The sequence below is a fragment of the Bombina bombina genome, chromosome 4 (assembly GCF_027579735.1).
Source record: "Bombina bombina isolate aBomBom1 chromosome 4, aBomBom1.pri, whole genome shotgun sequence".
NCBI classification, from domain to species: Eukaryota; Metazoa; Chordata; class Amphibia; order Anura; family Bombinatoridae; genus Bombina; species Bombina bombina.
Window position 1 is genome coordinate 168,921,028 of NC_069502.1, and position 144,179 is coordinate 169,065,206.

Genomic DNA, 144,179 nt, shown 5'->3' on the forward strand with positions numbered 1-144,179 from the left:
GAGCCCGGTTTTCCTCTCAGCGTGCAGTGAATGTCAGAGGGATGTGAGGAGAGTATTGCCTATTTGAATGCAGTGATCTCCTTCTACGGGGTCTATTTCATAGGTTCTCTGTTATCGGTCGTAGAGATTCATCTCTTACCTCCCTTTTCAGATCGACTATATACTCTTATTTATATACCATTACCTCTGCTGATTCTCGTTTCAGTACTGGTTTGGCTTTCTACAAACATGTAGATGAGTGTCCTGGGGTAAGTAAATCTTATTTTCTGTGACACTCTAAGCTATGGTTGGGCACTTTGTTTATAAAGTTCTAAATATATGTATTCAAACATTTATTTGCCTTGACTCAGAATGTTCAACATTCCTTATTTTCAGACAGTCAGTTTCATATTTGGGATAATGCATTTGAATCAAACATTTTTTTTTTCCTTACCTTAAAAATTTGACTCTTTTTTCCCTGTGGGCTGTTAGGCTCACGGGGGCTGAAAATGCTTCATTTTATTGCGTCATTCTTGGCGCAGACTTTTTTGGCGCAAAAAATCTTTTCCGTTTCCGACGTCATACGTGTCGCCGGAAGTTGCGTCATTTTTTGACGTTCTTTTGCGCCAAAAATGTCGGCGTTCCGGATGTGGCGTCATTTTTGGCGCCAAAAGCATTTAGGCGCCAAATAATGTGGGCGTCTTATTTGGCGCTAAAAAATATGGGCGTCGCTTTTGTCTCCACATTATTTAAGTCTCATTTTTCATTGCTTCTGGTTGCTAGAAGCTTGTTCTATGGCATTTTTTCCCATTCCTGAAACTGTCATTTAAGGAATTTGATCAATTTTGCTTTATATGTTGTTTTTTCTCTTACATATTGCAAGATGTCTCATCTGAGTCAGAAGATACTTCAGGAAAATCGCTGTCTAGTGCTGGAACTACCAAAGCTAAGTGTATCTGCTGTAAACTTTTGGTAGCTATTCCTCCGGCTGTTGTTTGTATTAATTGTCATGACAAACTTGTTAATGCAGATAATATTTCCTTTAGTAATGTACCATTGCCTGTTGCAGTTCCTTCAACATCTAAGGTGCAGAATGTTCCTGATAACATAAGAGATTTTGTTTCTGAATCCATCAAGAAGGCTATGTCTCTTATTTCTCCTTCTAGAAAACATAAAAAATCTTTTAAAACTTCTCTCCCTACAGATGAATTTTTAAATGAACATCATCATTCTGATTCTGATGACTCTTCTGGTTCAGAGGATTCTGTCTCAGAGATTGATGCTGATAAATCTTCATATTTATTTAAAATGGAATTTATTCGTTCTTTACTTAAAGAAGTACTAATTGCTTTAGAAATAGAGGATTCTGGTCCTCTTGATACTAATTCTAAACGTTTAGATAAGGTATTTAAATCTCCTGTGGTTATTCCAGAAGTTTTTCCTGTTCCTAATGCTATTTCTGAAGTAATTTCTAAAGAATGGGATAAATTGGGTAATTCATTTACTCCTTCTAAACGTTTTAAGCAATTATATCCTGTGCCGTCTGACAGATTAGAATTTTGGGACAAAATCCCTAGAGTTGATGGGGCTATTTCTACCCTTGCTAAACGTACTACTATTCCTACGTCAGATGGTACTTCGTTTAAGGATCCTTTAGATAGGAAAATTGAATCCTTTCTAAGAAAAGCTTATCTGTGTTCAGGTAATCTTCTTAGACCTGCTATATCATTGGCTGATGTTGCTGCAGCTTCAACTTTTTGGTTGGAAACTTTAGCGCAACAAGTAACGGATCATGATTCTCATAATATTATTATTCTTCTTCAGCATGCTAATAATTTTATATGTGATGCCATTTTTGATATTATCAGAGTTGATGTCAGGTTTATGTCTCTAGCTATTTTAGCTAGAAGAGCTTTATGGCTTAAGACTTGGAATGCTGATATGGCTTCTAAATCAACTCTACTTTCCATTTCTTTCCAGGGTAACAAATTATTTGGTTCTCAGTTGGATTCTATTATCTCAACTGTTACTGGTGGGAAAGGAACTTTTTTACCACAGGATAAAAAATCTAAGGGTAAAAACAGGGCTAATAATCGTTTTCGTTCCTTTCATTTTAACAAAGAACAAAAGCCTGATCCTTCATCCTCAGGAGCAGTTTCAGTTTGGAAACCATCTCCAGTCTGGAATAAATCCAAGCCTTCTAGAAAGGCAAAGCCTGCTTCTAAGTCCACATGAAGGTGCGGCCCTCATTCCAGCTCAGCTGGTAGGGGGCAGGTTACGTTTTTTCAAAGAAATTTGGATCAATTCTGTTCACAATCTTTGGATTCAGAACATTGTTTCAGAAGGGTACAGAATTGGTTTCAAGATGAGACCTCCTGCAAAGAGATTTTTTCTTTCCCGTGTCCCAGTAAATCCAGTGAAAGCTCAAGCATTTCTGAATTGTGTTTCAGATCTAGAGTTGGCTGGAGTAATTATGCCAGTTCCAGTTTCGGAACAGGGGATGGGGTTTTATTCAAATCTCTTCATTGTACCAAAGAAGAAGAATTCCTTCAGACCAGTTCTGGATCTAAAAATATTGAATCGTTATGTAAGGATACCAACGTTCAAAATGGTAACTGTAAGGACTATCTTGCCTTTTGTTCAGCAAGGGCATTATATGTCCACAATAGATTTACAGGATGCATATCTGCATATTCCGATTCATCCAGATCATTATCAGTTCCTGAGATTCTCTTTTCTGGACAAGCATTACCAGTTTGTGGCTCTGCCATTTGGCCTAGCTACAGCTCCAAGAATTTTTACAAAGGTTCTCGGTGCCCTTCTGTCTGTAATCAGAGAACAGAGTATTGTGGTATTTCCTTATTTGGACGATATCTTGGTACTTGCTCAGTCTTTACATTTAGCAGAATCTCATACGAATCGACTTGTGTTGTTTCTTCAAAATCATGGTTGGAGGATCAATTTACCAAAAAGTTCATTGATTCCTCAGACAAGGGTAACCTTTCTGGGTTTCCAGATAGATTCAGTGTCCATGACTCTGTCTTTAACAGACAAGAGACGTCTAAAATTGATTTCAGCTTGTCGAAACCTTCAGTCACAATCATTCCCTTCGGTAGCCTTATGCATGGAAATTCTAGGTCTTATGACTGCTGCATCGGACGCGATCCCCTTTGCTCGTTTTCACATGCGACCTCTTCAGCTCTGTATGCTGAATCAATGGTGCAAGGATTACACAAAGATATCTCAATTAATATCTTTAAAACCGATTGTACGACACTCTCTAACGTGGTGGACAGATCACCATCGTTTAATTCAGGGGGCTTCTTTTGTGCTTCCGACCTGGACTGTAATTTCAACAGATGCAAGTCTCACAGGTTGGGGAGCAGTGTGGGGATCTCTGATAGCACAAGGAGTTTGGGAATCTCAGGAGGTGAGATTACCGATCAATATTTTGGAACTCCGTGCAATTTTCAGAGCTCTTCAGTTTTGGCCTCTTCTGAAGAGAGAATCGTTCATTTGTTTTCAGACAGACAATGTCACAACTGTGGCATACATCAATCATCAAGGAGGGACTCACAGTCCTCTGGCTATGAAAGAAGTATCTCAAATTCTGGTTTGGGCGGAATCCAGCTCCTGTCTAATCTCTGCGGTTCATATCCCAGGTATAGACAATTGGGAAGCGGATTATCTCAGTCGCCAAACGTTGCATCCGGGCGAATGGTCTCTTCACCCAGAGGTATTTCTTCAGATTGTTCAAATGTGGGAACTTCCAGAAATAGATCTGATGGCGTCTCATCTAAACAAGAAACTTCCCAGGTATCTGTCCAGATCCCGGGATCCTCAGGCGGAGGCAGTGGATGCATTATCACTTCCTTGGAAGTATCTTCCTGCCTATATCTTTCCGCCTCTAGTTCTTCTTCCAAGAGTAATCTCCAAGATTCTGAAGGAATGCTCGTTTGTTCTGCTGGTAGCTCCGGCATGGCCTCACAGGTTTTGGTATGCGGATCTTGTCCGGATGGCCTCTTGCCAACCGTGGACTCTTCCGTTAAGACCAGACCTTCTGTCGCAAGGTCCTTTTTTCCATCAGGATCTGAAATCCTTAAATTTAAAGGTATGGAGATTGAACGCTTGATTCTTGGTCAAAGAGGTTTCTCTGACTCTGTGATTAATACTATGTTACAGGCGCGTAAATCTGTATCTAGAGAGATATATTATAGAGTCTGGAAGACCTATATTTCTTGGTGTCTTTCTCATCATTTTTCTTGGCATTCTTTTAGAATACCGAGAATTTTAGTTTCTTCAGGATGGTTTAGATAAGGGTTTGTCCGCAAGTTCCTTGAAAGGTCAAATCTCTGCTCTTTCTGTTCTTTTTCACAGAAAGATTGCTATTCTTCCTGATATTCATTGTTTTGTACAAGCTTTGGTTCGTATAAAACCTGTCATTAAGTCAATTTCTCCTCCTTGGAGTTTGAATTTGGTTCTGGGGGCTCTTCAAGCTCCTCCGTTTGAACCTATGCATTCATTGGACATTAAATTACTTTCTTGGAAAGTTTTGTTCCTTTTGGCCATCTCTTCTGCCAGAAGAGTTTCTGAATTATCTGCTCTTTCTTGTGAGTCTCCTTTTCTGATTTTTCATCAGGATAAGGTGGTGTTGCGAACTTCTTTTGAATTTTTACCTAAAGTTGTGAATTCCAACAACATTAGTAGAGAAATTGTGGTTCCTTCATTATGTCCTAATCCTAAGAATTCTAAGGAGAAATCGTTGCATTCTTTGGATGTTGTTAAAGCTTTGAAATATTATGTTGAAGCTACTAAGTCTTTCCGAAAGACTTCTAGTTTATTTGTTATCTTTTCCGGTTCTAGAAAAGGCCAGAAAGCTTCTGCCATTTCTTTGGCATCTTGGTTGAAATCTTTAATTCATCCTGCCTATGTTGAGTCGGGTAAAACTCCGCCTCAGAGGATCACAGCTCATTCTACTAGGTCAGTTTCTACTTCCTGGGCGTTTAGGAATGAAGCTTCGATTGATCAGATTTGCAAAGCAGCAACTTGGTCCTCTTTGCATACTTTTACTAAATTCTACCATTTTGATGTATTTTCTTCTTCTGAAGCAGTTTTTGGTAGAAAAGTACTTCAGGCAGCGGTTTCAGTTTGAATCTTCTGCTTATGTTTTTCATTAAACTTTATTTTGGGTGTGGATTATTTTCAGCAGGAATTGGCTGTCTTTATTTTATCCCTCCCTCTCTAGTGACTCTTGTGTGGAAAGATCCACATCTTGGGTAGTCATTATCCCATACGTCACTAGCTCATGGACTCTTGCTAATTACATGAAAGAAAACATAATTTATGTAAGAACTTACCTGATAAATTCATTTCTTTCATATTAGCAAGAGTCCATGAGGCCCGCCCTTTTTTTGTGGTGGTTATGATTTTTGTATAAAGCACAATTATTCCAATTCCTTATTTTATATGCTTTCGCACTTTTTTATCAGCCCACTTCTTGGCTATTCATTAAACTGAATTGTGGGTGTGGTGAGGGGTGTATTTATAGGCATTTTGAGGTTTGGGAAACTTTGCCCCTCCTGGTAGGAATGTATATCCCATACGTCACTAGCTCATGGACTCTTGCTAATATGAAAGAAATGAATTTATCAGGTAAGTTCTTACATAAATTATGTTTTTTTACCGCTACCCGGAAGTAAGCCGCATTCACACACGCTGCCTGTCCCAGACACGGATCTCCCAATGCGGTAACGGAACACTCACGGTCCTTAAGGTGGTAACGTACACGAACCAAACTAAAGCCTTTAAGCTTCTTACCTGCATGTTGTTGTCACCATTCTGAATTATTGGGCAAATCCTATTATCTGCAATATCCATTACAAACAAACAATGTGTGTCTGCGGAGTGTCTGAACTTGTAAATATTTTAGGATGTGTGTGATTGCGTGAAGTAAAGGAGTTCTATTTTTGTTACTATCGTTACTGATTCAGACCATGTCAGTATATCTACTCCTTCTGTGGCTTCCTTTCGATATATATTGAACATATGAAATGTATCTCATCATTATATCCTTATCTTTATTAACACATAAGTTTGTAGTTAATACTAAAGTTCATCATATATTAAATGTCTCATATTGTTTAATCAGGCTACATAGAAGTTGTTTTCTGATTAATACAAAAAAGAGCAACAAGCTCTAATTTTAGGGCTAACCTTCATAACTATTGCCGTAAATACTTGTTTCCTGATTTACAAAGCTCACAATACCACATAATAATCAGGCCCAAAAGACAATCAAAATCTTTTTTGATTGGAATATTTACTATTATGGATCCTAATGAAATAAAGAAGGAGTTTAATAATGTCTATCTCAAACTTGATTATTTGGCAAGAGCAGTAACTGAAGTGCAAACTGAAAATGCTGCACTTAAAACTATAGTTAAAGATTATGTTTCACAAAAACCTCATGATCCACCTGAACCTCATATTAATTATCCACAACCCTTCTCAGGGAAACGTTCTGAGTTCAGGGAATTTAAGAATGCCTGTAACTTATTATTCTCCCTTAGACCTAAGACTTATCACATTGAGCGGATTAAAGTATGTACCACAATATCTTTTTTACAAGGTGAACCTAGGACTTGGGCTAATAGGTTTTTCGAAAACAATAACCCTATCTTAGATTCATTACAGGATTTTTTTTTCTGCTTTGACTAGTCTATATCAAGACTCAAATACTCAAATAAATGCTGAAACGAGATTAAGGTCTTTAAAACAGGGTAAGAGAAATGTGGAAGATTATACCACTGAGTTTCAGATGTGGGCAGAGGACTCTCAGTGGAATGAAATCAGTTTAAAGAATCAATATCGTCTGGGGTTGTCTGAATCACTCAAAGATGAACTTTCACGTCTGGAGATCCCTGATACTCTTGAGGGGCTTATCAAATTAAGCATCTCTTTGGATCGACGTTTGAGAGAAAGGAGAGCAGAGAGGGCCTCTTATGATACCCCATCCAGGAAACCTTACCAAGTCACTACAAGTCATGACAGAGCTCATGGCAGTGCTACCCCCATGGAGATTGGAGTTCTTAGAGGACCTCTGCCACCAGAGGAAAAAATTAGAAGGAGGTTGGAAAACCTCTGTTTATACTGTGCACACAAGGAACATTCAGTATCCATTTGTCCTATGTTAAAAAAACAAAAGAATGGTAAGACAATAACCAGTGACTTTATTTACAGCATTACAAATGATACCCATATGACTTTGTCCATTTCTTTACAGTGGGACCAGAAAAATATCCAAACCAAGGCATTAATTGATTCAGGAGCATCTGGCAATTACATTGATTCCACCTATGTACATAAAAATAAAATACCAGTTATATGCAAACAAAACCCTGTCTCCATTAAGTTAATAGATGGTTCATTCATAGAACAAGGACCTATCGCACATCATACTGTTCCCCTTCTTGTAACATCATTCCAAGGACACACTGAATACTTATCCTTTGATCTCATATCCATACATCAGCATACTCTCATCTTAGGGTATCCTTGGTTGAAGAAGCACAACCCAAACATAAATTGGGTTTCAAGTAAGGTAACATTAGATTCTGCCTTTTGTTCAAAGACTTGTTACCCACATCAAACCATAGCGTCACTTGATAATGGTTTACCCTCGTGTTATCAGGATTTGGCAGAAGTATTCAATTTAAAACAGGCAGAAAACCTTCCACCCCATAGGGATTTTGACTGCCCTATCGATATAATACCTGGTTCTAAAATCCCTCATGGTAAGATCTATCCTCTCTCTCAAGAGGAACTTCAATATATTAGAAATTACCTAGACGAAAATTTACGTAAGGGATTTATTTCACACTCCACATCCCCTGCAGCTGCAGGAATGTTTCTAGTAAGAAACAAGGATGGTACCATAAGACCTATTATTGATTATAGGGCATTAAATAACATCACAATAAAAAACAGATACCCTTTACCTTTAATACCAGAACTTTTGGAGCGTCTAACTGGTGCCACTATTTACACCAAACTAGATTTAAAGGGGGCTTATAATTTGATTAGAATCAAAGAGGGTCACGAATGGAAGACGGCATTCCGGACTAGATATGGCCTTTTTCAGTATAATGTAATGCCTTTCGGTCTGAGTAATGCCCCAGCAACTTTTCAGTTTTTTATAAACGAGATATTCCGAGACCTGATTGACGTTTGTGTCATAATATACCTTGATGACATCCTAATTTATTCTAGAACACCACAGGAACATGAAAAACATGTACGCTGGGTATTAACTCGTTTAAAAGAACACAAATTATATGCTAAATTGGAAAAATGTTCTTTTCATGTTACAGAAATAAAATTCTTGGGTTACATCATCAGTCCCAACAAAATACAAATGGATCCGGAGAAGGTATCAGCAATTTTAAATTGGCCTACTCCCACTTCAACAAAATCTGTACAACGATTCATTGATTTTGCGAACTTTTATAGAAAGTTTATTAAAAATTTATCTTCAATCGTTAAACCATTAACAGCACTTACTAGTGAAAAACAAAGATTTAAATGGACAGAATCCGCAAGTCAAGCTTTCAACAAGTTGAAAGAATATTTTACCACAGCACCCATCTTAGCTATGCCAGACTTTGATTTGGAATTTATTCTTGAAGTAGATGCATCTGACTCAGGTATCGGTGCAGTATTGTCACAACAGGATAAAAACATGACTGAGATTCATCCTATCGCTTTTTATTCGAAGATGTTGACTAGCGCTGAGAAAAACTATAGCATAGGAGATAAAGAACTTCTAGCTATAAAACGTGCCCTTGAACACTGGAGACATTTATTAGAAGGTTCCAAACTGCCTTTTAAGATTTTTACCGACCATAAAAATCTTGAATTCCTAAAGACAAGTAAGACTTTGTCTGCACGCCAAGCAAGATGGTCGATATTTTTTGATCGTTTTAATTTTCTTCTAACATACAGACCGGGACACTTAAATACCAAAGCCGATGCTCTCTCTAGACAACATGATCAAGACACTCAAGATCAAATCAACCAAATCATTCCAAAAGAAAAGATTATAGGTTTACTTACACCTTTGGAAGAAGATATATTAAAAGAATTAAAGCATGAACCACCACATGGAATAGACTGTCAGAAAGATTCCAATACTGGTCTTTTTTACCATAAAACTAAACTTTACATTCCCCAACAAATGAGATCTTCCATCCTCAAACAAACCCATGATGGGACTCTTGCGGGTCATCCAGGTATTTCTAAAACTATTGACCTAACTAGGAGAAATTATTGGTGGCCACTCATGGATGCTTATATAACAAATTATGTAAAACATTGTGATACCTGCGCCAGAAATAAGTTAGTTCACAAAAGACCATCAGGTCTTTTGTCTCCTCTGCCTATTCCTGACAAACCTTGGAGTACCATATCAATGGACTTTATTGTTGAATTACCTGAATCCCATCAATACAATACTATCTTAGTTGTCATTGACCATTTAACAAGACTGGCTCATTACATTCCATTAAAAGGTCTGCCTACAGCTTTCACAACAGCTCATGTTTTCTTGGACAATATAGTTCGCTTGCATGGATTGCCTAAAGTTATTATAACTGACCGTGGTACTCAGTTTACCTCTAATTTTTGGAAATCTTTATGCAAGCTAATCCAGATTGATTCAAGATACTCGACTGCATTTCACCCCCAGACAAATGGTCTCACGGAACGACTTAACCAAACCCTTGAGCAATATCTTCGCTGCTACATATCTCATCTTCAGGATGATTGGTCATCTTATCTTCCTTTGGCAGAGTTCTGTTATAATAATACCACTTCTTCATCAACTAAATTATCCCCATTCTTTGTTACTTACGGATATCATCCTACCACCATCTCTTTGAGTTCTCAACAAGTAAACTCACCCTCTGCATTGGATTTTGCGAATAATTTACATGAAAGGCTGGACATCCTGAAAAAACATCTTTCAGAAGCCAAAGAATATCAGAAGAGGTTGTATGATACCCATCATACAGCAGGTCCTACCTATCAAATTGGAGATTTGGTTCTGCTATCAACAAAGAATCTTAAACTTTCCGTTCCTAGCAAAAAGCTAGCTAATCAATATTTGGGTCCTTTTAAGGTGTCTAAAATAATCAACCCAAATGCTTTGAGATTGGAGCTTCCTCAGGATTTTAAAATTCACCCCTCTTTCCACGTCTCTTTGCTGAAGCCATATCTTCCTTCACCTCAGTCCCACTCCTTGTCTAGACCACCTCCGATAGTCATTGATGATCGAGAGGAGTATGAGGTTGAAGCTGTGTTGGATTCTAGGATCCATAGACGGAGGTTGGAGTACCTTGTGAAATGGAAGGGTTATGGTTCGGAGGTTAACTCTTGGCAACTTCATTCTGATCTTCGCACTCCCCGTCTTCTGCGGAATTTTCATCGCCGCTATCCTGAGAAACCTAGTTTGGAATCCCCTGGGGTGCTTCCTTGAAGGGGGGGAGATGTGGTATACCTTTAACTCTAACTCCACCTATGTGATCTCCTTCCTATTTAAGGACTACCTGTTGCATTCATTTACTGCCTGATTATTGAAGTCATACCTACTCTGATGTAGCTATTCCTATTTCAGGTCTCCTATCACTTGTATTCTGTGCTAAGTATCGTTCCAATATTTACTTTTGTTACCTTTTTGAATCTCATATGTTTTTGTTGCAACTTTGTTATTACCGAGTCTGGATCACTGAACGGCCGGAACTACTTTTTTACCGCTACCCGGAAGTAAGCCGCATTCACACACGCTGCCTGTCCCAGACACGGATCTCCCAATGCGGTAACGGAACACTCACGGTCCTTAAGGTGGTAACGTACACGAACCAAACTAAAGCCTTTAAGCTTCTTACCTGCATGTTGTTGTCACCATTCTGAATTATTGGGCAAATCCTATTATCTGCAATATCCATTACAAACAAACAATGTGTGTCTGCGGAGTGTCTGAACTTGTAAATATTTTAGGATGTGTGTGATTGCGTGAAGTAAAGGAGTTCTATTTTTGTTACTATCGTTACTGATTCAGACCATGTCAGTATATCTACTCCTTCTGTGGCTTCCTTTCGATATATATTGAACATATGAAATGTATCTCATCATTATATCCTTATCTTTATTAACACATAAGTTTGTAGTTAATACTAAAATTCATCATATATTAAATGTCTCATATTGTTTAATCAGGCTACATAGAAGTTGTTTTCTGATTAATACAAAAAAGAGCAACAAGCTCTAATTTTAGGGCTAACCTTCATAACTATTGCCGTAAATACTTGTTTCCTGATTTACAAAGCTCACAATACCACATCGGCTCCACCATGGAAGCTACCTTTGAGACAGGACCTTCTTGTTCAGGGTCCATTCGAACATCCAAATCTGGTCTCCCTCCAGCTGACGGCTTGGAGATTGAACGCTTGATTCTATCGAAGCGTGGGTTTTCAGATTCTGTAATAGATACTCTGGTTCAGGCCAGAAAACCTGTAACTAGAAAAAATTACCATAAAATATGGAAAAAATATATCTGTTGGTGTGAATCCAAAGGATTCCCATGGAATAAGATAAAAATTCCTAAGATTCTCTCCTTTCTACAAGAAGGTTTGGAGAAAGGATTATCTGCAAGTTCTCTAAAGGGACAGATCTCTGCTTTATCTGTCTTACTACACAAAAGACTGGCAGCTGTGCCAGATGTTCAAGCATTTGTTCAGGCTCTGGTTAGGATCAAGCCTGTTTACAGACCTTTGACTCCTCCCTGGAGTCTAAAGCTAGTTCTTTCAGTTCTTCAAGGGGTTCCGTTTGAACCTTTACATTCCATAGATATTAAGTTACTATCTTGGAAAGTTTTGTTTTTGGTTGCAATTTCTTCTGCTAGAAGAGTTTCAGAGTTATCTGCTCTGCAGTGTTCTCCGCCCTATCTGGTGTTCCATGCAGATAAGGTGGTTTTGCGTACTAAACCTGGTTTTCTTCCTAAAGTTGTTTCTAACAAAAATATTAACCAGGAGATAGTTGTACCTTCTTTGTGTCCGAATCCAGTTTCAAAGAAGGAACGTTTGTTACACAATTTGGACGTAGTCCGTGCTCTAAAATTCTATTTAGAGGCTACTAAAGATTTCAGACAAACATCTTCCTTGTTTGTTGTTTATTCTGGTAAAAGGAGAGGTCAAAAAGCGACTTCTACCTCTCTTTCCTTTTGGCTTAAAAGCATCATCCGATTGGCTTATGAGACTGCCGGACGGCAGCCTCCTGAAAGAATCACAGCTCACTCCACTAGGGCTGTGGCTTCCACATGGGCCTTCAAGAACGAGGCTTCTGTTGACCAGATATGTAAGGCAGCGACTTGGTCTTCACTGCACACTTTTGCCAAATTTTACAAATTTGATACTTTTGCTTCTTCGGAGGCTATTTTTGGGAGAAAGGTTTTGCAAGCTGTGGTGCCTTCCGTTTAGGTAACCTGATTTGCTCCCTCCCTTCATCCGTGTCCTAAAGCTTTGGTATTGGTTCCCACAAGTAAGGATGACGCCGTGGACCGGACACACCAATGTTGGAGAAAACAAAATTTATGCTTACCTGATAAATTACTTTCTTCAACGGTGTGTCCGGTCCATGGCCCACCCTGGTTTTTTAATCAGGTCTGATGAATTATTTTCTCTAACTACAGTCACCAGGGTACCATATGGTTTCTCCTATATATATTTCCTCCTGTCCTTCGGTCGAATGACTGGGGTGGGCGGAGCCTAGGAGGGACTATATGGCCAGCTTTGCTGGGACTCTTTGCCATTTCCTGTTGGGGAAGAGAATATCCCACAAGTAAGGATCACGCCGTGGACCGGACACACCGTTGGAGAAAGTAATTTATCAGGTAAGCATAAATTCTGTTTTTTATAAACTTTTTTCTCCATTGACTTCTATTGGCGAATGCAAAAACATGATCAAGATTTTCGAATTTCAACTTTAAGAGCAATCTGATTAGCGCAAAATAAAAATCCTAGCAGAGTTTTCGCTGGAATGCCCATGATCAGCTTTTTATTCTGTCTCTGAGGTTTCTGAGATGCCTCTTGTTCTATCCAGTGACAAAAACAAAAATACAGAGAAGCAAATATCCTCCATGAAACTTTACTGTGATATTTACTGTGTTTCAAACGTGTTTCTGAAGTTACTCAGTAGTAGGTTCTCTTGTGTAAGGTTTTCTCCTATGTGTATACTGTAAATGTTAAATTTAATATGAAATAGAAGCATTTCAATATGAAATAGAAGCATTTTTGCAAAATACTTCCACTATCAAAAATGCTTCTAGTAAAAGTATTACTGTTTATCTGCTGCATATGTACATATCCTGTGAGGTCCTGTGCACTAGAGATCTGAGATCTGGCAGTGGTGTGTATTGCTTCTGTGTCATACAAACCACCACTGACTCTCTAAGTCTTGTGATTGACTACTGGTACAGGATAAGTGAGAATACCGCATAAAAGCAGAAACTTTTACTAGAAGCATTTTTGCTAATGGAAGTATATTACAAAAGTGCTTCCATTTAACATTCAAATGCACCTATGCACATTGAAATTTTTGACCTTTCTATCCCTTTAACATTTATATTCAAATTAAATGCTCAAGTGGTACTTGACTTTTTTTTATTGTTTAAAAAGATAATCCTGTTATTACCCATTCTATTACATTACCAACAATATTATATTAACCAACGTACCTCTGTCCATGGATACAATTCATTTAACTAAAACAATATAAGACTTGTAAGAGACAGGACAAAATTTACTAAGACATACATTGAGGGCCCTATTCCCGTGGGAACTTAAAATCTAGAAGGGTAGGAGGTTGAGAAACAGGAGGTGAGTACTGCAAGATTGAGGTATTAATATATTTTTTACCTCTGTGATGACCAGTATCTAAGCTGCTGCAGACTGCCCCCTTATCGCAGGGCTTTTTACAAACGTACGTTTTTGCCAATTAGTACTGGTTCTGCATAACTCCACGGGAGTGAGCACAATGTTATCTATATGGCACACATGAACTAGCACTGTCTGGCTATGAAAAACTAATAAATAAGAGGCAACCTGCAGGGGTTTAGAAATTGGCAGATATTTAGAGGTTATAAACTTTATTAGTATACCAGTGTTGGTTGTGCAAAGCTGGGAAATGGGTAGTAAAGATGTTATCTATCTTTTTAAACAATAACAAAATCAAGTAGACTGTCCTTTAAAAAGGATAAAGTATGAAGCAATGTTAGCACTTCCCTTCAGGTGCTCCCTGCCAGCCCCGGTTATCCCAAACTGTGTATAGAAGCAGAAAGTGTTGGAAATGGGGGCACTGTGTCACCTCCAGGGAACCAAGCTGCCCAGGTCCTCTGAGTCAACCTTGTTGCTTTCACCTCCAAAATAAAAGAGCTCACCATTTGTTCCAGAAATTGTTTTAACTTCATGCTCTTGATAAAGGCTTCTTTTAGCCGAAACGCGTTGAGCTGTATTTTAAATAAAACCTGAAGCTGCACCTGAAGTCACCTTTGTGATGATTTTAATAAAAGGCTTATTTTAACTGCAATCTTGTGAGTATAACCAGTTTGTGCGCCTACTTTATTGTCTGAAATCTGCTACACTATTGTGAGTTCTTTTATTTTGGAGGTGAAAGCAACAAGGTTGACTAGGAAGACGTGGGTAGCTTGGTTCCCTGGAGATGACACAGCGCCACCATTTTCAACACTTTCTGTCCCTTTAAAAGCAAGAATGCCCACCAAGATACATTTTGTGAGCGTTCCAGAGTGATAGGTAGGAGTCATTTAAAGAAATAAAAATTGTGGAAAGAAATTGGGTATAAGCAACGGAAGATATAGCTCTCCACGAGTGCCTCCTGAACTTCTCATATTTATTTTTGTTACAAATATTTTACACCTAAAAATGTCATGGTCTAGACCATCCCTTCTTGAGAGCTCCCAAATACATGCATGTAACCTGTATATTGGGGGTCTCAACAGACGATTCTCTCCGCACCAAGGTATAAATATTCCGTAATGGATAATAAACATTGAGCTGCCACTCTGTTGCAGCTGAATCTCAGTGCTCACTGGTGCAGCGTATAGAAAAGTCAATACTTTTAAAGGTAAAGGCAGTGAACTTTGGAAAAAAGGTAAATAGACTCACTGGATATCAAGTGTTTGATGCACAGGGTTCTTCAATCCACAACCACGGATCCCAACAACGCCGTTCACACACTGTAAAAACAGCCAATTCTCAGTGTGTGATGAAGTGCCCCTTTGGGCAGGAAACGCGTCGGAGGTTCACTCTCAGAGGTATAGTGTTATGCCTACAGATTGTGTTTATACTAATACACTTTGGTTTGCATCTATTCCTATGTGGACATTTTGTTCTTTCCTAAGTTACTGGGGGTCTCTACATATTTACGTGATAAAGTTAGAATTGTATGAGCCAGCATTTAAAACTGGCATACACCTGTAAGCCCAGAAAACACTCAACAAAGTAGAAAATTATACTGTACTTTTTTGTGTTTGTTTTGTTATGATTCATTGAAATGTATTTTTTTTTATTTGCCCAGTAGTTGAAAGCAAATGATATGCTTCTAAGAATGTGATTATAAACATTACATTCTTAGCATGCTAAATTCAGAAGCTTTCCCCATGGACTATGAGTATTTTATAATAAACATTCAGCAAATATGAGTTATTAAAGCATTTCATCTTCATGTTGCATTTTGTGTAACAATGTTTAATTCTCTCTAGTAATGTGTAATTAGAGGAAATATGGTATTTGTGAACAATAATTAATGAGCATATGGGCGTGACATGGAATTGTTAATTGAAGCATGTCCTGTTACTAAAAAGGAACTACTGCTTTATGCTACATTTTTATGTGCAGCATAATATTTATATATATATATATATATATATATATATATATATATATATATATATATATATACTGTATATATATATATATATATATATATATATACTGTATATATATATATATATATATATATATATATATATACCAAATAGAATATTGACAATTACATTATAACAACATTTTAAATATTGCAAAAATCACCTATACTTATGTATTAAAATTGGGATCATAGTTACACAATATGGTCATATTTGCTTAAGCCAGTCACCAACTTACAAGGTGTCCCAATGTTGACTTATCCTAACACTGCAATGTGCTGCCTTTCTTGGCTGAATCATTCCTACTTTAACTTTGCATATTTAGAACGAGCTTCTCTGGCTTTATACACACTTGATAATGTAAAAGAGGATGTGCACTAATATAGGGCGTAGTAGTTTGCGGCGCAAGCGAGGGAACCCCCGCCGCCCGTAGTTTCAGCTCGCAACTCGAGCTATCCAATATACCCCGCCGGCAAATGCTAAAGTGCCGTAAGTCGGATAAACTAGCGATGTCCAGAAATCTGCGTAAGTGCAAATTTCTGGAGTCGCCAGTGACTTACGGCACTTTAGAAACTGCCGGCGCCTACAAAACCTGACTAAGTTATTAAATCTCCCATACTGTCTAACACGCCTCCCAAACATAGCCCGACACGTCTAACCCTCTATCCGCTATCCTCCCTCACTCTCCTAATAATAAAAAATGTATTAACCCCTAAACCGCCGCTCCCGGACCCCGCCGCACCTAATAAAGTTATTAACCCCTAAACCGCCGCTCCCGGGATCCCGCCGCCACCTACATTAACTACCCCCTAATGTGAGCCCCTTACACCGCCGCCACCTACATTAACTACCCCCTTAATGTGAGCCCCTTACACCGCCACCACCTACATTAACTACCCCCTAATGTGAGCCCCTTACACCGCCGCCACATACATTACCTACCCCCTAATGTGAGCTCCTACCCCGCCGCCAGCTATATTAAAATTATTAACCCCTAATCTAATCCCCCTACCCCGCCGCCAGCTATATTAAAATAATTAACCCCTAATCTAATCCCCCTACCCCGCCGCCAGCTATATTAAAATTATTAACCTCTAATTTAATCCCCCTACACCGCCGCCAGCTATATTAAATACATTAACCCCTAATCTAATCCCCCTAAAGTAATCAGCTCTATTACCAGCCCTTAAAAGGGCCTTTTGCGTGGCATTGCCCCAAAGTAACAACTCTATTGCCAGCCCTTAAAAGGGCTTTTTGCGGGGCATTGCCCCAAAGTAATCAGCTCTTTTACCAGCCCTTAAAAGGGCTTTTTGCGGGGCATTGTCACAAAGTAATCAGCTCTTTTGCCTCTAATCTAAACCCCCCTACACCGCCGCCACCTATAATAAATGTATTACCCCCTAATCTAATCCCCCTACACCGCCGCCACATATATTAACTATATTATTAGGGTTAATATAGTTAATATAGTTATTATATTATATATATAGTATAATAACCCTATCTAACTCTAACACCCCTAACTAAATTCTTATTAAAATAAATCTAATTAATATTAATATTATTAATTAAAATATTCCTATTTTAATCTAAATACTTACCTATAAAATAAACAGGTAAATTGGCAATTATTTTATAATATAGTTATTAACTATTTAATAGCTATTGTACCTAGTTAAAATAAATACCAAGTTACCTGTAAAATAAATATAAACCCTAAAATAGCTACAATGTAATTATTAATTATATTGTAGCTATCTTAGGGTTTATTTTATAGGTAAGTATTGAGATTTAAATAGGAATAATTTAGTTAATATTATTAATATTACTTAGATTTTTTTAATAATAATTAAGTTAGGGGTGTTAGAGTTAGATAGGGTTAATATAGTTAATATATATATAATATAATAACTATATTAACTATATTAACCCTAATATAATTAGGGTTAATATAGTTAATATAGGTGGCGGCGGTGAAGGGGGATTAGATTAGGGGTTAATACATTTATTATAGGTGGCGGCGGTGTAGGGGGATTTAGATTAGAGGCAAAAGAGCTGATTACTTTGTGACAATGCCCCGCAAAAAGCCCTTTTAAGGGCTGGTAAAAGAGCTGATTACTTTGGGGCAAAGCCCAGCAAAAACAGTCCTTTTAAGGGCTGGCAATAGAGCTGTTTACTTTGGGGTAATGCCACGCAAAAAGCCCTTTTCAGGGCTATTTGTAGGGTTAGACTTAGGTTTAGTGGTAGGGATATTTTAGTATTTTAGGGGTTAATTAATTTAATATAGATGGCGGCAGTATAGGGGGATTAGATTAGGGGTTAATAATTTAATATAGGTGGTGGCGGTGTAGGGGGCTCACATTAGGGGTTAATATAGTTTAAATAGGTGGCGGCGGTGTAGGGGGATCATATTAGGGGGTAACATAGTTAATGTAGGTGGCGGCGGGGTAGGGGGCTCACATTAGGGGGTAAAACATTTAATGTAGCTAGCGGCGGTGTAGGGGGCTCAGATTAGGGGGTGATATAGATAATGTAGCTGGCAGCGGGGTCCGGGAGCGACGGTTTAGGGGTTAAACACTTTATTAGGGATTGCAGCGGGGGATCGCGGTTGACAGGTAGATAGACATTGCGCATGCGTTAGGTGTTAGGTTTTATTTAGCAGCTAGTTTAGGGAGTTACGGGGCTCCAATACACAGCGTAAGGCTTACTACGCCTGCAATTTGTGGCGAGGTGAAAATGGAGTAAGATTTCTCCATTTTTGCCACGTAAGTCCTTACGCTGTATATTGGATACCAAACTGTGCGGGTTTGGTATACCTGTCTATGGGCCAAAACATTACGGCCGAAGGCAGAAATATACGAGCGTAACTTCTATGTTACGCCGTATATGTGATACCTAACCCGTGCAAAATTTGGTGTCGCCGGCTTTTGCGGGCGACGCTGCATATCGGATCGAGGCCATACTGTTTTGTGTAACTTGGTTTTGTTGGCGGCACCCCTAAGAAGTAATAAAAACAATTTTGTAAGGTGTGCTAAACCATATGGATTTGTATGTATGTATATACATATATATATATATATATATATATATATATATATATATATATATATATATAAATTCTATAAAGGGCCATGGAGTATCAGAGTGATCAGCTATCATCACAAGGGATAAGTCTGCAAGAAATTGTTCTTTAAAGAGAATTTCATCCTAAAGCATTAGATTATTTTACTAATTATGGACTAAATTCACAGCTTCTGTAACTGTACTTAATTTGGAAAGCACAATTAAGAACAAAATATTCATACTGATGCCCTTGTTTATCTTAAATTTTTTGAAGAATATGACTTATAAAGTTCATTTTTATATGCTACAAGTTTGCAGTTCAACTGAAAACAGAGAAATGGCTGAATAAATTGTACAGACAATGGATTATTCTTGGAGAGTTAACAAGAATTGCAGATTAATTTTTCCTCCTATTAAAAGTCACTTCAGAATAAATTAATTTTTTCAAGCCATTACATTTAACTGCTTTTGCAGTTTTTTTGTATTTTCTATAAGATTGAAGAAACAACAAAAATTAGCTATGTTAAGCCTATTTAAAAATTAAAGGGCAATATCAGTAAAAAAAGGACATGTTCTATTTTGTTAGAGTATTTCATGTCATGACTATCAACCCTACACTACTGGGTGTTGAACCCTTGTAAAGGGTTTAAGCCCACAGTAAAATTGCAATAAAAACATATGTATAATGCCCCAACGGGGTTTTAGCTACTAGACTAAGGGACCTCAGATGCTTATTTATATATTTTGACTACAAAGCAATATTGATGACCTCCTAGCAGCTACATTTTGAAAATATACCCAGGAGTCTTACTGACCCTTGGAATATTTAGTTGTCACATAAGGGATTTAGGGTTGTGTCAATACATTAAATAATTGTAAATAATTGTCTCATTAAACTTTCCAATCAAAGAGCTCCCGAACCTCTGACATTTTAGGGGTTTACCCCTTGTTGAGAGTGCTTTCCTGTTGAGCTGCTTGACACTTCACTCTCTATATTAAGCTCCTTGTTACCAGGGACAGAATGAGAACCCTTGAGTCTCCCAGCGAAAGGGAACCCATGAGTCCTCCTTGAATCCTCTCATACCCTGCCCACCATTATGCTCCTCCACCATTGTTCTCTACCTGCCATTATGCTCTGCCCATGCATACATCTTTGTATTATAGAAATCTATATTTTTACACCATTGCAAAATTTAATTATTTAATTTAAAAAATCTAAAATAAATTAAAAGACAAACACTACTAAAAATCTCTTATTAATTTACATGAGCAGTAAATTACTGTCATGATTCTGTCCTCTTTAACAGGATGGAGCTCAATAGCAGTGTTAGCAGGAAACTGGGCAGATCGCATAGCAATAGACTGGAAAATTAAATATATACAACAGTCCTGTTTATTAGCAGAAAGTTACACAGGCAAATGGTAAGTAATGTCCTGAAATGGATTACACTGGGAAATAGATACAAGCAAGAGTTAACAGAAGAAAACTATACAAACCAGTATAGCTGATGTTCAGGTTAAAATTCAGACGGACAAGAGCCAAATACTGAAAGGGCCACTTTAGGGTCAAGGACAGTAGTGCCCACTTCTGGGCTAAGCAATGGTGAGTGTCTGCTTTTGGGCCAAGCAAAAGAAGAGAGTGCCTGCTTCTGGGCCAAGCAAAAGAAGAGGGTGCCCACTTTTGGGCCAAACAAGAGGATAGCAGGATGCTGAATACGGGCTGCATCAGCAGCAGACAAAGGCCGTGCTGGAGACAGGATAAACAAATAGGCACAGCAGGCATCAAGATACTGGAGCTGAGAAACAAGGTCAGGACAATCCAAAATTTAAAGGATGGCAGCAAGTATGCAAATGTAGGCAAGGTCACAGGCAGTAAATCCAGCAACAAACAGGAACAGCCAAGACTCTAATGCCAGAGCAAGGAGTGAAGGCATAGGCTGCTCAATATGTAGTCAGAAAGCACTCCCTCGATTAGCTAGCATCCAGAGGAGGTGGAGCTGGGAGACAAACATACTGATAATAATATTCTTCCACAAACCCCCAGAAATAAACATCCTCTAGTGGCACAAACTGAGCAAGCCAGTCTCTGCACATGGAGTTCCCGGTTCTATCCCACGTAGGGCAAAGAGTGAGAGAGGTAACCAGCAGTGTCCCCGCCATGCAGTTTGCATTTTAGCATGAACTTATAGGATCCTGACAGTAGCTTATGGGATCCTGACAATTGCAGTGTATAACATTGTACTTTATAATAATGCAAAAAAAGAACAGTAAAAAAAACCAAAGTTTTCAGTTGTATATGGTTGACTTGGCAGCAAACTTTTTTTTAAATAGTTTTTTTTATTCTAAATTATTTTTGAGTCTTAGTAGAATAATTGTACAACAGACTGTACGTATTTAGGGCTAGATTACGAGTGGAGCTTTACGGAGGCTTTTTTCGCGTATTAGGTAGTGCGCTTATTACAAGTTGAAAGTAAAAAGTTTTTGCACGAGCGCTAACCTGACGTGCGCAAAAAGCTGAACTTAGAATATCGTGACGTTGTTAACGTATTCCCCCATAGACTTCAGCGGAGTGTGAAATGTGGGGATAAAAAACGAACACCCTTACTTGTGCGTAAACCCTATCGCATTTTCAAGTGGGTTAACCCGACATGAAATATTAATATTATTTTTCACATTCCGATGTTCTTCACATAAAATACGTTCTATTTATTCATAAATACATATTTCTATATATTGCTAATTTCCTAAGATATAAATGACAATAGTAAAAGATAGACACAAATTGCAGGAATGTATCTACAACAAATAATCAATGTATATAAAAAATAGTTTATAAAATAATAATAGTCCATAAGAGATCAATGTGCAACTTGAAAATTACGGTGCAGTTCTCTTTTACCAGTTTGCCATATTTCTGGTGCAGCAGACAATTCTAGCAAAATGAAAACGAAAAGAGAGCGCAGCTCTGATTCAACAAAATGTATTGTATAGTATACAACATAAAACTATATGCAAACTTACATCTAATGTAAGAGGTAGCAGGTGTTGAATTGTAGCCTTGTACATAGGCAGAGTCCATAAACTTGACCAGCAGGGCTCATCGTTTGACTAGTGCAAAGTGTGACTTCACAGTGTGTGAGTGATCCTCAGCGTTCTGAATTGTCTCGTCAGGAGGCCACGTGAATAGGCTACAGATGGCAAGTCAGAAAACCAACTCGCATTAACCCTCTACATGTTTTGTCCTGAATACGAACAGACTTTCTTAAGAGGAATCTGGGAATCGAATGCTTGTTAGCAATTACCAATCCCTTTCATATAATAATCCATGCGCCCCCCTAATGGAGGTTTTCCTACATCATCAAAAAATGAGGATATACATAATGTAATATAATTGCACATCAATAAAAACTACAATAGAAATCTCATAAAATGAGTACATTATTTACATACAATACCATAAAAGGATATTGTCTGTTGCACCAATGTAAACATGTTATACATCACATAAAGGAATGCAGATCTAGATCCATATTAAGACCCTGAGATTTTAGTGTATTTAATTTAAAAATCCAAAAAGTCTCTTGTTGCCTGATTCTTAGTAGCCTATTTATAATTGTAGAAGGCATCCAGTATTTTACTTGTACTTTTAGTGAATTTAGGCTACTGTTATTTTATTCTAAAAAATGACAAGGTACACTATGTTGTGGTAGTCCTCACTGAAGACCTCAAATCTATTTTAAATTTTGGATTACTGATCTTGTCTATTAGAGGATTTTCTTTGTTCTCTGAAATGGACATAGGTACTGGCTTTCCCTTGTTTATAGTTATAAAAATAATCTCCTTTTCCCTGTAGATGTTTGTTAGGCATCTTGGGAACCTGAGTTTACTTATGAATATATGTATGAGAATTATTATCATTTTCCTGCAAACTAATTTTTTCAGTCCTATTCTGTTTGATAGTACTCTGTTTCTTTCTGTCTCTACTTTATTTTCCTTGAACCCGGACACGTCCCTGGCCAATTTAAGACTCTTTTTCATTTGTAATTCAGTTTCAAGTTTATTTACTCTCAATTGTTGTTATTCCACTTATTTATCCACTTTTCTTCAGATTTTAAAGGTTGTATTTTAGAGATAACCTCCTCAAGTTTTGGTCTTTTCTAATTTATACTTCCTATATTTGATTAGAATTTTGATTAACTTGATGCAAGGCACTTTCCCACTCAGTAGTGAATTTAACCTCTTCTAAATAAAAAGCAGGATATTTGAATAATCTCAAACCCATGAGAACTATATAATGTAGAATAAAGTTATCCAGGAGGATGAGATTTTGCCAATCTTTTGAATCTTGATGCAATCATTTATCCAATTTTTTGAAGAGGTTGTCAGTGTCCAGTAGTATTATCAACACTTTGAGTATTCAATTCTAAAACGTTAACTTCTCTTAATCTGTTAACTAGCTAAATTGGTTCCAAGCAATTCAGTCACTATCAAAGTCAAAGCAGCTGTTATTTAGGGAAAAAAATCTAGGTACACACAGTCAGTCTAATAAAATAAAACACTAATGCCATATGATATAAATGGCAATAGTAAAATATAGACACAGCTTGCAACAATGAGGCCTATTTATCAAATGTCTGTCGGAACTGATCCGACAGTGCGGATCAGGTCCGACAGACATTGCTGAATGCGGAGAGCAATACGCTCTCCGCAATACGCAGCAGGGGGTTGTCAATCAACCCAATCGTACTCAATCGGGTTGAATTGTGATCATTCCTGTCCGCCTGCTCAGAGCAGGGTTATGGAGCAGCGGTCTTTAGACCGCTGCTTTATAACTGGTGTTTCTGGGAAGTCTGAAAACTCGCCAGAAACATGGGCCTTCAAGCTCTATACGGAGCTCGATAAATGGACCTCAATGTCTCTACAGCAAAAAATCAATGTATATAAAAATTAAATAATAAAATACTAATAACACTATACCATACAGGTAAAAAGTCCATAAAATAAAATGCAGATTGAAAATTCAGGTGTATTGATAGATGTAGCATTAGCCATAGGGACATTTTAGTACCAATGGCTTCCAGGATTTGTAAAGCCCTGACAAAAAAAAAAAACATTAAAGAAATGTAGAAAACATTTTTTTTCTTAGGATTATAAACAGGAAATAAACAGTAGTAACAGTTCACCACCTCTTCTTTAGATCCTAGTAGTAAGGCTCACTAAAGGAATATAACAACATCAAACCTAATATCTTTGCTTGACCATCTTATTTTACCAGAAGATTTACTGAAGAAAGTGGTAAGTTTCTGAGAAGGCCAAATAAACTCTCATACATACTGCTTGTATATTTAATGACCTAATTAATAATGTAATGTCAATAGGAATAGGGTGAAACTCTTTTATCAGTGCTTGCAAACCTATGTAAATACTGAGTCTTAGCTATTTCTTTCAAAAGTCTCCAAAAGCAGTTGTCAAGATTTAGTCCAGTGACTGCCAGCAGTGCAGATCATATGAAGGGATGGAGCTACCTTGCATTTTTGTCTCAGAAAAGCGGTTTTGTGTGAAGTGGGACTGAATTGCGCAATTTGGTACCATCTACAGTAAAGGAAAGCTGGGACAGTATTAACTGTACAATTTTCTGCACATTATGGACTAGATTACTAGTGTGTGCGTGAACAGCAGCAATTTTGCAACAATGTTGTACATTAGCAAGAGCATGGCAGCACTTTTTCCTGTCATGTAGTGTTCAAGACATGTGGACCTTACCTATCTAGAAATCTCTTCAACAAAGAATAACATGAGAACGAAGCAAATTTGATAATAGAAGTAAATTGTAAATATTTTTAAAATGGCATTCTCTGGGCTCCATTTATTTAGCAGCGGATGCTGTTTCGTAGCCCCATCGTTTCTAGTCCGCCAGAAACGGAAGTTAAGAAGCAGCGGACGTAAGACCGCTGTTTCTTAACTTGTCTGCCACCATTTAGGTCTGATTGGCTGCCAGTGAGCAGGGGGCAGCATTGCACAAGCATTTCACTAGAAATGCTTGTGCAATGTTAAATGCAGACAGCGTATGTTGTCGGCATTTAGCGAGGTCGAGTAGACATAATTCGCTACAGCAAATCAGGTCCGCTCGCCTCTTGCTAAATTTACCCCTCTATCTCAATCACAAAAGAAAAAATCTGGGTTTCATGTCCCTTTAAGCTATCTTTAATACAATTAACACATATTGTTGTGATTTTATAATGCCATTTGTTGTCAGCATCACACATATCGGTGTATTTAATTTTAATATATTTATATTTTTCAGATGCTACTTACGCACATGGGAGTGTTTTTTAAACAACTTGCATACCAGTAACTCACACTGAATGGAGATTTTTTAAATACTTCTGTATTCCAGTAACAACACTACTGCAGGCAAGTTATTTTATTTTGAAGAAAATGCTTTACTATTATTATTTTATTATTACACTTTATTTATAAAGCGCCAACAAATTCTGCAGCGCTGTCCATGGGTATAAAAGATAAAAGTACAACAATGATACAGTATTTTTAAAGAGACAGGACAAATTTATCAAATAAATACAGGAGGAACTGAGGGCCCTATTCCCGTTGGAACTTACAAACTAGAAGTGTAGCAGGGTGAGAAACAGGAGGTGGGGACTGCAAGGGTGAGAATTATGTTTGTACAGAGTTAGATGAGGGCAATTATAGGGTAAGTGGAATTTGTTACTGAGTTTGGTAGTAGGCTTCCTTGAACAAAAAGTCTTTAGGGAGCATTTAAAGGAGGACAGATCAGGGGAAAGTTGGACAACGCAAGGAAGTGCATTCCAGTGGGTTGGTGCCACACAAAAGAAGTCCTGCAGTCTAGCATGGGAAGAGGTGATGGTAGAAATTTCAAGAAGTAGGTCATTGTTGGACCTTAAGGGGTGAATTGGAGTATATTTGTTGATTAGTGAGGACAGGTAGGGGCAGCATTGGTAAGGGCTTTGTAGAGAATTTTTTATTTAATTCTGCTGCGAATGGGGAGCCAGTGAAGGGACTCACAGAGAGGGGCAGCAAATACAGAGCGGTGGGAAAGGTGAATTATCCTAGCAGAGGCATTTAGGATGGATTGAAGTGGGAGAGGCAGTAGAGAGGAAGGCCAGTTAGTAGGTTATTGCAGTAGTCAAGTTGGGAAATTACCATGGAGTGGATTAGCTGCTTAATGGTTTCAGCGCTCAGAAATGGATTCATTTTGGAAATATTGCTTAGGGGTTTATAGCAGGATGAAGAGAGCAATTGGATGTGGGGTATGAAAAACAGATTGGAGTCAAGTGTAACTCAAAGGCAGCTGATTTGGGGTGATGGGGATACAGTGGTGCCGCCAACAGTGATAGAAAAGTCAGAAATAGAAGTAGAGCTGGGGGGGGGTAAGAAGGAGCTCAGGCTTGGACATGTTAATCTTTAGGTGGTGAGAGACCATTCTGGAAGAAATGCCAGATAAGTATTCGCTGACATGAGAAAGGAGAGAGAGCAGGTGTGGAGAGGTAGATCTGAGTATTATCAGCATCAGGTGATATTTAAAGCCATTGCTGTGTATAAGTTTTCCCAGTGAAGAAGTATAAATAGAGAAGAGTAGATGACCCAGGACAGAGCCTTGAGGTACTCCAACAGACAGAGGCATTGAAGAGGAGGAGTTGCCAGAAAATGTGACAGAAAAGGACCTGTTAGAGAGATGAGTGGATCCAAAAGAGGTCAGTGTCACAGAGACCAAGAGACCTGAGAATCTGTAGGAGGAGGGGATAGTCAACAGTGTTGAAGGCAGCTGAGAGGTCAAGTAAGTATAGAGTAGGGACCGTTATTTTATAAGGAAGAAGATCATTAGTAACCTTGGTGAGGGCAGTCTCAGTTGAGTGTTGGGGATGGAAGTCAGATTGCAAGGGGTCAAGCAAGGAGTTAGAGGACAGGAGGCAGGCTAGTTTTTCCAGGAGTTTTGAAGTTAGTGGAAGCAGTGATATGGGTGGTGGTTTGCAAGAGAATTAGGGTCGAGGGAGGGTTTTTTGAGGATGGGGTGACCTTTTCATGTTTTTTTTTTTTTTTTTAAATAATTTTTATTGAGGTTAAATATATAAAATAACAGACACACTGAGTTGCAGAAGTCATATACATATACAGAGAAGAACATATCAATCGTGTTGTCACAAAATAGTCAAATCTGTTACGTCACAGTTATGCAAAAAATACTAGAAATAAACCTCACATTTTCTGTTTTGTTGCATAGAAAAGGAAAACTTGTAGTTACACACATTGTAGATATATACAAAATTTTTAAGCTTTCTCAAATTTTATTGTAAAGATATATATAACTGAATTTATATCAAACCAAAAGTCAGAGAATGCTTCATAGATATCCAATAGAAGATGTAAAAAATAAACATTAGACTGAGGGTCCCAATATAAAAGAACAGTCAAAGAAATAGAAGTTAGAAAGCATATAGGAGCCTCTCCAGCTTGAGTATCAAGTAAAATGAATTATCAGAAGCATCTTATAGGGCAAATAAACAGTTAAATACAATATAAGTAATGGGATATAAGGAAAAATATGGTATATTATAAGGGAAACCGGGCATATCACTCTGGTAACACTCACGTGTGCCAGAGAGTAACATATGAGAGGAAAGGAGAGGGGGGGAAAGGGGAGGCAGGGGACCAGCCACCCAACTATACAAAAAGGGAGAAAAACATACTGTCATAGTGCCTATCAGCAGAAGGGGTGCTGCAGGTTTGGTGCTTAAAATATGGTTAAATACTGGAGATTAAAGTCTGGTAAATAATGTGGGAATGACCTCTAAATAAATCATAAGCCATAGACTATTCCTAAGATGGCATGGTATATTAAAAGGTGGTTTATAATGGTTCAAAGCTGGATTGAGATTGCATCAACACTGTTCCAGAAAAGATAAGGCTCAGGGATACACATCAACCCTTGTAGAATTATAGTATATAAGAGATGAGGAAAGGAAAACACTGGGTCTCACGGTATATCCAATAGTTTATTGGGATGCAGGCTTCAATAAACTCACAAGGTAAACTGCTATCTGATGCATTTCGCGCATGTGTACATGTGCTTCATCAGAGATGAATATAGTATATAAGGACAGTGCTTTTATTATATGGAGAGTGTGTTTATATCCTTAGCTATTAGAAGCTATAGTTAATTTCAGCTCTCTTGGTCCAGTCCTGCCAGCCGGTTATGGGCCCAATACCCAGTGACAGCTGGCTGTTTCAATCAAAAAAGAGCCTCCATAAGTAAAAAGCACACAAGCCCCACAGGAGCAACTTTACATAGTATTAGAGGTAGTAAGGTTCAAGACAGTGAATAATACTAAATAAGCACTTTTGGCATATGGATATGTTAGCAGTCTTGATAGATAGTGTACGTAAAAGACATATCCCTGTGTATAGAATAGTTGTACAGAGGACCAACGGCAAACTACTTTTAGTGCAAGTTGAATAAAGGTGTAACAGAGTAGGCTATGAGCTCATATATTTTCAAAGCAAGGCTTAGGGTCATCATTATTTACAGAACATTTATTTCACCAAAACATATATAAACTAGACTAAACATAGCGCTGACCAAACCAGATTCCAGCAGAAAGTAGATGTACTACATTTTGTGTGAGCAGGGGTGTACAATGTATCTTATCCCCTTTGTAAAGAATATTTTTACGAAAAACCTTTCGCTGAGAAATTTATAAACTTAAGCTAAACATAACAGGGGTCATACCAATTTTCAGAGGAGCAAAAACGTAAAACATTTTAAATATAAACAGTTGCACAAGTCCACATTAAATAAGTTCTTAGTTTAGTAATGCTAATTAATGAGTTAATAAGGCTCCAGGTACAAATATACTCTAACATCTAGTGTAGTGCCTTCATCCAGAATGATAAGTGTCCTGGTTCACTGTAATATGTTCCATGTGCATAATTATGAGTCTAACATGGCAATGAAACACAACACATGCCCGTTATTCAACTATCATCAGATCAGCTCCAGACAGTCGCCCATAGAAAGTCCCATTTTCATATAGTAGAATCTAACACGACTATGAAACACCACAACTGCCCTCTATTTAGCCAACTCCAGAATGGCTCCGACAATGCACTAGGGCCAGCTGATACACATGTCCTGTAATCAAAGCCTCTGTGTGATCCAGTGTAATAGCTCGAATACTCAGCAAGGCTAATACTCCAGGCCCAAGTGCTGTAAGAACCTTATTCATATCAGGAACCTGTAAGACAAAAGGCACTTTATGGATCCACTCAACGAGCGCTTCCAGCGGGTAGTCCAAACTAGGGCAGTCTAGAAGAAGCTTCACCGGTGCAGAGTGTAGCGAGTTCAGAGCAGTTACTGCTTCTACATGGTTACTCTTAATGGTGAACTCGCCTGTCCCCATTTCTTGTATGTTCTTGTGCACTGCTATAGCTGGGAAGGGGATAGCAACCTGTCTGTCAATGGCTCCCGCTTGTTTGGCTGCAATTAAATCCTCACATCCTGCAGTATCCGTAACCGATTCTTTGTTTCCATAACAGGAGCCTGTATGCGCGTCCACTTGCTCATAGGCATTATTAGAGGGTACTGTGTTCATAAGAACCTCATGTAGAGCTTGTGTAAGGCTGTGAAAGTGGTTATGGAGGAGCTGCGCCAACTCTGATTCCCACATGGCCATGGCCTCCCGCATGGTGATATTGCTGTTTGGCTCACTGGTTCAGACCCATCTCAGTGAACTCCCACACCTCCGATAAAATTATCCAGGCACAATCAGATTCTGTTTTTGGCTTCCAAAACACACATTTAGGTAGGAATACCCATATTTATATCAAGTTATAGCTAGGAGCTTGACACAGACACGTCTTGTTCCATGGATGGCTGGCTCCGCCCCCAACCTTTTCATGTTTGAAAAAAGATGGGAATGAACCGGTAGAAAGGGATAGGTTGTAGATATGAGAAAGAGCTGGAGTGTGCAAATTAGTTCACTTACACAATTATAACAAATACAATTGGCATTTTCAGCCAGGTCTATATAGCAATGTTCCAAAAGTATAAATTCTAAAGGGGCATTCTGATGAATAAATGGCATAATGTAACAAATTAGAGCATTTTTTTAATGGGTTTGAGCTGCAAGCATTGGTACTACCAAGCAGGGAACCACTAGTCATTAGGGAGACTGTGCCACTACCACCCTTTATTGTCTTACTGGCATTTTCCTACTCCTACTCTGAAAACATAGGGCAAGTTTACATTGTGGATGTTTACTAGTGTTGTCTACTACCTTCATCCATTTTACAAGTGCACAACAGTCTCATTAGGTGTTAAGGGTAACCCTACTCCCATTTTCTTAAAACATTCAAAAACTGTTTTTTTTAGAAGAAAATTAGCATTACCAAGTATGGGCTAGATTACAAGTGGAGTGCTAATTTATTGCGTGCCTGCAAATGGGCAAATTTGGCCGTTTACGGGCGAGCGATAAATAACCAGCCATTGCAAGTGGCTTGCGGTATCAATAAGCACTCAAAAAATAAACCAGAGGTCAGACCTCTGGTTAATTTTTTAAATTTCCCCCAAAATAACATGAGGTCCCTTTAAAAAAAACAAAAAAACTGCACTGGTTGGTGGGTGTTAGGAACAAAATGGTACTGAAAAGTACCATTACATTGCGGTCTATGGGGACTTGTGTTCCCAGTAATTAGGTATATATGTATATGCTTATATACATATATATTTATGTGTTAATATGTGTACAGTGTACATATTTGTTGCCCATCACTACGTGACTTACCCCCCTCCCTTCTCTAGTTTTCATGCCGTGTCTAAGGCATACAAAAAAAGTAATGCAAGATAAATTTGATGAGATATGAGAAAAATATTTATATACAAGGATTATGATTTCTTTACATATTTTTTGAGAACATGTATTTGCCACATCAGTTTCTGAGAGATATTAGTTTGCATTGTGATGACTCATTTTACACATTATAGTTTGAAATAGGGGAATGAATGAGTTATTTTTCATCAAATGGGTGCTAGGATGTAGAATAGTTAACATATGCCTTATCAAGAATGATAGATTCAACTATTCATTTCCTTTTGCATTATACAAATCATGCATAATAAAATAAATCATACATAAATCTCACCATAGCTACTGACTTTCATATGATAATATTCTTTTTTGTGTGCAAATGTGTTGGGGAAAAAAGAATTAAAAATATGTAAAACATAAAACATTATTCTTGACAGTCCTATTATTTTAGAATCTAACAATGTTCAATTATGTAAACAATTATACTATTTCAAATGAGATTATTACATAGTTATTAGGATTATTATATTAATGAGCTCATTTTGATGTTTTACATATTCTGTATTGTTCAGGAATTTTTTTGAAGATTCTTTTTTTTCCCAATAAAGTAAGATAATGGTGTAATTGCTGTTCTATAAATCCTCAAAACATTTGTTACTATAATGTTTATTTTATTTGTTTGGTGACAAAGTGGTATATTTCTGTATAATTTAAATTTGCTTTATTCTCTTGATATACTGTGAAGTAAAGCATATCTAGATATGCTCAGTAGCTGCTGATTGGTTGCTGTAAATAGATGCTTCGTATGATTGGCTCACCCATGTGCATTGCTATTTCTTCAACAAAGGATTGCTAAATAATGAAGCAAACTAGATAATAGAAGTAAATTTGAATGTTGTTTAAAATTGTATTGTCTACTTGAATCATGAAAGAAAATATTTGGGTTTAGTGTCCCTTTAATGCATTTAAAACTTTGCGTTATAGTGGTTATTTAGATGGCTGGTTTCCATAAAAAATCAATCACGCACCATAGCGTAGTTATTTTATAGCAAGGCATAACACTTTGGGCCGAATTTGGTAACTAACAGGTGGATAAAGTTCCCATCTAGGGGAGGTATCTGCCTGTCTGCACCTCAAGAGCTCAAAGGCTTCACCTGAAGCTTTGTAAATGGTGCATTTTAAATTTTTCATGAAATCTTTATTGACAGCGTTATAGTAACAACGTGATATCATTAGAGAAAATAAACAACCACTTAATAGACAGTTTGTTCTGCACAATAAAAATGAAAGGATAAAGCCCCAGCATTCTCTTTTGTTTGACACACAGAAAATAAATGACAGTGGCGCTAACACCCTCTTTAAATATAATAAAAAAAAAAACACTAATGTCAATTCTTACAACCACATGTATAATTTCTAAAAAATAGATAAAAACCTGTATACAATTATATGATATTTAAAAGACTATAAAAATTAAAAATAGAACAAATGGAATAACAAAAACGTTTTACCACTTTCCAAAGAAATGTCAGTCCATAAACCACTAGAGTCCTCTGCTGCTTGTTAACCAAATGGATCCTTCACACCAAATGAAGTAGGGCAAAAAACTTGAATTCTGAAAGAAAAAAGCGCAAAGAGAGACTCAAGTGCAATAAATAACACAGACGCTGCTGCTCTTAAAAAAATGCACTTACAATGTTTATTAATAATAAAGCAGGTATAAAACAGTTTTCTCCTTCAAGGTAATTAATCCAAATACTCAGCTGCTCCGGTCTGTTTTCACAGCCTTACAATGTCCGCTCCCTTCTGATGTCCACCGGAACTTTCAGTGTAGGGGAAATCCTTGTTGATGGGGCTACGGTAGCCCTGAGAGTCCAAAAAGCAGAGTGTTCTATTCTTAGAACTACGGCTCCTCTGCAGATCCAAAATTCAGTCCTGTGGTACCTCTACGCGTTTCTTCTGCTATCGTGCAGACTTTCTCAAGAGGATGAAGAGTCTAATGCTGAGTGGATTCAATATCCATCCCAATAAAAACCCTCATAGTAAATCCTATTGGTTGAAATTTCCTCTGTGTAATATGGGTAAGAAATGCTCACTGGGTCCTAGAGACCAAGTTATAAAATGCTACGTTCCTTTTGCACATAACAAATAATGTGTACAGTTAATTACGACACATCTATAGTTAATAAAAGCAAAAGACAAGGGACAATTATTTTGCACAAAAAATTATAACAATAATACAAAACTCCTACCACTAGGTAAAATTTAATAAAGCAAAAAATATATTAAAAGTTGATACCACGTGTGTTAATGCATATACTAAAAATCCCTGCAAACTAAACAATATTCATCTATGTATACTTAATATCTACACATCCAAAATTAGTATATGTTGCAATCCCAAAAAACAAATAATTAACCCAACAAATGTAACAACAATACTCTGATCCTACAACTAGGTTTAATTCGATGAAGCAAATATAATTAAAAATTAAAACAAGATATATTTATGCGCATATCCTTGCAGCTTAAGCAAGATTCATCTCTATATATGATGAGCATTCACAATCTGGAAAACACATTTTTATTCTCTATGTATATATATGTGTATACCTTTCCTACTAAAAAGGAGTGATTTAATCCTAAGTATCCAAGTTGATCTGGAGTATAGAGGGATGGATCTACAAAAATGTGTTTAGAAAATTTGATAGTATGTACACTGTCATCTCTATTTAGGTATCATCCAATTAATTCTATACAATTATTAAAGGTTGTTTAAAATTTATTTAAAAGTTGTTTAAAATGGAAGGGAAAAGAGGAGGAAATAATTATTATATAAACAAGAATTATTAAAGGAACCTTAAGAATATCTAAAAAAATGTCAGATTTTTTTATATATTAATTACATAAAAGCTGCTATGTCAATGTCTATGTTTAATCCTTTTGGATGTAAACTGTTGAGCTTTTGGATCCAAAAAGTTTCTTGTTTTCTTAGGCTCATCAACCTATTGCTACAACTCTTAGGTATCCAATCAATTGCTTGAATTTTTAGAGACCTAGAGTCTCCCCCATGATGTTCCAGAAAATGTAATGGTACACTGTGATTAACTACTTTCTCTTTTATATTATATAGATGTTCTGTCAGTCTACTTCTTATCTTTCTTTTGGTGCGCCCTACATAAATTTTATTACACCCACAAGTTAGGAGGTACACTACATATGTGGTGTCACATGTACACCTACTCTTGATATTAAAAGACTTAATGCCTTCGCTGTCTTTAAAATGACTATCCTTATTGATATGTTTACACATACTGCAAATTTTCTTTCCACACTTGTATGTGCCTGGTTTTAGACTCAGCCAATTACTCTTCCTATCAATTTCTATTATTTCCGACTTCCTCAATTTACTGGGAGCTAGCAGATTTTTCAAACTTCTCCCTTTCTTAAAAGTAAACACAGGTTCTTCTGTCAAGATAGGGGCCAGTACAGGGTCCGTCTTAAGAACTCCCCAATGTTTTTTAATTACATTCTTGATGATCTTATGACCCTCGTTGTAAGTAGTAATAAACCTTAAAGTATCCTTATTATCTTGAGTTGATTTATCCTTTTTAGGTTTTAAAATAGAGTCTCTATCAGTTTCTTGTGCCCTATTATATGCTTGTTCTATTGTATTTCTGTTATAGCCCTTTTCTATGAACTTAGTACTCATATGTTCAGCCTCTTTTTTAAACATCTCTATATCTGTACAGTTACGTCTGAGTCTTAAGAACTGCCCATAAGGCACATTGTCTTTCCACCTCTTAAGGTGGGCACTTCCATTGTCTATGTAACTATTTCTATCAGTAGGTTTACTAAAATTACTCACCGCTGTTTTTAAGTTGGCATCTACATATAACCAAAGGTCTAAAAATTCAATTCTTGTTCGTGAATGTTTACCTGTAAAATTTAAGTTAAAATCATTATTGTTCATATGTGTTAAAAAGCTATTAATCAATGATTCGTCACCCTCCCAGAGGATGATTACGTCATCTATGTAACGATAATATTTTATAATGTTGTTTATAAACGGATTATTGTTCCAAACCTTCTCAATTTCAAATCTGTGCATATAAATATTAGCATACGATGGGGCAAATGTAGTCCCCATCGCTGTTCCTTTGACCTGTTTATAGAACACATTTTCAAAAATAAAATAATTGTGCTCTAAGATAAATCTCGTGCAATCTAGGATAAAGTTTAATTGCTCTGCTGAAAATTTCCAATTCAACAGTTCCATTTCAAGGGCCTTCAATCCTTTCTCATGGGGGATAGAGGTATAAAGCGCAGACACATCGCACGTTACCCAACAATAATTTTCTTTCCAGTTTAAACCTTCAAATATATTGATGGTTTGTGTGGTGTCCTTGATATATGATTTAGTATTCTTGACTATTGGTTGTAGATAAAAATCAATATATTTAGAAACTTTATCACTCAGGGAATCAATCCCTGAGATTATAGGTCTCCCAGGTGGCTTATGTATATCTTTATGCACCTTTGGCAGGTGGTAGAATATGGGGATCCTAGGTTCATTTTCCTGTAAGTATCTAAACTCATCATTATCAAGGACTCCTTCTGTTTTTGCTAGCACTAATATTTTATTAAGCTTATTTTGGTATTGTTTCGTGGGATTCCCATTGATAACTTGGTATGTGTCTATATCTTTTAATAGATTATAAGCTTCTGCTAAATAGTCTTCCCTCTTCTGTATAACAATCCCACCCCCCTTATCTGCTGCCCTAAAAATGATATCTTTATTGTCCATCAATTTCTTAAGAGAGTTTCTCTCCTGGGAGGTTAAATTGTCATTATACTTATTAACTAAATTCTTTCTTTTCTTGTGGAATAGATTAAAAACCTCGTCCATAACCATCTTTGTGAAGACTGGAATTTGGTCCCCCTGTGTTCCAACTGGATAAAATGTGGAAGGTCTTTTCAAATTACTATGGTGAATCTTAGATTCTTCCTCATATATGGAAATATTAAACAATTCCTCTATTGTATCGATACTCTCATTAACATCCTGGCTATCAACACCCATATGTATATATATATATATGGTTATATGTAGATGCCAACTTAAAAACAGCGGTGAGTAATTTTAGTAAACCTACTGATAGAAATAGTTACATAGACAATGGAAGTGCCCACCTTAAGAGGTGGAAAGACAATGTGCCTTATGGGCAGTTCTTAAGACTCAGACGTAACTGTACAGATATAGAGATGTTTAAAAAAGAGGCTGAACATATGAGTACTAAGTTCATAGAAAAGGGCTATAACAGAAATACAATAGAACAAGCATATAATAGGGCACAAGAAACTGATAGAGACTCTATTTTAAAACCTAAAAAGGATAAATCAACTCAAGATAATAAGGATACTTTAAGGTTTATTACTACTTACAACGAGGGTCATAAGATCATCAAGAATGTAATTAAAAAACATTGGGGAGTTCTTAAGACGGACCCTGTACTGGCCCCTATCTTGACAGAAGAACCTGTGTTTACTTTTAAGAAAGGGAGAAGTTTGAAAAATCTGCTAGCTCCCAGTAAATTGAGGAAGTCGGAAATAATAGAAATTGATAGGAAGAGTAATTGGCTGAGTCTAAAACCAGGCACATACAAGTGTGGAAAGAAAATTTGCAGTATGTGTAAACATATCAATAAGGATAGTCATTTTAAAGACAGCGAAGGCATTAAGTCTTTTAATATCAAGAGTAGGTGTACATGTGACACCACATATGTAGTGTACCTCCTAACTTGTGGGTGTAATAAAATTTATGTAGGGCGCACCAAAAGAAAGATAAGAAGTAGACTGACAGAACATCTATATAATATAAAAGAGAAAGTAGTTAATCACAGTGTACCATTACATTTTCTGGAACATCATGGGGGAGACTCTAGGTCTCTAAAAATTCAAGCAATTGATTGGATACCTAAGAGTTGTAGCAATAGGTTGATGAGCCTAAGAAAACAAGAAACTTTTTGGATCCAAAAGCTCAACAGTTTACATCCAAAAGGATTAAACATAGACATTGACATAGCAGCTTTTATGTAATTAATATATAAAAAAATCTGACATTTTTTAGATATTCTTAAGGTTCCTTTAATAATTCTTGTTTATATAATAATTATTTCCTCCTCTTTTCCCTTCCATTTTAAACAACTTTTAAATAAATTTTAAACAACCTTTAATAATTGTATAGAATTAATTGGATGATACCTAAATAGAGATGACAGTGTACATACTATCAAATTTTCTAAACACATTTTTGTAGATCCATCCCTCTATACTCCAGATCAACTTGGATACTTAGGATTAAATCACTCCTTTTTAGTAGAAAAGGTATACACATATATATACATAGAGAATAAAAATGTGTTTTCCAGATTGTGAATGCTCATCATATATAGAGATGAATCTTGCTTAAGCTGCAAGGATATGCGCATAAATATATCTTGTTTTAATTTTTAATTATATTTGCTTCATCGAATTAAACCTAGTTGTAGGATCAGAGTATTGTTGTTACATTTGTTGGGTTAATTATTTGTTTTTTGGGATTGCAACATATACTAATTTTGGATGTGTAGATATTAAGTATACATAGATGAATATTGTTTAGTTTGCAGGGATTTTTAGTATATGCATTAACACACGTGGTATCAACTTTTAATATATTTTTTGCTTTATTAAATTTTACCTAGTGGTAGGAGTTTTGTATTATTGTTATAATTTTTTGTGCAAAATAATTGTCCCTTGTCTTTTGCTTTTATTAACTATAGATGTGTCGTAATTAACTGTACACATTATTTGTTATGTGCAAAAGGAACGTAGCATTTTATAACTTGGTCTCTAGGACCCAGTGAGCATTTCTTACCCATATTACACAGAGGAAATTTCAACCAATAGGATTTACTATGAGGGTTTTTATTGGGATGGATATTGAATCCACTCAGCATTAGACTCTTCATCCTCTTGAGAAAGTCTGCACGATAGCAGAAGAAACGCGTAGAGGTACCACAGGACTGAATTTTGGATCTGCAGAGGAGCCGTAGTTCTAAGAATAGAACACTCTGCTTTTTGGACTCTCAGGGCTACCGTAGCCCCATCAACAAGGATTTCCCCTACACTGAAAGTTCCGGTGGACATCAGAAGGGAGCGGACATTGTAAGGCTGTGAAAACAGACCGGAGCAGCTGAGTATTTGGATTAATTACCTTGAAGGAGAAAACTGTTTTATACCTGCTTTATTATTAATAAACATTGTAAGTGCATTTTTTTAAGAGCAGCAGCGTCTGTGTTATTTATTGCACTTGAGTCTCTCTTTGCGCTTTTTTCTTTCAGAATTCAAATTCTCTTTTGTTTGCTGGTGCTCATCAGAGACCTTAAGATGTTTCTGATTGGAACTGCAAATGCATAACCTATCTGGATTTATACCTGCTTGTTGTACAGCTGAGTCCTTTGGTAACCCATTAAAAATTATATAGGGGGCAGAGCCTGGAGGAACATGGAGACCGACGCATAGAGGAATTGCTCCGTGCATGTAGCTTAAAAAAAGTGAACTTAACTTAGGTACTGTAGCGCTTTACACACAGGGGAAGCTGAGCAGCAAGCTACAACAGATGGAGGCATCTCGGTGGTGTTAATTTAAGGGGAGAATTCCACGCTTCCCTGCGACAGAAGTAATCAGCCGAACAGGAGCTGAAGAGAGCAGACATCTCGCTCACCCACGTGGAGGGCCTCATATGCCGCAACGGAGCTCCGGTGCTATACCGAACAGCGGTAGGCAGGGGAGGACAAAGATCAAAAAGAAAATCTAAAAGAAATTCAAAGGTATGAACCTCCATTAGATCTACTAAGATTCTGGATAAGAGAAAGGCTGCAGAGGCGGGAAACAGAAAGATGCAGCTGTTAGATAAGCAACTACACAGCCAGGTTAGCGCTACGAAAAGCCCAATAACTGCCTTACATTAGCCACAAAAATATAAAGAATAAAGAAAAGGTTCAAAGACACATAATAATGAGGTAAAGGGCTGCGGATGATGAAATAATAGTAATATGCCATCATGGAGACAAAACTATTGCAATGAAAGACTCATAGATTAGTACTGGTAAAATAAAACAGACAAAGTATCATTACTATAGTTCCTCAGATTGAAGGCCTAGCTGATTGAAGAGGGGGTAGCCTGGAAAGCCAGAGACGGCCTGGGATCAGTCAGGAGTTAGTGAAACAACTTTCATAACATTGCAGGCCCTGATAATCTTAGAAATAAGAGACACAGCCCCTTAGACAGAAGCCCCTTGAGTATAGGGAAGCCAACAGATTAAAAAAAAATGTCAGCTAGAAAGCAGAATAAACCCGATACGCTGGGGAAGCCACCTGCAGCAAGCTTGTTGTTTAAAGTCGCCAGGGGTGAGAAGGCTACTGATACACAGAAGTCAATAGAGGAGGAAGATATGGATTCAGAAAATAGCTCTATGGCTATGGATGAGGATCTCACTCCGGTAACGAGCGCAGACATTAAGGCATTGGTCTTGAAGCAGGATTTCTCTGAGAATTTTGATAAATTGTGGGAGAAGATAGATGCCATACATACTACAGTAGCCAGCAGCTTAGCTGATATCAAGCAAGATGTCCAGGATCTGGGCAACAGAGTTTCTACTCTGGAAGATAATGACAGCCTGGTTCAGGATGAAGTTGCTTCTATATCAACACAGGTCTCCTCGCAAAATCAATCTATAGAGCTCATCCAGGATAAACTGGAAGACCTTGAGAATCGGAGCCGAAGATGCAATATTAGGTTAAAAGGGGTCCCAGAGTCAGTCACCTCGCCTGACCTAGAGACCTACCTAATACAGCTTTTTCAGGCGATCACGGGCCTAAACAATGCCAGCGCTTTCCAGATGGAGAGGGCCCATAGGGCACTAAGAGCTCGCCCTAAAGGGGACACCCCATCACGTGATGTGGTTGTGAAAATGTTTAGATTTCAAAAAAAAGAGTCTATCCTGATGGCTGCCAGGAAAAACCCTACATTTAAATTTCAAGGGTGTATCATACAGTTCTATCAAGATTTATGTGTATGGACCCTGCAAAGAAGAAGCAATCTACGACCACTGACTCTCCTTTTCCGAAAACACCAAGTAAACTATAGATGGGGTTTCCCATTCGCCCTCCACATCCTGCATGAGGGAACAACCCTTACCGTTAGATCAATCCAGGAAATCCCTGAAATCTGCAAGCAACTAGGGCAGAGACCCCCGACCTACCATCTCATCTACAGAAGAAACGGAAACCAGGGGCTCCCAACCCAGATCTTCAGCTCAACGGCAGAAGTGGTCAAGAAATGCGAAAAAGAAACAAAAGACTTGAGTCTCATCCCAGATAATCAACAGAGGGACAAGCTTCTCTCCATTTCCTCAGTTAAATGTTAATTGTTCCTCTATGCACGCTTAATGATGTTGTTCTTTTAATGTGTAGACATTTTCATGTGCAGGTCACTTACCTGCATGTTTGTTGGTTGATTTAAACCAGGTTAAATTATTGTTATCTATGTTTTAATGTTGTTATTCAATGTGGTTCACAAAACTATTTAGAAAGAACTGAGGCCTACACTGGTAGGGAAACAGAAGATGGGCTAGTGAAAGGAAACAGCTACAAGACAGATCTACAAGAGCAGAGGGGAGGACAGGGGGAAAGGTCAATATTAATGGCACAGACTATACACTTGATCTCACATAATGTGAGAGGTTTAAACATAGACACAAAGCGTAGAACAGCATTAAACCAATATTCCAGAGCTCATGCTCAAATAATTTTTCTCCAGGAAACTCATTTCACCAAAGGTCACACACCCAAATCCTGGACGAAAGAATATCCCCTTCATTTCCACTCGGTTATAGACCAAAAGAAAAGGGGAGTTTCTATTCTCATACACCACTTACTCCAATTCATGACCGAGGAAGTCTTAACAGATCCTTGGGCAGATATTTAATAGTAGGGGGAAATATACAGAATACTCAGATCATCCTGTGCAATGTGTATGCCCCAAATGAGAAGCAAGATGCTTTCTTTAGACAAGTATCACATAAGTTAACGCAATGGTCCCAGTCTAGAATAATAGTGGCAGGGGACTTCAACATCTTTCTCTCCCCATACACGACTAAAGACAAAGATAAACTAACAAACAAACAACATAGACATAACACAGTTGTTAAAGCAATAAAAGAATCCCTAGCGGAACATAACATGATAGACTCCTGGGAGGCCATATATGGACTCACAAATGACTTCACATACTATTCACATGCCCACAAATCTTACTCTAGGTTGGATTTTATTTTTTTAAGCCAGGTGATGATCCCAAATGTAGTGGCTTCCTCCATCCACCCGTGCGTATGGTCTGACCACTTCTTTGTCCAGATTGACTTAGCAGGTATAATAAATGTTCATAGAAAACGTACATGGATGTTTGACTCAGGGGTAGTTAAGGATAAACTTACACACAACAAAATATTGAAGGCCCTTAAAGAATATTGGCATATTAATGAAAGGTCTACCTCTAACACACTTAGCGAATGGGCAGCTCATAAACCCTATATAAGAGGTTTCTTATTAAAAGAAAAATCGGAAAAAATAAAAAAATACAGGGCTTTGAAAGACAGTCTCCAAAAAGAAGTGGGAGACTTGGAGAAGCAACATCAACAGACCCTGGGGGAGGAGACTTTTAGAAGGCTACAAGTGAAGAGAGGTGTGTTGCTTAAGTTGCTAACTGAATCTTCTATCAGAGCGACTCAGAGACTGAAAGCAAACTATTTCCTTTACTCTAACAAGCCCGATAAATATCTAGCCCATAAATTAAGAGAAAAAATAAAGACCTTCTCTATACCTAAGATAGTTAAAGCCGACGGCTCATATACCTCACACCCTCAGGAGATTGCAAATACCTTTGCAGACTATTATAGCATCCTATATGACTGCAAAAAGGTTACTCAATCTACCCATACAAAAATTTTGACTAGGCAATTCTTGGACAAAGCTAAATTAAAAACAGTAACGGAAGAAGAGAGGGAGGAGTTAAATGCTGAAATTACACTAGCAGAAATACTGACAGTAATAAAAGATATTAAAACAGGCAAAGCAGCGGGACCAGACAGTCTATCTGGGGAATACTACAAGACCTATAAAATGGAATTAGCTCCTTTCATACAAACAATTTGTAATAGTATGATGCAAGGCACTATAGTACCTCTAGATATTGTCAGGGCAAAAATAGTAGTTATTCACAAAGTAGGTAAGAACTCCGGAAATATGCAAAAACTATAGACCAATATCTCTGATTAATCAGGACATCAAGATATTCACCAAGATCCTGGCAAATAGGCTAAAAAAATACTACCCAAGCTAGTTCACCCAGACCAGGTGGATTTTATTGCCAATTGAGAAGCCCCTGATAATGTGAGATGTACGGTTACCCTGGCCGAGTTTCTTAGAACTTCGGAAACGCCTTCTCTGCTCTTGTCTTTGGATGCGGAGAAGACGTTTGACAGAGTGGACTGGTCCTATATGCTTACTGTCCTGAGGGAAATGGGATTCGACGGGGCTTTCATGAAAACCATTGGAGGGATTTATTCATGACCAACAGCAACTATTGGCGTGGCTGGATATCAGTCTAAAAAAATAGATATATTAAATGGCACTTGTCAAGGATGCCCACTATCGCCTTTGCTTTTCGCCCTTTGCATAGAGCCATTGGCGACCTTCATTAGAAATTTGGGGGAGATTTCGGGAGTGAAGATTAGAAATGCGGAATATAAGCTATCGCTATTCGTGGACGATGTTCTACTCATTTTGACCAAACCACTAGTGTCCCTACCTTCTTTATATCAAGCATTACAGGACTTCTCCAAGATTTTGGGGTATAAAGTCAATCTAGACAAGTGCGAGGCTTTGCCTATCTCTTTGCCTGCCCACACCAAAAAACTAATTGAAGCCAACTTTGAACTCACTTGGGCCAAAACCTCGATATCATACCTGGGGATTCAAATTTCAGACTTGCATGAGACACTGTATAAACTTAACTATATTTCTATCTATAAAATTATTGCTAAAGACCTGGGGAAATGGAGGAAGGGAAATTTTTCTTGGTATGGTCGCCTCTCGGCCATCAAGATGAATATTTTGCCCAGAATTCTCTACATTTTCAGAGCTCTCACCATAAAAGTCCCCCTTCTTGATCTACTCAAACTACAGAAAGCCCTGGTTGTATTTCTGAGAGGGGATAGGAAGGCACGGATTGCAACCCACATACTGACTGTCAGGGTGCCAGGAATCAGACTGAGAAAAGAAGTGCAAAAATAATCACACCTTTATTAATTGCAAAAATAATAAAAAGTCCACAAGTCAAATAACAAGCCAGGAGTCAAAACCAGAGCTGGTAGTCAGACGAGCCAAGTCAGGAGCCAAAGCGAATAGTCAGACGAGCCGGAATCAGGAACAAGAAAAACAGCAGAGTCAGGAACAAGCCAGGGATCAGGAACCAGGAAGGACGTCAGGCAGCCAGGTAATACACAGGAACTCTCACAAACAGGTCTGAGACAACGCAAAGGCAAAGCATACTGCACAGATGCCCTTTAAATAGTAAGTGATGACATCACAATTCTGAGACTGCATCCTGTCTACATGGATGATGCACACCAGTCTGGCCATAAAAGGAAGTGCAGGAAGTAAGCAGCGTCCCCAAAAAACCCTGACACAACATAGACAATGGGGGGGAGTGGGACTGCCTAATTTGACCGAATACTATCATGCTGCAAGACTAGCCCAGACCTCTCTCTTGGGTAAAAACTTGCCTGACTTACTTTGGGCTAAGATAGAAGTGGATTTTGGAGGGTATGAGACACCCGCTGACATCTTATGGGGGCACACATACAGACCGGAGGGACAGGGTCACCTTCGTGTTGGGGACACCTTGGTGGCAGGAAGTCCTAGAGAAAATAGATAGCATATACTCCATGTCAGAGATTGTAGTGGCGACTCAGGGTAATAGAGAACAATTTCAGAAAATATGGTTTTATTGGATTCTGCAGGGAAGCAGGAGAGGTAGGTCCCAAGGAAGAGAGAGAATAGGAGAACCTGGATAGAGAATGGGCGTAAGTAAAGGGGAACGTCCCCTTGGTTGATGTCCTCACCATTTCATTTCAATTTGTTTCTCTTTTAGTGATATGGTATTTAGAATATATAGATTATAAAAGGAAAGTGCTATCTGTGTTTCAACAGATTGACTAGCTAGATGTACAAATAGTTAAGCTACTAAAAGATAACGAGTATAAAACAGGAACCACATGTTCGTTCTATAATGTTTGTAATCATTGTTTATATGTTAAAATATAAAAAAAAGAAAAAGAAATTGCTGGAATCATATATATTTATGTTTTAGGATCACACAATGGATCGGAGCTATCTGAGCAGGGTAATGGACTTTATTTAGAGAGTTTGCAAAAGACATGTTCTTGTACTCTGTGTATGGACTTTATTCTATCTTGGTCTTGCAAACTATTACTCATGACTAAATGTAAATGGGCACTGAAGGTATGAGGGGGTATATGAATGTAATTGGTTTAAATGCTCTGACATTGTAATGATCATTATAGTTCAATAAAAAATATTTCAACTAAAAATTATATAGAATATCTGGAGGGTTAAGATTGAATGGCCTTTGGTATTTAACATCTATCAATTTTCAAAAGGTTAAAGGGATACTAAACTCAACTCTTCCTCTATGTGTACTTTTTTTTTAAGCTTTATTTAAATATCGTTAATACAGTTAGGAGAAACTAAAAAAGTAAAAAAGAATAAAAATGAGTGAGGGAATTGAACAAAGATATTGATATCTCATTCCCTTCTTGCAGAACTAAGACTTCTTCAGACTTTCAGAGGCTTATTTCTTTTAGTCTTAAGTACATTTTATTTGTGATTCTAAAAAGTATTCTGTTTTTTTAAATGAATTTAAGATTTCCTTTTGAATAGATTCAGATTGGGTTTTTATGTAAAGGGACTTTTTAAAAAAAAACTTCAGTTCTATTATTAATATCAGCTAGAGCATCTACTTTTTCTATGTTTATCTGGTGCAGTATATTTCCCTTCAATGTTCTGATTGTGTTTTTTTTTTTTCTTTTTTCTAGCCATAATTTAAATATAAGCTTTCTTGCCAGCAAAATAATCATTGTCACAAATCTATGTGTACTATTATAACCCCATTACCACTTACCCCAATCTCTTCATTTTATGCCTATCCTATAAATAGAATAAAAAAATGTTCAATGACACAGTGGATGCTTTTTCACTTGCTTCTGCTTACAATGTGGAGAAGTCCGCTTATATCTCTAATGAATCGTTTAAAGAGAAGACCCCCATTCATGATGAATTTCTTTTGTTTCCTAAAGCAAGATGTCAGGTTTTTAGCTTACTTCCTAAAGTGTATGCAACAATACTAAGCCTATCAAACTGTATGCTTATACCTATTGATAATTCTGGTATTTCTGAAATTTGAGAAAATAGGAATAAATCTTAAGAAAATTTTCTAGCCATTTTGGTACCATTTGCCATTTGCAACTGTCTTAGTATAATGGATGCTAATCTAGTGAAAAGGTATCTCTGGCTGATGCATTGGGGTCATTGAATATACAAAAGTATGGGCATGGTAATCTACTTCATGACTACTTTACCATAAACCATTTTGGAAAAAAATAAAAGGTTGCAGTTGTAATTATTGTTTGTATGTGTTGCTACTGTAGCTGTTTGTATTTGATGCATTGGACAGGAATGGCCACTAATGAAACTGTGGAAAATGCAGATGAAGTCATGTTCAATGAACTTTAAACATGATCTCACATTTATAACAATGACCCTCAGCAACCTCAAGAAGGTCTATCAATCAAGCTCATTGTCATTCATTCCAAATATGAAATGGGCAAGGTGGTGTAGGAGATTCTTGCAGAAATACTTTCTGAGCAGATGGAAACTAATACTCAAGTCTTTCAATGAAAAATGAATTTTTGCGGACATCTGAAGCAGCATCTATATCGTCTCCTTTCAGACTCCAATTAGTTACATTGAACAATAGTCTCAAGCTCCTATGGGTGAAGAGCATTATGCTAGCAGTATAAGTCCAAGGTCTGTATTATTAAAAGACAGAGTTCAAACTCTCCATCAATATACTAAAAATGAGACCTGGCCTCATTAGAACATTAGAAGACCAGTAGAGAATACCAGGGAAAGGTTTAGAAGCATCAGACAGCAAGAAACAAGTTCTACAGTTATTTTATTTTTTTAGCAGATGCCATGAGAGTAGTTGCCCTAGTTCAAAAGTGAGATGCCAAACTAAGGAGTTGATAACAATCTTTTGGGTATTTTCTGCCAATATCGATATTTGATGTTTGGTCAACATTCTTAGCAAGGTTTTCAAGTGATCACAATACCTTATTCCTTTGGCAGTTAAAACTCCTCAGCAGTGAACAAGTTTCTAACGATAACTGCACAAGAACATGTCTTCACTTGTTGGCATGGAAAATGGATTTGCCAACTAACATGAAAAATACAATGGCTGCTTTGCAGATTTATATTTCACATTAGATGTGTTTTCATTGATACCTTTATACAGTGAGTCATGGTAATAATAATTAAGATGTGTCAAATTAACATCTAGTGTTTCAAAACAATATCAAAAATGCTAATAAATAATAAAGCCATTTAAACAGGGACAAGATGGGTATAGTGGACATGTGTGTTGGGTGACTTATTTAAATTGATAATACTGTAAAATCTAGGATTACGGTGAAAACCGAAACATGTCAGTTGAGTGACCCCTAACTATTTTGCATTTGGATTGTACAGTATTCTTTTAAGCCACTGGAATAAAAGTTAAGTTTTAAGGCTGGTGCTCCTGATCGTTTTTATTTTATTTTTATTTAATTCTGTAAAAGTGCTTATAATACTTTTACAGAACAATGAAGCCACAGCATCATGATAAAAAATCCATCTTTATTATCAAAACATCATTAAAAACTTAATTGAGAGACATCCATGAATGGTATTAAAGGGACAGTCTACACCAGATTTGTTATTGTTTAAAAAGATAGATAATCCCTTTATTACCCATTCCCTAATTTTGCACAACCAACATTGTTATATAAATACACTTTTTACCTTTGTGATTACCTTGTATCTAATCCTCTGCAAACTGCCCCCTTATTTCAGTTCTTTTGACAGACATCCATTTAGCCAATCAGAGGTGGCTCACCTGAACTCCACGTGCATGAACACAGTGTTATCTATATAACACACATGAACTAACACCCTCTAGTAGTGAAAAACTATCAAAATGCCCTGAGAGAAGAGGCGGACTTCAAGGGTTTAGAAATTAGCATATGAACCTCCTAGATTTAGCTTTCAACTAAGAATACCAAGAGAACAAAGCAAAATTGGTGATAAAAGTAAATTGGAAAATTGTTTAAAATTATGTTCTCTATCTGAATCATGAATGTTTATTTTGGACTAAACTGTCGCTTTAAGGGAATCATGAACCACACGTGACTCAAATGCATGTCATGCCCCCTCTGCACTTATTGAGTGATATCCCAGTGGGGTTCTGATATTCATTATATAATGCACCATACTAACAATCTATTAACATCACCTGGTAAATGCATTTAATCCTCTACAACACCATCAAACAACATGCAGGATACATTTTAATAACAACCGTAAAGTAAAGTAAACCTCCATTGTTTGTGAAAATGTACTCAGACAAAATCAGAAAGATGAGGATTAATATAACCGTATACCTTAGTTACATATAATAGTATATGCAAGGCTGAGGTGAGCACCCATTACTGTGATGGAAATGTAAAAACACCTTTGCTTGAATAATATCTAGTATATAGCAGCAATTATGCATTGTGATATAAATGTTACATTTACATTAATTTGTGAGTTTAAAAATCATATAGCTGACATGTTCTTAGATTAAAGATCCAAAAAACTTCCTTCTCATCTAATTTTCACTCCCTATCTCCACTCCTAGGATATTTGGATATGAAATGTGTCTCCTGAATTTTTAGAGAACTATCAGAAATGTGGATTTTGTGAAAATTAAGTATTTGATTGAGGATCATCATCTATAGCCTTAGCATGTTCAAGAGCCCTGTCATGTAGAGCCCACTTGTTTTTTTCCTTGTTTTTTGCAACCCAAGCAAGTTAATACGTAAACAACATCTGTAATATTACAATTAATAAAATATTTAATTTCAAAGGATTTATCTAAACTTTGTGATTTAAATTCAGGTCCTTGTAAAATGCATGAATATGTTTTGCATCTTCATAAATAAAAGGAGAGAAGCGCTCAACCAGGGAATAAACAATAGCTTGTTCTATGGCTTGTAACCACCCTAGGAGCAACCTCTTTTTGCTCAACATGTACCTTTCATAGAGAAGAACTTTCCTCTTGTATATCAGTCTGATCCTGACTAAACAGTGCAGTGTAGCCCCGAAATACCAGGTAATCCCTCTCTGAATAAGAGAAATGTCAAAACCCCAGATGTACGCTTTGGCCTAGTATGGGCTTCATCAGTGAGGTGCAGCCATATCCCTCTAGACGAGCCATGGGCCCACATCTGGTTTCCCGCATCACACTTCCCTCAGGGTCATAATTTTCATAAATAAAAAGAGAAAAGTGCTCAACCTGGTAATGAACAATAGCATAAACAGTCCTGAAGTACACATGTTGGGCAAAAAGACGCTGCTCCTAGGGTGGTAACTAGTAGTGATGTCCCGAACTGTTCGCCCGCGAACGGTTCACTGCGAACTCAGCTTGTTCGCGTTCGCCGTGGCGGGCGAACACATGCAATGTTCGATCCGCCCCTATGTGACATCATTGAGGAAACTTTGACCCTGTATGTCACAGCCTTCTGACACATTAGAGCCAATCAGCATCAGACACTCCCTCACAGACCCTCCCATCTTCATGGCAGCAGCCATTTTAGACTCATAACGACCTTGCTTATTTAGTGTCCATTACAGTCCTGAAGGACACATCTCATCTCTGCTGCAAGGACAGCACCCCAAAAAGCCCTTTTTAGGGCTATAACTTCAGCCGTTTTTTTTTTTTTCTTAGTATTTTTATTAGCATTTCCCTGGCTTTCAACCTGTGTGTGAGGCTCACAGCATATTCTGTGATTACTGCCACCACTGATATCTGCCTAACAACATTAGTTTAAATTTAACCAACAAAAATTTGAAATTATTTTGCTAGTGTAATTTATTTTCATTTTCTATCAGGCCTGTGTCACACAGCATATACTCTGGTTCATTGCTCTGTGCCAGCCACCAGTGGTCATATCCGCTTATAACATTATTTTAAATTTAAAAAAAAACTTTTAAATCATTTTGCTAGTGTAATCTAATTTCATTTTCTATCAGGCCTGTGTCTGTCAGGCTCACACATTTTATACTTCAGTTTTTTTTCAGTCTTTTGGTTAATTGCTCTGTGCCAGCCACCACTCATATCTGCTTCACCTTATTTTAAATTTTAAAAAAAAACTTTTACATTTTTTTGTTAGTGTAATCTAATATAATTTTCTATCAGGCCTGTGTGTTTTGCTGACTTACAGAGCATACTGTGTTTAATTGCTGCCCTCCCTAGTCTATGAGCCACGACTCATATGTGTTTAACCTTTTTTTTAAATCCCCCCCCCCAAAAAAAACTTTAAATCATTTTGCTAGTGTAATCTAATTGTATTTTCTATCAGGCCTGTGTGTATCTGACTTACAGAGCCTACTGTTTTTAATTGCTGCTCTTCCAAGGCTATCAGCCACGACTCATATGTGCTTAACTTTTTTCTTTAAATTAAAAAAAAAATCTTTAAATCATTATGCTAGTGTAATCTAATTTTATTTTCTATCAGGCCTGTGTCTAACTGTCTATCTGACTTACAGAGCATACTGTTGTTAATTGCTGCCCTACGTAGCAGCCAGCCAGTGCCACCACTCATATCTGCTTAACATTATTTTAATATTAAAATATAAACTTTTAAATTATTTTGCTAGTGTAATCTAACTTCATTTTCTATCAGGCCTGTGTTTTTCTCACCTACACAGCATACTGTGTTAAATTGCTGCCCTACCTACCAGCCCCGACTCATATCTGCCAGCCTGTGTGCCAGGCCCAACTAGCCAATTAGTGCCACCAATCATATTTCTTGTAACAGTATTGAAAAAATTGTAAATCATCACTTTTTTGACTATGAATCTGCAGTCTACTAGTGCCCTTGAATTGCATTTTCCTCCTGACTGCCAGCCTGTGTGCCAGGCCGAATTGCCAACTAGTTACACCAATCTTATTTGTTGTAACAGTATTGTTAATATTTAAAATTAAAAATTGTTAGATTGTGATTGTGAATCATCAGTTTGCTCGTGCCATTGAATTGCACTTTCCTCCTGCCTGCCACCCTGTGTGCCAGGCCCAACTAGCCAATTAGTGCCACCAATCATATTTCTTGTAACAGTATAGAAAAAATTGTAAATCATCACTTTTTTTACTGTGAATCTGCAGTCTACTAGTGCCCTTGAATTTCATTTTCCTCCTGCCTGCCAGCCTGTGTGCCAGGCCGATTTGCCAACTAGTTACACCAATCATATTTGTTGTCACAGTATTGTTAATATTTAAAATTAAAAATTGTTAGATTGTGATTTTGAATCATCAGTTTGCTCATGCCATTGAATTGCACTTTCCTCCTGCCTGCCAGCTTGTGTGCCAGGCCCAACTAGCCAATTAGTGCCACCAATCATATTTCTAGTAACAGTATTGAAAAAATTGTAAATCATCACTGTTTTGACTGTGAATCTGCAGTCTACTAGTGCCATTGAATTGCATTTTCCTCCTGCCTGCCAGCCTGTGTGCCAGGCCGACTTGTAAACTAGTTACACCAATCATATTTGTTGTCACAGTATTGTTAATATTTAAAATTAAAAATTGTTAGATTGTGATTGTGAATCATCATTTTGCTTGTGCCATTGAATTGCACTTTCCTCCTGCCTGCCAGCCTGTGTGCCAGGCCGACTTGCCAACTTGTTACACCAATCATATTTGTTGTCACAGTATTGTTAATATTTAAAATTAAAAATTGTTAGATTGTGATTGTGAGTCATCAGTTTGCTTGTGCCATTGAATTGCACTTTCCTCCTGCCTGCCAGCCTGTGTGCCATGCCCAACTAGCCAATTAGTGCCACCAATCATATTTCTTGTAACAGTATTGAAAAAATTGTAAATCATCACTTTTTTTGACTGTAAATCTGCAGTCTACTAGTGCCCTTGAACTGCATTTTCCTCCTGCCTGCCAACCTGTGTGCCAGGCCGACTTACCAACTAGTTACACCAATCATATTTGTTGTCACAGTATTGTTAATATTTAAAATTAAAAATTGCTAGATTTTGATTGTGAATCATCAGTTTGCTCGTGCCATTGAATTGCACTTTCCTCCTGCCTGCTAGCCTGTGTGCCAGGCCCAACTAGCCAATTAGTGCTAACCAATCATATTTCTTGTAACAGTTGCCTGCCTGCCAGCGTGTGTGCCAGGCCTACTTGCCGTTTCCAAATAGTATTGTCAAATTTTAGAAAAAAAAACAAAAAAAACAACTAAATAAATTAAATAACTCCATTTGTATGTTATATTGTTTTTTTTTACCATACTCCCAAAATGACTAGCTCTGAGTGTCTGAATGGGTAAATTAAATGATCAATTTCTTTTTTTGGCAAAGTTTTTATGAATGCAGACCATTTTTGAAAAAAGCTACGCACACTACTTGTATCATAAAGTTTTGTATTATATTGCTCTAGTATGCATTGTTTTTTTTATAGAGTTAATCATTTCTGGGATAGATGGAGCAGACACCTCCTTCCATTTTTTGAAAATCATATACCTAGTTGCTAATATGGCCACATTAACAATTTTTTTTTCATCTGATAGAATTCTTGGATCTAACCTAAGAAATATTATCTTTATAAATGATAGGTCCAGATGGGAGACTCCGACCCTTTTGTTTAACCAATATTCCAGCTTCTTCCACATCGATTTTAATTTTGGAGAATCCCATATCATGTGTTTTAAATTTAATAAACATTTCAGGCATTTATTAAATTGAAGGTTCCCCCATCTATGTCCCTTTTCAGGGGTAAAATAAGTCATGTATAGAAGTTTTATATGGGATTCTCGCCAGGTTGCAGAGAGGGTTGTTCGTCTGACTTCTGATAATGATGTCTGGATATAGTCTGCCTCAGTCTGCTCCTGAGCTAAGTTGGGCACCCATTTAGATTCAATTCTTGATATATTATTTCTCCCTTTTTCTGAATTCAGAATTTGATAACAGTACGTAATTGTTAACCGTCCCTTTTTAACCTGATTCAGCCAGTTATCCAATGGTCCTAGTGACCAATCCCATCCTGAATGATTTATCAATTTCCAAGTATAATGTCTTGCCTGTAAATAAACATAAAATTCCTTATGGGAGATATCAAAATCCTTTCTCAGGTCAGCAAATGTTTAAATAAACTTCCCTGGAATATCCACTAGTTGTATTACTTTATCTAAACCCGCCACTTGCCATCTTTGCAATGGGGTTGAGTGTAGGCCCATTATTAGATGGGGATTCCCTTTCAATGGTAAATACTTGGAATTTTTTTGGTCTATTTTCAGGAGATTACATATCTTTGACCAAGCTTTAATTGGGGTAATAATAGCTTTAAGATTCTTAATTGCCCTTGGCAACTCATCCAATTCGATATGTATTAATGCTGTTGGAAGATATGGAGAAGTTATATTTCTTTCTAGATCATTGTCCGTTACACAATCTTCTACAGCTTCCGCTCCTAGTCCTCCTAACCTTGATGCACCATCTACGTCCATCTGTGCTTTGGGCACGTCTCAAGTGACCAGTGCCACTCGCCCGCCTGTCGCCACCACCAACACTAGCACCACAGCCGCTTCACTTGATCTGTCACAGGAGTTATTGACACATCAGTTGGAAGAAATTAGTGATGCGCAACCATCATTGACAGAGGATGTAGATAACAGTGATATGTCTCAGTCAGGCAGGATTACCGACATGGAGGTACGGTGTGATGATGATGATGTTGTACCCGCTGCTGCTTCCTTTCTTGATGTGTCAGATACAAGTGAAGCGGTTGATGATGATGTGTCGGTGGATGTCACGTGGGTGCCTGGTAGAAGAGAAGAAGAAGAGGGGGAAAGTTCAGATGGAGAGACAGAGAGGAGGAGGATGAGACGAGTTGGAAGCAGGGTGAGGTCGTCGCAAGGAGCTAGTGGCACAGTCAGACAGCATGCATCGGCACCCGGAGTCAGCCAGACAGCACGCCGACGCCCATCAACGCATGCTGTTGCCACCACCAGAATGCCGTCATCGCAGAGCTCAGCAGTGTGGCATTTTTTGTGTGTGTCTGCCTCTGACAACAGCGATGCCATTTGCAACCTGTGCCAAAAGAAACTGAGTCGTGGGAAGTGCAACACCCACCTAGGTACAACTGCTTTGCGAAGACACATGGTCTCCCATCACAAACGCCGATGGGAAGAACACATGAGTAGAAGAAGCACACAAACTGAAAGCCGCCCTCCTCCTCCTGCTCCAGCATCTTCAGCCACGTCAACCACTGCTGTCCTCCTTGACCCCTCACAACCATCCTCCACTCAGTCTCTCTTACGTAGCAGTTCCTGGTCATCTGCCCACAGTCAGGTGTCTGTCAAGGACATGTTTGAGCGTAAGAAGCCAATTTCTCAAAGTCACCCCCTTGCCCGGCGTCTGACAGCTGGCTTGTCTGAACTCTTAGCCCGCCAGCTTTTACCATACAAGCTAGTGGAGTCTGATGCTTTCAAAAAATTTGTATCTATTGGGACACCGCAGTGGAAGGTACCTGGCAGAAATTTCTTTTCACAAAAGGCAATCCCAAAAGGACCTGTAATGGGTGTCCAAGCACATTTTTTGTAAAATGTTCCCGGTTCCTCTCAATTATCTCCGGGTTCCTAAAATCAATGCCATACCTGTTCTCGATTGTGCAAAAGGATGGCATATGTGGTGTTTCCTGCAGTTGTTTGTAGTCTGTTGAGGGTGCTGGACCCTCTTATAAAAAGGCTGAAGGAGAACGACCTGTACTGGGTGTCCAAGCATGGTTTTTTGGCCAATTTCACGTTTTCAAAAAATTATCTCTGGGTTTTTAAAATCAATGCCGTACCTGTACTCTATTGTTCAAAAGGATGCCATATGTCCTCTTTCCTGCTGTTGTTTTTGTTGAGGGTCCTGGACCCTCTTTTAAAAAGGCTGAAGTAGAAAGAAGTGTACTTGGTGTCCAATCAATGTTTTTTTCTATTTCCCCTTTCCTAAAAATTATCTCCTGGTTTCTAAAATCAATGCCTTAACTGTAATCTATTGTTCAAAAGGATGCCATATGTCCTCTTTCCTGCTGTTGTTTCTGTTGAGGGTCCTGGACCCTCTTATAAAAAGGCCGAAGGAGAAAGAAGTGTGCTGGGTGTCCAATCAATGTTTTTTTCTATTTCCTGTTTCCTAAAAATTATCTCTGTGTTTCTAAAATCAATGCCTTACCTGTAATCGATTGTTCAAAAGGATGGCATAGGTGGTGTTTCCTGCTGTTGTGGCTGTTGAGGTTCGTGGGCCATCTTATAAAACGGCTGAAGGAGAACGACCTGTACTGCCTTGCTGCTCCTTTTAGGCAGGCCATCTCTTTGCATACATGCCCACAGACTCTGTAACGGATGCCTCTTTTAGGGAGAGGTGCAGCCATAATGCAGGGTCAGAACCTCTGCCTGCAACTGTTATACTCGATTTTGCGAAAGGAAGTAACCTTACCATGGTTCCCTGACCGCACATCTTGTTTATAATATTTTGTTGAGGGTAATCATGATGGCCATGTAGACCACCCCCGAGAGGCCTGGAAGTAACAGGGATTAAAGTGCTAATAATAGTACTAATTTACACAACTGAGTTAGCCATGGGTCTTAGTCCAAGACCGCATGCCTTTTTTTTTTTGTTTGATGCGGCTAATCATGCAGGCCATATAAACCTCCCACCATTCAGTGTTGTAACAGGTATTAAACTAATAAGAACAGTACTACCAAAATAAAGCCAATTAACAGGCTTTGAAGAGCCAAGGTTTTATTGTTGTACTAAGTTAGGCTAAACATGATGGCCATGTAGACCACCCCCGAGAGGCCTGGAAGTAACAGGGATGAAAGTGCTAAGAATAGTACTACTTGAAACAACCGAGTTAGCCATGGGTCTTAGTCCAAAACCGCATGGCTTTTTTTTGGGTTGGGTGCGGCTTATCATGCAGACCATATAGACCTGCCACCATTCGGTGTTGTATCAGGTATTAAACTAATAAGAACAGTACTACCAAAATAAAGCCAATTAACAGGCTTTGAAGAGCCATGGTTTTATTGTTGTACTATGTTAGGCTAAACATGATGGCCATGTAGACCACCCCCGAGAGGCCTGGAAGTAACAGGGATGAAAGTGCTAAGAATAGTACTACTTGAAACAACCGAGTTAGCCATGGGTCTTAGTCCAAGACCGCTTGGCTTTTTTTTGGGTTGGGTGCGGCTAATCATGCAGGCCATATAGACCTGCCACCATTCAGTGTTGTATCAGGTATTAAACTAATAAGAACAGTACTACCAAAATAAAGCCAATTAACAGGCTTTGAAGAGCCAAGGTTTTATTGTTGTACTATGTTAGGCTAAACATGATGGCCATGTAGACCACCCCCGAGAGGCCTGGAAGTAACAGGGATGAAAGTGCTAAGAATAGTACTACTTGAAACAACCGAGTTAGCCATGGGTCTTAGTCCAAGACCGCTTGGCTTTTTTTTTGGTTGGGTGCGGCTAATCATGCAGGCCATATAGACCTGCCACCATTTGGTGTTGTAACAGGTATTAAACTAATAACAACAGTACTAATTAACACAACCTAGTTACCATGGGTCCCAGAGCATATGTTTTATTATTATATTTTGTAAGAGTAATCATGCAGGCCATATAGACCTCCCCCGATAGGGTGAGTAACAGTACTACTTAACACAAACTTACCATGGGTCCCAGAGCATATGTCTTATTATTATATTTTGTTAGGGTAATCATGCAGGTCATATAGACCTCCCCCGATAGGGTGAGTAACAGGTATTAAAATGCTAAGGACAGTACTACTTAACACAACATAGTTACCATCGGTCCCAGAACGCATGTCTTGTTATTATATTTTGTTAGGGTAATCATGCAGGCCATATAGATCTCCCCTGATAGGGTGAGTAGCAGGTATTAAAATGCTAAGAACAGTACTACTTAACACAACCTTACCATGGGTCCCAGAACCAGAGCAGATGTCTTATTATTATATTTTGTATGGGTAATCATGCAGGCCGTATAGACCTCCCCCGATAGGGGGAGTTACAGAGATTAATGTGCTAACAATAGTAATAATTGAAACACAACCTAGTTACCATGGGTCCCAGACCAGATGTTTTGTTGTTATACTTTCTCAGGGTAATCATGCAGGCCATATAGAACTCCACCGAAAGGGGGAGTAAGAGGGATTAAAGTGCTAAGAAAAGTTTTACTTAACACAACCTAATTACCATGGGTCCCAGACCGCGTGTCTTGTTGTTATACTTTGTCAGGGTAATCATACACGCCATATAGACCTCCCCCGATAGGAGGAGTTACAGGGATGAAAGTGCTAAGAATAGTACTACTTTACACAACCTAGTTACCATGGGTCCCAGATCGCATGTTTAATTATTATACTTTGTCAGGGTAATTATATAACTAACAAATCTATCTATTTCTCTTCTATCGATTCTATCTAACTATCAATCTATGTATATCTATCCTATCTATCTATCTATCTATCTATCTATCTATCTATCTATCTATCTATCTATCTTGTGTCCGGACTGTTTTGAGACAGCCACTTGTGTTTTTGACAAATTTGAAGTAGGAGGACAGACCAATCATCTTCTTCCATCTCCCGGTTCCAAAAATGAAGGCCATATAGACCTCCCCGATAGGGGGAGTAACAGGTTGTAGTAAACTGCTAAGAATAGTACTACTTAACACACCACGGGTCACAGACCGCATGTCTTATTGTTATACTCTGTCAGGGAAATTATATATATTTCAAATCTATTTATTTATCGATCAAATCGATCGAACTATCAAACGTATCTATCAAATGTAAATTGCATCTATTGATCGATGTAATTCGGATCAATAAAATGTATATTACATATTTTGATTGATGTAATTCGTATCTATCAAATGTATATTGCATCTTTGGATCGATAACATTTGTATCTATCAAATGGATATTGCATCTATTGATCTATGTAATTCGTATCTATCAAATGTATATTGCATCTATTGATCTATGTAATTTGTATCGATCATATGTATATTGCATCTATTGAGCTATGTAATCTATTTATCTATCTATCAAATCTATCTATCTCGTGGTTGTGCAAATGGACTGTTTGCGGTTGTTTGCGGTGCGTTACACTTGGAGTTTGCTCTGTCACTGTGAAGCGGCTGTAACCCTTACACTACCTGATAGATACGACATCATAACTGATGTTTTAAAGCACGTTATTGCAAACAATTTGGGGATGTTAGGTGATTTAGGCCCTTTATGGGTTAAAAGCAGACTCTGCATCAATTATGTAATTTTCCATGGGAGTTTTGCCAGGGATCCCCCTCCAGCATGCCCCAGTCCCGGTGTTAGTACCCTTGAAACAACTTTGCCATCACTATTGTGGCCAGAAAGAGTCCTTGTAGGTTTTAAAGTTCGCCTGCCTATTGAAGTCAATGGCGGTTCGCGACATCACTAGTAACTAGCCATAGAACAAGCTATTGTTCATTCCCAGGTTGAGCGCTTCTCTCCTTTTATTTTCTGCAAATTATGACCCTGAGGAAAGTCTCCCTAAGGGTGATGTGGGAAACCAGACATGGACCCGTTGCTTAGTTTGCCTAGGGGGATATGGCTGAGCCTCACTGACAAGGCCCACACTAGGCCTGAACGTACATCTTGGGTTTTGCCGTTTCTCTTGTTCAGAGAGGGATTGCCTGGTATTTCAGGAATGGACTGCATTGTTTAGTCAGGATCAGACTGATATACTACAGGAAAGTTCTTCTCTGTGAATGGCACATGTTGAGCAAAAAGAGGCTGTTCCTAGGGTGGTAACTAGCCATAGAACAAGCTATTATGCTGAAAATAAAAAGTTCCAACAGGAAAAGTAGCTTTATTCCATTTAAAAACAGCAGGACATGTGGTTAAAAATAATGGCAGTACATAGTCTGATCGGTTTTGGTCTTCCAGGCCGTAATCATAGACTAATTTCTAACATGTGAGGCTTCCATTTAAACTAAATGCAACACTTCCTGATTGGACTAAAATCAAATTGCTAGAAAAGTTAACCCTATGGCCTCTACTTATCAAGCCATCTACTTTCCTGCATTCGCAGGCACCAATACGCTATCCTAAGATCGCCTAACATTGCTGCCGCGGACCTGAATACGTTCTCCAAAATTATCAAGAAAGCTGTCAAAAAGCCGCGCACCAAGTACGGAGCAATGAGCAGCGGACTGTTGTTAACTAACAGTCATCAATCTCGCTGCTCTTTGGCTTATTCGCAGCTTTCTTGGTACCCTGTCACTAAGCACCCACACTATACTATACTGTTTTACCCCCTATACCGCCGCTCCCGGAGCCCACCGCACCTAAATAAAGTTATTAACCCATCTTCAAGCCAGTCGACGCGGAGCATCCTTCCAGGCCGACGACTACCCGATATTCCTTTAAATGACGTCATCCAAGATGGCGTCCCTTGAATTCCAATTGGCTGATAGAATTCTATCACCCAATCGGAATTAAGGTAGGAAAATTCCTATTCGCTGATGCAATCAGCCAATAGTATTGAGCTTGCATTCTATTGGCTGTTCCAATCAGCCAATAGAATGCGAGCTCAATCCTATTGGCTGATTGGATCAGCCAATAGGATTGAACTTCAATCCTATTGGCTGATTGCATCAGCCAATAGGATTTTTCCTACCTTAATTCCGATTGGCTGATAGAATTCTATCAGCAAATCGGAATTCAAGGGACGCCATCCTGGATGACGTCATTTAAAGGAATATTCATTCGTTGGGTAGTCGTCGGCCTGGAAGGATGCTCCGCGTCGGCTGGCTTGAAGATGGACCCGCTCAGGATGGATGAAGATAGAAGATGCGGCCTGGATGAAGACTTCTGGCCATCTGGAGGACCTCTTCTGCCCGGATAGGATGAAGACTTCAGACTGTCTGGAGGACCACTTCTGCCCGGTTGGGTGAAGATGTCTCAAGGTAGGGTGATCTTCAGGTGGGTAGTGTTAGGTTTTATTAAGGGGGGATTGGGTGGGTTTCAGAGTAGGGCTAGGTGTGTGGGTGGTGGGTTTTACTGTTGGGGAGGTATTGTATTTTTTTTTACAGGTAAAAGAGCTGATTACTTTGGGGCAATGCCCCGCAAAAATCCCTTTTAAAGGCTATTTGTAATTTAGTATAGGGTAGGGATTTTTATTATTTTTGAGGGCTTTTTTATTTTATTAGGGGGATTAGATTAGGTGTAATTAGTTTAAAATTCTTGTAATTATTTTATTATTTTCTGTAATTTAGTGGGGGTTTTTTGTACTTTAGTTATTTTTATTTAATTGTATTTAATTGTAATTAATTTATTTTAATTTAGGGAATTAATTTAATTATAGTGTAGAGTTAGGTTTTATTGTAACTTAGGTTAGGTTTTATTTTACAGGTACTTTTGCATTTATTTTAACTAGGTAGTTATTAAATAGTTAATAACCATTTAATAACTATTGTACCTAGTTAAAATAAATACAAACTTAACTGTAAAATAAAAATAAATCCTAAAATAGCTACAATGTAACTATTAGTTATATTGTAGCTAGCTTAGGGTTTATTTTATAGGTAAGTATTTATTCTTAAATAGGTATAATTTATTTAATGCTAGGAATATTTATTTAGATTAATTTAAATTATATTTAAATTAGGGGGTGTTAGGGTTAGACTTAGGTTTAGGGGTTAATAAATTTAATGTAGGTGGCGGCGACGTTGGGGGAGGGAGATTAGGGGTTAATAAATTTAATGTAGGTGGCGGCGGGTCCGGGAGCGGCGGTTTAGGGGTTAAACATTTTATTTAGTTGCGGTGGGGTCCGTGAGTGGCGGTTTAGGGCTTAAACATTTTATTTAGGTGGCGGCGGTGTAGGGACGGTAGATTAGGGGTTAATAAGTATAATGTAGGAGGCGGCGGTGTAGGGGGTGCAGATTAGGGGTGTTTAGACTCGGGGTACATGTTAGGGTGTATACATTTCCCATAGGAATCAATGGGATATCGGGCAGCAGCGAACATAAGCTTTCGCTGCTGTCAGACTCCCATTTATTCCTATGGCATCCGCTGCCTCCAGGGCGGCGGATTGAAAACCAGGTACGCTAAGCCGGAATAGTGCTGAGCGTACCTGCTAGTTTTTGGATAACTAGCAAAAGTAGTCAGATTGTGCCGAACTTGCGTTCGGAACATCTGTAGTGACGTAACCATCGATCTGTGTCGGACTGAGTCCTGTGGATCGTATGTTACGTCACTATATTCTACTTTTGCCGGTCTGTAGGGTTTGATAACTACGGCGAATCAGGCTCGCCACAAATACGCTGCGGAATTCCCCTAAACCGCCGCTCCCGGACCCCGCCGCCACCTACATAATACCTATTAACCCCTATCCTGTCCCCCTATACCACCGCCACCTATAATAAAGTTATTAACCCCTATCCTGCCAATCCCGTACCCCGCCGCAACTAAATAAATTGTTTAACCCCTAAACCGCCGCTCCCGGACCCCGCCACCACCTATATTAAACTTATTAACCCCTAATCTGCCCCCCTACACCGTCGCCACCTATAATAAATTTATTAACCCCTATCCTGCCCCCCTATACCGCCACCATCTATATTAAACTAATTAACCCCTAAACCTAAGTCTAACACTAACCCTAACACCCCCTAACTTAAATATTATTTTAATAAATCTAAATAAAAATAACTCTTATTAACTAAATTAATCCTATTTAAAACTAAATACTTACCTATAAAATAAACCCTAAGATAGCTACAATATAACTAATAATTATATTGTAGCTATTTTAGGATTTATTTTTATTTTACAGGCAACTTTGTATTTATTTTAACTAGGCACAATAGCTATTAAATAGTTATTAACTATTTAATAGCTACCCAGATAAAATAAAAACAAATTTACCTGTAAAATAAAAACTAACCTAAGTTACAATTACACCTATCACTACACTATCATTAAATAAATTATTCCTATTTAAAACTAAATACTTACCTGTAAAATAAACCCTAAGATAGCTGCAATGTAATTAATAATTACATTGTAGCTATTTTAGGATTTATATTTATTTTACAGGTAACTTTGTATTTATTTTAACTAGGTAGAATAGTTATTAAATAGTTATTAACTATATAATAACTACCTAGCTAAAAGAAATACAAAATTAGCTGTAAAATAAATCCTAACCTAAGTTACAATTAGACCTAACACTACACTATTATTAAATGAATTAAATAAATTATCTACCAATACCTACAATTAAATACAATTAAATAAACTAAACTAAATTACAAAAAAAATCAACAAACACTAAATTACAGAAAATAAAAAAATATTACAAGAATTTTAAACTAATTACACCTAATCTAAGCCCCCTAATAAAATAAAAAAATAAATAAATAATAAAAGTCCCTACCCTATTCTACATTAAAAAGTAATCAGCTCTTTTTCCAGCCCTTAAAAGGGTTTTCTTGCGGGGCATGCCCCAAAGTAATCAGCTCTTTTGCCTGTAAAAAAAAATACAACCCCCCCAACATTAAAACCCACCACCCACATACCCCTACTCTAACCCACCCAAACCCCCCTTAAAAAAAAACTAACACTAACCCCCTGAAGATCTCCCTACCTTGAGTCGTCTTCACCCAGCCAGGATGAAGTCTTCATCCGATGTGGCAGAAGAGGACATCCAGACCGGCAGAAGTCTTCATCCTATCCGGGCAGAAGAGGACATCCGGACCGACAGACATCTTCATCCAAGCGGCATCTTCTATCTTCATCCATCCGACGAGGAGCGGCTCCATCTTCAAGACCTCCGGCGCGGAACATCCTTCTTCACCGACGACTACCTGACGAATGAAGGTTCCTTTAAGTGACGTCATCCAAGATGGCGTCCCTCAAATTCCGATTGGCTGATAGGATTCTATCAGCCAATTGGAATTATGGTAGGAAAAATATGATTGGCTTATGCTATCAGCCAATCAGATTAAAGTTCAATCCGATTGGCTCATTGGATCAGCCAATCGGATTGAACGTCAATCTGATTGGCTGATTGCATGTTGCCACAATGATACTATGTTGTATTAAATAGTTTCCAAAGCCTTGTTCGAGTCACAGAGTATAAAAAGATTAATTAAAAGTTTAAAATAGGTAAAAGCACTGTAATTTACCAAAATCTTCTAATACTAAGTTTTGAAAAAGTTTATTACTGGGGCAATGTACAGAGATATTAAGATTTGAGGGAAGTGCTAAATTGGTGTGAATACAATCTTCAAAAAGATGATCATACAGATTGTCTGGTTCAAAGATTATTATTTCTTATTTTGCCCTTTCAATCATATTATCTGTGAGGATGGGCAAAATGCCACTATTCTTGATTTTTTTATCACAGAAATATTTCTGAACTGTCAACTTCCTAATGAATCTGTTTAAATCGACAAAAAGATTGAACATATTATGGTTATTTGAGGGACAAAAGGAGAGACCTCTATTCAATACACAGATCTCCTCATTAGTGAGAGTGTGACTGGATAGGTTAAATATTCCTTTTCTCATGCTCTCAAGTTCCTCCTTTTTATTTGTCTTTGCTCTTCCCCTGTGCCACATTTGCGTATGATCTTTTTCTCATAGGTGAATAGACTTCCTCTCTTATATGATCTCTCTCTAGTTGTTTTAAACCAATCGGTGCTTGTCTGTGCTTTGGTAACTGCATCGGCCCATGCTGGGCTCTCTGAAAACCCTGCTTATTGCTATTGTTACGTGCATTATATGAATTATCAATGTATTCCTGACAATCCCTCTCATACCTCCAGTTCTTACTTTCTACCTTGGTATTGTAACCCATATGATTAGCATTATGTGTCTTCATATTTCTGTTGTGTGGGCCTGGAGACTTAAAGCTGGCGTTAAATCTAATGTAAGGTCTGAAACTAAATAAATTTTTCTTTTTATCTTTCGGTTTCTTATAAGACACTTCTATCCAATCTTCAGTGTCTATCCAATCTTATCTTTCATTTGATCTTTATTATCAAACTGATGTTTATGTTATCATTGATGGAAGACTTCCTATTATAATTATAGACTGTTCCCTCTTTGTAATCTTTCTCACCCCTCTAGTTTCTTTTTTTTAGGGGCCAATTTATCAATGTCTGTCCAACAAGATACGCTGTAGCATATCATGTCCAACAGACAGCGCTTAATGCCAACAACATACACTGTCGGCATTTAACATTGCACAAGCAGTTCACCAGAACTGCTTGTGCAATGCCGCCCCCTGCAGATTCGCGGACAATCGGCCTCTAGCAGGGGGGTATCAACCAGTCTGATCATATAGGATCAGAGGCAGCGGACCAGTTATGGAGCGGTGGTCTTAAGAGTGCAGCTTTATAACTGCTGTTTCTGGCGAGGAAGAAGGGTCAGACGGAAACAGGGACATTAAGCTCCTTTTGGACCTTGATATTTCTGCCCCTTAGTCTCAATATTCTCAATATTTTATTCTGAAATCTATCTGTTTTGTCTTGAACTTCATTATTGAATTTTTGATACTCATTATTATACTCAGATTGTACTTCCAAAACACAAAATTGTATTTCTAATTAAAGATTTGTATTTTAAAAAAAAAAGAAAAAAAAAAAGGGAAACTGTAATTGATTGTAAAAGTAGATTCTTGTACATGATAAAAAATCACATGCTTACCTTTTTGACAGCAATCTTGTTCCATAATTTGTTAGGGTAACGATGTTTTCTCAACAGTTTTTTCTGTATTTAAAATATGTATTTTTTACATTCTCTCACAGATGGTTTATTGTATAACTTATTTCTGAGCAGCAGTTATTCACAAAACAAATTGAAATTACATGTTCAACAATATTACATTTTCAATTATCTTTCAAAATGTAGCCATGCATATTGAGTACTTAGCTATGTCTACAATTCAGTCACTTTATTTTGGTGTGTTTAACAATCCATACAATTTGCTGTGCATCCTTATTTTGTGGTCCTCATCCAATATTCTTTGTTAAGAGCTTTGAAACAGTACAAATTGCTTTTTTTTCTTCTTTGTTTTTGTTATTTTGACAGCCTTTCAACAAAAAAATAAAAAAACCTTCCACTTACCCTTTTGGAAAAATGCCGGATTGGAGTAAACATAGTATTTATAAGCTTTTAGCTGATTCCTATAAATACACAGTAGTATTTACTATGCACATTTCTTTAGTCATTGTACTCATTAATGTTCATATTTAACCATCTTTGACTTCATGTTGAGCCTTAGCATGCATAATGAGCCAGTATACAAACCAGACAATGTATCAGAAAATACGACAGAGATTTAGATATTGTAACTTCAAATTTTCATCACATAATTGTCTCTGATTAAATTGTTAGGTGCATAATAGAAACCCTTGGATATTTAAGTACATGAAACATATATATCAATGTTTTCCACTTCTTTAAATATGTACATATATACACATTTGGTGTAAGAAATTTGCCTTTCCATACATGTAAATATAATTTATTAATGCTTGTATATTTTTACGTAATTTAAATCTTAATTATTTTTAATTGCCTTTGTCAAATATGTTTCCATTTATTAAACATGTTTGAGTTTCAAAGGGGCACTACAAACTGTTAATGCTGAATAATATTCTCTGAATAATTTATTTTTCATACATTCATATTTTTAAAATGTTAAAAATTAGTTTTTTTTAATTATTCCCTTACGGCTAGATTACGAGTTGTGCGTTAAGGTAAAAAAGCAGCGTTAACAGGTCCTAACGCTTCTTTTTCACTACCACTGCTATTACGAATCTTGGAGGTTTAGGGGCCCGCACACTTTTTTGGCCTTAACGCAAACCGACTTACGTAAACTTTGTAAACCCTTTTTTCTATGGTACTTCCATAGCGCCGGTATCCTGGAAGGCCAAAAAGTGAGCGGTACACCCTCTACCTCCAAGATCCGTAATGCATTTTAAAGTCAGTAATTATGAGTTTTACACTACAACGCTGTAGCATAAAACTCATAACTAAAGTGTTAAAAAGTACACTAACACCCATAAACTACCTATTAACCCCTAAACCGAGGCCCTCCCGCATCGCAAACACTAAAATAAAATTATTAACCCCTAATGTGCCGCTCCGGACATCGCCTCCACTATAAAAAACATATTAACCCCTAAACCGCTGCACTCCCGCCTTGCAAAGACTAGTTAAATATTATTAACCCCTAATCTGCTGTCCCTAACATCGCCGCCACCTACCTACATTTATTAACCCCTAAACCGCCGCACTCCCACCACACAAACACTAGTTAAATAATATTAACCCCTAATCTGCGGCCCCTAACATTGCCGCCACCTACATTATATTTATTAACCCCTAATCTGCCGCCCCCAACGTCGCCGCCACTATATTAAATTTATTAACCCCTAATCCTAAGTCTAACCCTAACACCCTCTAATTGAAATATAATTTAAATAAATCTAAATAAATTTACTATCATTAACTATATTATTCCTATTTAAAACTAAATACTTACCTGTAAAATAAACCCTAAGCTAGCTACAATATAACTAATAGTTACATTGTATCTAGCTTAGGGTTTATTTTTATTTTACAGGCAAGTTTGTATTTATTTTAACTAGGTAGAATAGTTACTAAATAGTTATTAACTATTTACTAACTACCTAGCTAAAATAAATTCACAGACCTGCCTAGCTGTGTGTCCAAGCCACAAACCTGCCGTTCTGTGTGTCCAAGCCACAGACCTGCCTTTATGTGTGTCCAAGCCACAGACCTGCCTATCTGTGTGTCCAAGCCACAGACCTGCCTAGCTGTGTGTCCAAGCCACAGACCTGCCTAGCTGTGTGTCCAAGCCACAGACCTGCCTTGCTGTGTGTCCAAGCCACAGACCTGGGGGTCGATCCGATAAAAATCGTCGCCCGCAAAAGCCGGCGACGCCAATATTTGTGCGGGTTTGGTATCCTATATACGGCGTAACCTAGAAGTTACGCGCGTATATTTCTGCCGTCGCCCGTAGTTTTTTGGGCCATAGGCAGGTATACCAAACCCGCGCAGTTTGGTATCCAATATGCAGCGTAAGGACTTACGTGGCGAAAATGGAGAAAACTTACTCCATTTTCACCTCGCCACAAAAAGCAGCCGTAAGAAGCCTTACGCTGACTATTGGAGCCCCGTAACTCCCTAAACTGGCTGCTAAAATAAACCTAACACCTAACGCATGTGCAATGTCTATCTCCCTGTCAACCGCGATCTGCTAAAATAAACCTAACACCTAACGCATGCGCAATGTCTATCTACCTGTCAACCGCGATCCCCCCCCCCCGAAATCCCTAATAAAGTTATTAACCCCTAAACCGCCGCTCACGGACCCCGCCGCCATCTACATAAACTAACCCCCTACTGTGAGCCCCTAAAACCGCCGCCATCTACCTTATCTATCCCCTAATCTGACCCCTTACACCGCCGCCACCTATATAAAAATTATTAACCCCTAACCTAATCCCCCTATACCGCCGCCAGCTATATTAATATTATTAACCCCTAATGTAAGCCACTTACACCGCCGCCATCTCTATTAAAATGATTAACCCCTTATTTAATCTACCTACCCCGCCGCCAGCTATATTATCTATATTAACCCTAAGTATATTATAGTTAATATAGGTATTACATTATATATATTAACTATATTAACCCTAATTATATTAGGGTTAATATAGTTAATATAGTTACTATAGTATTTATATTAACTATATTAACTCTATCTAACCCTAACACCCCTAACTAAATTTATATTAAATTAATCTAATTCATTTATAAACTAAAATGTTCCTATTTAAATCTAAATACTTACCTATAACATAAACCCTAAGATAGCTACAATATAATTAATAATTACATTGTAGCTATGTTAGGGTTAATATTTATTTTACAGGTAAATTGTTAATTATTTTAACTAGGTATAATAGCTATTAAATAGTTATTAACTATTTAATAGCTACCTAGTTAAAATAATTACCCAATTACCTGTAAAATAAATCCTAACCTAAGTTACAAATACACCTACACTATCAATAAATTAAATAAACTACAAACATCTATCTAAAAATACAATTAAATTAACTAAACTAAATTACAAAAAAAAACCCCCACTAAATTACAAAAAATAAAAAAAGATTACAAGATTTTTAAGCTAATTACACCTATTCTAAGCCCCCTAATAAAATAATAAACCCCCAAAATAAAAAAAATTCCCTGCCCTATTCTAAATTAAACAAATTTCAAAGCTCTTTACCTTACCAGCCCTTAAAAGGGCCTTTTGTGGGGCATGCCCCAAAGAATTCAGCTCTTTTGCATACAAATACAATACCCCCCCCATTACAACCCACCACCCACAGACCCCTATTCTAAAACCACCCAAACCCCCCTTAAAAAAGCCTAACACTACCCCCCTGAAGATCTCCCTACCTTGTCTTCACCACACCGGGCCGAACTCCTGATCCGATCCGGGCGATGTCTTCCTCCAAGCGGCAAAGAAGAATTCTTCCTCCGGCGATGTCTTCCTCCAAGCGGCAAAAAGAATTCTTCCTCCGGCGACGTCTTCCTCCAAGCGGCAGCAAAGTCTTCATTCTTCCGGTGGCATCTTCAATCTTCTTTCTTCGCTCCGCCGCCACGGAGCATCCATCCCGGCCGACTACTGAACTTGGAATGAGGTACCTTTAAATGACGTCATCCAAGATGGCGTCCGCCGAATTCCGATTGGCTGATAGGATTCTATCAGCCAATCGGAATTAAGTAAAAAAAATCTGATTGGCTGATTGAATCAGCCAATCAGATTCAAGTTCAATCCGATTGGCTGATCCAATCAGCCAATCAGATTGAGCTCGCATTCTATTGGCTGTTCCGGCCATTTTTTGCAGTACAGCGGTCCCACCCCTTGCTCTCTCCCCCTCTTTTGCTGTCTCTCTCCCTCTCTTTTGCTCTCTCTCTCTCTCTCTCTCTCTCTCTCTCTCTCTCCCCCTCTTTTGCTGTCTCTCTCCCTCTCTTTTGCTCTCTCTCTTCCCCCCTCTCTTTTGCACACTCTCCCCCCTCTCTTTTGTGCACTCTCCCCCTCTCTCTTTTTCTGTCTCTCTCCCCCTCTCTCTTTTTCTGTCTCTCTCCCCCTCTCTCTTTTGCTGTCTCTCTCCCCCTCCCTCTTTTGCTCTCTCTCTCTCCCCCTCTCTTTTGCGCACTCTCCCCCTCTCTTTTACGCTCTCTCCCCCTCTTTTGCTGTCTCTCTCCCTCTCTTTTGCTCTCACTCTCTCTCTCCCCCTCTTTTGCTGTCTCTCTCCCTCTCTTTTGCTCTCTCTCTTCCCCCCTCTCTTTTGCACACTCTTCCCCCTCTCTTTTGTGCACTCTCCCCCTCTCTCTTTTTCTGTCTCTCTCCCCCTCTCTCTTTTGCTGTCTCTCTCCCCCTCTCTCTTTTGCTCTCTCTCTCTCTCCCTCTCTTTTGCGCACTCTCCCCCTCTCTTTTGCGCACTCTCCCCCCTCTCTTTTGCGCGCTCTCCCCCTCTCTTTTGTGCACTCTCCCCCTCTCTTTTGCGCACTCTCCCCCCTCTCTTTTGCGCACTTTCCCCCTTCTCTTTTGTGCACTCTCCTCTCTCTTTTGTGCACTCTCCCCCCTCTCTTTTGCTGTCTCTCTCCCCCTCTCTCTTTTGTTGTCTCTCTCCCCCTCTCTCTTTTGTTGTCTCTCTCCCCCTCTCTCTTTTGTTGTCTCTCTCCCCATCTCTCTTTTGCTGTCTCTCTCCCACCTCTCTTTTGCTGTCTCTCTCCCCCTCTCTTTTGCTCTCTCTCTCCCCATCTCTTTTGCGCACTCTCCCCCCTCTCTTTTGCTCACTCTCCCCCCTCTCTTTTGCGCACTCTCTCCCCTCTCTTTTGCGCACTCTCCCCCCTCTCTTTTGCACACACTCCCCCTCTCTTTTGCGCACTCTCCCCCTCTCTTTTGTGCACTCTCCCCCTCTCTTTTGCTGTCTCTCTCCCCCTCTCTCTTTTGCTGTCTCTCTCCCCCTCTCTCTTTTGCTGTCTCTCTCCCCCTCTCTCTTTTGCTGTCTCTCTCCCCATCTCTCTTTTGCTGTCTCTCTCCCCCTCTCTTTTGTGCACTCTCCCCCTCTCTTTTGCGCACTCTCCCACCTCTCTTTTGTGCACTCTCCCCCCTCTCTTTTGTGCACTCTCCCCCTCTCTTTTGCTGTCTCTCTCCCCCTCTCTCTTTTGTGCACTCCCCCCTCTCTTTTGCTGTCTCTCTCCCCCTCTCTCTTTTGTTGTCTCTCTCCCCATCTCTCTTTTGCGCACTCCCCCCCTCTCTTTTGCGCACTCTCCCCCCCTCTCTTTTGCGCACTCTCCCCCTCTTTTTTGCGCACTCTCCCCCTCTCTTTTGCGCACTCTCCCCCTCTCTTTTGCTGTCTCTCTCCCCTCTCTCTTTTGCTGTCTCTTTTCCCATCTCTCTTTTGCTGTCTCTCTCTCCCTCTCTCTTTTGCTGTCTGTCTCTCTCTCCCTCTCTCTTTTGCTGTTTCTCTCTCCCTCTCTCTATCCCCCCTCTTCTGCTCTCTCTATCCCCATCTTTAGAGCCCTCTGTCCCCACCCATGTCGTGCCCAGTCCCGTCCACGCCACGCCCACGCCCACGTCGTACCCATCCGGCCACGCCCACTCCGCACCCGCCCAGCCATGTCCACTCCACCACTCGACACACCAGGTCAGTTGGAAGGCCAAGTGTGTTTGTCCTCGCGCCGCAGTCTCTACTGCGCATGACAGCTTCGGACAAACACACTTGGCCTTTTATTATATAGGATACATATATGTGTTTGTGTGTTTATATATTATACATATATGTGTTTATGTGTGTGTATACATATATGTGTTTGTGTGTATATATTATACATATATGTGATCATGTGTGTGTTTATATATTATACATATATGTGTTTATGTGTGTGTGTATACATATATGTGTTTGTGTGCATATATTATACATATATGTGATCATGTGTGTGTTTATATATTATACATATATGTGTTTATGTGTGTGTGTATACTGTGACAGGGTGAAATATGGGGTTTACATCGTTAACCTTCTCCCTGAGCCCACACACACCTGTAGTGAATGTAATTAGTGAGTTGTTTTTTATACAGGTCTGTGTGAGGCAGTCTCTCTCTCTCTCTCTCTCTCTCTCTCTCTCAATGAGCAGCTGAAGCCCAGAGAGACAGGACTGGGAGAATCCTGCAGTTTACAAACTCACAGTAATCTGGTAAGAAGAGAGAGCTATACAAACTACTTTATTGGATTTGAACTGTTTATTTAAACTCTGGTGCAGAGTAGCTGGCCGGGGTTCTTGTAGTTAGCTCTGCTGAACTGTTTAGTTAGCCTCCTAAAAAGGAGTAGGTTTTTATTTTGATGTTTGCCAGTTTTTCTTTTGTTTTGTTGCAATTTAAAGGGACAGTAAACCCACAATATTTTTGTTATAATAAAAAGGCTGACATTCTGCAACTACTAGCTGTCCTGACTGATTATCTAAGTGCATTGGAAACTGCCTTGTCACATGTGGTGTCAGAAGTGGGATTGGAGTGACTAGGAGTGCACTTTGCCAAACCCTTAAAGGGACAGAACCTATTGCAATTACTACAGACTTTGCAAACATGGAAGATGTTGTAAAAGCCCTCCTACATGCTACAACAGTCCAGCAGGAGACTAATCAGGCACAGCAGGAATGCAATCACTTGCTGGCTACACAGCTTGCAACAGTGTAGGAGGCACAAAGTGACAGAGAAATTCTTAAAGAGATAGGCTAGAGACTTTTGGTCCCAGGAGTTCCTGTGAAAGCTAGTATTTCAGAAAGAATTCAGGCAAGTAGCTGCCTTCAGAAAATGACTCCAGGAGGACGTGGAAGCATAACTCCTTTCCTTTGAACGCACTGCAATTAGGGAGGCCTGGCCCCAGGAACAATGGGCAGGAATCATTGCTCCTTTTCTGCTGGGAGAAGCCCAGAAAGCATACTACGACCTTAAGGAGGAAGATGCAACTGATTACTCCCATCTAAAAGCAGAAATACTAGTCAGAATTGGAGTTACTGCTACTGTGAGAGCACAACGTTTCCACAACTGGTGATTTGATGAAGGCAAGCCCCCACAGACTCGGATGTTTGATTTGAGACATTTGACACAAAAATGGCTGAAACCAGAGACTCAGGTACTGGAACAAATTTTGGAAAACCTCGTACTGGACCATTTTTTGCGGGAACTGCCTTGAGGGTTCCATGAATGGGTGGCACATAGTAACCCCACTACTTATAATGCCATGGTGACACAGGTCGAGAGATACCTGTCTGCAAAAGACCTTGTCAAAGTTTCTCCTGCGGTATCTAAGACTGCCACTGGTGGTGGGCCCTACCAGACAACTAAATAATTTGCTAAGTCCCAAAGGTATAGAGCTAAGATGGCGGATGAGGAAGTCCAGCCTGGAATGAGTCCTCATCCCTGGAAAGTGAACTTTGAGATCCATGATGATGCAAAACAGATTTATTTCAGGAAAACCTCTGTAACCTGTTTTGAATGTGGAGTGAAAGGACATGTGAAGGCAAGGTGCCCTAATCTCCCAGAACCCATGCAATGCGGACTTGGAGAGGACCCAAAGGCTTTTTGTGGACTCATATGCTTGTCAGACATGGTGGAAAGTGTGCAACCTTTCCGAATAACTGCTCTTGTCAATGGATCGAAAACTATTGCTTTAGTGGACTCTGGTAGTGCAGTAACATTGGTGTCAGGGAACCTAATTAAGAAATCTCATTTTTTTTAAAAATGATGCAGTCGGGGTACTTTGTATACATGGGTGCACTGGGAATTATCCTACGGCCAGGATAGAAGTAACTGTGTTAGACAAGAGGGAAAATGTGGCCGTGGTTGTGCCAAAATTGCCCTATCCTTTAGTTATAGGCAGAACTTATCCTGGATTTCAAGTGTTGATACAATCCCAGGTGACTTTGAGAGAAGTAGAGCCTGAAGTGGTTACTGAAAGTCCCCATGATGTATTTACATTTACTCATTCTGACTTATTTCTAGAAAACCCAAAACCCTGCAAAACTCGGCGAGAGCGCAGAGAAAATAAGGATAGGTTTAATAAAGCCTTATGTGAGACCTTGTGGAATGGGCGGCGAAAACGGTGTAATAAAGGGGTAGCTACTCAGGTTACAGAAGAGGAGCTAACAAGAGGTCAAAAGGAACCTGAACCTGAGCAAGGGAATGAACCTGTGTATAATGCCCCTGGGCAGGATAATGCTTCTAGTAGTTCTTTCGGGCCCAATCAGGCCAATGATTCCTTACTACAAAATGCCAGAAGTAGAAGTAAATGGGGTACCAGTGTGTGGTCAACCTAGAAACACTTTCCCCTGTTTGATCCTTAAAAATGACCTTCTTTATCGAGTGACCAAGGAAGAGGGGCAAGAGGTTGAACAATTAGTGGTACCCTAATCTCACACCAAAAAAGTACTGGATTTAGCACACTCACATCTTTTGGGAGGACACCTGGGGGTTGAAAAAACACAGGAACGGGTACTAAAACGGTTTTATTGGCCAGGGGTTTATGAGGATGTAAAAAAGGTTTTGGGCCTCTTGTACTGTCAACTAACAGTCCCAAAACCTAAACTAAGGGCACCACTGGTACCACTCCCAATAATTGATACTCTGTTTGAGAGGATTGGTATGGATCTAGTCGGTCCATTAGAAAAATCTGTTAGGGGTCACCAATATATTTTGGTAATACTTGATTATGCCACCCGTTATCCTGAAGCTATACCCTTACTTTAGGCGACTACCAAAAACATAGCGAAATAGTTAGTTTAGGTGTTTTTATGAGTAGGCATCCCAAAAGAAATACTGACTGATCAAGGTACTCTTTTTGTCTCCCGACTTATGAAGGAGATGTGCCAGCTGTTAAAGATTCAAGCATTAAGAACCTCGGTTTATCACCCACAGACTGACGGTCTTGTGGAGAGATTTAATCGAACCCTTAAAGGAATGTTGAGAAAAGTGGTTAGTAAGGATGGAAGGGACTGGGACTTGCTTTTTCCTTACTTTACTTATTGTTTGCAATTTGAGAGGTTCCCTAAAGTTCCACTGGTTATTCTCCATTCGAGCTATTATACGGCAGACATTCTCAGGGTTTACTAGATGTTTTTAAAGAAGTTTGGGAAGAACAGGGAATTCCAGGGTCTACAGTGGTTCAACATTTGGATAAGGTGAGGGAGAGTATAGCTCACATTATACCCTTGGTTCGCCAGCATATGGAAAAAGCTCAAGGGGCCCAGAAATTTAATTATGACAGGAGTGCTACATTTAGGCAATTTCAGCCAGGGAACAGGGTGATGGTCTTAGTGCCCACAGCAGAGAATAAGCTCTTGGCACATTGGCAGGGCCCCTATGAAGTCCTAGAAAAGGTAGGACCTGTAAATTATAAGATTATTCAGCCAGGACGCAGAAAAAAAGAATAGATTGTTCATATAAATCTCCTCAAAGAATGGAAAGAGAGGGAGTCTTGTGTAGCATTAGGGGATAGTCTCAGAGAGGTTCCCCTATGTCCAGTCCAATTGTTCTGATGCCAAAACCATATGGATCAATTTGGTTCTGCAATGACTTGAGGAAACTGAATTCAGTTTCACAGTTTGATGCATACCCTATTCTTTGTGTTACTGAGCTGGTAGAAAGACTAGCAAGGGCTTGGTTCCTCACCACATTAGACCTCACAAAAGGGTACTGGCAAATACCCCTAACAAAATAGGCTAGAAAAAACCCAGCCTTTTCTACACCAGATGGCCTCTTTCAGTACAAAGTTATGCCCTTTGGCCTCCATGGGGCCCCTGCTATGTTTCAGTGGCTTATGAACAAACTTCTCAGACATCATGCCCTATATGCTTCTGCCTACTTGGATGATCTTGTGATTCATAGCCAGGATTGGGAATCCCATCTTCAGAAGGTAGAAGCAGTACTGAAAACACTTTGGAAAGCTGGGTTAACTGCCAATCCTGCCAAGTGTACTATTGGGTTGGCCGATGCCAAATACCTTGGGTATGTTGTAGGACGAGGGTTGGTAAATGCCCAGATCAATAAGGTAGAAGCCATATAAAATTGGCCCAGACCTCTTCGGAAAAAGCAGGTTAAAACCTTTCTAGGCATTGTTCGGTATTACCAGCGATTCATTCCCCACTTTGCCACTAGGGCTTCTCCTCTTACTGACCTTATCAAGGCTAAAAGTCCAGATGTTGTGAAATAGAATAGTGAGGCAGAAAAGTCCTTTGTAGATTTATGCTCAGCACTGTGTAGCCATCCTGTACTGGTAGCCCCTGATTTTGACAAAGAGTTTTTCCTGCAGACGGGTGCCTCTGAAGTTGGTCTGGGTGTAGTGCTTACCCAGTATGTGAATAAGGAGGAACATCCAGTATTGTATTTAAGTAGGAAAATGTTACTCAGGGAACAGAGTTATTCTACAGTGGAAAAGGAATGCTTAGCAATTAAGTGGGCATTATAAACACTTAAATATTATTTGTTAGGTAGAAGTTTCACCCTCGTCACGGATCATGCCCCTCTGAAGTGGATGCATGCCAACAAGGACAAAAATTCAAAGGTTCTCAGATGTTTTTTGTCTTTGCAACCATTCAATTTTGTGGTGGAGCATAGGGCAGGTCTACTGCATGGAAATGCTGATGCACTTTCTCGAGTGCATGCACTTTCAGCAATGGCCGCTCCACATGATGGTGTTCCGCTGGGGATTGAAATGTGTGACAGGGTAAAAGAAGAGGTTTACATAAGCAGGAGATTAGAGAGAGCTGTTTTTCCTCTGTAAGGAAATGGTTAACCTTCTCCCTGAGCCCACACACACCTGTAGTGAATGTAATTAGTGAGTTGCTTTTTATACAGGTCTGTGTGAGGCAGTCTCTCTCTCTCTCAGCAAGCAGCTGAAGCCCAGAGACACAGGACTGGGAGAATACTGCAGTTTACAAACTCACAGTAATCTGGTAAGAAGAGAGAGCTATACAAACTTTATTGGATTTTAACTGTTTATTTAAACTCTGGTGCAGGGTAGCTGGCCAGGGGTCTTGTAGTTAGCTCTGCTGAACTGTTTAGTTAGCCTCCTAAAAAGGAGTTGGTTTTTATTTTGATGTTGTCAGGGTGTCAGGAATCAGACTGAGACGAGAAGTGCAAAAATAATCACACCTTTATTAATAGCAAAAAAATAATAAAATATCCACAAGTCAAATAACAAGCCAGGAATCAAAACCAGAGCTGGTAGTCAGATGAGCCGAGTCAGGAGCCAAAGCAAGTAGTCAGACGAGCCGGAATCAGGAACAAGGAGAACAGCAGAGTCAGGAACAAGCCAGGGATCAGGCACCAGGAGAGATGTCAGACAGCCAGGTAATACACAGGAGCTCTCACAAACAGGTCTGAGACAATGCAAGGGCAAAGCATACTGAACAGAGGCCATTTAAATAATAAGTGAGGACATCACAATTCTGAGACTGCATCCTGTCTCACACGGATGATGTACACCAGTCTGGCCATAAAAGAAAGTGCAGGAAATGAGCAGCATCACACAGTATGCACCAGAGTCAGTAAGAGAGGTGAGTAAAATGGCTGCCAGCAGCACATGGCAAACAAAACAGGGAGAAAACCCTGACAGATGTTTCCCTGACAGATGTTTCCCACAAAACCCACAATATTTTTGTTATAATAAAAAGGCTGAAATTCTGCAACTACTAGCTGTCCTCACTGATTATCTAAGTGCACTGGCAACTGCCTTGTCACAATACATATATGTGTTTATGAGTGTATATATACATATGTGTGTTTATGTGTGTATATATTATACATATATGTGTTCATGGGTATGTTTATATTATACATATATGTGTTTATGTGTGAGTTTATATATTATATATATGTGTTTATGTGTGTGTATATACATATATGTGTTTATATGTGTATATATTATACATATACGTGTTCATGGGTATGTTTATAGTATACATATATGTGTTTATGTGTGTGTATATACATATATGTGTTTATGAGTGTGTATATACATATGTGTGTTTATTTGTGTATAGATTATACATATGTGTGTTCATGGGTGTGTTTATATTATACATATATGTGTTTATGTGTGTGTGTATACATATATGTCAATGAATGTTAGCAATAAAGAAAATACTAGTATAAAATATGTTTATAAGGGTAAGGGGTCGAATAAACCTAATACTATGAAGGGTAAACATACAAGGGATAATCAACAATGGAATACTCCCATATATAAATCAAATCAAAAGAAAAAGTGTATGAATGTTAACAATAGAGATTATTATGAGGAGAATGATAATGCTCACATATATTAAATGCCTAATTGATATGAGGTGGGATCAAGAGGGAGTAAAACCTAAATTCAGGAATAATTGGCAGAATAAAGCATATAATCCTCATATCCAAAAGCAAGGCAATTCTAATAAGGGGCATTTTTTAAGGACACCCCCGTGGCACCAGCAACAAGAAAGACAGTTAAGGGAAAATCACATAAGCGAAATAGGAAACCCAAGGAAACCAAAAAGAATTTTAGACACTACAGAGGGACAAGGGGAGGAAGGAAACAGATAAAAAAGAAACAGAAACAGCTGGAATTAAAGAATGGGTTAAAATGTATCTTTAATCTTTCAGACAAAATATTTACAGATGTCAAAATAAGATTACTTTTGAAAGGTCTAAATTTTGCACCTGTCTCTTCACCGAACCAGTTTGAATTATTTATAGATTTACAGAAATTCATTAGAAAAATTACTTTAAAAAGATACTATGAGATAAATAATTGCATAAGAGATTATCTTGAAAACAATGATCTTCAAATTTTAGATCTAACGAATCACTTAGACGCGAATATTGAAAAAAGTCCTCAGGAAATATTAAGGGAGGAGTTATTAGACTTATCTTTACATGAGGAATCCGTATATACATCTCGACATTGCCCTCTAAAACAAAAATCGATTTTCTTCCCCCAAAATGCCCAGAGTGAATATATCAAAACCTTTAATAAATTAGTGTGTGAAGGCATTGATAAATTGTTTCAAAATAGGAATCATTATAATGATAATCTATCCTATTCAGAAAGGAAAGCGTTGAAAAACCTCATGGGAGATACGGGGGTGGTATATAGATCTGCAGACAAAGGTGGAGGTATAGTGGTCCAAAATAAACAAGGTTATTTAAAGGAAGCGTATAATTTGCTTAATAATTCAGACACCTATAAACCTTTGACTTTTAATCCAACAAATTTGTACAAACAAGAACTTTGGGATTTGTTATTAAGAGCTAAACAAGAAGGAATCCTTAATCAGGATGAATTCAAATTTGTACAAGAAATCCATCCTAAGATTGCTTGTTTTTATCACCTCCCTAAGATACATAAAAATCAAACTGAACCCCCAGGGAGTCCCATTGTGTCTGGCATTGCGTCTGTCCCTCTGTGACAACTTATCAAAATATATAGACTACTTCCTCCAACCACTTGTTAAAAACACTAGGGCCTACTTGAGATATACTTTAGATGTTATAAAAAAGTACGAAGGAATAGAGTGGAGAAGTGACTATTATTGGGTAACATGCGATGTATCCGCATTGTATACCAGCATCCCACATGATAAAGGAGTCTCTGTAATAAGAGAAGAATGCTCCAAAGGTGAAATAGATGCTGCACAAATAGAGTTTTTTGCGAATTGTATTCGTTTTATTCTCACTCATAATTATTGTTTATTCGAAGTTAAATTCTATAAACAAATTCGGGGCACAGCGATGGGGACAACATTTGCCCCATCCTATGCCAATTTGTTTATGTCCAATTTTGAGAATAATAAAATCTGGACGAATAAAACTTTTGTATCAAATATAGTATATTACCATAGTTTCATCGATGATATCATTCATAATGATTTGGCAGGGAGTCCCTAGTGATGTTGATAAATGAATGGAACACATGAACACTAATATCCACAACCTTAGATTCATGCATCAATGTTCACAGGATAAAATTGACTTTTTACATCTCACACTATTTAATGATAGGGAACATAATCAGGTAGCAGTAAGAAATTTTAGAATAAGTACAGACAGAAACGGCTTGCTGAACGCTCATAGTGTATATACGTGTATATAAAGTGTGTGCAAGAGGCACCAAACTGCTCCAACCCTAAAGTCCCTCACGTTAGGGAAAAAACGATAATCAGAGAACAAAAATCTATGGAGAAGTGCTAAAAGAAGCTAAAGGTGTAATAGTAAACACAATATGAGATAAATAACTTGCTATGCAAAAGGATTTAATCAAACATTCAAATAGAGTACAAATCCTGTAAAGATAGAATACATAAATGTAAAGACATTAAAAATCGGACGTCTCCGATATAATAAAAAACACAAGACTGGATAAAAACAAATGACTGCTGTTGCCAATAAGATAGATTAAGTCTCTGTATTATTCAGATAGATTGCATGGGCCCTCAAAAGGATCACATAAGGGGATCAGTTCCAGGTAAGATTCATACGTATTACCTTCTAAAGTTCCGTCTGTTTGCTCGATAACACCTCCGTGAGGCGTATGCGTGTCCATTGACGTCACTTGTCGGGGTGCTGTCTCCAAAAAAAGATCCTATTGGTCAGGATCGTTGACAAGCTGAGTATAGCGGCCGCTATAATGTAGATAGATGAGATGAAATATCCCCGCTCTTAGTGCAACACAGCACGCAGGGTTAGACTCGTTACTTTGTGTCGGCTTGTATCCAAATCTCTCTTTCAGACCTTCTTGCAGCCCACGGGCTTAAATGCAGAATCTTGGAACCGGCTTGGCTTAAGACCGTGTCTTTTCCCAGTGTGGTCCTAGTGCTCTCTGTAGAATTGCATACAGCACAGTAGATTTAGCTGAAAACCTTGTACTTCTCAGTATAATATTAGAGTCCTTATAGGTTTAGTATGAAGTACAGGATAGCATTTTAAAGTATTTTTATAATTTTATAAGTACATTTTTATTTGGTATAATATAAAATGTGGAGTATTAAATTGGTTCTTTTAGCTAATAGGGTGCTTGAAATATTAACTCTTTTAACATTGTGTTAAAAATATATGCTATATGAATTTTATATATATATTTTAATATATTTATTATGTTTGTTCATAACATAGTATGAGTTACAGATTGTATTTATTAACGTATATCTATGCAATATGAGTCAGTAGGTATAAGTTGTTTAAATATACATTTTTTACCTCATTTGAGGAATGGGTTAATCTATCACCTGTTGATTTAACATCCTATTTAAGGAGTATCTCCCACTAGGCATGTCACTCTTGAAAAAGTTTCTAGTATAGAAACGAAACGTACGTCGAGTGAGCTAAACACTTGAGGTCTCAGGGAGGCTACCAGGTTCACAATTTAGTGAGTGTACTGGTGAGCTGAGAGATCCTAGTTTTTTTTGTGTTTAGAGTGTATCATTAACTTGCTATATAGCGTGCTGTATTGTATCCATATCAATTGCATATTGTATTGTGGTCTCCTGTATGAACTACGTGAGAAGCACACAGCTGAATGTAATTATCAGCCCAGACCACACAGAACAAGGCGAATCCATCAGACGCTGAAGCAAGCTTCATGGTTGTATACAACCAATGTGCATTTTTAATCTGTTTATTCTGTGAGTAGCACTCTGGGCAAGGGGCTATCAAATACATTTGTATGAATCATCTACACTTAGAGGCGTGTTGCGCTTTTCTACTCTTTCTTTTTTCTGTATATACATATATGTGTATATGAGTGTGTATATATTATACATACAGTATCTCACAACAGTGAGTACACCCCTCACATTTTTGTAAATATTTTATTATATCTTTTCATGTGACAACACTGAAGAAATGACACTTTGCTACAATGTAAAGTAGTAAGTGCACAGCCTATATAACAGTGTAAATTTGCTTTCCCCTCAAAATTACTCCACACACAACCATTAATGTCTAAACCATTGGCAACAAAAGTGAGTACACCCCTAAGTGGAAATGTCCAAATTGGGTCCAATTAGCCATTTTCCCTCTCCGGTGTCATGTGACTCGTTAGTTAGGTGTAAATGGGGAGCAGGTGTGTTAAATTTGGTGCAAAGAAGTTGAGTGCACGTGCTCAGCATCATATCCAGAGGTTGTCTTTGGGAAATAGACTTATGAGTGCTGCCAGCATTGCTGCAGAGGTTGAAGGGGTTGGGGGTCAGCCTGTCAGTGGTCAGACCATATGCAGCACACTGCATCAAATTGGTCTGCATGGCTGTCATCCCAGACGGAAGCCTCTTCTAAAGATGATGCACAAGAAAGCCTGCAAACAGTTTGCTTAAGACAAGCAGACTAATGACATGGATTACTGAAACCATTTCCTGTGGTCTGATGAGACCAAGATAAACATAATTGGTTCCGATGGTGTCAAACATGTGTGGTGGCAGCCAGGTGAGGAGTTCAAAGACAAGCGTGTCTTGCCTACAGTCAAGCATGGTGGTGGGAGTGTCATGATCTGGGCCTGCATGAGTGCTGCCGGCACTGGGGAGCTACAGTTCATTGAGGGAACCATGCATGCCAACATGTACTGTGACATACTGAAGCAGAGCATAATCCCCTCCCTTTGGAGACTGGGCCGCAAGGCAGTATTTCAACATGATAACGACCCCAAATACACCTGAGGGTAAATGTGATGGACTGGCCAATCCATGTTTCTAGATCTAAACCCTATTGAGCATCTGTGGGGCATCCTCAAACGGAATGTGGGGGAGCGCAAGGTCTCTAACATCCACCAGCTCCGTGATGTCATGCAAGAGTGGAAGAGGACTCTAGTGGCAACCTGTGAAGCTCTGGTGAACTCCATGCCCAAGAGGGTTAAGACAGTGCTGGAAAATAATGGTGGCCACACAAAATATTGACACTTTGGGCCCAATTTGGACATTTCCACTGAGGGGTGTACTCACTTTTGTTGCCAACGGTTTAGACATTAATGGCTGTGTGTTGAGTTATTTTGAGGGGAGAGCAAATTTACACTGTTATACAGACTGTACACTCACTACTTTACATTGTAGCAAAGTGTCATTTCTTCAGTGTTGTCAGATGAAAAGTTATAATAAAATATTTACAAATATGTGAGGGGTGTACTCAGATACTGTATATGTGTTTATGTGTGTATATATACATATATGTGTTTATGATTGTATATATACATATATTTATGTGTGTATATATTATACATATGTGTGTTCATGGGTGTTTTTATAGTATACATATATGTGTCTATGAGTGTGTATATATTATACATATATGTGTTTATGTGTGTATATTATATTATGTGTGTATATATAATACATATATGTGTTTATGTGTGTGTATATACATATATGTGCTTATGTGTGTGTATACATATATGTGTTTATGTGTGTTTATATATTATACATATATGTGTTTATGTGTGTATATTATATTATGTGTGTATATATAATACATATATGTGTTTATGTGTGTATATATACATATATGTGCTTATGTGTGTGTATACATATATGTGTTTATGTGTGTTTATATATTATACATATATGTGTTTATGAGTGTCTATATACACAAACATATATATATATATATATATATATATATATATATATATATATAATGAAATTTCATGAAAATAGTATAGCAAAGAACTGAAAACAACTTTTCAATTTCAGTCAATTCTCACAAACAAGTCTGTGGTACTTATTAGTCATGTGCATTCGGATCCTTTGTTAGAATCCGAATGTGAAAGAAAACGGCCGATTGCATCATTTGGCTCTTTTTTGACTCTAAGAGCTGTGCAAATTCAGATCTTAGTGTATTCAATTTTCACATGAAGAAATCCAGCTCCAAAAAGAGTCGAATGCCACACGCACATTCCACATTCAGATGCTTTCGAAGGATCTGAATTCACATGTCTAGTACATTTATACCTTTTGTAGGAGCTTTTATGATCAGCTGCATCCTAGGGGATATGATTAGCCCATTAAAATGTTAGGTCTGAGAGCGCCTCATTTTGCATTTGTACAAAATCTAAAGCCTTGTAAAGCCCGTGAAGTCTACAGTCTGCATTTCCATTTCTAAGATCCATACTTTTCATAGTTAATTTGAAAGTTATTTTTTAATTAATCCTAATTAAACATTTATATTACAATCTCCAGGTATTTTGTGTCCCTTTAGATCTCAGCAGAATGTTCTACTAAGTCTGATTGCTCACCTGTTAGCCAGCAAATCTCCCACTGCTTCAATGGAGGATAGTGACACACCCCACAAGCAAAAAAAAAAACAGGAATATATAATATATTTAAAACACCCTCTTTTAGATGCAACAAAAATACTTTTGTGTCCCCGTAACAAACATGAACATAGGTTAAATTAGTGAGTGATATCTATTACATATTTCTTCTGTGCTTTAGATTGGGACTAGATAGAATAGAGGACGGTGTGGGAGTAATTTTAAGGGAAGTATCATTCTCCATAAAATGTTTAATTATGCATAACTATAAAACTTTGCAATGCCCATTCATTATTTATTTTGCCTGCTTTTCCTGTAATTTAACTCTGATAAATTAAAGTGATTCCACTCCCCTAGAGACGATGTAGTGCATTTGGTCTAAAACAGAAACCTGACACTCCTACATGCTGCACAGTAATTGATTTATATGTGCAGAAGCTTATTTATATTTGTGCGAAATTGTCCAAAGCAAAGAAAGTAAAATAAACAACATTCAACAGAGACCTTGGCCTGAAAAGCAATGCAAATTTTTTCTAACAACCTGACAATTTTAAATGCTTTTAAAACTTTTTATTATTTATTTATTTATTTATTTATTTATTTATTTTTTTTTTTGCTACGCAGTGAATACTTGGCATAAATAAAAATTTACTTTAATGTCCCTTTAATCCCTTTACCCAATCCAACGTATATATACGCTGTCGCTTCAGGATGCTCCAGCACTCGGCTGTAACTTAAAGGGACAGTACACTGTAAAATTGTTTTTCCATAAATGTATTTTAAATGACTTGTTATACCATCTGCAGAGTATAAAATATTCGAGAAATTGCATTTTCAGGTTTATTTGTGTATCTGAAGTAGCTGGTTTTGTGCTTTGAAACCACAGCCTATTACAATGGGTTGAGCTTCAGGTAATATCAGATCTCATTATGTTATCACTTTCATGTACACAGACTTGCTTCCTTATCTTATATTTGTCTGGAACACCAAAGCTCAATACATAGAGAGAACAATGGAAAATTATCATTTTATTACTTAACTATCATGCCCCCCACTAAGGGTGTAATCTCTTCTGCTGGCTGTGTTTACTTAGGCTTGTCAATAGCGTATACGCCAGTATCAAAACTTTCAGTATAGGTTGGGAAACCACAAGCTAAATCAGCTATTTCAAATGCTGAAATATGAGTAAAGGAGCTACTTGCAACCAATTTAATACACTCTAGCAGGTAAAAAGGATCATTGGGAATAATTTAAAGGGGAGAAAGTTTTTGGGTGAACTGTCCCTTTAAAGGGACAGTCTACAATAGAATTTTTATTGTTTTAAAAGATAGATAATCCCTTTATTACCCATTCCCCAGTTTTGCATAACCAACACTGTTATATTAATGTACTTTTTACCTCTGTGATTACCTTGTATCTAGGAACCTTCTTCCAGCCCCCTGATCACATGACTGTGACTGTTTATTATCTATTGTCTTGCATTTAGCATTGTGTTTTGCTAAATCTTAAATAACCCCCTGTGCCTGAACACAGTGTTATCTATATAGCCCACGTGTACTTTCTGTCTCTTTGTGTTGAAAAGAGATTTAAAAAACTTGATTAGAGGCAGTCCTCAAAGGCTTAGAAATTAGCATATGAGCCTACCTAGGTTTAGTTTAAACTAAGAATACCAAGAGAAAAAAGCAAATTTTATGCTAAAAGTAAATTGGAAAGTTGATTAAAATTACATGTTCTATCTGAATAAGGAAAGTTTAATTTTGACTAGTCTTTCCCTTTAACAGCCGAGAACTGGAACTTCAGGCATCATATGGAGCTGTAATGATCTTTTGTTGGAGCCGGTGGGAGGTGTGGGCGGAAGTCGGGTGGCGGGTGGGTGGCCCAGCAGGGGAGGCGGGAGAGAGTGGGAGGAAGTGGGAGAGGCCCTACGCTATGGAAACATTTAAATGAAGGGACAGGGAGGTATGGGGTAGATATGCTACATAAGAGAAGGGATCTGGGGGCGTGGGGTCCCCCTAAGTAAAGATTGTGGATGGAGGGGGAGGTGGGGGTTACACTACTACCACATAAAACAACATATTTTATTTAAAAAAGCCGGTTTTATAGGTACTGGCAGAAAGCTGCCAGTACCTAAGATGGCGCCTATCAGTCAGAGGAGGTTGATTTAGAGAGCTGTTTGGGGGGGATCAGGGAGGTTGGGGGATAAGGAGGATCCTAAACTGGAGAAATATATAAAAAAAAAAAAAAAAGCCTTTATTTCAGGTAGGAGGCTAATCTCTACACTAAAGTTAACATTAACCTTTTAAGCTGCCTAATTAACCCCTTCACTGTCGGGAATAATAAAAGTGTGGTGCGCAGCTGCAATTAGCGGCCTTCTAATTACCAAAAAGCAATGACAAAGCCATATATATGTCTACTATTTCTGAACAAAGGGGATCCCATAGAAACTTTTACAAACATTTGTGCCATGATTGCAAAAGCAGTATGAAAATAATTTCTGTAAGAAACCCAAAGTTTGTGATTAAAGTACCACATTTTTTTATTCAATGGCATTTGGCGGTGAAATGGTGACATGAAATATACCAAAATGGGCCTAAATCAATACCTTGGGTTCTCTACTTATAGGATTTGATAGGTAAATAAAAAAAACAAGGCTCTATTACTGTTTAAATGGAGTGATAGCAAAAATGCTAAAAATGCTCTGGTATTTTGGGCAAGTTTTTGTCTGGAAGTCGCGGTAGTTTAAGGAAGAACCAATGATATCAACAGGATAGTAGTGGAAGGTTTGCCATTACAAGAGGAAAACTCATACAAATAACCTAAGTACCAAAATCTAAAATCAAGGATTTAATGTTTTTTGTTTTCTTTCTGTGACAGATGCTGTTACAAGTAACAAAGCTTTGTCCAGTGTAAGATCCTCTAAAAATTTAAGGCAGATATATAACTTGACTTATACGGCAACACTTATAAAGCTGCTGATGAAGCCTCACAAGCGAACCAGGGACAGTTAAGTTAAAATGAAACTTTCATAATTCAGACAGAGCATAAAACTTTCTGAGGCACTCGCTCCTAATGAGCATGCGCATGTGAGACTGTGATTGGCTGATTGCTGTCATATGATACAGTGGGCAGGGAAATAAAAGAAATCTTAGAAATTTGTAGAAAAAAAAATCTATTGATAATTTTAAATTCAGAGGAAGTGCTATTGGATTGTTTTTATTATTGTCTAGTTGCAGATTATGCAATTCTACTGTATTTAACTGCCCTTTAACCTCTCTCCCACCTCAAGGGTATCAGAGTTAAATCATCCTGGTCAGATCTGACAAACAGCTGTAGCGCAATTGGTGGCAGCATGGGGCGCGGCTGCACAAGTTGTTGCTTGCACAATAGTATTTGCAGGCAGCGGCTTAAATCATTATTCATTTTTAATTTGTTATGACAACCATCACAAATATGTTTAAAATAGAAACTAATTATCACCCGTAATTTATGAATTATTTGAAAAAAAATTAAAATAGTAAAATAACGTTGGACTCCAGTGACTAGTGGAAGTGTAACTGATGATTTAAAAAAATAAAAATCTTGCATTTAAAAGAAAGGGATTCACTCTGAGCAGTTTGCCTGGGTAAAGATAAAACCTCAGGTGGGTAAATAATCCTGCTCAAGGAAAACAGACTATTGCTTTTCTCTTTTATGCAAAATCAAGGGCTACAACAAGCAATTATGTTCCTGTGCTGTGTGACTTGGTAGCCATTCAACATGAACTAATCCGGGAACATTTTACTGTAATACCATGGGATTTACATGAATACTGATTTGTACTTCCCATAAAACTATTACTTGTCACTTTTTTCCAGACTCAAAAGGAATGTCCTGTTATGTTGAAGAACAACGAGCATTCTATGTATGGACTATATTTTTTCATATTGTAGTATTTCAAAGGGTAATTTACATGGCAAGTGGTTGTTTTATTTAAAATGATGTACAGTACATACTGTACATCTAAGGGCAGTGAGTGGAGGCATGTGAAGCTATTTAAAGCAAAAAACAATGTGCAAAACAAGCCACAGGAGATAGCTGTACCAGAAAAGATACAACATGGTAATTAGGTGTGCCACGAATGATGCCAGTCACCCCTGCATTACATTTTCATGGATTCAGATAGGGCATGCCATTTTATACAACTTTCAAATTTATTTTATTATTAAATTTGCTTTGGTTCTCTTGGTATTCTTTGTTGTAAGCTAAACCTAGGTAGGATCATATTCTAATTTCTAAGGCTTTGAACCCCAACCGCCTCTTATCTAACTGAATTTTGACAGTTTTTCACAGTTATACAGTGATAATTCATGTGTGCCATATAGATAAACATTGTGCTCACTCCTGTGGAGTTATTTATGAGTCAATGCTGATTGGCTAAAAAGTATTTCAAAAGAACTAAAATAAGGGAGCAGTCTGCAGAGGCGTAGATACAAGGTAATCACAGAGGTAAAAAGCATATTAATATAGCTGTGTTGGTTATAAAAAACTAGGGAATAAAGGTATTATCTATCTTTTTAAACAATAAAAATTCCGGAGTAGAGTGTAGAGTGCATGTGTTGCATAGGAACCAGATCTAGATTTTATAGAATGGGATGAAAGAGAGGCATCATGTCAAAGACCCCTTTAATTATGTCTTTGTTTGTTTTGTTTTTTTCTTACAGAACTACCTTGCTGTGTTTGGCCTAGACTACAAGTGTAGCATAAAAATCGCAGTGATATGGTGCACTAACATCAGTACAACATCGCAGATCCTTAGCACCTGAGTGACAGCCTACAGCGTGTACTTCCGGAGGTAGGATAGTGCAACCATGCTAAATCCCTCACCTAATAGACTTCTATGAGGTACGCTACAAAACTCCTGGCTTTCAACAGAGGTGCACTAAGCTTTATTCTAATCTTAAACAGTGATATAAAAGGATATAGTGTGAGTGTGTGTATACACACATATATACATACATACACATCCATATATATACATACAGTATATACATACACAAATACAAATTCACACACACACACAATATATATGTGTATCATATCCATTGAAATCACTGTTAAACATTGTTAATAATAAAGATACATATTACATTTAATATGTATCTATGTGTGTGAAAGACTTTATTTTATCATATTATACATGTGTTTTGTTATACTTTTATTCTAGCGCTAATATTATGTTAGAGCGCCCTGCGTTATCCGTTGAAAGTATAGCATGTGCTTAAAAAGGTCAGACACGCTAACATTCTCTTGTAAAACAATTTTACCATTGACTTGTAATACCCAATAGTACTTTATTATTAGCGCAGGGCCGCAATATGGATAGCGCACCCTGCGCTATTAATAGCCCTGCACTTATAATATAGGTCTTTATGTTTCCATTCATTCACTGCAGGTAGGTACAGGGAACATGTGTGTTTGTTGGGTTATACATTTGGCTAAGCGTTTGTATCTGTTTGGTGATGTTGTTTCCTTGGTGATGTTGTTTCCTAATGTTGTCATACATAAGTGTGTTTTTCCCAAGCAAAATCAATATAAAAAAAAAATATTTTGGCATACTTGGTAATGAGTTAAAAATTATAGTCTGAGTTTAGCAAAAAGTCCTTATAGCTGAGGATATCGATAAGTAAAAAGTGGCCCCATAAACGTATTGTATTATATTGTGTTGTATGTATACTGTATGCATGTACTGTATGTAAGTGGGATGTGTGTAAGAAAAATAGTTTAAAGGGACAGTCAACACCAGCATTTTTGTTGTTTTAAAAGATAGATAATCCCTTAAGTACCAATTCCCCAGTTTTGCATAACCAACACAGTTATAATTATACACGTTTTACCTCTGTAATTACCTTGTATCTATGCCTCAGCAGACTGCCAGCTTATTTCAGTTCTTTTGACAGACTTGCATTTTAGCCAATTAGACCTATCTCCATGGTAAATTCACGAGCATGAGCTCAATGTTATCTATATGAAACACATGAACTAATGCCCTCTAGTGGTGAAAAACTTTCAAAATGCATTTAGATTAGAGGCGTCCTTCAAGGTCTAAGAAATTAGCATATGAACCTTCTAGGTTGTTCTTTCAACTAAGAAAGGCAAGAGAACAAAGCAAAATTGGTGATAAAAGTAAATTGGAAAGTTGTTTAAAATTACATGCCCTATCTGAATCATGAAAGTTTATTTTGGACTTGACTGTCCCTTTAACAATATATTCCTCATTTTTATGGAAGTGTAGATGACATGTCCTTCTCTCTACAATTCCAAACCAGACAGTTAACCTCATTAATATGTGCTTACATAGGGCTAGTTTACAAGTGGTGCGCTAACTGTTGTGCACAAGCAATTTCAGGGTTTTATTGGATTTTTGCGTGCAACAGAAATACTTGTGTATTACAAGTTAAAAGTAAAAGTCAGTCAGATTACGAGTTTTGGGTTATGGCTACTCGCTACTGACTTGCAACTTATTTTGACCACCCAGCTTTCATAGCGCTGCTATTACAGGTTTGCAAAAAATCGGCTTGTGTGGGCGATATGGTTGTGTTGAGTTCCATGCTTCACCCAAATACAAGCAGTGTTTTGACGTGCTCATGCACGATTTCCCCATAGACATCAGAAGAAGTCCTCCAGATGGGCAGAAGTCTTCATCCAGGTGGCATCTTCTATCTTCATCCAACCGGCGCGGAGCGGGTCCATCTTCAAGACATCCGACGCGGAGCATCCTCTTCTGGCGACGTCTTCAAACAGAATGAATGTTCCTTTAAATGACCACATCCAAGATGGCGTCACTTGAATTCCAATTGGCTGATAGAATTCTATCAGCCAATCGGAATAAAGGTAGAAAAAATCTTATAGGCTGACGTTCAATGCCAGCTATTGGCTGATTGCATCAGCCAATAGGATTTTTTCTACCTTATTTCCGATTGGCTGATAGAATTCTATCAGCCAATCGGAATTCAAGGGACGCCATCTTGTATGACGTCATTTAAATTAACATTTATTCTGTTTGAAGACGTCGCCAGAAGAGGATGCTCTGCGTCGGATGTCTTGAAGATGGACCCGCTCCGCGCCGGATGGATGAAGATAGAAGATGCCGCCTGGATGAAGACTTCTGCCGTCTGGAGGACTTCTTCTCGCCGGCTTCGATGAAGACTTCTGCCTGTCTGGAGGACCACTTCGCCCCCGGCTTCGTTGAGGACCTCGGCCCGGCTGGGTGAAAACTTCTCAAGGTAGGGTGATCTTCAAGGGCTTAGTGTTAGGTTTTATTAAGGGGGTATTGGGTGGGTTTTAGAGTAGGGTTGGGTGTGTGGGTGGTGGGTTTTAATGTTGGGGGGGTATTGTATTTTTTTTACAGGTAATAGAGCTGATTACTTTGGGGCAATGCCCCGCAAAAGGCCCTTTTAAGGGCTATTTGTAATTTAGTATAGGGTAGGGCTTTTCATTATTTTAGGGGGCTTTTTTATTTTATTAGGGGGACTAGATTAGGTGTAATTAGTTTTAAAAACGTGTAATTATTTTATTATTTTCTGTAATTTAGTTTTTTTTTTCGTGCTTTAGATAATTTTTTCAATTATATTTAATTGTAGTTAGTTTAGGTAATTAATTTAATTATAGTGTAGTGTTAGGTGTAATTGTAACTTAGGTTAGGATTTATTTTACAGGTAAATTTGATTTTTTTTTTAACTAGGTAGCTATTAAATAGTTAATAACTATTTAATAACTATCGTACCTAGTTAAAATAAATACAAAGTTGCCTGTAAAATAAAAAAAAACTAAGATAGATACAATGTAACTATTAGTTATATTGTAGCTATTTTAGGGTTTATTTTATAGGTAAGTATTTAGTTTTAAATAGGAATAATTTAGTGAATTGTAGTTATTTTATTTAGATTTATTTAAATTATATTTAAGTTAGGGGGGTGTTAGTGTTAGGGTTAGACTTAGATTGAGGGGTTAATACTTTTAATATAGTGGCGGCAACGTTGGGGGCGGCAGATTAGGGGTTAATAAATGTAGGTAGGTGTCGGCAATGTTAGGGACGGCAGATTAGGGGTTAATAAAATGTAACAAGTGTTTGCGATGCGGGAGGGCGGCGGTTTAGGAGTTAATAAATATTTTATAGTGGCGTCGATGTCCGGTTCGGCAGATTAGGGGTTAATTATTTTTTTTAGTGTTTGCGATGTGTGTGGGGGGGCTTAGGGGTTAATAGGAAGTTTATGGGTGTTAGTGTACTTACAGTTTAGTTATGAGTTTTATGGTACAGCTTTGTAAATAGCTTTGTAGCTATTTTAGGGTTTATTTTATAGGTAAGTATTTAGATTTAAATAGGAATAATTTAGTGAATTGTAGTTATTTTATTTAGATTTATTTAAATTATATTTAAGTTAGGGGGGTGTTAGGGTTAGGGTTAGACTTAGATTGAGGGGTTAATACATTTAATATAGTGGCGTTGACGTTGGGGGTGGCAGATTAGGGGTTAATAAATGTAGGTAGGTGTCGGCGATGTTAGGGACGGCATATTAGGGGTTAATAAAATTTAACTAGTGTTTGCGATGCAGGAGGGCGGCGGTTTAGGGGTTAATAAATATTTTATAGTGGCGGCGATGTCCGGTTCGGCAGATTAGTGTTTTTTTTTTTTTTTGTGTTTTTGCGATGTGGGGGGGCTCGGTTTAGGGGTTAATAGGTAGTTTATGGGTGTTAGTGTACATTTAAGCACTTTAGTTAAAAGTTTTATGCTACGGCGTTAGCCCATAAAACTCTTAACTACTGACTTTTAAATGCGGTATCAGTCTTGACAGGAAAGGCTGTACCGCTCACTTTTTTGCAGACTCGTAATACCAGCGTTATGCAAGTCCCATTGAAAATATAGGATACGCAATTTATGTAAGTGGATTTGCGGTATTAATGACTCTGGCCAAAAAAGTGAGCGGTGAGCCTGTCATTTCAATACCAGCATTAAGAAAAAAAGCAGCGTTAGGACCTCTTAACGCTGCTTTGTAACCCTAACGCAAGACTCGTAATCTAGATGATAGGATTTTATTTGGGGGGTTTGGTTGTGTGGGTGGTGGGTTTTACTGTTGGGGGGTTGTTTGTTTTTTGTTTTACAGGTAAAAGTGCTGATTTCTTTGGGGCAATGCCCTGCTAAAGGTCTTTTTAAGGGCCATTAGTAGTTTAGTGTAGGCTAGGGTTTTTTTATTTTGGGGGGGGGGGGCTTTTTTATTTTGATAGGGCTATTAGATTAGGAGTAATTCATTTTTATATTTGATAATTTCTTTTTTTATTTTGTGTAATTTATTGTTTATTATTTTTTGTACTTTAGATCATTCTATTTTGTTACTTTAATTTAACTAATTTTATTGTAATGTTAGGTTTTAGTGTAAGGCAGGTTAGGTTTTATTTTACAGGTAAATTTGTATTTATTTTAACTAGGTAGCTAGTTAATAGTTAATAACTATTTACTAACTAGTCTACCTAGTTAAAATAAATACAAACTAGGCTGTGAAATAAAAATAATTTAATTTAACTAATTTTATTGTAATGTTAGGTTTTAGTGTAAGGCAGGTTAGGTTTTATTTTACAGGTAAATTTGTATTTATTTTAACTAGGTAGCTAGTAAATAGTTAATAACTATTTACTAACTAGTCTACCTAGTTAAAATAAATACAAACTAGGCTGTGAAATAAAAATAAAACCTAAGCTAGCTACAATGTAACTATTAGTTATATTGTAGCTAGAACAGTCAAACAAAACAAGAGGAAATAGAGGACAGTGGGTGTTTACACAAAAATAAAGCAAGAGTGAAAACTTATCAACAGTGGTGGTATAGTGAAAAAGCATACAACAAAAATACTATACACCCACCACTTGACAATCCTTGTAATGGACAGCCCAGGTTCAATCCTGTATAACAGGGTTCCTCCCTCCCTGAGTACAGGTATGCATGCAGGGAAACAGGTCTATGTTTACATGCCAAAAGCACTCTCATTTCTAGAGGCAAAAGCACTGAACTGTTTAATGGCAACGTAACAGACACCCCTCAAATTTTGTTCGGTAAATACCTTATTGTATAATGCTCCAGCAGCTTCTCTTGTGTCACACTGGATTGCAATGTTGTCTACCAAGCTGAAGATAGAGGGCTGTCGTCGACCCCTGGTCCCTCGAGCTGTCACTTGGTGGTCCACTGAATCAGCAGCTCACAGCCAAAAACCAGTGCTCACTCCGGCCTGGATACGTAATAGAGCACAAAAGAAAAACAAAGAAGCACCTGGAAATTGCCATTCCAAAATGATTTAATTGAAAAGAATGAACAGGGTAACAAAAGTAACAAAAAGCACACAGGGAAGTGTTCCTATTAAAACCGTACACCCAATACAGAGATGGCAGTGCAAAAAACTTGAGCTAATAGCAAAAACAGCGGCTAACGCGTTTCGGCGTGAGCCTTACTCATAGCCTCATAAAACACACATAATCAGAAAGGTTTAAAAAACTTAGCTCAAAAACTGATTGGAATTTGGGATACACACCCTCTACACAATTAACCAATCAGTCTCAGACTCGTGCACACCCACCTCCCCCTAACCTTCCTATTTGCTAACTAGCGATGCATTAATAGAATCAATTCAAAAATACATTTAAACTAGATTAAAGAGAAAAAGTACTGATAATCTTATAGGAGATTCCCCTAGTTCCCTTCGTCACCGAGTGCTCCCCTGTCACTGATAGATCGATTCACATTTAACCAGTGCCTCACTAATGTCGGGGAACAGAGGATCAGATATGCAAAGTTTGCCGACAGCGCCTTGCCAAAGCAAACCAATTGACAAAAATTGTTTTCAATATGCCACGCTAGTTTTTTGCACTGCCATCTCTGTATTGGGTGTACGGTTTTAATAGGGACACTTCCCTGTGTGCTTTTTGTTACTTTTGTTACCCTGTTCATTCTTTTCAATTAAATCATTTTGGAATGGCCATTTCCAGGTGCTTCTTTGTTTTTCTTTTGTGCTCTATATTGTAGCTAGCTTAGGGTTTATTTTACAGGTAAGTATGTATTTAGTTTTAAATAGGAATTAATTAGCTATTAATAGTAGGTTTTATTTAGATTTATTTTAATTATATTTAAGTTAGGGGGTGTTAGGGTTAGGTTTAGGGGTTAATAGGTTTATTATAGCGGCAGAGTGGGAGGACGGCAGATTAGGGGTTAATTATATTTAAATTGTGTTTTTTATGCAGGGGGCAGCGGTTTAGGGGTTAATAATTTTATTATAGTGGCGACAATGTCAGGGAGCAGCAGATTAGGGGTTAATAATTGTGTCTTTTGGGAATCAGAGAGAATACATATACAATATGTGGGCAGAAATACTGTAAGTTGCCTCTACTAAGAGTCAGAAAAGTAAATTTATAAAAATTAGGGCTAGATTATCACTAGGTGAACGTTCTGATTGGTTGGGGGCTCACTCATTTAAGTTAGTGGATGCAAATCACCCCGGATTCATTCAACCGAGGTGATTGACAAGCTTTACTCTAAATCAATTGGTTGCACAAGGGTAGGGGGGATACTGCATGAGCATTTGCTCGTGCAATGGTAAATATGGGGAACAATCATGCCCCATAATTTGCAATCAAATGTGCACAGGTTCACAACATGTGAATCCTTTACGTTTGCACATTGATAGATCTGGCCCAAAATAAAAACATGTACCTTTAGGCATTTATTAGTTCATAGACCGTATTTAGGAAACCTTCAATCTGCATCTGAAGTCCAACTAAATACAGCCTGATGAAATGACCTATACGGTCGAGAAACGCGTTGCTGGTTTTAAATTGTGTTACAATAAATGTTGACACTTTTATTTACAGTACTTGCTCTACATACTATTTTTATCTTTGTCATGGACCATTATCTATCCATTGGTGGTTTGATACTGAGCCTGCTGTATTTTGGTTGGCCATATTGCTGCAACTGTGATACGTATGATGCCTAGGAACCTCTGATTGGTGATTGATCCCCACGTGGTCTGGTCGGCGTGCTTGTCTGTCGGGCGACTTGAGGTCCCGGCCTGCTCTGTTAGGCACCATTCAAGTGCCACTCTCTATGTGAGTACCCACCTGGTCTGGGCCTGTCATCGCTATATTTGTATTCTTCTGCCCAGACGATATTGCTTAATGAGGAGCCTCTTTATCTGTTCCCACAGGTCGTGTTAAATCCAGATGCGCCTCTTTATCAAATTGCATAATCTGATGTAAATGCCTTAATGAGGAAGATGCAAGAACAACATTTCTCCTATATGTATACTATACTTATGTCTACACATCGTTTTGCTGCTTGCAAGTAGTTGTCTTATTGTTTGCTGTATCACACTGAATATACTTAGTATCTGCCAATATGCATGTAACAAAGCATTCAACTGAGCTGTCTGGCTGACCGATTAAGATTTTCACTCCTGAAGTAGATTTTCACTCCCATGAGTAAAACATATTGGGCTAGATTGCAAGTGGAGCACTAATTTATCGCGCACCTGTAAGCAGAAAGATTCGCCCATTACAAGTGGCTGGTTATTGCTACTGCTAGCTTGCGGTAGCAATCAGTACGCTGAAAATGTGCCCCAAATGCCCCCAAAATACTGTGTAGTGTAGTTAGTAAAAAAAAATAATCTAGCAAGAAGCATTTATAAGGGGTTAAAGTTGGCAGATGTAGTGAGTTAGATAAAAAAAACCTTACTGATAAGTGCCTTTACATTGCAGTCTATGGGGACTGTGTGTTCTCTATAAATATATATGTATAGATTCATAAACATATATATTTCAATTTGCTGTCCATCGCTGCACGACTTACCCCTTTCGCTGCAATAGGTTCTCTGCCGTGTCTTACGGCATGAGAACGACGCTCCCATTGGAGCCTAAGGAATCATGCTCTTGTGATCACAAAACTTCCGTGCAATGCGAACGTGAGGTTGCGTTCGCATTGCACCTAACTTGTAATACCAGCGCAGATTTGCGTGCACTGGTATTACTAAGTGCACTGCAAATATTGCCCTTGCGAAAATTATATTTTGCGCTCCACTTGTAATCTAGCCCATAGAGTATTGTATTAAATAAGATTAGGTAAATCTTGCATCATGTTAATGCTCCGAAGGCAATTTTTTAACAGTCAACATGGTTACTGAATAGATTGCCCCAATTTTACACTGCTAAAGTAGCCTACCATTCCCACATAGAAAACAATAATTAAATACAAAGGCTGTTTCTTGCTATGTCTATAGAGCATGAACTAATGAGAGTTATATGGGGGGAAACATAAAAAGCAACAGGGGGATATGGAGTAAGAAAGAGTAGGAGATTAGGCTTTAATTGTTGGTATTTTCAAAGAGATTCCAAACATCTTATTAAACTATTGATTGTGATGCGGATTTTACAAACCAAATTAGCCTCTGGGGAAATAGTTTCCATTGTATGAAGCTATGTACTGTACACAGAAATGGAAAGTCATTTTAAAAAAGAAATATTATTAGCTGTAAGATGTTTGAATGTGTTTATATATTTATATTTGCAATTCAGCAGAAAGAAAAAAAGAGACAATGTGCATAATAAAAATGTTCAGATATATTAACTGTATATGAAATTAAATAGTATTAGTTACTTTGTATCACAGCAAGTAGCAAAGCTACACATATTGTACTAACAATGGCACTACTCTTATATTATTCCAAGGAACAACACATCAAAATGTATGTAGCATATACTCTTATATTGCATATTCTAATAATATTGACCTAAATTACAAGTTTTGTGGTATGGTGCAGTACGTCTATACCGCTGAAAAATTGACCTTTGTGTGCGGAATATGCAGGTCTCACGTATTACAAGTCGCTGCTGTACAGCTATGCCGCAAGCGTTTTAGCTTTTACGCAACTCTCCATTCCGCATTCAAAAAATGGCTTTTGAGTGCAGGATTTTCATAGCACCTGTATTACAGGTTGTGCGGTCCGGCTAAAATGCTTGCATTATAGTCTATACCGCCGTGATCCATTACGCTATCTGAGACCAGTAGTTATGGATTTTGCAAAGCAAAAATGTTTCACAAAACTCATAACTAAAATGTTACAAAGTACAAAGGCACCTATAAATGACCTATTAACCCCTAAACCGCCATGCCTCCGCATTGCAAATGTTCAAATCAGCCAATAGGATTAAAGCAGCTCTCATCCTATTGGCTGATTTGAATTTTTCAGCCAATAGGAATGCAACGGTACCCCAATATAAAACGGGTACTGTGCATTCAATCCTCAGTGTTCGGCGATGATCGTATGAAGAGGATCCTCCACGCTAGATGGCTCCGCGGTCGTCAGTCCTGTTTCACGGTCACCTCCGCTCCATGCCGCCTTCAGCCCTGGATGAAGATAGATGAGGTCCGGTGAGTACCTATTTGGGGGTTAGACTTTTTTTTTGTTGGTGTTTTTGTTTTCCGATTAGGGCTTTTTTATTTTTATAGGTGAAAAAGAGCTGAATGGCCTTTTAAGGGGGGGTTACTTTTAGGGGGGACTTATTTTAGGTAAAAGAGCTGTTTAATTTAGGGCAATGCCCTACAAAAGGCCCTTTTAAGGGTTATTGGTAGTTTATTGATAGGTTAGGTGGTGTTTTTTATTTTGGAGTGACTTTTTTGGGGGGAAATAAGTTTTTATTGAGGTTTTTCACAGAAGAAAAAGAAAATACACAACAAATGCTAAGACATGGATAACAACATTTTCATGGAGCACATTACAATGGTATAGGCAAAAAAGGCAATATGAATGCTAAAATGTAAGCATCTGAAACCTCTATTTTCTAGTTTTTTTATAGCTTTTGTAGGACTAATGAGCTGGTCTCTTTTGGACCAATTGATATAGGTAACACTGGTGGACCTTGTTAGTCCTGTTTATAATCCTCTTGGGTCTATTAGTACTATTAGTGATGCAGTGAACAAGTGAGCATGCTCACGAAATGCGTCTGCGTTGTTTCCTGACACACCTGGTGTTTTTACCTGGGAGCTTATACTGGGCTGGTGAGCCCATCTATGTTTTTACGTTGTGCATTTGAATAAAAGTTGGATTTTACCTTTTCCGTGACTCTACAGCTGGTTTCTGCAGTGTGCCTATCTTTGGAGTGCCTATTAGTACTTAGTAGGGGAAGTCCTTCAGCGGGTAAGTACCGCTTGAGGCATTGTGCCAAAAAGTGAACAAAATTGTATAAAAAGTAAAAATAAAAATATGGGGAACAATCAAGCTCCAAGTTGGATGTAGCGCACTTTGGGGCTCATGTTAGCATATGGAGGGGGGGGAGGGTATAATAATGCCAGGGGATATAATTTGATTATAGCAGCTTCTAATTAGTGATATCAAATATGCAGGTTTTTCTATTCTTAACTATAACAGAATCGTAGGGCGTCAGTAATTTAACTGGAGTTGTATCTTGATTGAGATGCCTGCAAATAACTTAGAACAAGGAGTTAAGGGTGATCAATCACCGTAAATAACATAATATAGCCTTTATATGAGTCCCTCATGAGAGGGAATGCAGCTAAGTAGGGGGTATCAAAAATAAGGTAAATGCTGTTATAGGTGTAATAACTCCCAAAATCTAAAATAAATGTAGTTAGGCATATTCAGTATATATTATGGATACATGTGATGGTAGCAGTCTAATATGCCATCTCGGCCGCAGGCAGCACACATCTAACACGTCATATGTTATCACATATATAAAGATAGAAGTAAGAAGTGGAAAACCCTTCTGACTGTTGCAATTTGTTCTCCGACGTTTCTATATAAAAGCAGTAGCTGCCCTATATCAGCAGATCTATGTGTGCAGTCTGGGGGGGAGGGGGTGGGTTTGAACAAGCTAAGGCTATGCTAGTACAAATTAAATACTGGTCTCCTAACCTCAAGTACTATGTTGTAATTTGCTAACAGGTTAGGAAGCTGAAGGGAGGTAGGAGCGTATATGAAAGCTCGTTGAAAACAGAGGCTACTGGTAGGGAGATAGGGACACTTGTGAAAAAATTATTAAGGAGAAGTTGCTGCACAATATTTAATAAAGATTGTTGCCTCATATAGCCAAATATAGCTTGGTATATCAAACAGAAGTCTTCATAAGCGGCTATGCTGAGGGAGAAGGGGAACACAACCTGCTTTCATTGTTACATAAGAGACACCAGACAGCAAGATGTCTCATTACAATATTAGCAACCCTCCAGCTAGGAAAACAAAGATATGGAAGATTCTATCAGCAGATTTAGAATCCATGGCATAAGCCAGGGTTCAGGATATAATACATATAAACACAGTATATAAATTTAGAATATTGCATCAAAGCATACCACAATCAAATCCAATAGTTACTGGGTACAGTCTTACAGCTGAAATATCCTAGATGTTTGCACTAAGCGTGTCCATTAAAGTTTTAAAGAAAGCAGAAAAAACAAACTCACAGCCAATACAACTTAACAACATAATCAGAATGACCTATACGTCCATACGAGTAGAATCTGGTCACCTTATGTTTCTGTCGGTAGGGCTGTAGAAGGGACTGACGGACTATCCAACTCCGCACTTTGCATAGCAGAAACTTGCCAATGATTGTAAGTCCTGTACAAGGGCCGCCATTCCGAAATACAAATTAGGCTTATCCAGCCTGTAATGTCCCATGACATAACAAAGATGCCCCCCAGGTTTGAGCAGTGGTGGGGTTAGGTATTCAGCTCTACTCTCATGATCAAGCCAAAACAAAGAGGGTGTCCACAGTTCTCCAATGATAAAAAAATAATCTTTATTAGGGCATATAAGTGCAACGTTTCGAGGTTAACACCTCTTAAAGATACATGATTAAGAGGTGTTAACCTCAAAACATTGCACTTATATGTCCTAATAAAGATTATTTTTATCATGGAGAGCTGTGGACACCCTCTTTGTTTTGGATATCCTTTTGGTGAAGAGGCAGTTCACCTGTCTTCATGGGCACTCCATTCCTTTGGTTCTGTTCCACCTTTGTTTGTTGATACCTCATGGGTCAAGCCAGATATATGAAGACTCTACCTGTGTTTCTTCTAAGGTCTGCCTTAATTTATTAGGAGCATGGCTATCAGCGTAATTGTCTCTCTCATGACTGGCGGCAGTGAGGAAGCCTTCTATGCCTTGAGTCACATCTCCTTTCTGCTGTGGCGTGTCTGGGGTATCTGGAATGTCCCACGTTTCACATGCTGTCAATTTGTTCTGAGTAGGCTCCATAGCTGTGCTCAGCTCCTCAGTGAGATTGCGATGATGGCTATCCAGGGTGAACAGTAGGTTTCAGATCATGCTGGCTATCTGTCGCTCCATACCTCAATTTAAAGTGGCTGCTTACAGAATACACGCCTGTGATCGCTATTCAACGCTAGTGACTGCTTGCTTTTTACCCCGGCAGACCGGGGAGGGGGTTAGCAGTGATTGAGTTTGTAGTATGTCCTGTTTGTAGTGATGATCATCAGATATTTGCTAAGATGGCGAATTGCACCCCTCAGGGATCAAAGCAGAGTTTAAGATCGTCCTGTCTTTGCACTATCAAGCACCATGGTTTGATGTCTCCAAAAGTTTGTCCTGTATCTCAGAGCTTAGCCAGAAGGGATTTTATGTAAAAGGTTGTTGTATTTGCTTGTAACTGGTACTTTATTTGATTGAAGATCAGGAGCTCAAGAGAGACACGTCTTGTTGCTTTGGCTGCAGGCTCTGCCCCCTGGCTTTTTTGTTTTTATATGGCTATTAGATTAGGTTTAATTTGTATTATTTTGGATAATTTTGTTTATTAATATTATTTGTAATTTTAGTGTTTTTTTATTTTTTGGAATTTTAGTGTTGGTTATTTTTGGTAATGTTAGGTTTTTTGTTATTTTTCGTAATTGTAGTGTATTTTTTTTTCACAATGTTAGGTTTTTTTCGTACTTTTTTTAATATAGTAATGTTAGGTTAATTTATAGTTTAATATTAGTTTTTTTTATTTCACAGGTAAGTTTTTATTTATTTTACGATAGTTACAGGGAGTGCAGAATTATTAGGCAAGTTGTATTTTTGAGGATTAATTTTATTATTGAACAACAACCATGTTCTCAATGAACCCAAAAAACTCATTAATATCAAAGCTGAATATTTTTGGAAGTAGTTTCTAGTTTGTTTTTAGTTATAGCTATTTTAGGGGGATATCTGTGTGTGCAGGTGACTATTACTGTGCATAATTATTAGGCAACTTAACAAAAAACAAATATATACCCATTTCAATTATTTATTTTTACCAGTGAAACCAATATAACATCTCAACATTCACAAATATACATTTCTGAAATTCAAAAACAAAACAAAAACAAATCAGTGACCAATATAGCCACCTTTCTTTGCAAGGACACTCAAAAGCCTGCCATCCATGGATTCTGTCAGTGTTTTGATCTGTTCACCATCAACATTGCGTGCAGCAGCAACCACAGCCTCCCAGACACTGTTCAGAGAGGTGTACTGTTTTCCCTCCTTGTAAATCTCACATTTGATGATGGACCACAGGTTCTCAATGGGGTTCAGATCAGGTGAACAAGGAGGCCATGTCATTAGATTTTCTTCTTTTATACCCTTTCTTGCCAGCCACGCTGTGGAGTACTTGGACGCGTGTGATGGAGCATTGTCCTGCATGAAAATCATGTTTTTCTTGAAGGATGCAGACTTCTTCCTGTACCACTGCTTGAAGAAAGTGTCTTCCAGAAACTGGCAGTAGGACTGGGAGTTGAGCTTGACTCCATCCTCAACCCGAAAAGGCCCCACAAGCTCATCTTTGATGATACCAGCCCAAACCAGTACTCCAACTCCACCTTGCTGACATCTGAGTCGGACTGGAGCTCTCTGCCCTTTACCAATCCAGCCATCTGGCCCATCAAGACTCACTTTCATTTCATCAGTCCATAAAACCTTAGAAAAATCAGTCTTGAGATATTTCTTGGCCCAGTCTTGATGTTTCAGCTTGTGTGTCTTGTTCAGTGGTGGTCGTCTTTCAGCCTTTCTTACCTTGGCCATGTCTCTGAGTATTGCACACCTTGTGCTTTTGGGCACTCCAGTGATGTTGCAGCTCTGAAATATGGCCAAACTGGTGGCAAGTGGCATCTTGGCAGCTGCACGCTTGACTTTTCTCAGTTCATGGGCAGTTATTTTGCGCCTTGGTTTTTCCACACGCTTCTTGCGACCCTGTTGACTATTTTGAATGAAACGCTTGATTGTTCGATGATCACGCTTCAGAAGCTTTGCAATTTTAAGAGTGCTGCATCCCTCTGCAAGATATCTCACTATTTTTGACTTTTCTGAGCCTGTCAAGTCCTTCTTTTGACCCATTTTGCCAAAGGAAAGGAAGTTGCTTAATATTATGCACACCTGATATAGGGTGTTGATGTCATTAGACCACACCCCTTCTCATTACAGAGATGCACATCACCTAATATGCTTAATTGGTAGTAGGCTTTCGAGCCTATACAGCTTGGAGTAAGACAACATGCATAAAGAGGATGATGTGGTCAAAATACTCATTTGCCTAATAATTCTGCACACTGTGTATATTGTAAATTTAATTTAAAATATAGGGGATAGTTGGGTTTAGGGGTTAATAGTTAAATTTAGTGTGTTGTGATGTGGGGGGGGGGCGGCAGTTTAGGGGTTAATAACTTTATTATAGTAGTAGCGATGTGGGGGGCGGCGGTTTAGGGTTTAATAGGTTTATTTAGTGTCGGCGAAGTCAGAGGGCAGCGGTTTAGGGGTTAATAACTTTATTTAGTGTTGGCGATGTCAGGGGTGGTGGTGGATTAGGGGTATTTAGACTAGGGGTTTATGTTAGGGTGCTAGATTTATATATAACTTTCTTTTCCCCATAGATATCAATGGGGATTGTGTTACAGCGATCGCCATTCCGTGATTGCAGGTGTTAGGTTTTTTCTAACACTTTCTGCCCATTACAGTGCATGCTATATAGTTTGATGCAGTGATTCCGCACTCTGAGGCGATTCATGATCATACATCAGGCTTTACACACAGCCACTTGGGTAATGTCCGTTTTACCCAGGTAATCCTAGGATTACCCAATATCTGACTTCATCCATAAAATATACTCCCATTGGATTATAATGTATTTTGCAATGTGGTCATCTCCCTTTGATAAATTGGAAATAGACATATAACAAAATTATCCCGCTAAGATGCCAAAGTAAAGTGCTTTACGATACTTGATTTTTTGCAGCATTGTCCCATATAAATTACATTATCATTGTATGGGCTCTTGCTAATACACAAGTTTCATATTATCCCTGTTATACCGTAAAGGAGCCTATGTTATTCCTAATACATAATCTAAATAAGTTAGGCTTGTTGGTTAGGTAAGGTATCTTTATAGTAGTTGGGGTATCTATACGGAACGGAACACATTAGATATAAGCTCCTATGGGGTCAATAATTGGATTAAATAAAAAAGGCCAAACTGTATCTTTAAATATTGAAATTTCCCATTCAACGTTATTTAATCCCTGATACTGGTTTGCATAGTAGCAAACTGTAGTAAATTATGATTTGTTAACATGTAATTGCCATATTGAGTCATATAATTGCCATATAGTTTATATTAGTCATATTATATTACTAACAGTTACCAAAATGTTGGTATCAATATCATGCAACTATGCTAAATGCTTATAGTAGTGATCTTAAGATGCTATGTTTAACCTAGGTAACTGTTGAATGGTCTCCATACAATTATTATACCCCTGCCTTCCAGGATAACACGGTTTCCATAGGGTTTGGTCTATATTAGACAAAATGTATTGTTTATATCAGGCTGAATATATTGCTGACCGTTTCCACAATAGGTGAATTAATATCGTACAACTGTGCTAAATGCTAGATGCTAATGCAGCGATCTTAAAATACTTAGGGGTTGATTTAAGTATGCTCCATAACTTGTTCGCCTGCTCTGAGGTCGCGGACAGAAATCAACCCGATCGTATTCGAATATGATCGGGTTGATTAACACACCCTGCTAGGGGCCGATTGGCCGCAAATCTGCAGGGGGCGACATTGCAATGATAAATGCTGACAGCGTATGCTAGTTTATATTAGTCATAATATGTGCAGCGGACATGATACGCTACATCATATCATGTCCGCTTGCACATTAATAAATATACCCCTTAGTGTAAACCTTGGTAAATTTAATGCTTATTGCTCTGTATAATCATTAATTCTATGGGGCCTATTTATCAAATGTCTGTCTGACATGATCCGATCAGTGGATCATATTTGACAGACATCGCTGAATGCGGACAGCATTACGCTCTCTGCATTTAGCACCAGCAGGGTTCTGTCAATCAACCCGATCGTATTCGATCAGGTTGATTTCTGGCAATCGCTGTCCACCTCCTCAGAGCAGGTGGACAGGTTATGGAGCAGCGGTCTTTAGACCGCTGCTTCATAACATGTGTTTCTGGCAAGCCTGAAGGCTCGCCAGAAACACAGGGCTTCAAACTCCATACGGAGCTTGATAAACATGCCCCTATGACTCAATCGATATCTAGTTAGTTGATAGCTAGTTACAGAGTAGACTGCTGACGGAAACCTAAGTCTTGGATCATGCTGCCGTGTTTGCCACAGAAAAGCCCTCCCCAGAAAACTGCTTTACAATTGAATTTCTCCCTTCCTGGATAATTCAGTTTACACAAATGGAAACAGCCAGAGCAGAACCGGCTCAAATTATTTTTGTTCACATACACACAAATATTTTGCTAGCAAACTTTGCTTCAATATCTTGTTATCCTTTGCTGAAGGACTAGAAATGCACTACTGGGAGCTAGCTGAGCACATCTAGGGATAGATTATGACTGCAGCATTATTGAAAGCTCCCTCTCGAGCGTTAACTGCGCTAGAGTTAATCTTTTTGCGTCAGCTTGCACTCATATTATGAGTTGAAAGTAAACTGTTTACCCTCACGCTAACCAAACGAGCGTAAAAAGGCAAACTTACAATATCTCACTCATGATATCCTATTTCCCCATAGTCAATGAAGCAAAAAAAAGTGGAAAGAAAACCTATTACCCAACTTGCGAGCAAACCCTATCGCATAATCTCATGTGCGCTAACCCGACATGAAAATATGAATATTTTACATTCCAATGTTCTTCACATAGCAGAATATGTTCTATTAATTTAGAAATATATATATATATATATATATATATATATATATATATATATATATATATATGTGTGTGTGTGTATTACAAGCAGATTCTTGGGGGTCTTCCAAAAGTTCCTTTCTGTGCTTTATGATTCTCCCAAATGAGTTGTATCTGTATCTGTTTAGAGCATATCACATTGGCATAGTGTTTCCAAACACATAGATAAAATAGTGCAATATACTCACAGAATAAAATTCAGATTATCCTAATTCTTTGAAGGTATAATCTAGATTTTATTAAAGACACAGAGACGAGTATTTTGCATATCTTTCTTTACTACTCATAAGCAGCCTTTAAAAGTTCACAATAACATATACTGAATACAATCAAGAATATAATATTAATAAACATAAACAGTCCAAAAAGTCCAAAACAGCATAACATCACAGAAGCCAAAGAAGTGAGAAATTGATTGAAGAATTCTTTTGAATTGATGATGTTGATAGAAGAAATCATAGTTGTCCAAAAACTTTTTGTAAGCAACTTGGAATCTTGAAATGAAGGATTAAATCCAGACAACAAGAATGGGTTGCATTCAGATAGAAACTGTTAAAGTCAAAAAACTTATTAGTAATATATAAATGACAACAGGGAAGGATATAAAAACATATTTGAGGTGGGAAAATACTCGTCTCTGTGTCTTTAATAAAATCTAGATTATACCTTCAAAGAATTAGGATAATCGGAATTTTATTACAAGACCAGAGACTCCTATTTGGAAAGTTTAAAGCTAAACAATAAAATATTTTAGGAAAAAAGATTAAGAGAAGCATGTTGAATGGGTCTGAAATAAAATTGTTTAAAAATAGAATCCGAAGACCAGTCCATGTTTAGACATGTATCTGTATGTATCTCAATGTTAAAGTCCTTTGGCGGCTTTTTGTTTTCTTTCTAACACCCGAGATCTCATATCTTTCAGCACTTAGAACTTTTGTGTGCAATATTTTTTTTTAAATACTTTGTAATGTATTTTTTATGTGTTTTGTGACACTTTTTATTTTCGGAAAACAGTTTACCACAACTCTGAGATCGCGAAAAGGATTCTAGCGTAAATCGCAATTTCGCTAAACTTGTAATATAAGTGCAATTTAAATGGAGCGCAAACAATCGAGAAAACCATTGTGAAATCATTTGCATTCCACTTGTAATCTAGCCCTTAACCATCTCTGAGGATGAGGTAATCATTCTAGCGTAAACGGCGATTGTGCTCAAGTGATCACTATTACTTTCAATGTGTAATAGTAGTGGTAATTATCGCTAGTATGCAAACTTTTGTAGTCCACTCGTAATCTGGCCCTTTATATTACAATCGCAAAGTGTTTACTGTCACTAAAAAATGTTATTCTGTTGATACAGTTATCTCTAAATATCTGCAAAACATTATTATAAAAAAAAATTACAGTTTTTTTCCACATGGGATTTAGTGCTCAGGGCCTGACAGTTAGATGCTTAAAACCATGCCAATCACTTCTATTTTGTATATAAGTTTTTTAATAAGTGCTTTGCCACAACCTCACCACCTTTTAGTTTGTGAGAAAAACAGTGAGATCTGCAGGGGTAAAATGTTTAGAGAATACACCAGAACTGAAAAGCCCCTGCACAGCCCACAGCCCACTAGCAGATGCGGAAATAAGGAAAATAATATTCTTTCAATACAAATTTAATACAACACAAATTTCACAGCATTTTTAGCATATGCAGTGTAGTTTTATTTGGATTTCTACTGTTTACCTTAAAAGGATATGAAACCCCACATTTTTCTTTAATGATTCAGACAGAGCATACAGTTTTAAAAATGTTTCCAATCTTCCTCTTTTATCAAATTTGCCTCAGAGGTACCTAGGTAAGTGTTTGGATCACTACATGGCAGGAAACAGTGCTGCCATCTAGTGCTCTTACAAATAGTTAACATTCTTGCAAAACTGCTGCAATATAGTGCTCCAGACACTTGCACGCTTCTGAGCTTACATCCCTGCTTTTCAACAAAAGATACCAAAAGAATAAAGAACAAAGGTAATAGAAGTACATTAGAAAGTTGTTGAAAATTGCATGCTCTTTCTAAATCATGAAAGAAACAATGAGGCCCATGTCTCTTTAAGAGAATCAAGTCTTTAGAAGCAGCTATTTTATTTATTTGCAAAAACTACTATTTGGTAATTACTTTATGAGATAATTAATTTGCTATGTAGCAGTTGATTCTCCATTGTATATTTGTGAAAGTCTGGCTGGCTCTTAGGAATGTCTAATTAAATTAAAAGACCTGCAGTTTATCAACCAGTATATCATATAATTGCTATCATTATTTTGTGATTTGCTTCATATATCATTTTATATTGCTTTGGGACACGCATCTATTGTACTAAGAACACATAATGATACAATGTGCTAAAATTAGTATGAAACTACTAGTTATAGTTGGCTTGGATGGAAAGTGGATTTTAAAGTGAATACATTTATTATCAGTAAAGATAATCTGGAACATTATAAAATAATTGCAAGTAAAATTAGATCAGAAGTATTTATAAACTGCAAATGAAGTTATAAAACATTCTAATACTGGGATATACTTTCTGACAGTATGCCATTAGAATTCAAATGCTTGTTATGATAAACCATATTATTTATTATTATTGTTACATGCAGAAATGTATTTATTTATTTAGTTAATTATTTATTTATAAAATATTTTACCAGGAAAGATACATTGAGATTTCTCTTGTTTTCAAGTATGTCCTGGGTCCACAAAACATTGTATTGATACAATAGGGTACAATAATACAAAAACAATATTAATACATAACAAATGCAGAATTTAGCATAGAACAGTTAGGAAATATAAAATCAACCATGACAGGTGCATTCTGTTTTGAGATATGTAGAGAGGGATCTCTTAAAGGATTTTAGACTTGGGGAAGGTTTTAAAGCGTGCGTGAGGTCATTCCATAATTGTGGTGCTCTGTAGGAAAAGGAGGATCGAGCTGCTTTCCTTTTGTATAGAGGCAAACTAAATAATGTACTGCTACTGGATCGAAAGGTTATGGGAGGTGGGAACAGCCGGGGAGAACATTCCGCTCAGGTAGGGTGGGAGCTTCACAGAAAGGCTCTTAAACACAAGGCAGGAAAGATGGAGGGTGCATCTGGATTCCAGTGACAGCCAGTTTAGTTCATTTAGCATGTCACAATGGTGGGTCCTGTAGTTACATTGTAGCACAAAGCAGCAGAACGAGTTATACAGTGTATTAAGTTTATTCAGGTGAGTTTGCGGTGCAGGTGCATATACTACATCCCCATAATCCATGATTGACATCAGCATTTGCTGAACCATCTTTTCCTTTACTGTTGAGCTGAGACAGGATTTGTTTCTGTACAGTTTAGATGCAAGTTTTTCTATGTGGAGGCCAAAAGATAGATTGGGGTCTAACAACATACCCAAGAGTGGACTGCGGTCAGTGGGCCATTTGATTTTGTTTTAATGCGTAGATGGGACTTTTGTAGTTTGCGTAATTTAGTTACCGTTCCAAATATCATTGTGACAGTTTTGTCAGTGTTTAGGAAGAGTTTGTTTTTTGAAATCCACTTTTCTACCTCTGTGAACTGGTCTTGGAGCACTGCCTCAAGCTGTAGCAGATTGGGTTTGTTTGCATAGATTACCGTGTTGTCTGCGTACATGTGTACAGTTGAGGATTTGCAGACATTTGGCAGATCATTTATAAATAATGTGAATAGTAGGGGGCCGAGAATGGAATCTTGGGGAACACCACATCTGACTGGGAGAGGGAGGGAGTCCCTGTCAGAAATGGAGACATATTGTGATCGATCCAATACATATGATCGAAACCAGGTTAGCGGATGATCACCAATACCTGAGTTTTTTAGTTTGAGCAGTAGTATGTCGTGGTCTACTGTGTCAAAGGCCTTTGCAAAATCAAGTTAGGTCTCCTTGTTCCATGCCAGTTTGGATGTCGTTGCAAACTTTTAGGAGGGCAGTTGTAGTGGAGTGATTCGGGCGAAAACCCGATTGAACAGGAGTCATATAGCTAGATTGTTGATAATACTCACATAGTTGCATATGGACGCATTTTTCTAAGGTTTTTTACAATAGTGGGAGCAATGATATTGGGCGATAGTTAGTAACCATGGTTAACTCACCACTTTTATGGATAGGCACTACTCTTGCAGTCTTCCAAAGTTTGAGTATGTACCCAGACACCAAGGATTCGTTAATTAGGGTTGTGACAGGTTTAGCAATTGCTGACGCGCTGAGCTTCAACAGCATTGCTGGGATTTGATCAGGACCCGACTGGTTTTTCATGTTTAGATTATTAAGGTGTTTCTTAACAACATTGATGGGTACAGGTCTAAAATTGAACTTATCTATATTTGGTCTTTGTAGATTTAGTGGGGCCTGATCCACATTTGTAGTTTCAGGATGTGTGTCATTTATTAGTTTGTCAATCAGGGTGGTGGAGCATCCGACAAAATAATTGTTAAAGGCATTTGCTACTTCTAAGGGAAGTTGCAGGGTTTGGTTATCCACTTTGACAGTGGAGGGTTGGGAGTGGATTGGGGGAGTGTGTAAGTTATTTATGACTTTCCAAAACTCTCTAGGGCTTGATATGTTATTTTTCAGATTTTTACAGAAGTATTGGGCCTTGGCCAATTTTGTAAGTTTAGTGCATATATTTCACCATTTTCTATCTACACAGTGATCGTTCATAGAGCCAGTATGCTTGAACTTTGACCACAATGAATCCCGAAATTGGTACATTTGAATGAGGTCAGCTGTGATCCAATTCATATGCGCTCCTTTTACTCTCACCTTACGCAGCGGGGCAAGCAAATTCCAAACTTGTAGGAGTTCGGACTGAAGGAATTCAACTGCAGAGTCTAAATCTGGAATTAGGTTTAATCTGTGCCAGGGGAGGTTCTTGATGTCATTTAGAAATGATTGAAGATTAAATTTTTTGAAGGACCTGGTGATTTTAACCTTGGGAGAGGATTTAGTAGACCTTTTTTTGCGCACACAGTATACTAAGCAGTGGTCACTGAAATGGTTAGGGAGAACACCTGCCTCCTGGATTCGGTCAGGGGAAGTGGAGAGAATCCAATCGAGGAGGGTGTGGTTATGGCTTTTAATGTTTATGCGAGTTGGGGAGGAGATTAATTGCATTAGCTTCAAAGTCTTAAATGGTGAGCAATAACTATTGTTTTTAGGATTCAGCCAATAAATATTAAAATCTCCAAAGACCAAAATTTCACCTTTTGGGGTTTGAGCTATGGTTTCACTAAGGAGATGGGCTATGTCAGAAAGGGAATGCACAGAAATCACCATACACGTTAAACAAAGCTACAATAGAACTATGTAACCATTTTCTTAAATGGACATTCCTGCCAAAATTGCAATGCACATGGTTGCATTTCCGTTTTGAATAGAAGCATGTTTGCAATTTACATGTATTAGCAAAATCACTTCTATTAAAAGTTATAGCTGTTCCAAAAGTGTATATAAGTGTGCTCCGTGCACCAGCATTTTAAACACAGTACTTGCTCAGAGAGCCTAAGGTGCTTGATCATCTGTTAATGACTCAATTTGCATAATTGCTGACATGATACAAGCCCCACTGGTTCTTTAAGCAGCTGCAGTATTTAAAATGCTGGTGGACTGATTATATCCAGCTATGCTTCACATACATGTGCAGAGAAACCACCAACAAAAAAAAACATTGATAACTTATTCTAGAAGCATGTTATGCCAATATATGTGCAGGGAGAGGCACAGACAAAGGCTGTGATGGACATTTTCCAAAGTACAGACCTTAGTGAAGGACACCAAGGTACATTTGAAATTAAAAACATTATTTTATAGTGCTTGGTGTTATTATACTGATGCAGATACAAATGATTCTATAACCAGCCCTCCTCTGGCTATACCCATGTGCCAGTGTCACTACTGTGCATTATATAGTGCTGGGTGTTATTATACTGATTCAGATACCACTGATCCTATAACCAGCCCTCCTCTGGCTATACCCATGAGCCGGACAGCTCTCCTCTGGCTATACCCATGAGCCAGTGTCACTACTGTGTCATTATATAGTTATGGGTGTTATTATACTGATGCAGATACCACTGATCCTATAACCAGCCCTCCTCTGGCTATACCCATGTGCCAGTGTCACTACTGTGCATTATATAGTGCTGGGTGTTATTATACTGATGCAGATACCACTGATCCTATAACCAGCCCTCCTCTGGCTATACCCATGTGCCAGTGTCACTACTATGTCATTATATAGTGCTGGGTGTTATTATACTGATGCAGATACCACTGATTCTATAACCAGCCCTCCTCTGGCTATACCCATGTGTCAGTGTCACTACTGTGTCACTATATAGTGCTGGGTGTTATTAAACTGATACAGATACCACTGATCCTATAACTAGCCCTCCTCTGGCTATACCCATGTGTCAGTGTCACTACTGTGTCATTATATAGTGCTGGGCATTATTATACTGATGCAGATACAAATGATCCTATAACCAGCCCTCCTCTGGCTATACCCATGTGCCAGTGTCACTACTGTGTCATTATATAGGGCTGGGTGTTATTATACTGATGCAGATACCACTGACCCTATAAACAGCCCTCCTCTGGCTATACCCATGTGCCAGTGTTACTACAATGTCATTATATAGCGCTGGGTGTTATTATACTGATGCAGATACCACTGACCCTATAACTAGCCCTCCTCTGGCTATACCCATGAGCCAGTGTCACTACTGTGTCATTATATAGTGCTGGGTGTTATTATACTGATGCAGATACCACTTACTCTATAATTAGCCCTTGTCTGGCTATACGCATGTGTCAGTGTCACTACTGTGTCTTTGTATAGAGCTGGGTGTTATTATACTGATGCAGATACCACTGACCCTATAAACAGCCCTCCTCTGGCTATACCCATGTGCCAGTGTTACTACAATGTCATTATATAGCGCTGGGTGTTATTATACTGATGCAGATACCACTGACCCTATAAACAGCCCTTGTCTGGCTATATGCATGAGCCAGTGTCACTACTGTGTCATTATATAGTGCTGGGTGTTATTATACAGATGCAGATACCACTGACTCTATAACCAGCCCTTGTCTGGCTATACGCATGAGCCAGTGTCACTACTGTGTCATTATATAGTGCTGGGTATTTTTATACTGATGCAGATACCACTGACCCTATAACAATCCCTTGTCTGGCTATACGCATGTGTCAGTGTCACTACTGTGTCTTTGTATAGAGCTGGTGTTATTATATAGATGCAGATACACATTCAGTATTTCACTCAGGCTTTATTCCATAACTTATTACCCAATATCGCTAGCAGTCTCTTGACAAGCCACTAACTTTATTCACACTACATATTTTTTTTATTCCTATTAATTAATCAGAAAGAAAAGATATACTAAGGATGTGGCCGGACACCTTGCCTATCCCTGTATATGTGTATTGTTAATATGTTTCTGTTAAAAGATGTAATTTGTCTATGTGCTTTCAATTTTGACTGGAATGTCCCTTTAATCAAAATCACTAGTTAATATACCTTTATGCAAAGTGACTACAGAAAAGAATGTTCAAAACCTTACAATCTATAAAGGATTGATTTAAAATAAGTGGAAATTACAGGAAGTGTTTTACACTAGGTCAGTGTGCTAAATTATGTTTTAATAGAATCATTTTATTTGAAAAAAAAGAGGTTAAGGATGAGAGGATTCTAAATATAATATTTATTTGAGTAAGAGTAGACAGAGGTTTATATGTACTAGTTGTTAGAGTATTAAAAAAATAAGATAAGGGTTCTTCTGCAGGGGGCGATATTGCACCAGCAGTTTACAAGAACTGCTGGTGCAATGATAAATGCAGACAGTGTATGCTGTTGGCATTTATCGATGTGTAAAATAAAACCTAACCTAAGTTACAATTACACCTAACACTACACTATAATTAAATAAATTCCCTAAACTAAATACAATTAAATACAATTAAATAAAATTATCTAAATTACAAAAAAAACAAAACACTAAATTACAGAAAATAATAAACAAATTACATCAGTCAATAGAATGCAAGCTCAATCCTATTTAGGGAATTTATTTAATCATAGTGTAGTGTTAGGTGTAGGGGTTAGTGCAGGATAGGGGTTAATAACTTTTATTTAGGTGGCGGTGTAGGGACGGCAGATTAGGGGTTAATAAGTATAATGTAGGTGACGGCGGTGTTGGGGCGGCAGATTAGGGGTTAATAAGTATAATGTAGGTGACGGCGGTGTTGGGGCGGCAGATTAGGGGTTAATAAGTATAAAGTAGGTGGCGGCGGTGTTGGGGGGGCAGATTAGGGGTGTTTAGACTCGGGGTACATGTTAGGGTGTTAGGTGTAATCCTTCCCATAGGAATCAATGGGATATCGGGCAGCAGCGAACATGAGCTTTCGCTGCTTTCAGACTCCCATTGATTCCTATGGCATCCGCCGCCTCCAGGGCAGCGGATTGAAAACCAGGTATGCTGGGCCGGAATAGTGGCGAGCGTACCTGGTAGAAAATTGATAACTAGCAAAAGTAGTCAGATTGTGCCGAATTTGTATTCGGAGCATCTGTAATGACGTAAGCATCGATCTGTGTCGGACTGAGTCCGGCGGATCGTATGTTATGTCACAAAATTCTACTTTTGCCGGTCTGATAACTAAGGGGAATCAGGCTCGCCACAAATACTCTGCGGAATTCCAGCATATTTGCGGTTGACGGCTTGATAAATAGATGCCCATATCTGGTTTCCCCCTTTTTTAGGTACGTCTGGGGTTTGTTGTTTTGTCTTGTTCAGAGAAGAATTGCCTGGTATTTCGGCACTGGACTGTCATTGGGCAGGATCAGACTGATATACTACAGGATGTTTTTTCTCTGTGAAAAGGCATGATGTGAAAAAATAAACTGCACCCTGAGTGGCACTGGCCTTGTGGACAAGCACAGAAGTTTTTCTAGCTTTTGTTCTGTTTCAGTGAGTGCGTCTCTCAGTTCTCTTGTTTTTATGTAAAGTACTCTTAGGTCTCCCTAAGAGTAAAAGGGGGAAACCAGATATGGACTCCTTGCACACGTGCCCTAGAGATATGCAACTGCACCTCACTGACGAGGCCCAAGGGAGGCCAAAACGTACGTCTGGGGTTTATTGTTTGTCTTGTTCAGAGAAGAATTGCATGGTATTTCGGTGCTGGACTGTCATTGGGCAGGATCAGACTGATATGCTACAGGATATTTTTTCTCTGTGAAAAGGCATAGTGTGCAAAAAGAGACTGCACCCTGAGTGGCACTGGCCTTGTGGACAAGCACGGAAGTTTTTCTAGCTTTTGTTCTGTCTCAGTGAGTGCGTCTCTCAGTTCTCTTGTTTTTAACCCTTTGAGTGCTAATGACGGCTCTGAGCCATCACAGAGTTTCCCACTCTGGTGCTAATGACGGCTCAGAGCAGTCACTAGCACTCTCCCACCTTGAGGGAGATCGGGGGGATCCCACCAGCTCCTACCCCGGCAATTGTGCCTGTAGAGTGACAGGCATCACCGGGGCTTCCCGTTTTGCGTGGTGAAGTCACGCGCAATAGCGTGATGATGTCACAGCGCAACTTTATTTATACTTAACAATGTTAAGTATAGGAGCAGGGGGCATGCTGCTTAGAAGCCTGTATCTCAGGCATCTAAGCAGCTACAGACCCCCAAGACCCACTATTGAAAAGGTAATCGCCTAACCTTAATGCTAAGATAATAAGAATCACCAACACTGCAAACTAAAGAAAGCTTAAAGGGATGGGAAAGTCAAAATTAAACTTGCATGATTCAGACAGAGCATGTAATTTTAAGACACTTTTAAATGTACTTATCCTACACTAGAGGGAGCTAGCTGCTGATTGGTGCCTGCACACATTTCTCTCTTGTGATTGGCTAACTAGATGTGTTCAGCTAGCTGCCAGTAGTGCAATGCTGTTCCCTCAGCAAAGGATAACAAGAAAATGAAGCAAATTTGATAATAGAAGTAAATTGGAAAATTGTTTAAAATTGTATGTTCTATCCAAATCATGAAAAAAATGTTTTGGGGGGGCTACCTGACCATTTAATACATGGGACTCTTTGTGTTTTATCTGGTATGTTCCACAACTGTCAAATTTTAGATACAGGATTGTTACTGTAAGAAATGCGGAGAGTCTTAGCTGGAAAAATATATCATAAAGATAATAATTTGCTTCCCATTTTTATTACCGGTTTATAAAACCTTGCGTTAGTATTGCCGATAGCCAATTGCTTATTATTACGCACTTCCATAGGATTCATGGGAGCTTACTTTTCATGTCTGCAGTCACGGCAAACAACCTAGCACAGCAAAAGGGCCAATTAGTGCAGCATTGGGCAGCAATAACTAACTATATATGTATATGCTTATATACATATATACAGTATGTATGTGTTTATGTGTGTATAAGCATATACATATATATTTATAGAGAAAACACAGTTCCCCATTGACCTCTATGTAAAGGCACTTTAGATGCCTTTTTTTCTAATACCCCTCATCCCCTCACTTATAACTGCATTGTGCAGCTTAAAAAAAAAAGATGCTCAATTTATTAATTGTTAACCGTATCCTTTTTATTAATAATTTAACAGCACCAACACTGTATACTTGTACTAAAAATGCACAGCTATCTCTAGTATGTTTTGATTTCAAAAGCTGCAAAGTAAACTATCATGAATAGGGTAAAATGTCTCACATTATATTGTTATTGAGAGACATTGTATTTTTATTTCCAAAAAGTCGCTTAAGAGCGAGCCTGCAAAACCAGGGCATCGACAGCTTCATAAATGGGGCCCAATGTCTTTAACAAAGTTTACAATATTCCACACTAAAGTTGCAACAATATTATATTTTTGTGTTAACTAATAAAAACAAATAAAATATGTTTATTAGGTAACTAATTAATCTTTGTTTTTATAGAACTGGTAAAAGACACTATTATAAAATATCAGATATAGAACAGGAAATGAAAGTGCATTTCACATTGACCTTACATGCAGAAGATAATAAACTATGATCATTTTTAATGTAGTTAGTCATAAAATGATATTGGTTTTCCATAATAATATGTTGAACTATTTTATTATAGTAAAGGTAATGGTCATAAACTAGTTTTAAATATGTACGGCTATGGCAGTCAGCCAAGTAGTTAAATATGTAGCGTTACAGTTAAAATAGAATTAAATTAGTCATAACAGATAATTGCTGATCAACAAAGTGTTGTACATCATGTGATGATTTATTACGTTTTAACTTTAATTCTCACCTAGACAATGAGTCACTTAAAAGATATGTGGTGGAAAAGGTAGCAATACAGAGGAAAAAATATGTCACACTGTTTTATTAAAAGAGCATAATTCCCCAGAGACGTGGCAAGTCACTGACAGTATGCCCTGCATCTGTATTGCAGCTTTGATCATTGCAGCAAATTATATTTCTGGCGCCCTAATTTGCAGATTGGGTAAACTGCAGAACCATGGTCATAATGTTGTTTTTTCAGAAGGACTTTAATTAAATGTAATAAATAACTTCCTAACTTCATTTTTAAGTCTTCTATTTTTTTACTTTACATGTTTGGTCCCTTATATATTCCTAATACATCACACTCAGGTAGATTACAAGTTATGCGTGCTATAGGGAATTTAATGAACGCAACAAAAGTTGCGTTATTTCACCCCTATAGCGCAGCCATTACAAGTTTTCAAACCCCCGACATCGACGACACCTACATAAACTTATTAACCCCTAATCTGCCGCTCCCAATATCACTGCCACCTAAATAAAGCTATTAACCCCTAATCTGCCTCTCCCAATATCGCTGCCACTATACTAAAGTTATTAACCCCTATTCCCCTGCATCCCAACATCGCCCACACTATAATAAATATATTAACCCCTATTCCGCTGGGCCCTGACATCGCCGCAACTAAATAAAGTTATTAACCCCTAAACCTCTGGCCTCTCACATCACTACCAGTAAATAAACCTATTAACCCCTAAACCGCCAGCTCCCACATCGCAACAACCTAAATTAAACAATATTAACCCCTAAACCGTCTTCTATCTTCACCCCGTCAGCGCGGGACGCTGAAGACATCTGGCGCGGAGCATCCTATTTATACAGTCGCCACCATATACTGAATCGTTAATGCAAGGTACGCCAATAGGATGAGAGCTACTGAAATTCTATTGGCTGATTTGAATAGCCAATAGAATTTCAGTAGCTCTCATCCTATTGGCTGATTTGAACAGCCAATAGTATTTCAGTAGCTCTCATCCTATTGGCTGATTTGAATTTCAAAAATCAAATCAGACAATAGGAATGCAAGCGACGCCATTTTGAATCGCTTACCTTGCATTAAAGATTCAGTATACGGTGGCGACCGTATAAAGAGGATGCTCCGTGTAGGATGTCTTCAGGATGGACCCGCTCTGCGCTGCCAGGATGAAGATAGAAGATCCTGCCTGGATGAAGATGGAGCCGCCGGAATGAAGATCCTTCAAGCGGGACTTCAGAAACTGTGAGTGGCTCTTCGGGGGTTAGTGTTAGGATTTTTTAAGGTTTTTTGGGTGTTTTTTTTTTTTTAGTTTAGGGTTTGGGCTTTTCGTAAAAGAGCAAAAAGCCTTTTTCTGGGCAATGCAAAAGAGCTAAATGCCTTTTTCAGTTAGGTTTTTTATTTTGGGGGGTTGGTTGGGTGGTGGGTTTTACTGCTGCGGTGTTCTTCGTATTTTTTTTTTTTTCAGGTAAAAAAGCTGTTTAACTTAGGGCAATGCCCTACAAAAGTTTTTATTTTATTTTGGGTGTTTTTTTTTATTTTTATAGGGCTATTAGATTACGTGTAATTCTTTTTATTTTTGATAATTTCGTTTGTTATTTTTCGTAATTTAGTGTGTTATTTTTTGCAATATAGTCTTTTTTTTGTAATTAATTTGTAATTTTTAGAGTAGTGTTAGGATTTTAGTTTAATTTTAGTTTGTTAGCTTAAACTTAGTTTTTTTTTAATTTGACAGGTAAATTTTAATATAATTTAAGATAGGGAGATTGGAATTTTAATATAAAGTTAGGGGGGAGTTTGGTTTAGGGGTTACTAGTTTAAATTAGTTTATTGCGATGTGCGGGTCTTTTGGTTTAGTGGTTAATCGGTTTATTTAGTATATTTTGTTGTGGGGGCTTTTGGTTTAGGAGTTAGTAGGTTTATTATAGTGGCGGTGGAATTAGTGGTTAATAACTTTAGTATAGTGGGGGCGATGTGGGTGGACGGCAGATTAGGGGTTAATAATATTTAAATAGTGTTTGCGTAGCGGGAGGGCGGCAGTTTAGGGGTTAATAACTTTATTATAGTGGCAGCAATGTCGGGGAGTTGCAGAATAGGGGTTAATCATTTTTATTAGTGGTGGCGATGTCGGGAGCGGCAGATTAGGGGTTAATAACTTTAATATAGTATTTGCCATGTGGGAGGGCTTCGGTTTAGGGGTTAATAGGTAGTTTATGGGTGTTTAGTGTACTTTGTAACAGTATAGTTAGGAGTTTTATGTAACAGTTTTGTAGAGTATAACTCATAACTACTGCTCTCAGATGGCGTTACGGATCTTGTCGTTATAGGCTGTAACACTAGCTTTTTAGCTAGAATGCAAAACTTGTAATGGCTGTGCTATGGAAGTCCTATGAAAAAACGTAATTTTTACATGTGCGGGACTGACATTGCGTTACAGGCTAAAAGGCTTGCGGTACAGCTATACCGACAAGACTTGTTGAAACACGAACACACAACTTGTAATCTAGGTGACTGTTCTCATTTCTTCGAGTTTTCTATAAAGGCTTTTCAGAATGGCTCTTGTTTTGCTTTTGTATGTGTAGATAGGCAAATGTATCTTTAGTAAGCATCAAAAGTATAATCCAGGGAATACAGAATAAGAGAAAATACTAATATATATAAAATATTATTGTGCAGTAGGGGATCAAGTATATATAAGGTGAGCCAAATCAACCTCTTGAAGTTGAATTATTTGGATATGGAATTTACAGACTGCCATAAAGATTATTTATTGTGCAGCTATTTGCTAAGCGCATTTTACTGCTGGTAAAATGATTGGTGTCTGATGATGAAGTTTGTCAACTCCACATGGACACAAGGGTAAAGTAAAATAATGTATGATTATGATGTTGATTTATCAGTTCTTTATCTTATATATACTCCTTTTTTATCATCTATACTCTCAACCTTCCTTTCAACCCTCTAATCTCTCTGTAATTGTGAGGGTTTAGATGAGTGGAACTCAAGTGCAGGAAGAGATACAAAAGAAAACAAAAAGTCAGTTTAATAAAACAAGAAAAACTCAAACTAAGAATTGGCCAAAGGTCAGGTATTGGGCGATCAGATAGGGATAAAGCAAAAGCAGAGTCTAAGGACAGGCCAAAGGTCGGGTACCGTGAGATCAGTCCAGCAACAACATACCTAGGGGTAAAGCAAGAGCAGTCCACTGGATATAGTTTACAGCTGAAACACATAGGGGCCTATCTATCAAGCTCCGAATGGAGCTTGATGGCCCGTGTTTCTGGCGAGTCTTGAGACTCGCCAGAAACACAAGTTATGGAGCAGCGGTCTAAAGACCGCTGCTCCATAACCCTGTCCGCCTGCTATGATGAGGCGGGCAGGAATCACTGGAATTCAACCCGATCGAGAACGATCGGGTTGATTGACACCCCTTGCTGGCGGCCCATTGGCCGCGAGTCTACAAGGGGCGGCGTTGCAATGCTGAATACGGAGAGCGTACTGCTCTCCGCATTCAGCGATGTCTTGCGGACCTGATCCGCACTGTCGGATCAGGTCCGCAAGACATTTGTTAAATTGGCCTCTTAGTCTCAATGTAAGAAAATAAAAAGGACTCAAATACTTGATTTGATTAGGCACAATGTTGCTGATTTGATACTCTGAAACCAAATAGTAACACAAGTCCACTAGAGTCTGCTTCTCTTCATTCGGTAGGGGACCACCATCAAATATTCTAAAAATAACAAGCAAAAGGGTTTCTCATAGTGCAGCATGTTTATATGAATATGTGAAACAAAAAGAAATCCCAACTGGGTGGCTCACATTTTGGTGAGCACTATATGGATAATAGTGCACAGAGTTTTGTTGTTTGTGAATGAATTTTCCTGGCATATAGTATTTGTATTTATTTATACTGTTTATGTATTTGATGTCACATTGCTTTATATGTTGCTAATACTGAGTTTTTAATTCAGCATGTGTTACCAATTAAGATTACTATGACAACCAACGTCTATAGTGACGTATATAAGGAACTTTGTTTTAGTGATTAGGCTATGCATGATGAAACAGCTTGTATTTAAGCTGAGAAATGCATTGCATTGTCATTTTCACTTGATAATGTTTTATTCTTGATTTGATTTTATTAAAGAATCTCTTACTATTTTAACCAAAAAAGTTTTGGTACAATTTCTTTCCTCTTGCTCCTGGATACTTGTCTGAGCTGTGCAAGAAAGTATCTGAACCATGGAATCAAGAGGTGTACACAGAGAGAGGCCCCACTTTGGGAAAGGAAATACTGATGAGACCCACTAAGAGCCAGAGGACGCTAACCGGAGGTTCAGTCAGGAGCAGGCAGGCTTGGTTTTGCAGTCTTCATTATCAATATAAGAAAAGAACAAAAAAAGCTCTGAAAGTAAAACAGTGACCTTTTCAAACTTTCGAAAAAACTGCCTCCCAACAAAAAAACATAAGAAGGGACTTAGACAAAAAAATCTCCAAGATACCCAAGTCAGAAGAAGAAATAACATTAGAAGAGTTTAAAGATTTAAAGGGACATGAAACCCAAAATATTTAATGATTTAGACAGAGCATAACATTTTAAACAACTTTCCAATTTACTTCTATTATTTAATTTGCTTCCTTCTCTTGTTATCCTTTGCTGAAAGGTTTATCTAGGCAAGCTCATGAGCAGCAGATAACCTAGGTTCTAGCTGTTAATTGGTGGCTGCATATATATATCGATTGTGATTGGTTCACCCATTAGTTCAGTTTGAAACCATTAGTGCATTGCTGCTCCTTCAACAAATGATACCAAGAGAATGAAACAAATTAGATAATAGAAGTAAATTAGAGAGTTGTTTAAAATTGTATTCTCTATCTGAATTTATCTGAATCTTGAATCTAATCTATCTTGAATCTTTAAGTGTCATTCATTTTTCTAACATTTCTCTTTCACAGGTTGATGTCAGGTTGATGTCCAATTATTGTCTAAAGGATAAGGCTTTGTACGCACAACTGATTTTTTTCTCTTTTTTGATACCCTGTCAATAAATTCACATGTAGTATTACACTCAAGAGATACATTGAAAAAAACTAATAATGTCTGCCTAACAACTGATGATTCTGTTTGCCAATCTTCTGGTCCTCTGATGATTCTGTTTACCAGGCCACCGCCTGTACCCCGTGCTGATTGCTTTTCATTAGCGAGTTCAGATTTCGTTTGACGCTTTATGACGTTAAAATGTTTCTTGCAGGAATCAATATCTTTCCTTGTTGGTCTTTGGGCACTCACAGCATCACAATTTTTTTGCCAAATTGTTTTTTATTCTTGCATTCTTTATTATTGGTTTGCTTGATGCAACTTCTGTAGATGTTCTCATAATAATCTAATACTAGATCAACAAGTACCACATTCTGTTGATGTGAGAAATTTGAGTTGCAAGTTTTTTTTTTCTTGGATTTACCAGAATCTCCTGCGGTAGCCATATGTACTTGCTTCTCACAGCAAAAAAACAACGGAATAAAAAAGTTATTTATTAGTTCTTGGAAATACTCCTTATACATGTGCCCTGCTTATCTTGCTGCTTGTATGACAATTTTTTACACCTTTCTGGTGACGTTGGGTACCAAATCGTCTAATAAACCATAGACAGCTTTGTAACTGTGTACACACATATAAACATATCTATCTATCTATCTATCTATCTATCTATCTATCTATATATATGTATCTATATATATATATATATATATATATATATATGTATATATAGGCAGGTATCTATCTATCTATCTATCTATATATATATATATATATATATATATATATATATATATATAGGCAGGTAGAAGAAAGTGCACTCCAAAGGACTTACTTGTTGATCCACTTTATTATGAACGTTTTTGAGCCTGACCGGCTCGTCCTCAGACAGACAAAACAACAACAATTGCATTTCCCACCACCAGGACTTAAATACCCAACCGTAATGACGTGTACGTTCTACACATTTGTCACGCCCCCAGGGGAGGAGGAGTAAAACAGTTGTGTTAGCGTACAAATCGGCAAAAAACAAAGTGTAATAAAAACATCAAACAATGTGATAGAATTAGTGCGCAATAACAAGACGAAAATGTAATATGCTGAACTTGATAAACAGGTCTATTACCTGATATTGCTGGGGAATAAAGTGCCGTAGTGTCTTAACATCTGACAAAGATCGGTATACTACCGGGGAAAATAATGGGCACAAACCATATGAATATCAATAAGTGTGGTGAAGCAGTTCAGGGTTTTATACTAAGAATACACAGAACATTATGTGAATGATGCTGTAAATAAAAAGGAGCATTACAAACACCGTTGTTAATTTTCAGTGATGAATGTGTTAGAGTAACCATAGTAACGGTAAACAAGCAAACCCACAGCGGAACAGCGCTACAACACAATCTCAAATCAAAATATAACAAAAATTAATTAAAAGTGGGGGGGGGGAGAAAGAAACAGTAACAGATAACTTGTAGCAGCCGGCAATACAGACTTTGCAAAAGGCAAAGTTTTTGGTTGCATGGAGCTAATACAGGAATCAGCCACGGTTGTCATGACATCTGCAAACTGTCAAACCGATATCGGTATACTTAGGGGCAACAACGACCCGACATTATGTGACCGTGCAGGAAGGCATGTCACTAGAATTGTGCTGGATGATTTAAATGAGAATATTCAACAACATCACATGGGAAGAATGAAGAGCCCTGAATACACTGAAAAATAATAAAACACTGATTGTTCGTGAAGCTGATAAAGGAGGAGTTATTGTGCTCTTAAATTACAGTGACTATAGGGATGAGGTCATGTCACAACTCAGTGATAGATCCACATACAGAACGCTTAACCAAGATCCGACTACTATTTACAAAAAACAAATTGACCAATATACCACCCAGTTGGTTGAACAAGGTTTTATTGACAAAAGTACCAGCAAGACTTCCCACGAACGCCGGTGTTCTATACGCTACCAAAAATCCATAAATGTTTGACCAACCCACCTGGACGGCCCGGCTATTGGCTCCATACAACAGTCTCGGCTATTGGCTCCATACAACAACCTTTGGCCATATTTGTCGACACTTTTCTCCAACCAATAGTTCAACATATGCCATCCTATCTCAAGGACTCAATGATGCTATTAAACCTTCTTTCTGAAGTTAAGACACTTTAAGAAAATGTGCTGCTTGTGACCTTACATGTCACAAGCTTGTACACCGTGATACCCCACCAGGAGGGTTTACGTGCAGTACAGTTCCATCTCTCCAGGACACCATACATAGGACCACCATCTGAAGTCTTACTCCATCTATTGGAGTGGTGTTTAACAACAAATTATTTTCTATTTGAAAATCTTTTCTATCTGCAACTTACTGGGACGGCGATGGGGTCCCAGTGGCCCCATCGTACGCCAATTTATACATGGCATACTTCGAAGAATTCTGTACTGATCTCTTCAAGGATGGAAAGATTACTTTCTTTTGAAGATATATAGATGACCTGCTACTCTTCTGGTCGGGGTCTTCAATAGAATTGATTGAATGGCTTGAAAATCTTAATAGAGTAAATCCAGCTATACAGTTCAAGATGAACTATGACAAGTGTCAAGTAGATTTTCTGGATGTTAGACTCTATAAGAAAGATGGCAGATTACACTCCACATTATTCCGCAAGAGCACAGACAGGAACTCATTGCTCCACTTCACCAGTTGTCATCCTCCGGCCACCAAGAAATCACTACCGAAATCACAAATGCTAAGGGTGGTAAGGATTAATTCTGAGGAGGAGATAAAATTAAACAGTTGGATGAGATGTCACAGAAATTCTACATGAGGGATTACCCTGAGGACCTCTTAGAGAACCAGAGATACTCAATTATGAAGCCAGATATACCCCAGACAGCAAGAACAGATCCAAGGATGACGTTCGTAACCACCTTTACTGGCGACAAAAAGTCTATCGCTAAAGTCCTTGAAAAAAACTGGGAAATGGTTAAGTCTGATAGAACATTACCGTTCACGGGATTTTCAACACCCAGATTAGGTTTCAGAAGGGCAAGATCCTTGAGGGACTTCTTAGTCAAGACTGACCCTACCGAAGCCTATAGACAACCCACTTGGCTCGACACTAAAAAGATGGGGGTATTCCGTTGTCTTGGCTGTGTTACCTGTGGGGGATTAATTACAGGGACATCATTCTCACACCCACACAGACGACAGACATTCAAACACAGGTTTCGCCTTACATGTACTATGACCTACATTGTGTACTTGTTACACTGCACCTGTGGTCTGTACTATGTGGGCAAGACCTCTGATGACCTCAGAACCAGGATGGCAAACCATCGGTCAGCCATCCGCACTGCCCTCAAGAAGGGGACTTCAGAACAGCCGGTAGCACGGCACTTTGCTGAACACCAACATACAGTGGCGGACTTGAAATATACCATAATTGATCATGTCCCCCCTCTGACACGTGGTGGGGACCGTAACAGCCTACTACTGCAAAGAGAGGCACATTGGATGTACAAACTTGACACAGTGACACCAAAGGGACTTAATTTCTACCTGGATTGGCAGGTGTTCCTTTGAGGGATACCAATAGATAATTGAGAGCCACTTTCTATTCAATGTATTATTGGCCTGGATGGAAACCCCCCCCCTTTTTTTTCGATAACACATTATCTATTCTATAGTATCATGGTTAATTTAGCATTTTTTAATAGCAGTATTTGGCACCTTTTTTGGCAAACCGCCCTGCTTATTAGTAATATCCTTAACCTGAGTAGTTGTGTTCTATAAATGTTGTTATGTTTTTTTCCTCTCCTATACTACACATCGGTATTTTTATACTATCTACTTATCAGTAGGTATATCCACCTTCCCATCTATTTGACCAGTCTGTACAGCTCCCTTATTGAACATTTTATTATTATATTTTTTTCTAAGCTGTCACCATAGCTCATGGCTTCTATTGACTGGTTTGTTTCCCCCACGGTTGACATGCCTTCCTGCACTGTCACATAATGTCGGGTCGTTGTTGCCCCTAAGTATACCGATATCGGTTTGACAGTTTGCAGTTGTCGTGACAACCGTGGCTGATTCCTGTATTAGCTCCATGCAACCAAAAACGTTGCCTTTTGCAAAGTCTGTATTGCCGGCTGCTACAAGTTATCTGTTACTGTTTCTTTCTCCCCCCCCCCCTTTTAATTAATTTTTGTTACATTTTGATTTGAGATTGTGTTGTAGCGCTGTTCCGCTGTGGGTCTGCTTGTTTACCGTTACTATGGTTACTCTAACACATTCATAGCTGAAAATTAACAACGGTGTTTGTAATGCTCCTTTTTAGTTACAGCATCATTCACATAATGTTCTTTGTATTCTTAGTATAAAATGCTGAACTGCTTCACTACACTTATTGATATTCATATGGTTTGTGCCCATTATTTTCCCCGGTAGTATACCGATCTCTGTCAGATGTTAAGACACTACGGCACTTTATTCCCCAGCAATATTAGGTAATAGACCTGTTTATCAAGTTCAGCATATTACATTTTGGTCTTGTTATTGCGCACTAATTCTATCACATTGTTTGATGTTTTTATTACAAATTTTTGCCGATTTGTACGCTGACACAGCTGTTTTACTCCTCCTCCCCTGGGGGCGTGACAAATGTGTAGAACGTACACGTCATTACGGTTGGGTATTTAAGTCCTGGTGGTGGGAAATGCAATTGTTGTTGTTTTGTCTGTCTGAGGACGAGCCGGTCAGGCTTGAAAACATTCACAATAAAGTGGATCAACAAGTAAATCCTTTGGAGTGCACTTTCTTCTACCTGCCTATACATACTGTTTGTTGCACCCAAGGCAGCTGACTGATAAGCTTGGAGTACACTTTGTCTACAAATTTATATATATATATATATATATATATATAGATAGATAGATTTAGCCATGTGTAAGTATGTATCTCTATGTTAAACCCCTTTGCATGCCTATTTTATTTCTAAGACCTGAGACCTTTTATCTTTGAGCCCATATAACTTTTTAATGCAATATTTTTTTTTTAAATGATTTTTATCAGACAGTGTTATTATGTGTGTAACTGTACTTTTAAATGTATTTTTTGTGTGTTTTGTGCCACTTTTTTGTCTTGCGCGTTAAATTAGATTGCGCTCAAGCGAATGTGTTTATTTTCAACTCATAATACATGTGCTATCTCTGTTGCGTGCAAAAAGATGAAAACATCCAATATCACTCGTGTGCAACTGTTGGTGCTCCACTCATAATCTAACACCATATACAGCATTGGTACTCTAGGGGAAAAATTAGGATCTTACATTGATTCATTTTTATAGCCTGTTGTTTCAGCCACTCCTAGTCATGTAAGAGATACTAAACATCTACTTAGAATGTTACAGGATTGATAAGGGCTGTCTGTTGGTAACAATAGATGTATCATCTTTATATCCTTGCATACCCTTTGCTTTAGGTTTGGAATCTTTATGTTTAATACTGAGAATCTTTACCAGGGTCGGCTCCAGAACAAATGAAATGGGGGGGCATTTTTTTTCACGAGGGGGCACGCATTTACAAAGCATGTATGAGAGTCAACATAAGAGCAGACCTACATATTCTGCAGGAAAGTGTAGCTTCTGGCTGGCTTATCCCCCTCTATTAACATTTGGAGAATATGTGCTAAATCACTAGGTAAAAAAATGAAGTCTAAATCCTATGCAGTGCACTAAAACAGAGACATTAAGCTTGAGACCCCCAGTGCAATAGCTCCTTAAAAACAATTCACCCCTTAATCACCATGATCCCAAACCCTTAAACTCATTCTCAAATCTTAATCATGTCCCCTAAACAGCCATGCACCCCAAACCCCCCAATGCAATTAACCCCTTTGTTTGCAATAGCATTGAGGATACTAGGTTTTCAGGTACTGGTAATTTTGTAGATTAGATTTAGCTATGCAGCATTACATAACAATTCATTATTTTTTATTATTATTAATTCATTATTGCTCCCCAATGCCCCCCTTGGAGACGACCCTGACCTTTACTAACTGTGAGGAATCTTTTATAGCATTCTTATGTAATGCTACCTGTTTTTTGTTAACACACTATTTTCTTTTTGAAGGGAAATACTTTTTGCAGAAATGTGGGATGGCAACATTTATGTGTCCCACTTTTGAATCAGAGAGAATATTTTCTGCTATCAATCCCTTCAAGGACTGTATGAAAGCTTACTTTGGATATATAGAGGATCTTCTCCTTATTTGGAAAGGAGGGAAGGAAAGATTACAGACATTTGTAACCTACATTAACAATAAGAATAAGAGTTGACAGTTTACACATGAATTCTCTAATTCAGGCATACCTTTTCTTGATGTGTTACTCAAGTTAAACACCAACAAAGGTTGTATAACATCTGATGTTTACCATAAGCCCATCGCTGGGAATACAATACTAAGAGCAGATTCTCATCATCCTACACATTTTAAAATTTCAATCCCAAAAGGCAAATACATGAGATTGAGGAAAAATTGCTCCCAATTGGCTGTTTTTATTTTTTTTAAACAATCATTGGATTTAACTGAGAGACTAGTGTCAGAGGTTATGAAAGTGGCAAGATGATCGCAACATCTAATGAGATTGCTTTGATGGAAAGGTATCAATTACTAGACGCTAGACAAAAGAAGATTAATTCTCATGAGGGGGGAATTTACTTTAGTATCAACTATAGCAAACAATATAATGACAGTTGTTCCATCATTAGGAAGTATTTACCCATCCTAGAGAAGGATTCTGTTTTGGAAAAATATGTTATTAAAAAAAGTGAAAATTTGTATTCAGTAGAGCCAAATCTATTGTTAATGACTTGTACAGAGATTTTAGTGAAGACAATGTGAGGCCTAGCACGTGGCTTACTCCCTTTTGGGATTTTTTCAAATGTGGTACTAGCCCTTGTAAGTTCTGTGATTTTGCAATTGTCTCTGACAGTTTTAGTGCCAAAGATAATCAAAGCTTACATAAGATTAGTCATTACTTAACTTGAAATTCTACTTATGTAATATACCTCATCACATGTAAACTTTGTAGGAAACCGTATGGGCTAGATTACAATTGGTGTGCTATCATTAGCGAGCGTGTGATATTGAAATAATGCGCCCACGCTAGCTTGAGCTCATATTACATGTTTAAAGTAAGCACGACCACAGAAGCCCAAGCTAAATTTGCGCTCATGTGGTTAGCGCGACTGAAGTCCTCGCGTAAATGGTTTAGGGCTAAATTAAAAGTTGCACCAAACACAACATAAATCCTTTTACAAAAATACATCATATATATTGAAATATATTTTTAAAAATAAATAGAACATTTTCTTCAAGGTGAAGAATATTGGAATGTAAAATATTCATAATTACCTTCAGGTTAGTACAATTAGTCTAACATGTCCAGTTAGCGGGCAAGCAGTAAATGATAAGGTTTTTTTTCAGTTTGCGCACTCTATTAAAGTGTATGGGGAGAAGAAGTTAATGTGGTCATGATTAAGTCATCAAGTTAGCACATCTTGGTTTTCATGTTTGGTGCGCAAACATTTTACTTTCAACTTATAATACACACGCTGACCAATACACGAGCGGAAGTGTTTATTGTATGTATTGGGTACTTGTCAAGCACGGCTAATTACCCGTAAGGGTCTCAAGGCGCTGCTCATTGTATTGACCTTGAGAGGATGAAAGGCTGAGTGGACCTCACTGGGGATTGAACCTGCAACCTTTGGGTTGCTACAGAGCTCAGCCACAGTGCCTTAGCTATTTGTCCAACTAAAACTCCACTTGTAATCTGGCCCTATGTTTATTGTACGATCAGAGTGCTAAAATACAGAATCAGAGAACAGTTATTATCTTTTTCAGCCAAAAAAACTCCAGTAGCAAAATATTTTTCATTATATAGAGTTAAACATGAATCTATTTTTGGTTTCTAAGCTATAGACCATGTTCCTTACAATCATAAGAGGGGAGAAAGGGTGGCCTAACTTGTTATATTTCTTTTGAATATTCACACTTTATACTGTCAAACAATGAAAAATCGGATCTCAAACATTTTCAGCTAGATTACAAGAGAGGCGCAAACATTTTTGCGCAAGCGATATCGTGTTTTCGCGATTCATTTTATGTTTAAATTGTTTTTATTGTTAAGGAAGGCAGTAAATATGAACAACTGACAAAACAACTGAGCAGAAAATGTATGAATATAATGACAAGATAATTCAGTGACTGATTGTTCCGTACAGCAACACATCTAGCAGTCATTGTAATTAAAATGCTTATACATCGCCTAACATCCCAGTGGAGTATATAGTCTTAAATCAAACATGTCTCGTTATAGGGATTTAGGTCCTCTCGCCTTCTTCCCATTTTTTGTAAACTTATAAGAGAGAAGAATAAAGAAAAGACAAGGAGGAGGAGAAGAAAAGAGGGAGGAAAGAATAAAAAAGGTAATAATAAGAGACAAACAAAAAATAGAAAAGAAGAATCTATAACTTATGTTAACCATTAGTTGTGGACATCATAGTAGTCAAAAAGCATGAACATTAACTTTTGGTTATTTGGTTATTAGTTAGATGTCTGAGAATGGGTAGACCACCCAGTTGGTGAAAAATTTAAACCATATCTGAAGATCCAGTAATACCAAATTTCATTGTTTGTGTCTTTGGTACCCAGAGACCAAGCTGCTTGTTCATACATATTATATGTGTACTGTATTTTGCATTTGATTTCCTGCCATGTCGGTGTACCTGCTTTCCAATATTTTGCTATGCTCGTTCTCACCACCGTGCATAGAATTCTGATGAAAATGTTTATCGGCCTATTGTACTTAGGTATATATTCGTGAAGTAGTGCTTGAGCCATGCTTATCTGTACCTGTTCGTCTAGAAGGTGGCTAACAAGGGATGACAAAGATTTCCATATAGCCTGGACCTCAGTGCAGTCCCAAACCATATGTCGGAAGCTGCCCAGTTTCCCGCATCCTCTATAACATAGCCTTGAGCTAGTTTGTGACATATGTGACGTCCTAAGGGGCGTTAGGTACCACCTGAACACTGTCTTTAGGGTATTTTCTCTTAAGTCTGCACTCAAAAAGCCTCTGGTAGCCGCTGCAAAAGTCGTGTACCAAATGTCTGAGTCTAGCCTAGTCTCTAAGTCTGCTTCCCAATTGAGCATAAGCGGTGTTTTAATCATAGTGTTTGGTTTTTGTATTTCTAGATATATTCTGGAGATAGAGTGTTTTGATCTGGTTGGAGAACTACATATATGTTCTAGGATGGATTTACCCCTAGGTTGGGTCGATTGTAGAAATGTGTGTACGGACGATGTTAATTGAAGATATAGATACCAAGGAACTGTGGCAGGATATAATTTGTCGTTTAGTTGGGCTTGGGACATAATTTTATTTTGTATTAAAAGGTCTGCTACACGATACAATCCCTTGTTCTCCCATTTATTAATTTCTCTTTGTGAGTCCTCATTTAAAAGGTATCTGATGGGTCGCAGTGTTGAATCCCTGGGGCACATCCCCTTTTTATGTGCAAGTTCTGACCATATATTTTGGGTGGTTTCGCTTGAGATTGGTTGTGTTTGTTTAGTCTCTCGGTGCTGCTTTTGGGGTCCCACAGTATCCCATCCAAACCCCTCCTGCCTCCCATATCTGATTCTAGTTGTACCCAAAGGGCTTCCTCCCTAGCTCTAAGTATTAGTGTATCCTGGGCGAGCCTAGCGGCTTTGTAGTATTCGATTAGATTGGGTATCCCTAGGCCTCTGAAATTTCTATGTTTAGTCATGGTCCGTCCTGCTATCCTGGTCAGTTTTTTACCACGGATAAATGCCAGGATCTCCGCCTGAAGTTTCTCTAGGTCTGGGCGTATAATACGTATGGGTAGGTCTCTAAAGAGGTAGAGCAGACGGGGGAAAATAGTCATCTTTACCGCTGACATCCTTCCCACCCAGGAGAAGTTATGTTGTCTCCAATTTTGAAGATCTTTTCTAATGGATTTGTATAGGGGCAAATAATTGGCTTTACATAGATGCTGTGTTTGAGCTGTTACACCCACCCCCAGGTATTTCATAGAATATCTAGATTCTCTTAGTTCGAAGTTTATTTCTATAAATTTTTTCGTATGTGGAGGGATACCCAGCGGCAGCATCTCACACTTATCCGTGTTGATGCGGTAGCCTGAAATTAATGAGAACTCCCCAAGAGTTTCGTATAGGCTAGGCAGTGATAGCATGGGTTTGGTTAGGGTGAGCAATATGTCATCCGCGAATAGGCTAATTTTGTATTCTATGTTTCCCACCCGAACTCCCACTATATCAGGGTTGGCTCTTATCTTATTTGCTAGGGGTTCGATGCACAGCGCAAACAATGGGGGAGACAATGGGCACCCCTGTCTTGTACCATTTAAGATTGGGAAAGGCTTGGATCTATACCCATTTGAGGATACATGTGCCATTGGGCCAGTATAGATGGCGTTGATAGCGTCCATGAAGGGGCCGTCAAAGTTCATCTGTGTTAGAGTTTTAGTCATATACCTCCAGTCTACTCTGTCGAACGCCTTCTCCGCATCCAATGAGAGGAGCAGAGAAGGCGTTCGCCTGTCGCAAAGGTGGTGAACCATATCTATAATGCGTCTAATATTGTCTGGGGCTTCCCTATCCTTAATGAACCCCACCTGGTCTTTGTGTATCCGTTTGGGCAAAATGTGGGACAATCTATTGGCAAGGATTTTAGTAAAAAATTTTAAGTCCTGATTGATTAGGGAGATAGGACGGTCTTTGCCTGGCTTAGGTATTACCACAATTTTCGCCTGTAGCAGCTCGGGGGGGATTGGGTGACCTTGCATAATGTGGTTGCAAAATTTTGTCAGATGTGGAATAAGTTCTTTACTAAAAAGCTTATAGTATTCCCCCGGGAAACCATCTGGGCCTTCAGCTTTACCTGGTTTCAGGGCTCTAATGGCAAGGATTATTTCTAGTGTTGAGATGGGTTCATTTAGTGTTTTTTTGTCTTCTTCTGTTATTTTGACCAGTGTGGGGGAATTTAAAAAGCTATCTGTGACGCGTTCTGTGGTTGGGCTGATTGTTACTTTATGACCGTCATATAGTTTAGCGTAGAAGTCCAAAAAAGGTCTTTACTATTTCTTGGGGGTGGGTAGTCGTTGTACCATTTGGTCTCTCAATAAGTGGAATATTAGTGGTCTTAAATTTTTCTCTAAGCTTATGGGCCAAAAATTTGTCAGGCTTATTGGCGTAGATAAAGTATTGTGATTTTAGTCTCATAATAGCCCTATTGGCTTGGGCGTTCAATATCTTGGTTAGTGAATCTCTTTTGGTTTGGAGTTTGTTTAACGTGGTAGGATTCCCTGTTAACCTGTGTTGCTTTTCTAGGTGTGCTATGTCGCTGTGCATCTGTTGCAGGTCTTGTCTCATGTGTCTGATGTGGGTGGATTTTTCTTTAATAAGCGTACCCCTAATCACAGCTTTATGTGCTGTCCAAACGTGTGTAGGGTTACTAGTGGAGTCTGTATTGATATCCCAATATTCATTGAGATGTTGTAGAGTAGAAGCATGAACCTGTGGGTTTTTGTGTAATGTAGCATCATATGTCCATGATCTAATTCTATTCGGGTCATTCAGTCCATTCACACTGAGTGTCACCACTGAGTGGTCTGACCAGACACAAGGGCAAATGTTCGAGGAGTGAAGCGTCGGCTGTAGGATTTGGCTAGTGAATATAAAGTCTAGTCGGGAATACGCGTTGTGCGCTGCTGAGTAAAACGTAGTATCAGTGGTTTTCCCATTTAGTGTGTACCATGAATCTATAAGTGAATGAGAGCTAAGTGAAGCCTGAATTTTCCTTATTGTATTGTTGCATCTTAGCTGTTTGCTCGAAGCCGCAACCGGCTTTTGGTCGTCTAGTGGTGAAATGGGGATATTGAAGTCCCCCGCCAGGATTATTCTGACTTGTGCCCACTGGGTAAGGATCTGCGAGATATTCGTAAAAAAGACATGTTGCTGCTCATTGGGTGCATAGACATTACAGAGGATGGTGTCTACATTATCTAACTGACCCTTTAGAAGTAAGTATCTACCGTCGGTGTCTGCAATAGTGGATTTGTGTACGTAGTTAACTGTAGAGTGAATAAAAATTGAGACTCCTCTATTTTTTGTCTTGGCCGTCGCATGAAAGTGTGTGGGGTATTTTTTGGCCCAGTAATAAGGGAGTTGAGGGGTGACAAAGTGTGTTTCTTGAAGAAACAAAATGTTGGCTTTGAGTGTGGTGTATTGTTTAAAGGCTAATCTCCTTTTGATATCTGTATTCAAGCCCCTAACATTGTGTGTGATAATAGTTAGTTCACCTAACATTTTTGTGTATGTTGTGGGTTGTTAGCTTACCTTGTCTCGAATAGACCCCCCCAAGTATTCCACCCATCCGTGCTCCATCCCAACTTAGCATAAGTTTCCTGCTCGCCCTCTCGTTGAGCCCTAATTGCAATGGTGTCTCCCATTCATCATCTTTAAATAAACAAAAAAACAGATAACAACTGTATAACCCGTCCACATGGAAAGACCAATAATGTGGACCTCCAACTTTCTCCCTTGCAAGAGGAAATAAGAAAAGAAAGAGAGGAAAGGAAATAAGGAAAAACACATTAAAGAGTAGCATAAGGTATAATAACATTAAATTGGGGTCGTCGCTTCAGCGACACTGAGCTAAGTGTGGTTGAATTAATAGTCCTATGCCAGAGAGCTAACCATTATGGCTAAACTCTGGAGCTGAAGCATCTAGCATCACTTCTAACGCAGAGTTGCATCATCAGAAGAAGAGGAGCAAGCTTTCCCACTCGCCCTGGTCCTCATAGTCCATGGTAGTATTGCAGAGTATGTCTATTAGTGAACTATAAGTCCAATTCAGGACCCGTAGGTGCCCATTGGAGAAATGGTCTCCAAGAACCGTTGTATCCCATTCTAAGTTGTAACAGAGCAGTGTCATATCTTTTGCTTCTTTCTAGACGCTTTGGACCATTGTGGTTTCGAGATCTGATCAGCTAGTTTCATTGGCTGCTGTTGTGAATTAGAGATCGGTATTTTGGGCACCTCAAAGCCCAAAACCTGACAGACCTCTGGGATGTCAGATGGCTCCCTGAGGGTTATTGTTTTGGAATCTTTAGTGATATAGAGGGCAAAAGGGAAGCCCCATTTGTACGGAACCTGGTGTTTCCTCAGTAACTGTGTCAGCGGTCTCAAGGCTCCTCTACGTTGAAAGGTTCTGACACTGAGGTCTTGATAGAATTGTATCACGGTCCCCTGGAACTTCAACGTGGGGTTTTTGCGTGCAGCTTGCAAGATTTTATCTTTATCCTGGAACAAGGCCATCCTGATGATTATATCTCTGGGAGGCATACCTTCCTTGGGTTTGGGTTTGAGAGCTCTATGTGCTCTTTCGATCCCCATATCAAAATCTCCGGTTCCCGCCGTCACGTGGTGAAAAAGCTGTGCTAAATAGGAGAGGAGGTCTTTATTAGGGATACTTTCTGGAACACCTTTCGGTCTTATATTGTTTCTCCTACTCCTATTTTCAAGATCCTCCAGCTTCTCATGGATCTCAGATATTTCCTGATGGTGAGAGGCTACTGATTGAGTCACATTGGGGATGTCCTCAACCAGGGTGTCTGTATGCTCCTCTAATGTATCCAACCTCCCCCCGAGTTCTGCAATGTCTGTTTTAATTGCAGATAGGCTATTGGTCATTGCTGTAAGCATGTTATCTATTTTATTCCAGAGCTTTTCAAAATTTGTGGTTATATCTTGCTTAGATACCAAGACTTTCAAGTCTGCTTTGGTCACAGGGGTAGAATCTGCATTCGTGTCAGCTGGTTCTGTGTCTGACGTTTCTTGTTCCCCTTCCTGTGGTTCATCTACAATGTTCGTTTTAGGGGTTGGCGTCATTTTGAAGAAAGTATTGACAGAGGATGATTTGGGTATCTTATCGCCCTTTATTAAACGTCTGGCAGACATTGTTAGAATGATTGGTAAAATGTCTCTTGTTATAGGGGTAATAGTAGGTTGTTAACCTTATGAGGCAGTGTCTCTGGAGGCCTTGAGTGTTGTTGTTTACACTTAGGATAGCAGGGTGTTTGCAGTGGCCTTGCAGGTGTTTCACTTTTTAGTAGTGTTATTGTGAGGTTGTCTCTCTATTTCTCTCTTTGCTTTGTCAGGATCACCAGTGTACTATAGGGACTGTTGTTTAAGCTGTTTACTTGCAAGTAACAGGGGTATGCTGGTAATTTGCTATCCCAGTATAAATAAAGTCTAATTCCACAATGGGGCCCCTCTACTTTGTTTATAGCTGAAGCTAATGTGTATATTCAAATCGGGTGTTACAGCAGTTCTATTGCAGGATGTGACAGTTATGCAATGATATGTTTAATAAAAGTGTACCTCTATTCACATGTTGTGCCTCCTGTCACTTCTTATCTTGTAGATGCAGCCATATGGGGGTTCCGTTTTCTAACTGTTCAAGCCGTCAGCGCCATCTTGGAAGCGCTCCAACTAACTTGTAAGTATTGCGTAGGGGAATTCCATCTGCTGTTCCCTGAGGCCACTTCCCTCCGGTAGTTATTGCCCCTCAGCTGAAGTCGGGTGGTCTGGTTAAGGACCGTCGCTAGCGGTATAGTGTATTTTAGCAGCCGCCTGGCCTCCGATGTTATCACCGCTTCCCCTGCGGTCAGGAGCCCCAGAGTGCCCGCCAAGTGTTTGCGCTCAGATATTAATTGTTTACCCCACTTGTGGCAGTTGAGGTCGGCTGGGTTAAGGTATAAGGTGTTCCTCCCTCTGCTTTATTGTAGATTGGCTTCTATTTAGGACTGTATATATAAAGTTTGCCCAGTGTGCTGAGCGGAGCTCTGTGATTAAGCGTCCATTCCTCAGCTCGGTCAGGCCATGCCCCTTCGCGATTCATTTTAATTGCACCTATATTACAAGTTAAGCATACAATGCTTACCGCAATCTCAGAGCTGTGGTTAACTGTTTTGCAAAACTAAAAAGTTGCACAAAACACTTCAAAAATACATTTCAAAGTGCAGTTACATTCATCTATTAAAAATTATGTTTAAAAACTATTGCACACAAAAGTTATAAGTGCTCAAAGAGAATTGAGCCACCAAAGTACTTTAACATGGGGGAACTTCCGGGCAGCGGCCATCTTCGGTCGCATATTTTGAGCTGCTCTTAGTATGTGAGATATTTCTTTAAAAATCTGCGGTATTGGGAATCAACCAGGATCTGGACCTACAGAACCTAACTTATAGAAGATTTCTGCTTTGATTGAGCCCTTTACCGTGTAGCCCCACAGCACTTATATACCGGGAACTATCTTGAGGCCTTCGCCTCCACCAAACCCCCAGCAGGTGCCTGGGAATCCCTGCTGTAGCGCAGTCTTAAGTGTAAGCTGCAATTAAATCTCCTGACCAAACATAGAAGAGATCTATCTAGTAATGCAAAATTGGATGACTGATTTTGAGCATGCGATTAGTGACAAATTTGACTGCCTTCTATATTGCATGGAACGCACTCATGAGGGGAAGGAGGTATCTAAGTCTTGCAAAGGGACTAATACAGAATTTGTGAAACTAAACAAAGCTATCCAATTAAGTGAGACTCAACGCTCAGATGTTTGTGCACAGTCATATACTTGCTCTCTACCTCCTACTTTGGACCCTCCCCGGAGAGGTGTGGCCATCTTCCTGGTGGGGGAACGTGAGGATGTGTATACCGCAGCGCCACCAGCGATGAGTCTGCTTACTGAGATATGCGGACAATTGGGAAAGGCCCCTGTATGTGTAGCTGGGTCTTATCAATACCGCAGCGCAACCAGCGATGAGTCTGTTTACTGAGATATGTGGAGAAATGGGAAAGGCCCCTGTATGTGTAGCTGGGTCTTATAAACGCCTGGAATCATCTAAAACCCCTTTGAACCAACTTAGAATGCTGGTATTGAATACTCCATATTTGAGCAGTGGTGGGGTTGTACTATTGACCTGTGTGCCTGGAGCGGTGTGGGACGTTCAGAGTCTTCAGTATGCCATGCGGACCTTGCTCCGAATAGAACTTTTTGGGCTGGATATGCAAGCTGAGCAATATGAGTGCCTTGAAGTTTCTGAAATCTGTCTAGGTGCCGACATTCCTGTTCCCATTGATGCCCGGGCTGGCATTGGATAGACTTAAATGTCCGCTTTGATTAGACTTGGGACTGCACTGCTATTTTATCCCTGATGTACCTATATATGAATGATGACCTCCAGGTAGAGTACACCGAGAAGACGGACGTGTGAGCAAATTGTGGACATTCCCTGCTGACGAGACCGGAGGGTTCTATCGCTCGACTGGAATCGCCAACAGAATTTGCCCACTGCAGTTATCTACACGTATCAACCGGACATAGACAGGATAAAACGGCTGAGATATACACGCTACTATTGCATACCAACAGCACCAGCATCTAGCTGGAGGGACAAGATAAGTACTTTGTCTCATTATTAGTGACTCCTGGCTCTTGCATACTACGCATTAGATTCTTGCACATTACAAGCCAGATACTTATTGGCTTCAACTTGTCACAAAATACTTTTCTTGGATTGGGAACTATATATACCAAAACCCAATTTCCATTGGCCCCACTTGAGGGGTAACACGTAAGTATTGGGGACTACATACAACAAGCATTATTACTCCCATTGGCCTAACAGGAGGCACAGCACACAAGTGGATCCTGGAATTTTTCTCATCCTAGTTTAATTGCTATTTGCATTCCTTATTGTCTTAATATTTATAATACAGGGAGTGCAGAATTATTAGGCAAATGAGTATTTTGACCACATCATCCTCTTTATGCATGTTGTCTTACTCCAAGCTGTATAGGCTCGAAAGCCTACTACCAATTAAGCATATTAGGTGATGTGCATCTCTGTAATGAGAAGGGGTGTGGTCTAATGACATCAACACCCTATATCAGGTGTGCATAATTATTAGGCAACTTCCTTTCCTTTGGCAAAATGGGTCAAAAGAAGGACTTGACAGGCTCAGAAAAGTCAAAAATAGTGAGATATCTTGCAGAGGGATGCAGCACTCTTAAAATTGCAAAGCTTCTGAAGCGCGATCATCAAACAATCAAGCGTTTCATTAAAAATAGTCAACAGGGTCGCAAGAAGCGTGTGGAAAAACCAAGGCGCAAAATAACTGCCCATGAACTGAGAAAAGTTAAGCGTGCAGCTTTGCCACTTGCCACCAGTTTGGCCATATTTCAGAGCTGCAACATCACTGGAGTGCCCAAAAGCACAAGGTGTGCAATACTCAGAGACATGGCCAAGGTAAGAAAGGCTGAAAGACGACCACCACTGAACAAGACACACAAGCTGAAACGTCAAGACTGGGCCAAGAAATATCTCAAGACTGATTTTTCTAAGGTTTTATGGACTAATGAAATGAGAGTGAGTCTTGATGGGCCAGATGGATGGGCCCGTGGCTGGATTGGTAAAGGGCAGAGAGCTCCAGTCCGACTCAGACGCCAGCAAGGTGGAGGTGGAGTACTGGTTTGGGCTGGTATCATCAAAGATGAGCTTGTGGGGCCTTTTCGGGTTGAGGATGGAGTCAAGCTCAACTCCCAGTCCTACTGCCAGTTTCTGGAAGACACCTTCTTCAAGCAGTGGTACAGGAAGAAGTCTGTATCCTTCAAGAAAAACATGATTTTCATGCAGGACAATGCTCCATCACACGCGTCCAAGTACTCCACAGCGTGGCTGGCAAGAAAGGGTATAAAAGAAGAAAATCTAATGACATGGCCTCCTTGTTCACCTGATCTGAACCCCATTGAGAACCTGTGGTCCATCATCAAATGTGAGATTTACAAGGAGGGAAAACAGTACACCTCTCTGAACAGTGTCTGGGAGGCTGTGGTTGCTGCTGCACGCAATGTTGATGGTGAACAGATCAAAACACTGACAGAATCCATGGATGGCAGGCTTTTGAGTGTCCTTGCAAAGAAAGGTGGTTATATTGGTCACTGATTTGTTTTTGTTTTGTTTTTGAATGTCAGAAATGTATATTTGTGAATGTTGAGATGTTATATTGGTTTCACTGGTAAAAATAAATAATTGAAATGGGTATATATTTGTTTTTTGTTAAGTTGCCTAATAATTATGCACAGTAATAGTCACCTGCACACACAGATATCCCCCTAAAATAGCTATAACTAAAAACAAACTAAAAACTACTTCCAAAACTATTCAGCTTTGATATTAATGAGTTTTTTGGGTTCATTGAGAACATGGTTGTTGTTCAATAATAAAATTAATCCTCAAAAATACAACTTGCCTAATAATTCTGCACTCCCTGTATATGATGCTGGCTTGGAGCTGTCAAGATGACATGTAGCTTTTAAATAGTCTCATTTTAAAACCTTATGCGACATATTTTATGTTTTATGGTTGATTAGTATGATGAGGTAAATGTAAATTGTTCCCCATTACCTTGTTACTGTCCCTGGGATATATATCATTGTCTCAGCCACTGTGAATAGTACTGTGTCCAAACTATACAGGAAACCCATCTCAGGAAACACAATTCTCCACCATAAAATTGGACATCCACCACATGTATTCAGTGGCATCGCCAAAAGTCAGTTCCTGAGGGCTAGAAGAGTTTGCAGTAATGACAAAGACTTTCATGCAGAAACCAAAGACATAAAACAGAGACTCAAGAATAGGGGTTATCCCTCAAAACTATTGGACAGTGTAGCCAAAAAAGTAGCCACAGTAGAAAGAAACCCAAACAACCAACAGCGTAAAGTGAAAGAGCAAGACAGACCACTTACCTTTATCACCCAATATTCCTCAGACTATTCTGCTGTATGTAACATCATTAGGAAATATTTTCCTATCCTATTGGGTGATGTACACTTAAAAACAACAGTAGAAAAGGGGTTCAGATGTGTTTACTCGAAGAATTTGTCTTTGGGCAACCTTCTGTCCCCGAGTCTCTTACCATCGGAAAAAGGGAACAGAAGTTCCTGGTTACAAGTCAATGGCACTTACAAATGTGGTGACCATAGGTGTAAGGCATGTGACACCGTTGTTGAGAGCAGAGACTTCTTTTCATGCTCAACAGGAGAAAAGTATCTTTCAAAGGGATGCATTAAATGCTCCAGTGTCTATGTCGTGTACCTCATAGAGTGTGAGGAACATTCGAAACAGTACGTTGGAATGACAAGTAGGGAAGTCCGGACAAGGATTAGAGAGCATCTCGGTTATATCAAATATGATAAACCATGCTCGGCACTCTCACGACACTTTATTGAGGTACACGGCAAGGACACCAGATCTTTTAGATGGCGAGGAATTGAAACCATCAGATTGCCTCCCAGAGGAGGGAATAAGGATGAAATCTTGGCCAGGCAGGAGGTGTACTGGATCATGAAGTTGAACACTCAGATACCACGTGGATTTAATTCTGAGTTTGACATCATCAACCATTGGAAATAATGATTGGCTTCATGGTCCAGTGCACCTCTTATAAATTTATTTCTATAGAATGCACATGTTGTGGGTCTAAACTTTCACGAAAGGACTAGCTTAGAATAAAAACATTAGTATTACACTTATATATTTCTTCTAAATAATATGCCGTAATTTCAACAATAGATTTATAATCTTATAGGGACATTAGAAGAGTCATGTACTATCTTCTACTGTTTGATTATTCAGAATTGTTTTCAATTTTAAATAAAGGGCATGTTCATTTACTAATAATTAGTATAAGTCTAAATGAAATGTTTAATAAGTACATTTTGACATTTATTATCCTATGTTCTTATTACACAGTTGCTTATGTTCAGAACAATGTTAGATTAGAAAGTATTCATTGTTTCTAATAAATAATTTGTCTAGTTTAAGATATATATATATATGCACCAGAAGGTTGCTTTATTATTTTTGTATTACCATCTTATTATCTAAATATTCCTTTTGTTTTGCAACTATAGCAACAAAAAGTTAGTCTTTTCCCCACATTCAACGTATATTCTACAGCATATATATGTGTATTAATACTGAATGCACTGGCCATCTATCACCTGTCTATCTTATTTATTAATTTCAGACCCCTGCATATAGTATTACATATATTATTTTATTTTATGCATATTTCCATCTCCCCACTTTTATCTAAAGTGACTAATTTATTGTGTGCTTCCAGTACTTCAATGGTTAATAGGGGTGTGCTGAACACCAACCAATAACCATCTTTTTTGTAACCTTTTTAAGCGGGCACTCACCTGTGCCTAATCAGGTTTATGAGTACGGCACCAGCCGAAACGCGTAAAACCTGATACTTTCTGTGTGTGTATCATGTTTGTATTTTAATTTGGAAAATAAAGGCTATTTTTTACTTTACGGATATTGGGATCGACCTCCTCTTTTCTCAAATGATTACCCTTCAAGGATTACAAGGAATCCTTTCCTGATACCCTCTATCCTTCAGCATCTTAGAGGCAACCAAGGGCGGACAAAGTGCTCTTTTTATTTTTGGAGTAAACACAGCAGCTTTGGTGATACTATTCTTAAAAAGACGTTTCCTTGCATATGATTGGCTGACCACCCACCACTCGACCCAACATACGGATTCCCATTGGATGTCTGCACCTGGAGGCAGACCGGAACCGGTTTGACACGGAGCTGCGCAGCTGAGGTGCTTGCAGACGCAGTACCTGACGAGTAGCGGCTGTATCGAGTGACCATTCCTTGGGAGGTGACGAGTAGTTGGAGTGCCTGGACGGCTCCATTTCCGCACACAGTGGATACTCGTCTGACGGAGTTTACTTGGTCGCAGCGGGTGAGTCCTTACATTGCATTAACTAAGGATTTCGTCTGTTACAAGCTTGACAAGGGGTCATTTCCTGATTATCGCTGAAGACTGTTATATACAAGGCTGTGAACACGCTCATTACGTATTAATCAGCTTACCTGGGTTAAAACACAGTATTATCCTTCTTTTATTGTTATTTCCTTGACTCTGTGCTTACCCAAGCTTAGCTGTTTATGGTTGCTATCGATTTGCTTAAAACCAAAACAACATGAATACCACTATTGACAGCACACAGTATTACTCACTCATTAGTTTAAATGATCAGGACTTGGAGGGTCTGGAATTGGAAGAGTTCTTTTCAACTGTATCTGTGGATGTTAAACTAGGAGATCTGTTTAACAATTTGGAAATTTTGAGACTCAAGGAAATAAGACTCAAACTAGATTCATGGATCCTTAACAAATATCTAGCATTACACATGATTCCCAGGGGTCTACGAGTAAAAAAGTTTCCAAATTTTGAAGTGACTGATCAGGACTTTATTAGAGAGTGGAATAATATACTCTCAGAATGCTCTTTAAGACTCATGGGTATGCTTATTAAATATAAAAGTGATCAATTGATTATGGTGCGCAATGACATTGCAAAATTACAAGCTGAATTGAATAATTTTAAAGTCAGTGATGAATATGTATGTTTTGATGTGATGCTTAGGGATGTTGTTGAATCTTCAAGACAGGATTTGATTTCCATAAAACACACTAAGTTCTTACGTGACCAAAAAGATTACTCTGATAATCAGGTGTTCATTTGGCAAAGAAAAAATAAACGTAATAGAAGGAAGTACAACAACAAACAAAATGCCCAATTAAAAAACAACAATAAAACCAACAATAGCCACCCTAACACAGCAGATAGTAATTCATGCACTGCTGTGAACAGTGATATACAGCCCTATATCCCTAATCACAAAAAGAGAAAGAATAATAAATCAAAGAAAAGAGTTACTTTCTCTGATCCCGAAACAACAGATGATGATTTGTCATCACAAGGGGCTTCCACTTCTGGTGATGAGGGATCTGGCACAGAGTACACTGACAATTTAGAAATGAGTGGCGATGAGGTAGAATCTGGACCACAGGTCACTCACCTGGTTCAGCATAACCAACTCACCACAGGTGCAAAACCTAAGATCACACAGACAAAGCAACAAGATACTACACATTTGAACAAGCCATCAGAATCGGGCACACCACATCAAGTTGCCACAACATCACAGGTTTTTCGTGTGGTCAAAAAACACAAGGGGGGTGGGGGGAAACAGGCATATGCACCCAAACACAGGTACACTCTGAGGGACCCCAAACAAACAAAATAGTGACCTCCAGTAGTGTCATAAACTTGTCCTCACATGCACTTAACAAAGCTGAACTTAAGATTCTAGAATTGGGTTTGGGCTTCTGCCCAAACAGGAAATTTAATCTTTTCCAAACCATAATCGATTTGAATCGATTTATAAGAAAAATCACTTTAAACAAACACTTTGAGATGACAGCTAAAACCGATGACACCAGACCTAGCATATGTAATAGCACTAATCCCACAAATTTGCCATCTCTTACTTTTCAAGAAGCATGTAGTTTAACATCATTGGAAAGTTTAGAGAGGGAGTCTGCAGTACCTAGCACAACAACTGACAAAAAATTCCCACAGAGGAAAGTTGCTTC